The sequence below is a fragment of the Hyperoodon ampullatus genome, assembly GCF_949752795.1.
Source record: "Hyperoodon ampullatus genome assembly, chromosome: 2".
In the NCBI taxonomy this organism is placed as follows: Eukaryota; Metazoa; Chordata; class Mammalia; order Artiodactyla; family Ziphiidae; genus Hyperoodon; species Hyperoodon ampullatus.
The window spans coordinates 159192726-159336904 of record NC_136915.1 but is presented as its reverse complement, the minus strand read 5'-3'; the positions used below and the strand labels follow the sequence as shown (position 1 = coordinate 159336904).

The following is a 144179-nucleotide window of genomic DNA, read 5'->3' as shown; positions in this document are numbered from 1 at the left end:
AGATGTATTGGAAGGAAGTAGGAACTGGAAAATCAGGCAGGGGTAAATCTTTTTAAGCCATGCTGATATTTTGTTCTGTCCTGTAAACAGTGAGAATCCAATTAGAAGATCAGATCAGACTTGTATATACCTACAATGAGGGTCTGTGCTACTAGATGATTCTGAGACACCACTTGTATTTAAGCAGGAAAAAAATAAATCTATACCAACATCAACTGAAAACCTTTTGACAGTATCCTAGGAATAAAGAAGTTCCAACAACCTCTACAAATGTCTTTAAAAGTTGTCTTACGTCCCTATAAGCCCTCGTATAAGCCTGAACCTGGAAAGGCAGATATGCCAAGCACAAGCTGTCTCACCCCGTCCTTTGCCTGTAATATTTATGCTACTAACAGCTAATATTTATTGAGTACTCTGTGCCAGATGCTAAGCCCTTGGCATGAATTATCTCAACCTAATCCTCATAATAAATCCTGTGAAGCAGGTGCTATAATTTATCTGCATTTAACTGATGAGAAACAAGCCTGAAAATGATTAGGAAACTTGCCCAAGGTCACCCTGCAAATAAGTGGTGGAGACAGAACTTGAACTTCTGTCTGACTACAATACCCATGCTGTTAACTACTATACTGTCCTGCCCATGGCAGGCATCACTAATCAATCATTCTTTCTCACTCAGTCCAGACTGGGCCTCCCAACTTCTTTTAGCATAGTGCTCTAGAAAGCCATTACTGATAGATCAGAGTTGATACATGATAGGACTAATTGCTGCCCTTGGCCTATAGCCCAGTAATATCATCTCAGATGCAGCCTCAGATTCTGATTCAGCACTGTAAGCCTGAACAGCATCAAAAGCTGACCTGCCACCATAGATTGTATTCTGACACCTTTACTTGGAGTTTTTACATTAGATGGTCCCCCTAGACTGCTTTTCCAAGCTGACTCATACTGGTCAATTTGTTGGTATGGAAAAATGACAGAAGGAATTTGAGCCAGCCAAAAGCTATCAATATGAGTTTGCTGCCCATAAAGAGTGCCTTTTATGAGGAAATTGCAGAAGTGATTCCAGGAAGAGACTATGGCTTTATGTTACATGTTCTATATATATGGATTGTCTGAATTAATGTAGAAACTAGAAGCACTGTTGAAGACTCAGAGTTGATTAGGATTTTGGAAAAGATTAATGTATTTCTAGATATTTTCTATAACACATTAAATGTACCTCATCATTCCACACAAAGTGGCAAGAAATCAAGTGTCCATCTTAATATCACAGGGCCCCTTCAGGCAGACAGCTCCACCTTAATGCAACGGCTTCCCCTTTTCTTTCCAAATTCCACAAAAGTCACAATTTGTCGCCAAGTATTTACATTGCACAACGGTGTGATGGCTTGAAATGGTTCAGGAATGAAGAATGGTAAGTCCGGGGACACAGGTTCGAGCTCTGGTCTGGGAAGATCCCACATGCTGCGGAGCAACTAAGCCCGTGTGTCACAACTACTAAGCCTGCGCTCTAGAGCCAACGAGCCACAACTACTGAGTCCTCGTGCCACAATTACTGAAGCCTGTGCACCTAGAGCCCATGCTCCACAACAAGAGAAGCCACTGCAATGAGAAGCCTGCGCACCGCAACGAAGAGCAGCCCCCGCTCGCCTCAACTAGAGAAAGTCCACGCACAGCAACAAAGACCCAACGCAGCCAAAAATAAATAAATAAATGGGAAAAAAAACATAACATGGTAGAAACTCTTAGTGCCCAGCAAACTTATAAATGTTAAATAAAAATAAACTATTGGGGATGAACTTTGTAACTTCTAAAAATAGTAATAGTTACTGTAGTATAGAAAAGAAAGTAAGCTTCTCTTTAAAATCTTCTTAAGGCAAAGGAAACACAGAAAGAAAAAATAATGTAAACTTTCTTATCCAAAAAGCACTTCTTATCAGCAATTATTGTAGTGAAAAGAGCAATAATAAAATGTGGTATTGTATACTTGAAAAAAAAAAAGAATGGTAAGTCCGGGGCTGAGAGGAGGGGAGAGGTCTCACTGAATCAAGCAAGGGCCTGATCCCTTGTGACGAGAGGGAGAAACAGGAATGACCCACCCAGGTTTGAGACTGGTCCTGCAAGGGCAGCTGGGTGCTCCAGGAGTGGTGTCGTGGGTAGCACAGCCATTTCTATCTCAGGGCTGGAGCAGGTGGGCAGGTGGAGGAACCAATCAAAGTCCGGGAGCCTGTGGTTACCAAGTAGGCAGAGGGTGATACTGGAAGATGTGCCAGCATAGACTAGGAACCCAACCAGGGCTGAGATGTGAGAGCCAGGCCTCATCCCAGGGAGAGATGATGATAGGAGTTAAGCTGGGTACCAGGCTAGACACTCAAGGGAGGTCTCCCCAAAGGGAGCGATGACAAGGGAGAATCCAACAACAGTTAGCTCAGGTCAAAATCCCAAACATGTGGACTGGGACAATGCATGGGAGTAGAGGGAAGCAGAGAGGTTTAAGCAGTTTAGGGATAACCTGGGCATTTGATCCTAGGATGCTAGATCCTAGGAAGAGCTGACAGTGTAACAAGGCTTTGGGACAAGCTGGGAGCCCAGTGGCCATGGTCTCCCTCCCACGCCTGGCAGTCTGAATTCACGCCCAGCTCCCACAGGATGCTGGGCAGTGGCTCTGATGCATATCTCATCTCTTCTAGGATGGTCTCAGCACCCTGGGAGGCCTACAAGGGGGGCTAATTGTGTGGTAACAGGGAAGGGAATTGACATGTTATAAACCTGCCAGATGCTGGGTGCTAAATATCTCATCTAATTCTCAAACTACTTCACAAATATTCAGACCTGCCAAAGATCACAACTAGCTGGTGATCCGGCCAAGATCTGAATTCATGTATGACTCCAAAGCCCTGGCTCTCTCTACCCCATCAAGCTGCTTCTGGGAGGACCTCGGCACATGCTGCTGGTAAAGACAGAGGTGAGAGACACTGAAGACCAGGCAAAGGGATCTGATTCTGTCATCATCTCAGGGGTTTTTAACCCTGGCTACACATCGAGCTCTTCTGAGAAGGTTTAAAACACACACACACACACACACACACACACACACACACACACACACACACCACAAGCGTCAGGACCATCCCCAGAGATTCTGATTAAATTGTTCTGTGGTGGAGACTGGACATAGGTGTTTTTCTTTAAAAGCTCTCCTGGTGATTCTAAGGTGCGACCAGGGCTGAGAACCATCGATTTTCCTTGTTCCTGGCCCTTTAAGGCAGTCTAAGGCACTCAGGCCTGCTGGTCCAGGGAGGCAAACTGAAAACCCAGGGCTCAGGTCCTTCCTTGCCCGTTTCTCACTTTTCTTTTGCTCTTATTCCTCTGGGCTCTCAGGTCCTCTGCTGCCTGGGATAGAAACACCCAGTTCCTGCTCAGGCTATAGAACCCAGGCTTTGTTCTCTGCTCTGGACAAGGAGGGGCCATAGGAGCTGGACACAGGAGGGGCGTTGTGTCCTGGAAGCCAGTGGTGCTGGGGTTCCAGGAATCTCACAGAGGGATGCAGGACATGGAGAGGAGGAGGGTGGTGTTTCAAGGGGAAAACAGAATTAAATCCAGGGAGAACACTTCAGAGAGTCATCTTCAAAGCAGAGGATCTAGGCAAGGAGAACCCAGGAAAGAGATGCAGGGAAAACAGCACAGAGTGGGGAGGGTTTATAGCTGACGTTAGGATATAGAGCCTGGAGAAATCCTCTGGGGTGGTGATACTACCTGCAGCTGCTGCTTACTTATCAGGAGCCTGTGACCCAAGGCCGGGCCAGGTCATCACATGAGCTGGCCTGGGCCTGTTTACCTGCCCAAGCTCAAGGAATTTGTGTGCTGTTATCCTTGGGCTGCCTCACCCTCGGACAAAAGATCTGGCTGAAAGTGCAGTGCAGGTGAATAAGGGATCCTGAAGCAGAATTTCGGAAATGAACCAATCTGGAGATGTCTGGTCTCTCAATGTGTTGGGTCAGGGTTGATCTTGCTGAATTGCCAACGAGAGTTACCTAGATCAGCTCCACCCAGACCTAGCAAAGAACTTAGAAGAAAACTATAAACATACTCTTTGCTTATTTTATCATGAGAACTGGTCTTTTTTTTTTTTTTTTGGCTGCACTGCGCAGCTTGTGGGATCTTAGTTCCCCAACCAGGAATTGAACCCAGGATCTCAGCAGTGAAAGTGCGGAGCCCTAACTACTGGATCTCCAGGGAATTCCTGAGAACTGGTATTTGGACGGCAGCTGTGAGCAGGCCAAGGTGGGCTCTACTACCTAGGGCTTGGACTGGCAAGGCCCTTCCCAGGGCCAGAATTCAAGTCGTTTCTCTGAGTTCATAGCTTCCTGCTGACTTTCGTCCTCTGTGGTTCAGTTGCCTTTCATTCCCAGCCATGTTCTAAGCCAAACAGACCGTTCCTTTCTGGGAGCAGCCAGGCCATGGAGAAACAGAAACCCTTCAGAGGTACCTAGTCCAGTCCTCCCCAAACCTGCTTATCATCAGAGCCTTAAAGGCACAGATTCCTGCACCTTGAGAGGGATTTACTGAATGAGGACCTCTGGGGGCTGTGTCCCCACTCTTCTGCCGAATTTCCCATCCAAACTGACATCCACTTCAATTAGCCTGGACAGAGGAGAATCCTCCTTCTGTATGTTGAATTCACAGCTTCCTTTCATCCCTAAAAATGTTTCATGTGATCTCTGATTCAGGTGCAAGCCCAGTACGTAGGAAGAATCACAGCTGTGACTGATATTTGGGCAGCCAACAGTCATTTGCCTCTCTGCCTCCTAAATCGTAGTTTTTGCTATCAACTCTACAGTAGAAAAGTGATTAAAAGCATTTTACTACCCAGCTGCTGTGTCTAAGACAGCATCTTACTAGATAGCAAAGAGTAAAGGGAAGTACACTGAATTTTGAATCAGAAGGTCCAAGTGTGGAGCCCACACTTTCTCTATCATTAGTAGATAATCCTGGGCCAATTACAATACTCTCCTCAACTCCAAATTTATCACAGCCATCATGAAGCTAACATTTATGAGGCAATTCCTACATGCCAGGCACAATGCTAAGGACTTGACTGACGTCGTTGGCTTTAATGTTCCCAAAGTACCATTACATAGAAAACCGTCTCAGATAGTCAGCCGCTTTTGCTAAGTGATGGTAGTGATGCCGGCCCTGGGTACTTCACGGGGTTACTGGGAAACTATTGGGAGATAATGATGTGATGGTTGCCCTATGTATATGTTTCTCTCCTCAAACTGTAAGTTCCTATAGCCAAGATTGTATCTGATTTGTCTCCTGCTCCCTCACCCAGCATTGTACCAGCACATCAGTAGACAGTTGAGTGAAAATGAATAAATGATTTAAGAAACAAATTAACATTTGAATGAAGCGCTATATAAATGAAAGCCCTATTGATCAACCTATTACATCAGTGTGACAAAGACCCCAGAGATACCTGTGCTCTACATCCACGGTGGGCTTTGTATCACCACGGTGGCTAATCAGGGGCTTTGTTTACATGAGATCTCGATTGGCCTACTTGAAGAAACAGTAACCAGACATCTGGAGGGTGTGTCCAGCCCTGTGGATCTGGGCCAGCACTACAAATTTCCACCTTGCCAACCTGGACCCCCGCCATGCAGCAGGCCACCGATAAGAGCCTCAACATCCTTGCCGTGGCTTCTTCACAATCTCCTCGCAGATCTCATCTGTCCTCCTCTCCCCGACATCCTTGGCCTGACCCTGCCTCTCTCATGCCAACCTTGGCTGTCCTCCTGTTTTGCAGTGGGCACTCTGGACAAACTCCCTTCTCACTCAAGCTTGGCCTCCACGTCCATTGCCCATAAGGCTGATTTTCCCACTGTGCTTGGTCAAGCTTCATGGATTGGGATCAGACACCAGACTGAGCCTCCTGGTCAAAACCAGGGCAAAGTCGCTCATCTGCATTCTCAGAGAGGGCTTCCAGGTGGGCCCGGAAACCACCCTGGGACTGGACAGAGCTGCTGTCCCCAGTTTCAGGCCCCAGACGTAGATGCTGATTGAGTATCGGTGGGAGGGACAATTCGGGTGGGATACAGCATTGTACCGCTCACAGAGAGTGAAATCAAACACTCAGAAATATGTCTATGCCCCATACCCTCGAAGGGAAAGGGAGAGAAGGATCCTCTAGAAAACTGAAAACTATTCAAATGAAAAAGCTGGTGCACTGGCAAAATTGTAGGAATGGGAGCAAGATCTCCCTGATTTGGGATCCCATGAAAATAATACTGAAGGTGCCTTAGTGAGATGAAGCAGCAGAGAACTGGCAAAGACTGTGAAGTAGTAAAAAGACTGATAAGAACGTGGAGATCAATGGCAGCGCGAAAGGACAGGTGGGCCTCACAAAGCTGAGCTAGGTGACATTAATTTAGCTGCTATAAACCAGCAATTCCGAGCCAAGTCAGCCATGGATTAGCCGTCAGGGCCACCAGGTGGCGCTAGAGTAGAAAACTTTGGCGGTGACTCAGCTGTTACGAGGATCCCGCAAGGGGAGCGGGGGTTTGAGAGGCTGAGGGTCCAGCAGCAGGGGGGGCGGCCGAGAGGGGAAGATGCGAAGACATACTTCGGTCCTCGCACTCTTGAATGTCCTTGCCTGAGCTGGAAGCTAGAGGGGCATGCTCTACTGGTTTCCTAGTGACAAAATTCCCAGCGGGCCTCTAGTTACAACTGCAAGGATGTGATACTGCGCAAGTCTAGGGTGTCGGTCACCTGGGGAAAAAAAGCTATTTGCTTCCCGTTTTCCAACTCAGTGAGAATCCATACTGTGATCCCAAACTCGATGAAATACGTAAAAAGAGCCTAGCATAGTGCCCCGTACCCAGAAAATGCCCAATAAACGTTAGTTTTCCTCCTAAGTAATCCCGCGTGGCGGGCAATCTGCTTCCAGTCTCACACCGGGGTTGCTCGGTGCCCCTCGGAACTGAAGTGCCCCCTGGCCCCATAAAGCCTGTAGCCCCTCTGGCCAGAGACCCTTTTGTCGCAGCGCTTTGGCTGTTGCAGATTTCTCACTGTGAGGCCTGGGCAGCTGCCAGGGGCCACCCCGGGAGCTGGAATCGCAGCTCACAAGGAGAGCACTCCCCGCAGGCCTTCTGCCTGCTCCCCGCCCGCTCGCGGGCTCCAGCCTCCCCCCAACCCCCAGCCTCCAGCCCTCCTGCCCTGCACACTCCGGGCCCCCTGCCCCCACCCCGCCCCACCCCGCCCCACCCCGCTTCTCCAACAACGTGTTTCTAATCTGCCCAGGAACAGTCACCACGCTTGGTTTTCCTGCCGGGTCTAATCAGCTTCGCCTCTGGGCCTCGGCGTCCCGGGGGTGTGTAACCCAGAGGCTTGCACGGAGGTGATGAGCTTGCAGGGAACAGTATGTGTCCCTCCCTGACTCCGCTTGTTTTCTTCAGGGGCCAGGGCCAGCCAGCTGAGCTGTCTCTCTCTTGCTCCACTCCTCACCCTCCCTCACACGTGGTCTGCCTTCAGTGGGTGCGTGAGAGGCGAGCGGAGCAATGCACGGGGCGCGTGCACAGCTCGCCGGGAGTGGGTGTGAGTTGCAGGCAGGTTTTCCAGGGGAAGCAAGATTGCTACCGCTTGGGGCATAGTGGAAGAGGAAGGCGGGACAGGAATTTGTGCAGACCAGTTCTGGCCAGATCTCTTAACATGTTTTGTTCTTGCTTTGCTGCTGCTGTCGGTTTTTTGTTTGTTCTTTTTCTTTTTTTCCCCTTCCCTATGCTGAGCTGTCATTTCTTAGTCCAGCCAGGCCCCTCTGAACTTCTGGTTCCTCTAGGCAGTAAACACCCTTGTTTCCCAGGCCACACTATTGCTCCCTCCCCTCTTGTTGTTTTCTTCCAACATGCAATTTTGAAAAATGAGAAAAGTGGCAACATCAGTGAAAGGGCGGGGTTTAAATCAAAGAACAATTAAATACAATGTTTATTGAATCTGACACCTTCTTCAATTGTATTCTCTCTTGTTCTTGGCAGCATTAGATCAATACCTAAAAAATGTTCACCCTTTTAGAGCAGTATTAGAATAAATATTTTCAATAAAAATATTAAATAGTTAATAATTAAAACATGAGCATGTTTATCCCTAGAAGGGGTCAGAGTTCCTTTTGGCCACGTTAAATTTTCCACAGGAGTCGGTAACAAGGTGACTAGGAATGTGAGATCTGAGACTGCCCTCCCAAAGGATCATGAGGTCAGCTTGGGGTGAGTTTGCCTCTGGCACCCCAGCCTCAGTCCCATGTCATCTGCTGCTTGGACTCGTCCAGGCAAATGTCAGCTCGCTGACCAGAGATGGCTGTGGCTTACGTGGTGCTCAGCAGTCCTCAGGTCTACCAGCCCGTTGTGACCATGCCAGGCACACTGGTGATACTTTGAATGCTTCATCACTTTGCTAGAAGCAGATTTTTTTTTTTTTTACCAAAAACGGTTTGCTTCAGAAGAAAACTTTGCAGTTTCATTTTAAGTGCAAAATCAAAATCACTTCTTAAATAAAAAGGAAGCATAAAAATCAAGAACTGACAACATGAAATCATGAAAACAGAACAATGCTATTTCAAATACCTTGCAAGCAGCAATGTCTCATCAATGTATGCAAATAAGTTCCTCTATGAGAAAAATGAAACAGTCTCTAATCTTCCTGTAAAAAAGGCATATCTGGCTCGATGTGCTAAGTTCTCGAGGATGATGAAACGCTGCCTCTGTTAGAGGCGGTTACACAGGCACAGCAGCCAGACTTCCTGGATCTAAGTCCCAGCTCCGCTTTTAGGAGAGGAGTTGGGAGACCACTAAGGGCCAGTTTCTCCACATCCCGGTGCCTTAGTTCCTTGTTTGTCAAGGAAGGCTTATAATAGCACTGATCTCAGAGTTGTTTCTGACAACTGCATGATTTAATACTTGCAAAACACTTCCAACACTGCCCGGCCTGGCACTTAGTAAGCTCTCAATGAATGCGAGCTACCATTATAATCAGTAGTCATAGTATTAGCATTAGCAGAATTCATGGACTTAAAATTCCTATTCATTAAAGTATTGAGTTGGAAAGATTGAAAAAAACTTAACTGTTTTCCTCTGTGAGATTGGTTACTAAAAGTCAATTTCTAACCAAAATGATGAAAGTGACTTTTACCCAACAAAATTCTCCTTTAATAAGGAATCCAAAGCAATCTCTAAAATCTTAGTCTTAGAATGTATAGAGTTAACTTGTAATGTTTGGAAAGTGAAGGAAAATGGGTTCCTCATCTACTCCCAGCTGCATCCCCATCTAGAAAAATAGTTATAAAGGTATTTTATTTTATTTCATTTTCCAAGGATCCATATATAATATTCAAAACAATTTTCAGCTATTCAGATGAGTTCATAACCATATGGTTCAGATAATAAAAATATTTTTTGATATTTAAAATGAATTGAATGCTTGGGTCAACTCATCCCTGAGTTCTCGGTGTGCTATCTGATGCCAGCTACCCCTTACTGAGGGTTAACTATGTGCTATGCAAGATTAAATTATTTAATTCTCATAATAACCCAATAGCACCCGTATTCTGTCTCCATTTTACAGCTGAGAGAACTGAGCTCTCAGAGAAGTCAAGTAACTTAGGAGCAGACCATTAATGATGGATTCAAGATTGGGATTCAGGTCTGTTCACCAGATTCGGGACCTGCTCTGCATCCCATGCTTCCCTGACTCAGTGGGAGCTAAAATGTCAGTCGAGGCTGAAGCTCTGCCTTAGGTGTTCCCATGAGCCTAGGCCTCAGAGCAGGGCACCAGGGTGGGATGTTCTGCCCCATCTAGATTCCTGCTGACCCAGTCCTACCTGGAAACCCAGATGGTGAGCAAAGAAGCCTTGGTCACTTGGACCTGGGTGTCTGTAGCAGTATGTGCAGGGGTAACCAATGGCCTCAGAGCCTGCAGAGAAACCACAGTGCTTTCTCCTTTGCCCAGGACTGCTCCCTACCCCAGTCTCCTCCTTTCTTCCTTCTGCGCCCTCCTCTACTACTGGTAAAACCTACCCTTCTGCTATATCTACCACCTTTCCTACCTCCTTTTGTGTACCAGCAAAATCGTCTCCGTTGGTCCATAGACCATGTTTGGGAAAAATTGAATTAACACATAGTAGTTCTCTAAGACATGCATGAATAAATGAGAAATATAATTGGAAGCTTCTTTTGTTGTAAGTACCTCTAGGGCAAGAATTTTGTCTGATTTATCTCACGAGAAGCTAGAATAGTGCCTAGCACATATGAGGTGCTCAAAGAGTCTCAGTTGTTGAGTGTTTGGCACAAAGGAGCAGAAGGAAAGCTCAAGAAGAAGAAATGAGCTTGGGTTTCATTTTTAGTGCCAATGTTCAAAAGTATTTAAAAGAAAAACGTTCCACCAAACCCCAAATATTTTATTGAACCTGTAAGACATCTCAGCTCTGGGAAGATCTTCCTTCTTTCCTTCTCACTCCCTTCCTATTCCTACTTCATTCTGGAAGTTCTTCAGTTATTGGGAAAGGTTCTAAAGGCAGAGGACTGGTGGTAGGGAGATGGGCAGAGGCAAGAGGCAGGAGTGGAAGAAAAATAAGGGATGCAGCGAAGAAATACAAGAGTAAGAAAATACTTCCATTTCTCTCCACGCACTGCCAGTTTGCCCAGAGGGACGCTAAGACCTGCCGTCAGCCTTCCCCACCCTCGCTGGTGTCATGGTCTTGGTGAGGGGCTTCAGAGACCTGAGCTCTAAAGCTTGAGGAAGATTGAAAGCTGTGATTATTATTGTCACTATCCAATGTCACCCTTCTTTCTGAATCTGATTTCTTTCAAGTCTTGACTGTTTCTTAGTGCTGGTGTCTCTTTTCAAAATAAGACAGGGGAGGCTTGGAGGAAGCTTCTGAGGGCTGGGTTTGGTTTGAGGGGAATATGGGAGGGGAAGGGAGCTGTCTTTGATGGGAGCCCCTGGGGAGGGAAGGAGGTGTCTTTGGAGGTGCTCCCTAAGTGACAGAGGTCCTCATGGGGCAACTCATCCAGGGAGGGTGGATGGTGCTCTAAGAAATGGGCACACAGTGGCCCCCAGAGAGTCCTGAGGGGCCCCAATCTCATGTTGCCATGGAGAGTCTCATTGGTCCATGACCACAGATTCCCTCAGCCTCTGCTCCGGCCCTACTGAGTCACTGCAGTTAATCTTTTTGCTCTCTGTCCACTACATTTCTTTAGAGAGTCTCAGGACTGTTCCTCCCAGCCCATCTCTGAGTAAATTTTTGGTTATGGAATTCAGCTTTGAACACAGTGTTTCCAGACAGGATCACGTGGCCTCCAGTTTTGGCCATCTCTCCTACCGACCCATTACTCTCTTTGTTTTCCTTGACCCCAGAGCACTGCATGCTTTGGTGCTTTTCCCCACAAGGAATTTCAACTTTGTCTTTGTGCCCAGGCCAGCCGTGGCTCCCTGCTATGTCAATCTCAGCTCAATATCACATTCACTCAGCCCATGTTTTTTTAGCCTGGCCCTGACACTTGCATAAGTCATTTATTCAGCTCTCACATGAAAAACCTCAAAGTCTCAGCCCAGCCCTGGGCACAAGACAGGATTAATCTTGTGTGGATTTTTGAGCTTGACAGTTGAAGACTCGAGGTACCTAAAACCAAATTCATGTGTAATCCAAGACTCTCAACACTACAAAGACATGTAGTGATAGCCCTCAGGTGTATTGCTGAGCATGTTACATGCAAAACACATACCTGTTAGGCCCCCTTTGAAGGCAAGCTCTGACATATTTACTTACTCCTTTGAATCCCTAAATTCAAACCATAGGAAATGTCACCCCCAATTGGGCCCATGGTCCATTCAACTCAGGTCATAACTGTAACAGCCAACATCTACTTTCAAGTACTGGCATTCTGTTAAGTACTTCTCAAGTGTTTTCTTATTTCATATGGCTGTTCTCATAACAATCCACTGTCACCATTTTACAGATGAATCTGGAACTTGGGGAGACAAAGTAATTTGCTCAAAGAGATATATCTTGCATGCTACAAAAAAAGACTTGAACCCAGAGCTGTCTGAAGCCCAAACCCAAGCTTTTAACCAATTACACTCTGGGGATGAGGTTTTTTAGGGGAGAATCGTGTTCTTTGAGAGGAACTAACCACATAAGATTGGGGTTGGGCTCCCTGAAACACTGTTTAGTTCTCTCAACAACCATGGCAATTTTATTATCTCAAAGTTAATTAAATTCCTCTTGAATCTTAATCTTCTGCTTTCACAATGTCTTGAGTAAAATGGTTTTAATCAGATTCTATGTGCTTCCTCTTATTTGAACTAATGCTCCTATCTCCAATCTTTAAAGAAGAGTCCGTAATTCTAATACTCCAAGATTTGTAAATTCCAATTTCCCCTCACAGAAACTTCTGCTTTTCTTTAGATTTATTATATTATGCTTTAAGGCCTCATCTTTCAAGGCCAAAAAGTCATGTTTTCAGTGTTTTTATAAGGCAGCTCTCATGCGTCCTTTCCTGACGCCATGTTCCAGGCAAACCACCAGTTCTAGGCTGGTCCCTGTCTATGCCTTTAGTTTCCCATGACCCTTCAAACTGAAATGCCCTTCCTCTGTGCCCACCTGTTCCTCATTTCCCCGTAGCCAAAATCTATACTTGATGACTAGCTCAAAGATGAACCCCTCCTTGAAGCCTTTTTTAATACCCCCAGATAGAAGTGATTTCACTCTCATGTGAAATAACCACAGGACTCTCTGCCTTTCAATCCTTCTTATGGTAGTTTCACTTTCTCTATTGGATTTTAGTTACACAATACTTTCATATTTCTCCTTTTAGATTATATCTACTTGAGGGCAGAGTCTGTATCTCGATTCTAGGGACTTGTATTAAATTAGGTACTCATGTGTTGGTTCAATGCATGAATGAATATATAAATCAGTGGTTTTGCTTGATTTCTTTTCTGGAACATTTCTCTTTCTTTATCAGAATTAGATAGGCTTAACTGCTTGAAGCATTCCATGTGATAGATTAGTGAGGGCTTATTCAAGCCTAAGATAACATTTTGTAGTTTGTTTCGGACAATCTCCAACATTTTATTGGTCATTTAAAATTGCAGTAGCATATTGATAAGTGAAATAAGACAAATACTGTATGATAACACTTATATGTGGAATCTTAAGAAATACAACAAACTAGTGAATCTAAAAAGAAAGAAGCCGACTCACAGGTACAGAGAACAAACTAGTGGTTACTAGTGGTGTGGGGTTGGGGGTGGGAGATGGGGAGCGGTATAGGGATGGGGGATTGGGGGGACAAACTGCTGGGTTTAAGATAGGCTCAAGGATGAACTGGACAACACGGGGAATAAAGCCAATATTTTGTAGTAACTGTAAATGAAGTGTAGCCTTTAAAAATTGTATAAGAATTTTAAAAATTAAATAAGTAAAATTGCAGTAGCACATTGAATTGAAGTATTCTTGCAAAGGTTGAGTCCTTTCCTGCATCAGAATGGGTAGCTCTGTTCTTGTCTTTTCAAAATGGAGTATGACTCTTTCCCTCATAAATGCATTTCTTTGCTTAACTTTAATCTGCAAATACCTTACGCACAAGATGAATATTGCAGTGGGCACTCTTTCAAATTATATGTCTTACACAGATATTATCATTTGTTTCTGGAGCCATTACTACCAGCAAAATCTCAAAATTATAGGCACCTTTGTGGCCAAAGGTATTGAGCATCCTAATTCATTTCTCCCCAGATGTAAAGTCTGCGATGAGTTGGCCTGAATTTCTGGCCAATGCTGAATGCAGAACTCTCAGCCTCTCAGCCATGGCAACAACTGTGATGAGCACTGGCTAAACCTTCATTCCCTGCACGTACACTGTGAATATTTTGATGAATAGTATTCAAATTATATTGTTCACCCACATGCAGCTGATGTACAGAATATTGAAAGGCACAGTTTGCAAGAGACTTAGAGCCCTAAGAGCTGCCTCTCGGATCAAAAACTGCTCCTTTTAGAGAGATCCGAGGGTATGCCAAGAAGAAAAAGAAATCATGATTTTCTAAAATTACTGCTGCAACCATATTATGTTACCTATGTGAATACCTTCTTCTGAGGTGATCATAGTGCTTGCAAAATAAGGGCTTTCAACCCATTTTCATTTCTAGTCTATTTTGCTACCGTAGAAAGAAGTTCTCCCTGTGTCATATAGATCAGGATTCCAAAGCCACTCCAGGAGTAGCAGAACTTAAAGGTTAATGTGCCTTAGGGATTAGCTAAGAGGCTTCTTGGCAGAATACAGATTCATAGGCCCTACCTCAAACCCACTAATTCAGCATCCCTGGGGCTGAGGCTCATAATGCATTTTTTAACATACCCTGTCAGGATTTTCTGATCAGCGGTCCTGGGACCAGATTTTGAGAAAATATTAGAAATAATAAAGGAGAAAGGCTGTGGGGGAGTTATCCCAACATCCGGGGCTGGCAGAATAGAAATGTCCTTACTTTCTGTGAGTTGTGGCGTCAATGCAGGGCCCTACCTGCACCCTGCTCAACACCTGAACTCCTTGTCTGGGTCAAAATGTGTAATGGAAGTGCCATGGGCTGATAGCACAGAAAGACCAGGGTTCTTGTCCAGCCAGCTGTGAGATTTTAGGGAAGTACTTTACCTCTCAGATCATCATTCATGAAATGAGAGGTGGGCTTGATTAGCTCCATGATGCTCTATTCGCCCATGAATTCATTCAGCAAAGGCCCCAGCACTGCCTCTAGAGCATTTTCATACAACAAAGACATAATACGAGCCACGTATACATGTGTCAATATCTAATAGCCATATTTCAAAAAGTAAAATTAATAATTAATTTTATTTAACCCCATATATCTGAAATGCTATCATTTCAACATGCAATCAATATAAAATTATTGAGCTGTTTTATATTTTCTTATTTTACCAAGTCTTGGAAATGGGTATATTTTATACTTTAACACATTTCAATACAGACCAGCCATATCTTGAGTATTCAGTAGTCAGCCATGAAGGTGCAGCCATAAAGCAGGGACCTGCAAACTAGGCCCATGGACCAAATCTTGTCTTCTGCCTTTTATTTTAAATTTACTTGATTGAAGTATAGTTGATTTACAGTGTTGTGTTAATTTCTACTGTACAACAAAGTGATTCAGATACACACACACACACACACATTCTTTTTCATATTCTTTTCCACTATGGTTTATCACAGGATATTGAATATAGTTCCCTGTGTTATACAGTAAGTCCTTGTTGTTCATCCATTCTCTATATAATAGTTTGCATCTGCTAACCCCAAACTCCCACTCCATCCCTTCCCCATTCCCCCTCCCCCTTGGCAACCACAAGTCTGTTCTCTATGTCTGTGGGTCTGTTTCTGTTTCGTAGATAAGTTCATTTGTGTCATACTTTAGATTCCACATATAAATGATATCATACGGTATTTGTCTTTCTCTTTTGACTTAATTTATGTATGATAATCTCTAGGCCCATCCATGTTGCTGCAAATCTGCCTGTTTTTTGTATGGCCCATTAGCTAAGAATGGTTTTTATATATTTAATTATTGGAAAAAAAATCAAAAGAAAAAAATTTCATGACACACGAAAACTATATGAAATTTAAATTTCAGATCCACAAATAAGGGTTTGTTGGAACATAGTCCTGCCCATTCATTTAGATGTTGTCTAAGGCTATTTTTGTAGAACAGCAGAGTTCAGTAGTTGTGACAGAGACCATGTGGCATGCAAAGCCTGAATATTTGCTATCTGGTTCATTACAGGAAAAGTTTACAGGCCCCAAAGAGGAAGCATAAGAGCTGGCCCTGGAGGGCTGGCTGCCTCTGGCCCTGCACCATTTGCATATAAGTAGGGCTTAGCTAAAGCTAGTCTGGGTTGATTTAGCAAGCTTCAATCCAAAGAGATAGGGGCTGGACAGTAGAGGTTCAGGGTGGGGGAGCAGCCAACAAAATGGAGAACTGATGGAGATGCTGGAGCAGAAAGGAAAGTCAGGCAGGCATAGCACCGGGGCTTGGAACAAAGTGGGACATTCTAGGGGGCAGGATACTAGACAAGGGCCAGGGTTGGAAGTGGTACCCCATGAAAGAAGGGGCTCTGAAGATGGGCTTGGCCAACTTTAGAAGACTGACTCATTTTCCAGTGGAAGGAATTGTTTGCGTTTTCTATTTTTTTGGCCACGCCACGCGGCTTGTGGGATCTTAGTTTCCTGACCATGGATCGAACCCCTGTCCCCTGCAGGGGAAGCACGGTGTATTATCCACTGGCCACCAGGGAAGTCCCTACTGTGAAAGAGATTGGATTTGGGCCTTAACTGAAATAAGGACATAAAACAGCAGCTATCTGCTCTTATTTGTTGCTTTCTCATCTGTAAAGGTCCACTCTTATCTGGTGGTGAGTTTATCTAACCTCTTTCTAAGTCCATTACCTGACCTGCATCCTCCCTTGACTGTCATCTCAGGCTCTGGATTTGGATTTTGTTGGTTGGTTAGTTGGTTTTCCTCTCGCCCTGGCTGGGTATGTGGATGATTGATGGGCAGTCTAGCCCAGGGCCTTGAGTTTAGGGAAACTTTCCAGGACAGTAATTACCTGGGATTTAGCTCCATCAAAGTCATGTTTTGATCCATCAAGCCCTTGTCCTGGCCCAACCCTTTCAATTCCTGTAAGTCACCTTTGGGTAAAATAAAGATAACATTTATTAATTTTTCTCTTTTAAACAATTGGAAAAATATGACCAAGCCTTTGGGGGGAAAAAACCTTTCCCTGACCTCTTTGATCCATTTCCTTGTGAGTTATAAATTCCTGGTAGTATTTCTTTAATGCGGTAGCATTTTTTGCTGTATTATTCCATAACTGCTCTTAACCCTTTTGACCCAATCATTTCTGCTTTCATTCATTAAAAAAAAATTCTTTTCAAGCGCTTTCATTTCCATAAGCATAATTTAGTCTGAAAACTAGTCCCGTGCTGTGGGGAGGGTATTATTTGTTACATTTTTGCAGATTCAGAAACTGAGGCCCAAAGATGTCAAGAGATTTGCTTGGCTTCACACAGCTAGTTAGTGGACGACTTGAGCTAAAGTCTTTTGACTGCTGGGCTCACGATCTTTCTGCAGCATTTTACTGGCTGCCTGTTATTTTTACCCTCTCTTTCTTTCTTTGTCTCAGTAATCCTTCCTCTCATCTCATTCTACCTTCAGTCCACATTTTCTCCACCCCCGCAAGTCCTCTTCCTCCCTCCCTGCCACAAGTACATCATGTGTTCTCTGAAGCCCCTGACTCAGGGGCTCTGCACCCCTCGACCTGGTACTAGCTGTGAGCTGAAAGCCCTGCCGAATGGCTGGATTTCCAACCCCCTTGAGCCCTCTCCCTATCACTCCCTGAAACACTATTAATAGCTCCACTGACATCCAGTGTTCCCAGGACTGCTTGTAATCCGAGGGTGGAGGACCGGCAGCCCTGTGCCCAGAGATTGACAGACCCTCCCCACCAGACCATTCCTGCCCACAAGGGGTGCAGTGTGAGCTCTGGGGACCGGGGTCCTCCGTAAGCTCCTCCTGGACTAGAGCCCTTGTTAGCACGTCCAGCCCCAGACCAAAGATCCCTTGACCCTCGGGGCAACCCTGACCCCTGTGTCTAGTTTGTATCCTAAATCTTTATTTTTCTAGGACACATTATATCTTCATTTCAATTAAAATAAAGTTACCCACCTCTGGCCCCCTCAGCATCGCTCTTTGCTGGACCAATGGGACCACATCCTTTAGAGTCTCTCTTCTCCCATTCATGCACTTGGTCCCATATTACACTCTTTCCGCACAATCTTTTGAGCTACAACCCACTTGATTATGTGGGTAAGAAGGTAACTCTCATCTGCTCTGGGAGAGAGCATCAAACCTGAGATGCCCAGAGCTGAGGTTTCCAGACAAGTTTCTCTTCAGCCCTAGAGCACCCCCAGTGAGCTCATGAGATGCTGGAAATTTTTCAAAGCATTCAAAAGTCAGTGTTAGTTACCTTGATTTTTGTTTTTCAATCATAAGGTGCTAGAGCTAGAAGATTCTTTAGAGATGATGTCATCCATCCTTCTCATTACAGATGAGGAAACTGAGGCACAAAGAGGTGTCTAAAATTCACCCCCAACACAGTGTGTTTTTTAAAAATATTTACTTATTCACTTATTTATTTATTTATTTTTTATTTTGGCTGCGCCAGGTCTTAGTTGCGGGATGGGAATCTTTAGATGCAGCATGCGGACTTCTTACTTGCAGCATGCGGATGTCTTAGTTGTGGCACGCAGACTCTTAGTTGCGGCATACATGCGGGATCTAGTTCCCTGACCAAGGATCAAACCCGGGCCCCCTGCATTGGGAGCACAGAGTCTTACCCACTGGGCCACCAGGGAAGTCCCCCCAACCCCATGTTTTAAGATTTGGGAATAAGCATCATAAAATCTTGTAATGATAGGAACATTGCAGTTGTAAGAATTGAGACTCCTTGGTTTAATTATGTTTAAGACCTTACCAGATTGTTGCTTGCCTAGTTTACTGGAATATCACCAGACCAAGAAGGACCAGGAAACATGAGAACCAAATTGTACAAAAGTTTTCTTCTGAAATTTATCTCTGCCTCTTTTTGAAGTAAGTGGTAGCTCCACTCCAAGTTTTCTATACATCTCTGAAATGTTACCTAGTCATTTATTTATTCATTCATTTATTCATTTAACCAACATTGATTAGGCAATCTCTATGTGTCAGATATTTTTCTAGAAATGGAAGTTATAATCCTTCCCTTTCAAAGCTTACCATCTGCTTGAAGGAAAGGACACGCCAGCAGGCACTATAATATAGCATGAGAGGTAAGCCCAGGGTGCAGGAGAACACTCAGGGCAGACACCCCACCAAGACCCAGGAGGTGAGCCTGTGGAGGGGTAGTCAGGAAGGATTTACACAAGGAGGCAATTGACTTCCAGGTGGAATTTGGAGGGATGGGTAGAAATGAGCTACTCTTTCATTTATTCAATAAATATTGCACCAGGCAGTATGATAAGGCAATAAGAAGTAAGCAAATATTACAAAGTGTGACATGCTAGGAAAAACAAGAAAGGTGCTGATATAGAGAACAAAGAGAAGTCACATTAAAATGATCAAGAAAGACCTTGCTGAGGAGCTGATGTTAGATATGACCTGAAAGATAAGAAGGAATTAACCATGGGAAGACAAGTAAGAGCATGGAGGGTGGAGGGAGAATGTGCAAAGGCCTTGAGGCAGAAAATTGCCAGGACTGTATAGTAACTGCAAAAAGGACTTTGTGTCTGGTGCAAGGTGAATATGAAAAGGAGAGATGCATGATACATTGCTAGGGAGGAAAGCAGGGGCTGGTACATTCAAGGCTTGGTAAGCCAAAGTATAATAAAAATGGGCAGCAAGGACTTTCCAAGCAGGAATAGCCCATGTAAAGGCCTACAAATGTAAAACACAGTTGGCAGTTGGAGGAACTGGTATGTGAGCATGGTAGCCTACAGCATGGTGGCATACACTTCATACACAGCATGAGCTAGGCACCTAGAGGCCTCGGTTATTCCTAACCTGGCTCTAATAAACCTTTCCAATAGACTAAAAGCATCAATCATCTCCCTGGATCATCTGGATGGCCTTTCTAATCAGCTTTCTAATCAGCTGCTGGAGGCACAATTTCAGAGAGAAAACTAGAAACAGCCGCTCACCCAGTGTACCAAGCTGGATGAAAACAAACTCTGCAGTCCCTGTGAGATAAATAGAAATTCAGAACTGAGACTGGCAAGGACAGCTGGCCAGCAGGGAGACAGGCAAATGGCCAATGGTTTGTGTTTGGATGATGAGGAAGGAAAGAATAAAATGCAAAAGAAAACAAGGACTCTCTCTTCAAAGAGTTGGGAAACACCCTCTGCTTCCCTTCACTTCCCGGCTGGGGAGGGCAGCAGCAGCAGGACAAGGGGTCAGGAGGAAGCATTCAGTCCCAGACACCCTGCCTGCTCCCAGGAGACCTGCTGGGGTGGATGCCACTGGGCCGGATGCCGGAAACGGGACACACAGGATGCGGTGCCCAGGCCCCTGCTGAGGCCAGGGCCTGCCCTAAAGAACTGGACGTCAGCAAACAGAAAACCATTGAGACCTTGCAGCAGGCGGGGTTCCCATGGCAAACAACTGGTCCCCCAGCACCTCCCCATCCTTCTCTTCCTGGACTAAACTTTCCATTTGATCACTTTGGGTAAAGTACAGGTTGGATAAGAGTTGGTGCTGGGAGAGGGGTGGATTTGGAAGGGGGTGTCGAGTGCGGGAAGAAGAAATCTGGTTTTTCTATTAAGTTTGAGAATTAAAAGCCAGTGGATCTCTAGGCAGAGATATAATCAGGCTGCCTTTTGTTTTGTTTTGTTTTTGAGCCCAGCTTTGTTCCAGCTCTGGCACTTGCCTGAGGCTTTTTTATAGCCAAAGGCCACTGGTCACTGCTTCCTCTTGGCCCTTCCCTGGCCATCACTCTTGCCTGCTGGAAGGGACACTCTGTTGCCCGATATTGTTCCCAAGACTGAGCTGGCTGAAGTCCCTCTGCCATTTTTCAGTGGCTGACAGATTAAGGGAAAGGGAAAGGGACCCTGAGAATGTTAAAGAAAGTCGACTCCTGGGCCCCACCTCCAAGTTTAGAAGTCATTAAGCCTTCATTGGAGTTCTAGAATCTGTTCTTTTCACAAGCACCCTCATTTATGCAGGTTTTGATGGATGCTGAACACATAGCAAAGAAACACTGTTCTCAGGGATCACCTAGATTGGAATATAGCCCAACCATGGTATAAACAGACTTCCAAGCATATAGCCAGATTCAGGCTATAGTGTGTATACTCCCCAGGCCATTTGGAGCTGACAAGTATCCTTCAGCATCTTTCAGCTGACACTATAACTTTTCAAAAGAAGGAGGTTCTAGGTCTTCACCTAGTGAAACGTGTGCTCCATTCTCTCTTCCAAAATGACTCCAGGATCTCTAAGAATAGCAGGATTCATGCAATGCTGGACTTGGATTTAAGTGGGTTCACTGGCTGTCATTTCTGATTCAAACAACCCAAATAAGACACAGGGGAGTCACATGAAGTGAACCAGAAAATGAATAGAAATGAGCATGACCAAAACGCTGGGAGGAATTCGTCTCATGTTGGAAACAGAGGAAATGTTTGTGTTGACCTTGCTTTCCTCACTGGTGCTGATTAGTTTTAAGTGGGGTTGTTTTTATTTTTGTGTGCAGTGCATATGTTTTGCTCTGAGCCTCTTCTGGCCCTTGGTTTCTCTTCCATTTAAGGCAAAGAAATTAAGGAAATCCTTAAAGGAATATTTTGGTTCTTAAAGAAATTGATTGACAAGAAATAAATAGTAAGGAAGAAATGGAAAGTGATTGAATCTCTTCTCTAGAGAAAAAGATGAGTGGTGACTTGTGGAGGAAATGTGCAGGCATTATATATAAAAGTTAACATGTAGAGATTTCCCTGAATGGACCATACACTGCTCAATGCCCACGTATCAGAGAACTAAACCCTTACTTTTATATTACCCTGTATGAGTTCATAGGGGTTGGTTTTTAAAAAGGGTAATGATCATGCCACATTTCTTTGTATCCACTATAGTATTCAGCATGATGCTAGCCATCCAGTAGGTATTCAAAAAGTCAATATTAATTGGTGGACTTTAAGAAGTAATTCTGGTGGAGCGATACCCATTCTGCAATGCATGTAGTGAAGTGTTTAACAAGACTTATGAGCAAATGCTTTTTGGAAGCTAATTTCTAGCTGCATTCTCTACTGTGTTCTTGCTGTGAATGCAGGAGATGCTTATTCTGTGATGTGCCTAGTGCAGTATTAGTAGAACATGTAATATAATGTTTCTTACAATCTAAAAATAATAAGAAGTAATTTTGATGGTTCTGATGCCTGAACAGGCTATCTTCAGGCTATATCTACTGGATGATGCCCTGGGGATGAGATGACAAAGGAAGAGACCTGCAGTGTTTCTTCTGAGTATTGCTGTGTGCTTGCAGTATTGGTAATAACTCTCCAGAGAGATTGGCCCAATATGATCCTTCGGAGGCATCTGCAAGACTGAGCTTGATCACAAGTTAGGCTTCTGAGTTGAAGAATTAAATGAGGGCAGTACAGAAGAGTGCTGAAGAGCAAAGGCTCTGGACCTCCACCACCTCAGCTGGAATCCCAGCACTACCATTCATTAACTGCATGACTTCATACAAACCACTTAACTGGTCCTCATCTGTAAAATGGGGCCTGTAATAGAATGTCATAGGGTTATTGTTGAGGATTAAATGAGAGAACTCAAAGCATTTAGAAAATAGCCTGAGCCATAGTAAGAGTTCAATAATGTTAGCTATTATTAGCACTAATGGGTAGTGATCAGAACTGGATTGGCTCATAAACAAAGGCTTGGGACCATGGTCACAACTCAAACCCCATAGACACACTCAGGTGGGATTCTATTTCATCTATGTCTCCTACCCAAGCTGCTTTCTACACCTGAATTTGTCACTGAATCATTGAGTATAATGACATCAGATACCTAAACATGAGGATTCTTTGCCCTGTTTCTGTTCCAGGCTCATTTCTAACAATTCCATTCTGGACAAATGTCCTGCCCACATTCTTACTGAGCATCTAGATCATCTAGAACCTGGATAAGTAAGGAAAAGAGGGGAGTGGCACATAGCAAAATGTCTGCTCTACAAGTCACAGTTAAGTTATATTAATACAAATGGGGGTTTATGAATGACAGAAACAAAGGAATCAAAACAGGCACATTCTCTTCTGTTTCCCACTAATAGATGCTAAAAAGTAGCCCCGAGTGAGAGGAGTCAGCTTGTTTCCAAGGGAAGCTGGGTCCTACTGCTGGGAGTAAGGACCAAAGGGAACATCTCAACAGATTCTGAAGTTTGGCATTCTTTAAAAAAAAAAATGTTGTTCTAATTTTTGCATACTTCCAGAGTCAGGAAAAGAAAGCCAGAGAACTCAGCCACCAGGTAGTTTTGACCTTAGGATTTTTGAACCACTGTCCCCAGGTCTTTTATGGACAATGTTAGCTTCATAGCATTCTTCCCTCTGCTGCTGGTCCAAAATGAGCATTACACAGTGAATTCCAGGGGAGAAGCAGAAGTGTTTATATATATATTAAAAAATAACATCTGAATATATACATATAATGGAACATTATTAAGCCTTAAAAACGAAAGGAATTCTGACATACACTACAAGATGGATGAATTTTGGAAAAGAGCTAAGTGAAATAAGCCAGTCTCTAAAGAACAAATATAATTGCATTTGTATGAAATACCTAGAGTAGTCAAATTCACAGAGACAGAAAGTAGAATGCTAGTTGCCAGGAGCTGGAGGGAGGGATGAATGAGAAGTTGTTGTTCAATGAGTAGAGTTCCTGTTTGAGATGATGAAAAAGTTCTGGAGATGGATGGTTGCACAAAAATGCAAATACACCTAATGCCACTGAACTGTACAACTCAAAATGGTTAAAATGGTAAATTTTATGTTGTGTACATTTCACTGCAATAAGAAACCACATGAAGCACGAAAAAAAATAATGTCCAAGTAGCTGCTGAAGTTTCTGCTCCCTTCTTTGCACAAATAGCTCTGTTCCCGCCCTGTTAGCTGAAGGTTGCAGGTTTCCAACCTTGCAGGCAGATGTCACAGCAGATGCTTTTCAGTGGATGTCATCATCGGAGGGATGCAGAATCTGCTCTGACCTTCCTATTTGCCTCACCAGTTCTGATGCCTGCTCCTCTTGAGGGTTCTGCTAAGATTGTGTAAGGAATAGAAAGAGGAAAAGCTGGCTGAAGCACGGGCGTTTTCATGCATAGCATAGTGAGCTTCCTAAGAGAAAGGCAGGTTCTTGGAGTCACTGAGTTTATGCAGTGGGTAACTAAAAGCATTTCTCTCCAGTTCCCTAAATAAACGAGAGACTCGTCACTTCCCAGCAGCAAGTTTTGAAGATAATGAAATGAAACTTCAATTTTACATTTCAGTAGCTTTCGAATTATTTTGATTGCCACCCCCCAGTAAGAAATGCATTTTACATCAAGACACAATGTGCACATTCATATTGTTGAATTTATATAACTGAAACAACAGTTTCACCAAACAATACTTGCCCTTGTTACATGTAGGGCACTGGAATGTTTAACCTTCTCCCCTCAGTTCTTTTCAACTCTATTGCATTTTTAAAGTGCTAGTTGTGCTGCATTAAATTTGTTTCGGACCTTCTAATGCGTCTTGATCGGCAGTTTGGAAAATACTGCAGTATGTCTGCCTCTCTAGCCATTGGGTCAACACGAAATGGCTTGCTCCAGGGAGCTAACCACAGGTGAGACTCTCTGCTAGCAAGAGGAGTCTCCAGGTCAGTTCCTCTTCAGTCTCAGAGGGAAAGAGCCTGATGTGGCAACACAGGAACCGATTGCAAAACAAGTGTGTATGAGCCACTGGCAAGGCTCAGCAGGAGAGGCTTGGATCATATGTCTGCCCTTCAGCAAAAACGGTGAATATGGGCGTCAGCAAAGTTCTCCCTTCTTGGACACCACCACAAAGAATTATCAAATCAAATCTAATTTGGGTGATCAGGGAAAAGGCAAAAACGGGAAACCCCGGAGTCCTGCTAAGCCTTTCAGTAAGGAGTCCACAGACTATGTGTCAGTTTTTCAGAGGGAAATTAAAAGTCAGGTAATGTTTGAGGACACATGTGGTGTCACCTGGATTTTTCAGAGCCTCCAAGACCCAATTACTATCCCACTTCTGGCTCCATCTTTCTTGCTGTGTTGTCTAGGGACCTGGGAAAGAGATTATTGAAAACTTGTGCCTGTTTCCTCTGTTTGTTTGTTTTTGTTTTTGCTTCTCTTATAAGGTTGATGTAAGCTTTTACAATAATTTTTTTTTAGTTTAATCTTTTTTTAACATCTTTATTGGAGTATAATTGCTTTACAATGGCGTGTTAGTTTCTGCTTTATAACAATGTGAATCAGCTATACGTATACATATATCCCCATATCTCTTCCCTCTTGGATCTCACTCCCACCCTCCCTATCCCACCCCTCCAGTCAGTCACAAACCACCGAGCTGATCTCCCTGTGCTATGCAGCTGCTTCCCACTAGCTATCAGTTTTACATTTGGTAGTGTATATATGTACATGCCACTCTCTCACTTTGTCCCAGCTTCCCCTTCCCCTTCCCCGTGTCCTCAAGTCCATTCTCTACATCTGAGTCTTTATTCCTGTCCTGCCCCTTGGTTCTTTATAACCTTTTTTTTTTTTTTTTTTAGATACCGTATATATGTGTTAGCATATGGTATTTGTTTTTCTCTTTCTGTTTTCTCTGTTTTGAGGGACTTTTTCTGTGCATGTGAGAGAGTTCTGAAAGAAGCCCCACTGTGGAAGTGTGTGCTTACTGGCCACTTATAGTCCAATCCAGGATAAGAGGAATTGATATCCACTCAGATCATGTGGGAAATCACAAATGATGTTGTGATAATAAAGTGCTATATGCACCATAAAAACAACTATTATTTTTGGCAGATTATGTTGAAATGATTCATTTTCCAGGGCTTAGAAACTAAACTAAGAATTTATTCCCCCCCCAAAACAAAACAAAACAATGCCTATCTATACAGACTCCAGAATACTCCCTAATGTGGTATAGATGTCTAAGAAAGTCATCCAGCATCCAACACACTTCGTTTATGGCATTCTTGGGCTTCTAAAGTCAGCTTCTATCTCCTTTTGTACTCACCTTCTCACAGGTGTGCCTAATGATATGAAAGAAGGTGGGCCCGTCTATGCTACATCATGTAGGTACTTGGGCAATAACAAGATGGTGGCTTCCAGAACATATAAAGAAAACTGCCACCATCAGAGTCCGTAGGATGTAATATGGATACCAAACAGTTCAGGTTACCATCTCCTTCAGTTTCGATGATGGAATGTCCCATTGCAACAATGTTTAAAGATCACTTTTTTTCAATTCCCTCAACACATCATCCCAAGTCACCTGGGGTACGTGGGAATGGCCTTCACTTCCAAGCCGACCTCCTCCAAATCATTCCAGCTCATCCTTTCAATTTTCTAAATTCCAATAAACAGATGGTCCTCATCACAGAGGTCCACAACTCATTTCTCTCTGCTTTCTCCATGTATATAGCATTCCAGGTTTCCACCTAGATTGCAATCTCCCTCTTTGGCCTTCCCCTCCTTCTTCCCTAGCACATGGCATCGGATTCTAATTGCTTGTTAACTGACCCCACAAAGTCTCTACTTAGTACATGTTTGTTCAGACAGGAGAACAAGCTGAGGAAGGTGTCTCTGACTATCCTCCTAAGACAAAGTTCAGCCAGAAGGGAGAAATATGAATTTTGGATTCCTATCTGACCATGTGAAAGAGACTTTGCTGAATTTTCCAAGATATTGCCTGTAATTAGCAAAGTGTGTTGGTTACAACACTTTTAGCTGCCTGAAACAGAAAATGTTCACTCAAGTAGGCTTAAACAAAGTGAATGTATTGCCTCACATAACCTAAAGTCCAGAGATGGCTTGGTTTCCAGGAGAGATATGGTTCAGTGCTGCTCAGTAACATCATTAAGGGCAACGGTTATTCCAGTCCTTCCATTCTGAGGTCCTCAGCATTGACTTCATTGGAAGGTTGGTTATTCTCAATATAACAAGATGGCTGCCCCTAGATATCAAGCTATGTGCTCCTTGTTCACGCCCAGCAGGAGAGAAATGACAAATCATGAAAAAAATTTCTAGTATATAGCAAACCAAATCTTTATCTCTCACATGTAAATAGCTCTTACAAATAAATAAGAAACAGGTGAAATTCCAATTAAAAATTGTCAAGGGGCAAATAATTCTCAGAAGAAGAAATAGTCAACAAGTCTATTAAAAATGTTTGGCCTCATTAGCAATCAAGGAAGTGCATATTAAAACAGTGAAATGTTATTTGTGGCTAGTCAAATTATAACCTTTTCCTAAAAAACTGTTGGCATTGATAAGACATGAAGAAACTGTCACACTTAAACATTTCTGGTAGAATGTAACTATTTGTGATTTTCCTAAGGATAATTTGATCATGTATATCAAAAGTCTTTAAAGCCATCCTTTGACCCAGTAATCACTTCTAGAAATATATTCTAAGGATTTAATCATAATCATAGATGTATACAAAACTTTGCTATAACCAAGTTTTGATAAGAGGAAAACACTGGAAACAATGACGACTGATTAATTAAAACATGGTCCATCCAAAGTAAGGAGACCATGCAGTATTACACATGACATTACAGAAGAGAATTCAATAACAGGGAAAAAGTTCTCAGGTATTACATTAAAAAAAGTTTACAAGATGTGTATATAATACAACCCTATTTTAGTAAACAAACATATCTTGGAGATCTTTCCATATTAGTATATACAGAGATCCACCTCACTTTTTAGCAATGATAAGATATTCCATTTTATGGAAGCACCATGAATATTTAACAAATTCCTATTGATGGACAATTAGATTGAATATAGTCATTTGCTACTATAAACAACAATGCAACCATCCATATATCTATCTATAGATATCTGTACTTATGCACAGTCTCAGGTAGAATTTCTGGTTAAAGGGTACTTGTATTTCTAAGGCTTTGTACAAGTTTTTTCTTCAGCCTGAGTTGTTTTTTTCCTTAGATCTTCACACGGCTTCTTCTTGTTATTCAGGATTCAACTTAAATATTACTTGCTATCATATCATTCTGTTTTCTCTTTATGATAGAACTCATCACTATCTGAGACTTTATTTATTGTCTAGTTTCCCACCAGAAGGCAAGCTCCTTGAGAGGGGTCAGTATATAATTGTGGGAAAAATGAGTGCATGGTGAAAAAGTGTTATATGTACATACTAAAAACAAGGCAGCCAAATGTTCACTATGGTTATTTCTGTTCGTACATGAGTTTATTTTATCCTTTTTGCTTGTTTGAATTTTTCAAATTTCTTGCCACAGAAATTATGCTTTTGTGATCAGAAAAAGAATCTAAAAAGACTTACATGTATTTTTAAAGCATGGTTGAAACCATACAATGGTTGGGAGAACATAGAGAAAAATATCAGGAACTATACTTAAGTCTGGTTCTGGAGAAAAGAAATAATGAAGAATAATACAGATTGTTTATAGGATAGGACTAGTTTTTAATTATGCTTTGGAATCGAGATGGTCTTTGTGGTTATTTAGTGTTTTCTATAAATTGTACAAATAGAGACAGAGGGACTAACTTTTAGAATTTATTATGGGTCAGGTGTATGTCTAATTCATAGACAGTGTTTTGCTATTTAAATTGCAGAGATCATACCTCATTTTTTAAAATCCACCAAAACTATTGTTTTTTTAAAAGAAAAACAGAAAGAAAGAAGAAAGAAAGAAAGAAAGAAAGAAAGGGAAAGAAGAGAGAAAGGAGAAAGGGAGGGAAGAAAGGAGGGGGAAGGAAGGAGGGAAGGAAGGAGGAAGAGAGGAAGGAAGAAAGAAAAGCCAATAGGATATATTAACAAAACTGAAGTAAAAATATTTATGAAATATATTTTTCACCCTTGCCTACTTAATTTCCACATGTAGCCACCTCAGAGCGACATTCTGTTGGAAACGCTAGTTGGTTGTTTTTTCACTTTGACTCAGACTCAGTTTCTTGGATCCTATGAGGGCAGCTCCTCCCCTGAGGTGACATGCCCCAGCCAGGGCACAGAGACTCATGAGTAACTGTTGCTTCCCATCAGAATGGGGCAGCCAGCTTCCCCATAGAGTTCATAGACATACACCAGGCACAGAGGCATCTGATACAACTCTAGATACTTAAGGAGCAGGGATGGCAAGGAAGCTGGATTCATAGGGATCACTTGGGAAGCCAGAATTTGAACTCTGTGCCTGATAAGCCCCCAGAGTCAGATTTAGGAGAGTAAATAGGAATTCCTGGGGAAATCCAAGTAGCACAAATTTAACTGGGATAAACTGATACTCTTGACAGGTTAAAGGAGACAATCAAAGTTGGTCAACAGCTGGACTAAAATAGGTCTTGCATTTATGTGCTGATTAATTACTGCACCTTGATTGATGTCATGGGGCCCCACTGCATTTAAGCTTCTGGAATATTTTAAGAGCTGGATATTCCCAACTATTTAAAAAAATCTATTGGGTATTGTTACGGACTGAATATCTGTCTCTCCTCCAAATTCATAAGTTGAAGCTCTAACCCCCAATGTGACTATATTTGGAGATAGGACCTTTACAGAAGTAATTAAGGTTAAATGAGGCCATGAAAGTAGGGCCTTGACCTGGTAGAATTAGTGTCCTTAGAAAAAGAGGTAGAGAGACCAGAGTACTCTCTCTCTGCATGCACACAACGAGCAAAGGTCACATGAGGACACAGTGAGAAGGTAGCTGTCTACAAGCCAGGAAAACAGCCTTCACCAGGAACCAACCATACCGGTACCCTGATCTTGAACTTCCAGTCTCCAAAACAATGAGAAAATAAGTTTCTATTGTTAAGTCACCCAGTCTGTGATATTTTATTATGGCAACCCAAGCAAACTAAGACAAGTGGGGACAGAAAAATGTTCATTGGGAGGGTTGCAGTCCCCACAGCAAAGGTTAAAAAAAAAAAAAAGTACTTGTGCCTAATAAAGAAAAGGTAAGGACATCACATTCAAGGTCATCCTTCTCACACACAGGTCAGATTATAATGCCCCTCTGCTTTAAAAACCTCCCCAGATTCCCTGGGTCCTACGGGACAAAATTGGAATTCTTTGCCTGGCTAACCTAGCCCTTCTCAGTCGGACAGAGCCCACATCTGAGCCTCTTCTCTAGCCACAGTCACTGTTTCCTGGTTGGGGCATGTCACGGAGGAGGAGCTGGCCTCAGAAGACCCAAGAAATGAGTCTAAGTAAAAAGCAACCAGGCAGCATTTCAAAGGAAGGTTTACTCTAGGATGAGCTCTCCCCTGCCCCAGAATTTGGCCACAGCCAATCATAGAAGTCTACTCAGGTGCTCTGGATTTTCAGTGTCTTCTTACTTTGCTCATGTTATTCTCTCTGAATTTCAAGAGATAATGGCTGGTTACAGGTGGAATAAGATAAAAGCTGAGATATGGTTGCAAGAGAATGTTAAAATGAGACTCCCATTTTTCACAGTAAGGTACTATATACCTATCCTGGACTTGTAAAGGAGGTGTCTGGAAATTTTTCTAGACCATTAGCTGATCACTTTATACAGGATGTTTAAAGAAGCTGAGAGAGGGAGTAGTTTTTCGAAGAGTCATCTGTGTCCTGCAAGTCTTAGGGAGGTGGAGAGAGAAAAGGAGGTACTTTCCCCTTGTATTACGCAAATCAAGTGGGAAGAACTTCCATGGAACCAATTGGAAAGCTCAGTATGTGTTTTCTGCAACTTTTAGGGCACAGAGGACTCTGTCACATGCCTGAGGCATCTAAATGTGGAAAGCTGTGGTTGGGAGAATCCTGGTCTGTGGGCAGAGCCAGGAGAAGTGGCTGTGTTTGACAGTTTACACTCCTAGGATTTGTCAGGGCCAAGGATTAAAGAGTGCTTCCTGGAACCACATGTGGGCCATAGGAGAGAGCCTGCTGTGTTTCTTAAACCCCAACTGGGACAGCCTCTTGGAGGGGAGAGGAAGTGGGGATCCTAAGTGACCAGCTAAAGGATGCATTTGTCCATTCAAGGGAATAACAGGAGAGAGATTCCTCCAAAGAATCTACAAAGTGCCCTGATAGAAAGTCAGATTGAAATACACACCTGCTGCATCCAGAGAACAATTGCAATCCATCATTGCCAGCCAAGTGAGATCTTTCCTGAGCCTTATCTCTTCTCTCTCCTCACTCCAATCTTTGAGGGATCAGAGCCTGTAGGTTTCAAGTCTGGGAGTGGGGAATAGGGAGAATGGAACTGTCAGCAGAGTCAAGAGAAGGGCAGCCAACCACAGTCTACCTTCTCAAACCTGGAGCTGCCCTGAGCTCAGGAAGGAGAGAAGATGTATCCTTAGATAAAAGTTGGCCAGACATTTTAATATTGGAAATGAAGTTGTTTGTGAAACTCAGAGTGACCAGAGGGTCTCTTACCATTTAGGAGCGGTCAGAAAAGCCATGGACCTATTCTAGATTCATCCAAGGGTATTAAAAAAAAAAAAAAAAAAAAACAGAAAAACCAACAACTAGCCCCAGAGAGTAGGATTGAAGGACAGCCGGGTGTCAGCAGAAGGGGAGATTAGTTGCATCCCTGCGTGATTAACACAGACCATCCCCAAAACAGTTTCAGTGGAGTACTGGGAACAGAAGCCAAACTACAACAGGTTAGACTGGGCTAGCCGGAGCTGAGGATGTAAATGCATGAACAGGAGGAGAGAGAGAAGGCAGCTGCTGGAGGATTATGTTGGATACGCAGAGTTTTTTGTTGTTGTTGTTTTGTTTTTTTTAATGGGAGAAATTAGAGTATGTGTAAAAACTAGTGGAAAGAAGCCAGCAGAGAGGATGCTGACCAAGGTGTGGTCCCTGAGCAGACCAGAGGGGGTGGGACGGGGGCACAGCTTCAGTCTCAGACAGAAGGCGTGGGCACCTCTTCCATCAGAATAGGAAGGAAAGGGAAAGGGTAGGCACAGGACAGGCAGGAAGCTGAAGGAAGTTTCATCTGACTACTTCTCCGTGTCTTCTCTTAAGTAGGAAGTGAAGGGAAAGCTGAGGGTTCAACCCCGTGAGGAAGATGGAGAAGGTTTGAAAGTGTGATCTCCAGAGAAAGGAGAGACACTCCGCTTGTGGAACAAGTTGGATGACCTGGCTCCACTGAGGGTACGGTTGAAGCTGGCAGACATGTTTAATTGAATATTCGTCTGGACTCTCTGCTATAACCTTGGGAAAGACCCAACTGTGGCAACTATGGCCACAAAGTCCCTGGAGTTTGGGAGTGTCTGAGTGAAAATGGAACAATGTGATTCTCTGATTCAGAGAAACTGCTGGTCTGAGATGATTTGAGAGCTTCTGTCCCACATGAATCCACATCACTATCTCTATTGTCTTCCAAAGAAACTTACAACCTGAGCCTATAAAAGAGACATGAGAGACTTATCATCTGGTTACATGCGATAAGACATCATGACTGATGTTTCTGCAGTTTTAGCATTGGGGATATGGCTCCCCTCAGTCTTGTCTTTCCAAAAGTCAATGACAAATAATTTTAAGGAAATAGACAATGACGCACAGGCCCCTGCTCTCTAATCTACTGACAGACTAATCTACTGAAGCCAGATAAGGACTGAAAGAGGGTGGAGATGAGGGCATGTGAAATGTGAAAAATAGAGAGGAATAAATATGCCATGCTATTTTCCAAACTCACACTTTCAGATAAAGTTCTCATAGACACAAATTAACTTTCACAGAGAATATGAGTGTTTTTAAACGGCATTGTCCAGAGAAGATATAAGTCACCTATTTTATTTTCCATGGTTTCCACATCACATAGCACAGTGCCTGGTACACAGGTAGGTGCTTGATAAATAATTAGGTAATGAATGTAATGAGCTCCGGGGTGGGGGCTGACCTGCCCATCTCAGGGCACCCGCCTCTCTTCTGCCCTATGTGTGCGCACGCATGTGCACATACATGTTCATGGAAAGCTGCTTTACTCCTCTAAATATCCATGGGAATTTGCATGTTAGGCAAAATTAACATTGTTGCTGGAGAGAATTTCTTAGCCTGATGACAATGAAACCAATAAGAGATAGATGTTGAGCTGAGGCAGGAAAGAATGGATTCTGTGCAAGGAGTGTGGATACAGTGAGCCAGGCAGGAAAGCCCTGAACTTTGGGGTTCCTGGTCCTTCTGGATGTCTGTAAATCAGCTGAAAATAATTTTGCCCTGTGGTTAGTCTCATTTGTCCATACTGATTTTGATGGTGAGCAGCTAATATGAACCTACTGGTGTGGTGACTGCTACCAGTAAGCTGCAAACAGGAATTCTCCCTGCACGAAAGTACAGCCCTTACTAGCTGGATAAGCCTTGGCAAACAAATTTGATGACTCATCCTGAGCTTTCAGGATGTTTTGTCTTTGCCGGAATCCTTGGCATACAACAACTGAAGGATTTTTTTTTTTTTTTAACTTTACTTCCTTTTGTTTTAAATGGAATCCAGGCCCAGCACTAACTGTCCTCTATGCTCCAATGCTTGAAAAATTTATCACCTTGCCTGTCTGTAAAGAGTTTTTTTTTTAATTAACTTGTTTGTTCATTTTTATACTTTAAACCAATGGTCAAAACTGAAATGATAAGCCCTCCTCTAATCTTCTGACAGAAGAAGAAGAAAGTAAGTGAACATTTGTCATATACTAAGTCTCTGAATTACGCCTGAAGGTAATGCAAGATTGCATTGCACAAGCAATTTTAGTGCCTGAAGACTCCTGGGTAATGTCTGGACTCTCCCATGGATGGTGCACCCTGTTGCTTTTGAGGGCAATACATGGGAAGATGTTTGCAGGGTTTGCCACACAGGGTGGTTTGTACAAATCAACTTGGTTAACCTGGAATTATGTTTCCCAAAACTCCCTTCTCAGCTCCTTTTGTCACCCTCTCCCCAGTTCCCCAATGTCATCCAGCAAACCCCACAATTATCCCTCTGTTGAGAGGAGTCCTGATAGTGTCTTGCACTGAGAAGGCTGAGCAGCAGAGTGAATGTACATATAAACTAGGCAAATCTGGTTTAAAGGCTCAGCTCAACCACTGATGAGTAGGACAAACCATGTGTTTAAGACAAAGCAATCAAAGATATTAGCTCTCCCTCCGAAACTGCCTGTTCATGCTTCTACCTGTCTTCCATCTTTTAAAGATTCTTATGATTACATTGGCCCACCTAGACAGTCCAGGATAAGCTTCCCAGCTCAAGATCCTTAACTTACTCAGAGCTACAAAGTCCCTTTTGCCATGGAAGGTGACATATTCACAGGTTTGGGGGATTAGGACATGGCCATCTTTTGGAGGCTATTATTATTCTACCTCTCGCAAGTCCCAGTGTTGGTGAGGATGTGGAGCAGCTGGAACTCTCATACACCTGCCGGTGAGAATGTAACATGATGCAGCCATTTTGGAAAACATATGCACAAAGACTCGTACACAAATGCAACTTTATCATGATCACACCTGGGAACGACCCAAATGTTCATCTACATGTGAATAGATAGGTGAAACAAGCTGTGCTATATCCGTATAATAGAATACTACTGTTAAAAAAAAATGAAGAAACGACAGGCATATACAACAACATGGATGAACAAAAGTCACCACACACAGAAGAGTACATGCCGTGTGACTCCATTCATATAAAATTCCAGAATAGGCAAAATAATGATAGAAAGCACATCAGTGATTGCCTGGGACCCAAGATGCAGGGAGGTTGGCCCTAAAAACGGAATGAGGGAACTTTCTGAGTCAATGGAAATGCGTTAAACCCTGATTGTGGTAGTAATTACATGAATGTATTCATTTGTTAAAACTCATTGAACTCCACCCAATAAATGAATGCATGTGCTGTATATAAATTATACCTCAATAAAGTTCATGAATTTTTTTCCTGGAAGGATATTACCTGCCCTCCTGAGGAGACTAAATTGCTACACAGGAATTTCTTCCTGTGTAGCAGGAAGTGTGCCATCTGCCATTGGGTTCCATTTCCTCTTACCTGCCCTCAATGGAGATGAATAATAGCTCTTCAACACCCTTCAAGTTCTTTAAAGCACTTAGCCAAGAATGAGCCAAGTCCTGAAAACTATCCCTTCAGAGAGCTTCCCTAAACTGTAAATTATCCCTGCAAATATACCCATTTCCCTCATTGCAAAGAGCCCGGAAGTGCTCACATTTGGAGAAATGACCAAGGCAAGAGAAAAGCTTGAACTACAGATCTAGAAGGAATCCTGATGAACTATCTGACTCTAATTTGTTCTGCTTCCTCCAAGCTAGATCCCATTTCAGTCAGGCAATCAAAAAATGTCTGCGATGTTCAGTGTGCTATGTTTTGAGCTAATTATAATAATAGCTCTCATTTATTCAGAGCGTACTATGTCCCTGGGTTGCGCTGAGTACTTTATGTGAATAATACACAAATTAATCTTCATAGCAATCTTATGAAATAGGTACCATTATCATCCCCATATTATGGATGAGAAATTGAAGGCAGGGTGCTTAAGTGACTTCCTTGTTGTCAGTGGAGAACCAGGATTAGAACCCAGAGCAGAGCATTTAACCGTTGTCATATACTGCTGATCTTGGTTCTCATAGAGCTTTCAACATGTTGGAAGGATGGCTTAGAAGCCTGAAACTAACCATACAGGGAAGTGGGGCTCTAGCCTATTTGAAAAGTCTCTAGAAAGCTTCTATCCTACTCTCTCTCCCTAACCTGTGCTTTTTTCCTTGCCCAAGCCCCTGGGGCCTTTGTCATTAAGCAAAATGATTCCAAAGCAATCAACTGTATGCCTCACCAAATTCCTGATTTATAGAGGAGACATGAATGAGATGCCATAATTTTATAAAGAGTGTTTGGAGAAGGAAGCAAGAATATGGCATTCATGCATTCAATCATTCATTGGACATCATTTAAACATTATGGGGCAGTTACTCAGCCAAGTTGTTGTGTTGGTACCGAGGATACATAAGACAAACATGGATCCTATTCTCAATGTCTAAATGTTCTAATGATTATTGTCTCCTATCACACTTTCCCTGTTGTTGGCCAAATTCCACCTCTCATTCATCACAGCCCGACACAGCCAGCCCTGCCCCTGGGATGACCCTCTGAACACTACTTCCCTGAAGGGTGTAGGAAGGTAGGGATCCCTGTGGATCTGGCCAAACAATCAGTCAGGAAAGAACAGTTTCCCCTTCCCTGTTCTCCCCCACCCCTCTCAGTGAGTTGTAAAGAAATGGAGAAATAATGGACTGGGATTAGCTCCAGGGCCCCTTAATAAACTGCTCCTACACAGCCCTCTTGCATTTTAAATGGAAAGAAAATGGGCGGGGTAGATCTCTTGCACAATTTCAAAATGGAACTGAGTTTAATTCTGTACAATAGATCCTTAGTTACATTATAAATAATGGTATGGGAACACAGAAATTTGAGCCAGAGAGACAAACTGTTCCTGAAAGTGAAAAATCCTGATATGCAAACAAACATTAACAAACGAGCAGTTCAATCCCCAGATGCTGCGAGGCTAGATTTCCCTGAAGAGGAAGAAGTCCTGGAAAGAGAAGGATTGGCCAGAGGCTCAGGCTGACGTGAGTCATCTGCACAAAGTCTGGCACATAGTAGGTACACTCTATATGTGGTTTGCAGCTGTCCTAGTTGATGACATATGATAGTTACACAGGGTACACAGTACTCCAGCATTCAGCACAGTGCCTGGCTTAGAGTAAGCATTCAGATTTTTATTTTTTTGGTAGATAAACAAGGTACATTGTGGGGACCCTTGCTCCATATAAATGGAGCAGTCCTATGTGATCATTTAAAAGGCACCACATGACCCTGCCTGGTAAACAAACAAACAAACAAAGCAAAACTCTCCCACCAGCCACAGATGGTTTTGCTAAAATTTACAAATGCATTGAACATTTACTGCATTTAGAGCACTATGTTATGGTGAGGACAACAGTGAGTATGGGATGGTACCTGCCTTCTAGAAGCTACATTTTAGTATGTGTATGTGTGTGTACTGGGGGAGAGAGGACAGATACAAATGCAATAACTATGATGAAAGAATACAGGGAATCATAGAGGAAGAAAATTCATTTTCCTTGGAGAGTCTAGAAAGGCTTCTTGAAAGAAAAGGGATCGAGCTGAGCTTGAAGGAGGGCGTGGGGTACATATTCCAAGAAAAAGGACTCTCTGAACAAAAGTAGAAATTTAGGGGAGTAGAGAGCATATTTAGGAAAGGGCCAGAAAATCCTGTAAGAGACCAGTGAGCTGTCTGAACTGTGAGGCTGTGGGTACCTCCGTGGCCTGGAAAGCAGAACAGGTTTTAAGAACTTCACAAGCCCTAAGTATGGAAATTTTATTACAGTGCTCTCCAGGTGCTATGTGAAATTTTAAAAATACTAAATTACAAAGTAAGGCTAAGGAAGCCCAACAAAGTTCTGACTGCCCATTTAGAATAGTTTAATCTTTAAAAAAAAAAACTCGTGTCAAATTCTTAAAATAAAATTCCATTATTGTAATAAATGCATAGCATCAGTCACTTGTAAATAAACAGCAATGTTCTTGAATGGAAAAAAAAAAAAAATTCCAGACTCTCTGATTTGGAGATTCTGGTGTTAGACTAGGAGAAGCTCTGCTGCAGGAAACATGAACTCTGGAGACTCAGGGGATTAGCCCTCCTGCGTTTGGTTGAGACAGCCCCCTTAGGTAACACTTCCAAATGGTGACTTCAGATTGAAGGCTCCTTGCAAACAGTGGCTCTGCCGTCCACTAGTACTCCTTGGAATACTCTATTGACCTTCTGCATTTGGCTGCCCAACCGGGCAGAGAGAGAGATTATGGCGCATTGCTTAGTTAGGGTGCAAATCACATCCACCTCCATTCTAAGAGCCAGAGCTAGTCTCACAGCCCCACCTATGCTCTCTCTGTAGAGAGACTGGAAAATGTAGAGAAGCACATGTGCATTCATTTCCTATGGCTGCTGTAAAAAATTACCACAAACCTAGTGGCTTAAAACAACACAAATTTATTATCTTACAGTTCCACAGGTTAGAAATCTGATATGGGTCTCACTGGGCTAAGATCAAGTTGTCATCAGGCCTGCGTTCCTTCCAGAGGCTCTAAGGGAGAAGCTGTCTCCTTGTCTTTTCTAGCTTCTAAATGCTGCCCACATTCCTTGGCTTGTGGCTGCCTTCTTCCATCTTGAAAGCCAACAATAGTGCATCTCTTATAAATGTTGACACCTAACTTAATGAATATTATTTTAATTGTCAAAGGTTATGTTTTTGTAGTTGTATTATATCTTCATATTTTTACTTTTTTCTTTTTTTTCGCAATTCCAAAGTTAGACTACATGTGGTGCTTGGTTGAATTTTACTTAATGTAATTCTCTAAGTTTACTTAAAATTTCACCAAAATATTACCCCACCTTTCAGCCTTGAAATGAAAAACTTCCTAGTGCATAAGTCCAGGCAGACACACCTAGGAAAAGTGAATCAAAGTTTGTCAAAAGAGGAGTGAACACCCTTCACATTTTTTGGTAAAGCAACAACCAGGTGTCCTTTAGACCCGAGCAGGGTTTTATTTTGTTGTTGAGACACACACAATGAAATTAGAGGCAGCAAACATCCAGGTGGAATAACTTGGTGTAACTGACTAATCCATCACAAAGGACTCAGACTCAAAACATGGATCTGGCAAAATCTCCTGGCTGATTTTCAAGAGGAACTAACTGTTTAACAATCCTCAATACATAATTTAAGAAGAAAATAAAATATCTGCTTAAGCCAATAAGAAATGTAGACCAAACCCAGGTATTCTTTAATATGTCTCAATTTCAAGGTCAATATTAAGTCTGCAAAAGCAGTAAAGCTCCCCAGAATAGCAGCTTCTCACTACAATGCTCTGCATAGCTGCCCATGGACAAAAGTAAATAAGAAGAACCTTTAAGTACTGAATGTGCTCTAGTCGGTAAATAAAATAAATTCTGTGTAGGTTTAATGTTTCTTTTTTCCCCCAAAAGCTTTTTTTTAATCAATAAAGTGATTTAAGGAAATACAGTATTTGTAGCAATTCACTTGTGACACCTCTGTCAGAAATGATTGCAATACACCATGAACAAGAAACTTTTGTCCATGGACTTTGAGGTCACTTCCATGTGGGATGTTTCATTATCCTATGAGCCCTCAATCAGTGGTGTGCTGGAGCCAGGTTGCACTGGCTCTTAAGAGTCATTGTATATCTTTTTTCTCCAACTCTGTGTTCAGTAATATCTCATTGTTAATTTTAAATGGCCACAGTGAGAGTACTTATACCACAAAAAGTGGCAGATACTACAAATGAGGGCTTTATTTTTTGTTATGCATTTCTTTTTTTTTTTTTTTTGCGATACGCGGGCCTCTCACCGCTGTGGTCTCTCCCGTTGCGGAGCACAGGCTCCGGACGCGCAGGCTCAGGGGCCATGGCTCACTGGCCCAGCCGCTCCACGGCATGTGGGATCCCCCCGGACTGGGGCACGAACCCGCGTCCCCTGCATCGGCAGGCGGACTCTCAACCACCGCGCCACCATGGAAACCCATGTTATGCATTTCTGAGAGACAATTGTTAAGCATTTACCAGCACACAGCTGGCTCACATTAATTCTAAAACTGTCTTCAGGATCTATCTGGGGCAATCATCATTCTAACATACTGCTGGATTCTCTCATTTTAGTGAGACTTCAGGATCAAGAGCTAGGATGTCCTATGGATTTTAGTAGTTGATGGCAACAAAAAACCAATTAGATTTCGTGTTACTTAAGAGGAAGTGCTTTTGCACTATTCACAATAGCCAAGACATGGAAACAACCTAAATATCCATCGACAGATGAATGGATAAAGAAGATGTGGTACATATATAAAATGGAATACTACTCAGAAGTAAAAAGGAATGAAATAATGCCATTTGCAGCAACATGATGCAACTAGAGATTATCATACTAAGTGAAGTAAGTCAGAAAGAGAAAGACAAATATCATATGATATCACTTATATGTGGAATCTAAAATATGATACAAATGAGCCTATCTATGAAACAGAAACAGACTCAGGGACATAGATAACAGACTTGTGGTTGCCAAGGGGGAGGTGGTTGGGGGAGGGACGGAGTGGGAGGTTGGGATTAGCAGATGCAAACTATTATACATAGGACGGATAAACAACAAGGTCCTACTGTATAGCACAGGGAACTATATTCAATATCCTGTGATACACCATAATGGAAAAGAATATGAAAAAGAATGTATATATGTATAACTGAATCACTTTGCTGTACAGCAGAAATTAACACAACATTGTAAATCAACTGTACTTCAATTAAAAAATTAGAAATAGGGCTTCCCTGGTGGCGCAGTGGTTGAGAGTCCGCCTGCCGATGCAGGGGACATGGGTTCGTGCCCCCGTCTGGGAGGATCCCACGTGCCGTGAGCCTGACCCGTGAGCCATGGCCGCTGAGCCTGCGCGTCCGGAGCCTGTGCTCCGCAACGGGAGAGGCCGCAGCGGTGGGAGGCCCGCGTACCGCAAAAAAAAAAAAAAAAAAATTAAAAAGAGGAAGTGCTTTTATTGGTCATTGCCTGTTTTCTTTGCTAGAATATAAGGACAGGAATCTTCTTTCCTTTTGTTAATTGATGTATCCCAAGAACCTAACGGCACATGATAAGTGCTCCATAAATATTTGCTGAGTGAATGAATAAGATTTGTCTGAATCAAGGCCACTGCCTTCCTGGTAGGTGATTCCACCAGGCTTTCTCTGTCATTAGTATTGCAAATTCTCAGTGGGAAGAGAGTTAAACTGCTATCAATAACTCCTTCTTCTGCATTCTCATAGCAATTTAGAAAATACTTATATGGGTGGCAATTCTGTACATTATAATCATCTCTTTTATTATATACATGTGTGACTCTTCCATTATAATAGCAGCTCCAAAAATCCAAGTCAATGTTTCTGTTTTGCTTTAATGTTTATTTCCTTTTTAAAAGTAGTATTTCATTTATTTTTTATTATTTATTCTCATGAATGTGTCACATGGAAAGGATTTGTCTTTGGCTATGTCCCTTAGCCCAGTGCAAGCCCATCTGCAACAGGTGTGATGGCCAAATCTACATTCCAGGTCTCATTTTCCCTCGTGTCCTAGGCCCTGGCAAGAGTTCAGACTCAATACATGTTTATGAAAGGAACAGTGCTGACTTTGCCTCTGAAAACTCTGGAGAGATTTCAGCAAAGCTCAAAGGAAGAAAAGCTGAATTTCTTCCTAAAACTTTGCATGGTCTCTGCTCCCCACACACATATAGTAGCTTATAATCTTGGTCTTTGCACTAGTCACCTGTCAAAGTAAATCTTTCTTAAAGGGGCTTAAGCAGGAGGCCAGCCCAAGACTTGACTTTGACAGAAGCTGCGTGTCTGAGTGAGGCTGACCATGTTCTTGGCCTTGGCTCTCCCGTCTTGTGACTCAGAAATAACCTGAAACCCTCTGATGTCACAAGCTTTGAGAAGTTCTGCTAAACTGATTGACAAATCTTTTCCAGGACAGCCTGAGATACCCCGACACCGTTTAACTGGAACATTGACAATGATGATCAAATTAAATAGCTTTCCTTAAGTTTCACTGTCACCAAGGCAGAAGTAATCCTGAAACACGGGCCTTGAGAAAAATATGCTTGGAACATACTTTGGCTTCTTAATAGGGCATTATATTTCTAGTTTGCTAAAAGGCTTCAGGCTGCTGGCGTAAGCACAAGTGCCACTATATTGCAACTACTAAGAAATAAACAGAAAGCTACAACAAACGAGGCCAGCACATCCTGAACTGATTTTCTGTGGAAACTTCCTAGGGGTCCAAGGTTGCATAAAACTCAACAGGAGAGGACCGCCAACCCCACCTAAACCCTCTTTACCCAATATAGGATTCTGTAATGTTTGAGTTTGCCAGTTGTTGCTTGCAGAATAAATGTACCATTCAGATGCTTCATAGAAAGTAGTTTTCATTGGGGCAGCTCCTTCAGGGATAGTTGGAGGTCAGAGTGTTGCTCCAGAACCCTCTGTCTTGAGCGTTGGGGCCAACTGGCCAAAACACCAGGCAACATTTTTCCAGTCAATCAAGGTCAAAGCTTCAGGTGGAACATAAATTTTTGTGTGCATTATGTATGTATGTTTGTACTATGTATTATGGGATAGAGAATCCTTGTCCCAAAGGGCAAAGGGAAATTATGCTGCCTCTTAGTGGCGGAGAGGGTGGAAAATTGAGAGAAACAGCCATTTAGAATAGGCTGGAGTAATTGGAGAGGATCTCAGACTCTAAATAAACATACAAACTCTACCCCTCCCTGCCTTTGCAAATCTGACTCTATGCAATGCAAGTATCCCTTTCTAAGAATCTATGCAGCCTCACTTGGTATCCCATTCGAATCCACTGACCAACGTATTTTGTACTCCTTCCTATATGCTTGAACATGTATGTAGAATCATAGAGGAAATATTAGGCAGGACTTCTGCCCTCAGGAAATGTATGTATAATTCAGTAAGAGGGACCAGCTTGTACCTTAGAGCAATTAGAACAAGCAAGTTTTCATCTGTGTGGCTCAGTTTATAGGTCAACAGTCTAATTTTCCTTTGGCCCCTCTGTGTACTTTCAAAGATTTTCATAATCTGGTTTCCCACTCATATTCCCCCTAACCACATTTCTTGCCACTTCTCTCTTATATTTTATGTTCCAGCTACTCTTGGAGCTGTCTTAAGGGTGGCTAGTCCCCTCAGGGACCCAATCTGTAAGGCTTTCTAACACATCACTAGAAATCTAGCAAGGTATAGAGGATAGAATTGTCAGAAGGACTCAAGGAGCAGACATTTTGTGAGGTCCTGTGATAAACTGCTAAGGAGAGGGAGTGATATCCCCCAGGGACCTGTGTAAGTAACAGTAGAAGATTTCTACATTTCTGCACAATCTTGTTGAACTGAGTCAGGGGCCAAGGAATAGACTTGCTTGGAACAATTGAGATGAGGAATTGCATGTTGCCATCAAAGAGCCCTCCTAGTTTCCTTTGAAAAAATTTAAAGGAAACCGGTTAAAAGTGGGCTGAAACCTAAATGTCCATTGACAGATGAATGGATAAAGAAGATATGGTACATATTGTACAATGGAATGTTACTCAGCCATTAAAAAGAATGAAATAATGCCACTTGCAGCAACATGGATGGACCTGGAGGTTATCAGGCTAAGTGAAGTAAGTCAGAAAGAGAAAGACAAATATCATATGATATCACTTATATGCAGAATCTTAAAAAAAATGATACAAATGAGCTTATTTACAAAACAGAAACAGACTCACAAACTTAGAGAATGAACTTATGGTTACCAGTGGGGAAGGGTTGAGGGGAGGGATGAATTGGGAGCTTGGGATTGACATGTACACACTGTTATATTTAAAATAGATAACCAAAAAGGACCTACGGTAGAAAATAGAAAATAAAAATAAAATAAAAGTGAGCTAAGAGGGTCTGGTTATGGGTTACTGAACTGCCTGTAGTTCTCTGGATTTCCCATGCCATCTCATGCCTCTGTGCTTTTGACAGATTTGCCTGGAACCACCCCATTGATAGTCTATACCAACTTAATCTCAAAACTCAACAAAACCTATTGCCTCCTCCAGAAAATCATCCCTGACTCCATACTGTACTCTGTATTAGATGCCCAAACTTTGTCTTCCATAGCTGTCTATGCACATCTCTTATCACAGCACTGTGTTATAATAAGCTATTGCTGCATCTGACCCCTTCACTAGGCTGCAAGTTTCCTTATAGGTATGTATTGTGTCTCATTTTTCTATATACACCCAGCATCTCTCCTAGCTCCTGGCTATTTCTGGTATTGGTGCCCTTTTATAAGACTAGGAAATAGAGCAATCACTAAGAATGCCTGAGTAGTTGGATTCATAGAAAAACACTTGGGTTAGATTTTGCTCAATAGGTAAGTAGGATTTGAAAACTCAGGGGATGTCCTTCCTGCCAGTAGGGTGATCCAGAGCATGAGTATGTGAAACAAACAGTAAAGGACACAAGCTCAACTGTGAGAAGCAAACGTTTTTTCCATATATCTAATGAAGATCTAACAAAGTCCATTTCCTTTTTCTCAGTCTTTCCCGGAAGGTCAGAGAAATAAAAATATGGTATAAATGTGCAATTAGAATTGTAAGCAGACAGAACCTTGGTTGCCATTCCAGCTATGAAATCAAGTCTTCTCAGGAGCTGTATGAATTCAGAGGACAAGATCCTTCTTAAGACATCCCCTTCCCCTGATTCCCCATGAAAGTCCCTAAACAGAGAGGTCTTGTTCATGTGGTATCATAGCTCAAAGTTGAAATAGCTAGAGGTTGACCAGAATAGCAGGTCCTTGACCTCTCACCCTTTCCCACCCATAGGCCTCAGCTTACTATTGGTGGTCTGTCTGTTCCTCAAGCCCTGGATTATTTTGCAGACAATGTAGGATTTACTTTATTTTATTTTTATTTTTACTTTTTATGCTATACACAATATCATCAATTTTATTCCAGATTACATCATCTTAATGATAATAAAAAGCTTTTGTATGCACATACTGCCAATACATTTAAAAAGGCCCAAATTTTAACAAATAGAATAGACAAATCCATCAGTCGAGAGATCAAAAATTACTTTGGCCAAAAAAAAAATTAAAAAAAAATCTGGCTCAACATTCTGCTTGCAGGTTTCTACATATACTGTATATGCAGTGGGGGTGTGTGTGTGTGTGTGCGTGTGTGTGTAGCTTTTTTTAAGGGAATGGAGTAATGTCTAGTCCACTTTTCCATAGTTATGTAGGAACTACAATGTTCTTTGCTAGCAAAACAATAAGTGCAAGGTCTGCATTTCCACCAACTCGATGCAAAGCCCCAAGAGTTTCCTGCAAAGTAAAGCCAGCACAGAGAATCTGGTCAATGTCTGCAGCAGGAAAAATTAATTGTGTAAGAAAAGAGGGACTTGATGGATGGCTGGTAGGTGGTTCAAATTCTAGAAGTGGCCCTGCAGCTTCAGAACATTTTCTCTGGTCTCAGGCCTGTCTGTCACTGGATTCTGTGTGCCCTGACTTGAATCTTTAACCAATGTGATACTGGATGACAAGGACTCGGTTTGCTCAGAAGTCTGATTGAGTGCATCCTCCTCACTTGCTAAAAGTCTAGGTGAAATTTCTACACCTAAGGTGCAGTGTAGTTAATTAGACATTTTAGCTGAGGCTAGAGTGACAGAACTGCTCTCATTTATTGATTCCCTAGATTTGGGGACACCTTCCTTATCAGTTAACAGGCTATCATACGGACCCCTGAAGTTAATATTTTCTACATCTTCTACTCCAGCATCAATTGAAGTGTCTGTTAATTCTTCTGTCTTCACTGATACAGATATGGCCTGATGAAAGGAGACTTGTGAACACTGTTCACTCTGGGTAGCTGTAAGATGCTCATTTGGGGACCATCTTTCAGAAGGGTCCTTAATACCTGTTTGGCCCTTAGTTACTATCTCTGATTGACAGATAACTTCTTCAGATGTGTTTTCTCAAGCTGGTTTACTATTAATGACCAAAAGTTCAGGAAGTTCCTTCAAGGCTGCTGTTATAGATGAGCAAGATTCCTCTGTTGACTCTGCAGAGGGCTGACCACTGCCACAGAGACTTAAAGATGAGGGCAATTTCCATATTCTTTATTTGTTCCAGACATTTCAACATTACTTTCTAGAAGCTGTAAATCCTGAGTGGAAATGGAATTACTCAAAATTTCAGGGGAAAGTTTACATTCTGATGTTTCTACTTCCATCAAGGGATTATCTAAGGTGAGATCAGATGCACCGATGTTCTTGACATTGGTATTTTGACTGCCTGCTGAAATAAGCACAGCAACTAAGGACTGTTCTACTGTACCTACTTCCACAAGTGTTTCTGAATTTGAGCAGCCAAAGCATCCTGAAGGTAGAATATTTTTCTCTGTACCTGGAAGGTCCCCATTCTGCTGTAAACTGTCTCCTTTCATTGTAGCTTCCAAATCAACACTTCTTTGTTGATTCTGTTGTTTTTCTCCAAGAAGTTCAAGGTCCCCTCTGTTATAAAGATGTTCATGGTCATGTGGAACATTTTGTCGTATAACCTCATGCTGTTCATTCCTCGGTTCTTCATGCTGCTGAGGGCCATTTACCTGACTCAGGTACTGATATTCTGGATGCCAACAATTTTCACTGATAAGCCTCTGTGGTTCTTGCATCCTAGTAGCTGTGACAAATAACCTAGCTTCCTGTCTATGTGGAGATGAGATTTGAGGCCCTGGGTTCTTCTTTCAGCAGATTTCTCTAGATTTCTGCAATAATGACTTCTTCAAGTGAATTCTGCAAAGGCGTAGCTGGACTCTGGTTTGCTGGAGCATTGTCTGTTAGGGAAGCAATCAGAAAGATCCTGTAGAGAAAGATGTTCTTTCTTTTCAGAGGTTATCTGGAATTCAGCTGAAGCCTTCAAAGCCTTCACAGCTTTAGGTTCAATGCTGTCTGGGTCACTGGGCTTGTCGGGGTAGACTGAAGCAGAGACAGAGTGAGCAAGACTTGTAGGATTACCAATCTCAGGACTCTGTCCTGAAGGATGGGCTTGATGGTTAAATCCACCTGACGTTGGTAATGATGACATTCCCAGTGAGGCAGTTTCTTTACCTCTTGTCTCTGTTCTGGGGCTCACTCTAGCTTCAGTACACACACACGACATGCGTCATGACTTCTGATGCTCTGCATCCTCTACAGATTTCTGAAGGGCTTCTGCTAATTCTTGGTCTGCAACCTCCTTTGGCCATATTTCCACTTGCCTGGCCACATATGCCAACTGGGCACACTCTGGTAACTCCCTCTCCGGAAGAAAGGTGGTCTGTGAGCCTGTGGTGCTGATCTCGAGTACATTTTTCTTGAGGTCAGTGGAACACTGATGCCATTTCAGCATGTCCAGAGCCAGAACCATGTCCATGGGTTCTTCCTCAAGTATAGAGAAGGAACACGCCAGGAAATCGCCTTCAATTTTTACCTGAACTAGATGTACCCTTCCAGTAATCTTCTGGGTGTCCACCAACGGTCCACCAGCCTCATTATTTTGGGTTGGCCAAAAGGTTCGTTCGTTTTTTTCTGTAAGATGGCTCTGGTAGTACTTAGTTGTCTTTAATGTCATTCTAAACAATTTTGTTAGATTGTATGTGACAGCTGTTATATCAGCACGCATTTTAAAAAAGACTTATCGGGCTTCCCTGGTGGCGCAGTGGTTGGGCGTCCGCCTGCCGGTGCAGGGGACGTGGGTTCGTGCCCCGGTCCGGGGGGATCCCACGTGCCGCGGAGCGGCTGGGCCCGTGAACCGTGGCCGCTGGACCTGGGCGTCCGGAGCCTGTGCTCTGCGGTGGAAGAGGTCACAACAGTGAGAGGCCCGCGTACCGCAAAAAAAAAAAAAAAAAAAAAAAAGACTTATCAAAATTGGTGAATTTTTGTGTACCCAGTTCAATATTGAAGATTAATTTTTGGCATATTATGCTTGATTACTTCAAGAAGGGCAAAAACACAACTGAAACGCAAAAAAAAAAATGATTTGTGCTGTGTATGGAGAAGGTGCTGTGACTGATAAATATGTCAAAAGTGGTTTATGAAGTTTTGTGCTGGAAATTTCTCGCTGGAGTATGCTCCACAGTTGGGTAGACCAGTTGAAGTTGATAGCGATCAAATCAAGACATTAATTGAGAACAGTCAACATTATACCACGCAGGAGATAGCCGACATACTCAAAATATCCAAATCAAGCATTGAAAATCATTGCACCAACTTGGTTATGTTAATCACTTTGATGTTTGGGTTCCACATAAGTTAAGTGAAAAAAATCTTCTTGACTGTATTTCCGCATGCAATTCTCTATTGAAACGTAATGAAAATGTTCTGTTTTTAAAACAAATTGTGACAGGCGGTGAAAAGTGGATACTGTACAATAACGTGGAACAGAAGAAATCGTGGAGCAAGTGAAATGAACCACCACCAACCACATCAAAGGCCGGTCATCTTCCAAAGAAGGTGATGTTGTGCATATGGTGGGACTGGAAGGGAGTCATCTATTATGAGCTCCTTCTGGAAAACTAAACAATTAATTCCAAAAAGTACTGCTCTCAATTAGACCAACTGAAAGCAGCACTCGACGAAAAGCATCCAGAATTAGTCAACAGAAATGCATAATCTTCCATCAGGATAATGCAAGACCACATGTTTCTTTGATGACCAGACAAAAACTGTTACAGCCTGGCTGGGAAGTTCCGATTCATCCGCCATATTCACCAGACATTGCACCTTCAGATTTCCATTTATTTAGGTCTTTACAAAATTCTCTTAATGGAAAAAAAATTCAATGCTCTGGAAGACTGTAAAAGGCACCAGAACAATTCTTTGCTCAAAAAGATAAAAAGTTTTGGGAAGATGGAATTATGAAGTTGCCTGAAAAATGGCAAAAGGTAGTGGAACAAAAGGGTGTACATTGTTCAATAAAGTCCTTGGTGAAAATGAAAAAATGCGTCTTTTAGTTTTACTTAAAAACCGAAGGCACTTTTTGTCCAACCCAATATTACACCTTTCTGCACAAGCTTGGCTCATAATGGTCATCTGGGCACCTGAGTCATCGAAGGCTTTCAAAGGATGTCCATTCACTTTGCAGTTAATATAAAGCATCACTACTCAGCAAAAACTTTCCAGACCCTCTTCCATAGCTATTGTCATGTTTTCCTCAATGTTCTGTTGCCTTATATCTTCTTCTATCTTTGCCTGAGCTTCAAGATCAAAAGGATCCACAGAAAAGAGATGAATCCTTTCTTGCTCTCTCCAGGCTCGGTCCTGTTGCTGCTCCACCAGGATCCTAGAAGATTTCTCAAGATCTCTGAGCAGAGCATCTGCCAGGGTGGATTGCGTTCCTCCAGCAAGGACAGCTCATGGGGGAGTTGGCCAGCAATAGGTATCAGAACAAGGCTGGATTGTCCAAGCCCTGATGAAGCTATTTTTCCAGGAGATTAGTGGGACTGCTGGGCTCCTGGTGGCTGGCACTTCCCAGAGTTGGTTTTCTTGTTTGTTTGTCTCTTGCTTCTTTTTTTCTTATGAATGTTGATTTTTATTAGGAGGTGGGTTTTTTATACACATGAGTAAAATAGACTATAAAAAGAAGTACCTCAAAATAAAATGGCTCTTAGCATATCTCCCCTCTCCTTTCACACTTCTCACTTTGGGAAGTACAGCTGACTGAAAATATCCAATTATATTCCTTTGAAGAAAACCTTTTTTTTTTTTTTTTTGCGGTACGCGGGCCTCTCACTGTTGTGGCTTCTCCCGTTGCGGAGCACAGGCTCCGGACGCGCAGGCTCCGAACGCGCAGGCTCCGAACGCGCAGGCTCCGCGGCCATGGCTCACAGGCCCAGCCGCTCTGCGGCATGTGGGATCTTCCCGGACCGGGGCACGAACCCATGTCCCCTGCATTGGCAGGCGGACTCTCAACCACTGTGCCACCATGGAAGCCCTGAAGAAAGCCTTCTGATAAACTACGCAAGTCTATTCATTCGGGGTAAGTTTGGAAACTGCACGGAAAGTCAAGGGTCTGCATTCTCCTTCTTTCGTTAAAATCCCAACGTGGCCATCTTTTAAGACTTAAGCAGCCAGTAATCCCTGGTGGTCTATGGGGGGCCTCTCAGTGGAGACGATCTGGCCCTCGGCAGCTGGGATGCCGGACTCGAGCTCGCACAGCGCGGAAGTTGTGCAGCTCCAAGTCGGCGTCGACCTGAAGGGAAAAGGTCACCTGGAGGGAAAAGGTCACCTCGAGGAGGTCCCTCCGCACACAGTACACGGTGAGCGGCACGGCCCGGACCCGACCCAGCTCGGCTCAGCGTGGCCTCGGCGCAGGGCGGCAGGGCGGCGGGGCGGGGGGGCCTGACTGGTGCTGCAGGCGGAGGGCGCGGGCCGCTGGCTCGCCCGCTCGCCCCCTCCCTCCCTCGAACACGCTCAGGTACGCCCTCCGTCCCGCCCTCAGCGGCAAGCGCGGTAGCCACCACTCGCCTGCGACGGCCTCTCAGGGTTTACTTGAAAGAGTGCTGCTCGGGGCTGTTATCTATCTGGTTAAGTAGATGAAGCGTGGAAAGACTCTATGCTAACACATATATATGGAGTCTAAAAAAAAAAATGGTTCTGTTGAACCTAGAGGCAGGACAGGAATAAAGATGCAGACGCAGAGAATGGACGTGAGGACATGGGGAGGGGGAAGGGTAAGCTGGGACGAAGTGAGAGTGGCATGGACATATATACACTACCAAATGTCAAATAGACAGCTAGTGGGAAGCAGCTGCATATAGCACAGGGAGATCAGCTCGGTGCTTTGTGACCACCTAGAGGGATGGGATAAGGAGGGTGGGAGGGAGGGAGACGAAAGAGGGAAGAGATATGGGGATATATATATATGTATAGCGGATTCACTTTGTTATACAGCAGAAACTAGCACACCACTGTAAAGCAATTATACTCCAATTAAGATGTTAAAAAAAATAAGTATTGATTAATACTTCCTTTTCTGCTTGTGACATTGTTATTCTGAAACAGAAAGAGAAACTAGAGTTTTCTGTTTCTGGAGACTGTAGAAGAGAGGGGAAGAAAAGGAGGGATGCACCCCTTCTTATGAGAAAGAGTGAAACGATAAATTTGACATTGCCATGAGACACTTTTCTGGAAAAACAACTTTTAGACCATGTTCTAAGACAGGAAGCATTATATCCATACTCTTAAACTGCTTCACCTGCCTTTTCAGTGCCGAGCAGGTGAAGATGTGTTTAGAGAGCTGACCCTAAGCTCTACACAAATCTTAATAATCAAAAATGGATTAAATGGATCATAGGCCTAGATGTAAAAGCTAATACTATAAGACTTCTAGAAGAAAACATAGGTGAAAATTTTTGTGACCTTAGGTAAGGCCAAAACTTCTTAGATTTAACACACAAAAAATAAACCATAAAAGGGGAATTCTCTGGCGGTCCAATGGTTAGGGCTCCACACTCTCACTGCTGAGGGCGAGGGCCTAGGGTTCGATCCCTAGTCAGGGAACTAAGACCCCACAAGCTGCTTGGCCAAAAACATAAATAAGTAAAACTTTAAAAAATATATTTTAAAAAAACTCAACTGTTTAAAATAAATAAATCATAAAAGGAAAAATTGATGAATTGGATTTCATCAAAATTAAACATTTTAATTTCATAAAAATTAATCATTTGCTCTTGGACAAAAATGTCAATTGCATTGATTAATTCATTTTAAATAGTTATTAGGTGTCTATTATGTGCCAACACCCTTCTAGGTGCTGAATTATGGCAATGAATTGGATTCCCTTTATTATACTGGACTGTCACAGGAAAATGAACATTTTTAAAATGTTTTCAACAAAGGAAAAACACAAAGCAGAGAAAGTTTATTAACACAAACATCCCTGCCATATGTTTTAAGTTTTTTGCTTAAGTACATGGACAGGATGCAGTACCAGGAAATAATGAGAAAATACTGAGAAATCAGTATGTGTATTATCATTTGGTATTTTTTGAATCTTGTATCGTTTGAGCAAGAATCCTGGGGATGTGGATGCAGGATAAAGAACATTAGAGCTTTGGAGGATGGTCTGAGGCCACATTTCACTCCATATTATTTATTGTACTGTGGGAGTTGAGCATCAAGCAACCACAGATTAGATGATTAGTTCCTTCCATGAGCTGTGGGATCGCAGACTGTGATGAAAATGCCTATCTTGTAGAGTTGTAAGGATTAATGAGGTAATAAATGTGCAGTGCATAGCTATAACTCAATAAATGGAAACTCACTGGATGATGATGATGATGGTAATAAAATCCAATCAGATTCCAAAAGCTGACCAGAACTGAGAAGCTCACCTGTTATTTTTGAGAAATGTGCCTCTTCCACTAGGGTCTACAGGAGGAATGGGGCACTTCCTTTCCTCTCCCCATCCTGTGCCCATGACAGGTATCACTAACCAACCCACCACAGCACTGTTCAGTTAGCCTGGATCAGACTTCAAAGTCCTCTCCAGGCAGACAAATCTGATCTGTTTACAGTTAGCACTGGAGATAAATGTATCTACCATTCCTGATATAGGCTTTAGTAGACAACTGAAGAAAGACTATAAATTTATTTTTCCTACAAAGTTAAAGGCCCAAGGTAGGCCTAAGGAGGGATGACTAGAGGTTCTAGAAGGTGTTTGGTCACAATGTAGTACAAGTTTATTTCCTAAATAATCAGTCACTGGTTGATTTGTTTTTTAATTTAGTTAAACTATGTTTTTCTGTTTGTTCTAAATTTGGAAGTAAACGATTAATCATTTACCCCACTCTTGGGATTTCTTGAAAGTAGGTCTTTGACTTTTCAGAGCCTAGAGCCACATACCTGCTCTCCCATTTTATAATTAGAGGGGTTGTTCCTTAGGTTAGGAGGCCCTTGGGCTCTATCTGACAGGAAATAGCTCTGTGAGGCAGAAAGAAAGCCTGTCAAGTCGATGTTCTGGTGATCTGACTCAGCTAAGGCAACGATGCTCAAAAGAGCAGAACCTCCCTTACGGCATGGTTCTCAGCCTTGGCTACTACACAGAATCAACTGAGCAGTTTTTAAAAACCCTTATGACCAGGCATTGGCCCTGACCAACTATATCAGAGGCTCTGCAGATGCTGCCCTAGTGTCAGTATCTGAGTTAAAGCCAAGGTTGAGGACTATTTTCCTAAGGTGTTTGGAAATTTACAAGGAGTCTCTGGTGGCCCAATAATTGGGGCAGAGATATTACTGGCATTTTTCTTGGCAGAGATATGGGTTAGATGTCATAATGTCTTATAATGCCTAGAACAATTCCCTCCCAATAAAAACATTGCCCCACCCTTTGAATGTCCTACCAGATATTTATACAGTTGAAAAATTTATATGATCTGGAACTTAACTCCACCTTACATATAAACACAAAGTATTATTTGCATGTTTTTAATTAATACACACTGAATTTTCCCAGAATATAATCAACATATAAATCAAGGTAAAATTGTACTTTATTTATTTAGAAATTTACTAGGAGTTGCTTATCTTGCCAGATAATCATATGACCAATATCAGTACTACTTGTGGTATTTGAATTGTCAGCATTTGTAGCTGTGGTTTCCATGGTGATTCTATACATAGGTGCCAGCATCTGATGATTTCATCATGCTTGAATGTTTAGATATTGTAATGTATACTACTTTATTATAATATACACTCATTTAATGTCTCTTTATGACTAAATATTGATTTTCAAATATAGTGTGTTAGGTGGGTTATATAATCTGAATTTCATTTCAGGATAGTAAATGTGGTGTTATAAAAGATTTCTTATAAAAAGGGGCCCTAGGGTTGAGATAGGGTTCAGAACTTCTGATCTAGGGATTCCCTTTGTGATCTATAATAAGGCACTTTCAGTTTGCCTCTCTGTGTATTGAGCATGGAAGTCCCAGCAAGCCCAGGACAGGGGTGTGTGTAACTTTGAACTTTGTCTCTAAGCTTTTGTTTCCTCTTTCATGAAGATGGCATAATAATAGTACTTATCTCATAGAGCTTTCAGGAGAATTAAATGAGATCAATCAGGGAAAGCAAAGTTTCTGGCATGTAGGAAGCACTGTGTTGACGATGACAATGATGGTGATGATGATAAATTAAGTAGTACAATTCAGAAAGAGACCAAAGACTCTTTAATCCCTTTCTCAGCCAAGCACATCACTTTGCTTCTTTTCTCAAGAATGAACACTGCCTAGAGCAGATATCCAGAACACTCAGTCTTGCATGGAAACACCTTGCTTGGTCTCTGCTTCTTCATTCTTGTAGTTGTTTTGAGTAGTAGCCATGGCTGGAAACTCAGGATCTTTTTTTTTAATGCCTAAGGAACAGCTAGAGGTTTTATCATGGTGTCAGTGTTCTGGGATCTCAGAGACTTTGCACCTGGAGATATGCTACTTTGACTGTACGCTTTTAGGGTCTTTCAAAGTGGAGCCAGGCAGCACCTTTTTCTGTTTGTTTGTTGTTTGTTTTTTCCACTGTCTTTTCATCTTACTATTACCCTTTTATCTCATCCTTGCCTCCGTGTAAACTTGTGAGATCTATGCCTCGTATTTGGGAAAATCTAAACTAGATGTTCTGTGCTCTTATGAACAGAAGGACTAAAACTCTTCTTTCAGGGCTCATCCATAAATCTTAAAAGCCAGAACCATAACATTCCCTTCCCATTACCACCCAACCCTGACTTTACTCACCTGGAGTACTATATTTGCTAGTGAGGAGACTCTATTTCCCTCATTCAGGAAGGACACTGTCTTCTGTTGCTGTCAGAGTCCATCCAGTCTATGCCATATAAACTGTCAAGTTTTGTAACCATAACAAACCAGGGTCTCTGTCCAGGAGCAATCCTCTATGTTATCCGGTTTTTCACTGTGAGGACCTTAAGTACCACAGTAGGAAGTGGTGGGGAGGGGTCCATAGCCAGCTGTGGATTTCCATCTGAGGAAGCACTGAAAAGGTAACATATTCACCCCATATTTTGAGTAGGATGATACACAAACCATTCCAGATAGAGGAGAATCCATCTAAAATGTTAAGGACCCTCCAAAATGGAGGTTCCACAATGAGTATCTAATACCATCTAGTAATACAATTTCTTCTTAGTTAGTATTTATTGAGTACTTATTAACAGCTGGGAATAGTATTCAGGCTTTTACAGTCATTGTCTTAACTAATTCTTGCAAAAGCACTTTGAGTTAGGAACCATGACAATTCATTTTACAGATGAGAAAACTGGAATTCAGGGAGGTTAAGTTACTTCACTGAGTAAGTGGTAGAATCTAGACAACCCTAGTTTGTCTAGCTCCAAGGTTCATGAGATCAGTTGCCATGCTTTAGGCTACATTGCTTTACCTAACATGCTGTACATATTTAGTTTATACATGCTCCCTTGTATTTGCTCCTGGCATATCCACTAGTCTTACTTAAAATCCTGGGTTTGGACTTCCCTGGTGGCTCAGTGGTTAAGAATCTGCCTGCCAATGCAGGAGACATGGGTTTGATCCCTGGTCCAGGAAGATCCCACATGCCGTGGAGCAACTAAGCCCATGTACCACAACTACTGATCCTGCGCTCTAGAGCCCATGAGCCGCAACTACTGAGCCCATGTGCCGCAACTACTGAGCCCATGTTCCACAACTACTGAGCCCACGCGCTGCAACTACTGAAGCCCGTGCAGCTCTAGGGCCCATGCTCCGCAACAAGAGAAGCCACCACAATGAGAAGCCTGCGCACCACAATGAAGAGCAGCCCCCGCTCACTGCAACTAGAGAAAGCCTGCACGGAGCAGCCAAACAGCCAAAAAAACAATGCAGCCAAAAAAAAAAAAAAAATCCTGGGTTTTACCAGAGCCCCCAGCTAACTAGACCAGCACTGCCCCATGCAAATAAAATGTGAGTCACAAATATGAGCCACATTTATAATTTTAATTTTTCCAATAGCCACATTTTAAAAGGTAAAAATAAATAGATGAAATTAATGTTAATATATTTTATGTAACCCAATACATCCAATTTATGATTTCAACATGTAATCGATATAAAAAAAATTTATGAAATAATTTACACTTTTTTTTTACTATACCTTTGCAATATGGTGTGTATTTACGCTTTCAGCATGTCTCAATTCAGACTACCCCCAATTCAATTGCTCAGTGGCCACATGTAGCTAGAAGCTACTGAACTGGATGTCGCCAGTCTAGACTCATAGATCCCAATCCTCTTAATAATCTTAGGGGCTCTTCTGGAGAATAGAAAGGAAAGAATTGGCAAGATGAAGAGCATGTTTCTAGTTAGTGCTTGATTTAGTACAAGAAAACAATAAAAGTAATAAACTCTACAATTTCCATCTATAACTAGAGGTTGGCTTAGTTGCCTGAGAGCAGATGAGAAGCTGAGTGATGGCTTACATGACATGATCTTAGAGGGCTGCTGGACACAAGAAGATCAGGAAGCTCCAGACCCTGTCCAAAGGGCTGGCCCATGAAGCCAGCTCACTGAGGGCATCCAATAGTGTTACTACCACCTCTCAGTGCTTCTCACATTCACTCTCACACCTGCCCCTGCCTGAGAAGCAAGGTGCATGAGCCAGCCCTCAGGAGCATGGCACAGGGTCTATTCTCACACTGATTCTGACATCTGGAAAGCAGACGGAAACCTCAAACCTCCCCTGCCCCCAACCCCATGGAGAATCCTCTACCCTGGCAGTTCACAAACTTTTGCACACATCAGTGTCACCTGGAGGGCTTGTGAAAACTCAGATTACTGGGCTTTAGCTCAAGAGTTTCTGATTCAGCAGGTCTGGTCTAGGGCCTGTGAATGTGCATTTCCAACAAGTTCCCAGGTGAGGCTGCTGCTACAGGTCAGGGGACCACATGTGGGGAACCAGCGCTCAATCCTGAAGAATCAAGGGACTTCCCTGGTGGCGCAGTGGTTAAGAATCCGCCTGCCAATGCAGCAGGACACGGGTTCGATCCCTGGTCTGGGAAGATCCCACATGCTGCGGAGCAGCTAAGCCCGTGAGCCACAACTACTGAGCCTGAGCTCTAGAGCCCACGTGCCACAAGTACTGAGCCCACTTGCTGCAACTACTGAGCCCACTTGCTGCAACTACTGAAGCCTGTGCGCCTAGAGCCCGTGCTGTGCAACAAGAGAAGCCACCACAATGAGAAGCCTGTGCACTGCAATGAAGAGTAGCCCCTGCTCGCCGCAACTAGAGAAAGCCCGCGCACAGCAACCGAGACCCAACACAGCCAAAAATAAATTAAATTTTTAAAAAATCCTAAAAATCAATATATAATTCAAGAGCAAGAACAAATCTAAAAGGTATAGGTACCATTTTCACCCTTAATGAGACAAATATGATTTTTACATAATTGATGTGTTTGGCTATTTCTCCCATCCCCCATTATTTCCTCTAGTCCAGGAAGGGATAAAGCGATCATGATGAGGAGAGAAAACACTGAAGGGAAGAAATTAAGGAGGCAGGAAGTTTGGAGGGAAATAAGGAGGAGGTCTGGGATAGATCACCGGGAGTTCAGGGTGGTAAAGAATCACATGAAACCTGTACTCAGGAGGAAAAAAGGCAGCAAAGCTGCCCCCAATTCCCCTCAGCTAGGACAGATGCACAGACTAGAGGCAAGTTTGCCGGGTCACAAAGCCATCTCAACAGAGATGATTTTCCTCTTTTCTTTTTAGGGGGGACACTGTCTGAAGTCTGTGTGACAGCAGGCAGTAGCTAACACATCAGGAGTCTGGGACACCTGTTGGTGCAGGTTTCTTCTAACCTTTTAGGGCACCTGGATTTTAAAAGAAGGGGCAGTGAGACTTGCTGAGTTGCAAGCAGCTGGGAATTTGGAATGCATCTCTGGAGATACATACTGAGCCTGGCTCAGAACTTCCAAGAAAACTCAGTGGGAGGGGAGGAAAAACAGTGCAATGACATGACGCCTGGTAGGGCCCGCCTTGGCCTTGCTGAATTGCCCAGAAATTGCATTCCAACTGCACTGCAGTGACCCAATGTTCCAGTAAACAAGGAGGGAATGGAATGGACAGACCTCAGATCAGGCTATGCTGGGGCTTTTAAAATAGAACACAGGGGGACAGCTGGGTGTGGCCGGAGTGGGGGGGTTGCCTTTGTGCACTTCCTGGATCAGGGCGGTACACCCACACCACCCACCAGACACACACATACACATCCTCACTTCCAGTGGAACTTGGACAAATACCAAATCCTCAGACGGTCGAGTCTGCAATGGTCAGAAACTGGTGAGCTCCTTTAGGACACTTCCCAGGAACCCTAGAACAAGAGAGTGTTCAAAGGGGCCACTGAGTCAGGCCAAGCCAAGCTGCTAATGCTCTCCACTCCCTAAGCAATACTTCTGCCTTCCAGAAAGACAAACAGAGCTGCCGCAGACAAGCACAGTCATTCAATCCATTTCCCCATTTGATTTCATAGTATGAAACAACTGACGATCCTATGATTTCTTGGGCTTTTTCTCCCCTCTCTGCCTCATCCCACACTCTCCTATTTTCTCCACTTCATTTCACCAGCGAGCAGATGGGCTTAAGTAAAAAATCAGAGGTACTTAGTAAAAATATGAGGAAGAGTGCTTGGGCTTAGAGAGCAAGGCCCTGGAAGTTCCTTCTCTAAGTGTCCACCTGCCTGGGGCTTTGTAGCCCAAATAGCATGTATAGTTTCCCCCACCCATCACATAAATGTGTGAGTGACATTCTAGATTCCACATGACTACTAGGTGACCAAAGAATTTATCGTTCACACTGGGACATCTCTGAGAATTAAAGGGGTCACTATTGAAAATTCTGGGACAAAGCCCTTACCTGCCTGACTGGTGGGTCCATTTCTTATCCCACATGGTCACCATTCTGCCCCACTTCACAGGTGACTTTCTTTTTTACTATGACTGATTTGTCCTTTCCCTTTTCTGGTTTTGACCTATTCTTCCTTTATTCTCTTGGATAATAGTGATCTTCAGGCAATAATTAGATCTCTAGTTTGAAGTGGGGAAAAGGCAGGTTTTAAAAATTCCCCATGTAAAAAGCTGTATGACTCCTCCACTGAAGCTCTGAGTGGTGTCTTCCAGCAGTCTCAAGAAGCTGGTTTTTATTCCAGAAACTTACTTCATTCTGTATTTTAGTGCCCAGTAAGTATTGTCAGCTTTTATTCACCAAATGGTCACACCCCAATTTTTGGACAAGCAAAACAGCAGGAAAAATGGTGATGACTGCTTGAGTACTCATGGCAGGAAAAAAGCCTTTCTCATACTGTTTCCTTCAGAGTAAGGATAACAGGCACTGCCTCCTTTCTGTTTCTCCAGTGTGCTTAAAGTACTGTGGGGATTATTTCTAATGTTTATAGCCACACTGTGAAGTTCTAGTCATCCTCATTTTTTTGACTGGGGCTGTACATTGAAGCCAGAAAAGGGAAGTAGCCAAGTAGTATCCAAATCTAGGTTTACCTGGTCCCAAAGTCCATGCCTGTGCTCCACCAGGCCATCCATGCACCGGCCTTTGTAAATCTGAATTGACCTCCTTCCCCAGGGGCTGTGGGACCTTTATACCCACAGATGGCAGCCTTCATACCACGCCCAGGCCCTCCCTCATAATTCGCCAGTCCTTCTCAGTCAGTGACCAGCTTAGAATAACCCTTGATGGACCCTTGCTTATTCTTCAGAGACCCACTTTTCTTTCTCTTCTGTTATAGCTGTAATGATTTCATACTCCTGGAAGCCCTACTAATTGCACTGAGACTGAGACTCAGGCAGCCCCAAAAAAGTACTGGCCATGGTAAGGCTTGGGCTGGGGGTCTGACAGTTTTGGCTGAAGTTTAGAGAGTTCAGAAAATCTTGGACCCAGTAATAAGATGAGATTAAAAACAACAACAGTGAGATGAAAGTTTTAGTGACTTTGGTCTAAGTGTCCTCTGGGAGCAAGACTCAGCACCAAGCAAAGCTCTCCCAGGCCAAGTGCCTGCCAGGGCAACATTCTGTGCATGGAAGCAAGGAACACATCTGCCTAGAGCTGGGAGCAAGGTGGCAGAGACTAGGACAGGGATTTAATTACCTGGATATCTGAACACCCTTCCTCATCCCAGCTGAGTTACGTTTGATCATTCTGCCAGGTGTACACATTTCTGTATCACTAAATGACCATTTCTCACAATGCCTGCCCTCCTTATGTCCCCTGCCTCTCCCAAAACATAGCATAGTGGGCCCATGAGCATGGGCTTGGAAATCAGATATCCCTGGGTTTGCTTCTATTGGCCGTGTGATTTTGGGCATGTTTCTAACTTCTGTCATCCTCATCTATAAAATAGGGATGATATGTAGAATGTACTAGAAGGATTAAAATAAGTAAAGTTGTAATTATGGTAGGCACTCAATAAATGGTTAGTGTTGATATTACTGCTGTGGCTGTGGCTTAAGTTTGGTATAAGTTCTTCCTCCAGAATCAGCTAGCCCGAGTGCAGTAGGAACGCAGAGCATGTAAGAGATAAAAGGACCCTAGCATCCATTTAGTTCAACTTCTTCATTTGGGAAGGAACCTGATGTTCAGAGGAGGTTAATTGGCTTGTCCAAGGTTATTTGCCTGAATAGTTCCAACCTTCAAATAAGGAAGTTAATTAGCTGAAGCAGTAGAAAAACCTTTGGCTTTGGAGTCAGACATATGTGAATTTGTTTTCCACTTGCCAGCTTGGAGGTCTTAGACTGGTAACTCGACCTGATTGTGCCTCATTTCCTTATCTTTGGCATTGAGATAGTAGAGCCAGTCTCCCAGGATTGTGTAGAGGACTTAACGGGCTAGTATAGATCGGGTACCCAGTGGGCACGAATTGCTTGGTTCCCCTCACATCACTAGAACATCCCAGGGCAGGTTAGAACAGGACAGACCAGTAGAAGGAACTGAGTGCTAAATGGAGCTTAAAAACACAATGGGTTTTGCCTAAAAGTTGAAATTGGGACATTGAGAAATAACTTTTGCTTATTAATCTGCAAATGCCCACTTTACAGCGAAGTTTGACACATTAATCAGACAGGAATTCTTTCTGGTGAAGCTGAGAGCAAAGATTAAGCTGATCTGTGGTCTGACCTAGGACTCTAAATGAGGGAGAATGAAGAAAGCTGGGGGCTGGAGTGGAGGAGAGTAGTCAGGGAAGATAATCCTGACAGTTTTAAACTGACCTGCTAGAATATCTTCCAAAACAATTTTGAAAGCACCCTGGTTTCTAGACACACATTATGTTTTGAATTGGTAACACAAAGTAGAGGGTGGCTTTGAGATGGGTGGCCATTTTTCAGATGCAATGGTTTTGGAATAAGAAGCACAGGCAAATTTTGCAATGAAAAGTGAGTTCTGGTGTTCCAAGATGAATATGGAGAAGGACACAGACACTCCACAGCAGCTCAGCCCCTGAGTGATCTAATTACAGGTTTTGAAATGGACCTAGAGGCAGAATTTGGAAACCTAAAATGGAAAGGCAGAGGAGAAGCAATTTGTCAACTAGAAAAATGACTGACTGTAAAAGTCCTCTGGGGAGAAGAGGGTTTGGAAAAATGCTGTGTAAGCCATTTCTAAATGCCCCAGGGGAATTACAATGCACTTTTCTAGGAATAATTAGGGTGATGTTGACTGAGTCTGAGAGAGGACTATAGCGCTGTGCCTGTAATTCACCCAGATGCTGGGTGACCTGTGGAATGGAGAGTAGTGATTAGTACCATTAGCAGAAGCAAAGTATATGGCCCTGTTTAACAAACAAACAAATGAACAAACACAGAAGAGAAGTTTGTTCTGAATTATAAACTTCTTAAGTACTGGGCCTAAGTTTTTGTCACCTTGCAGTCCTAGTCCCTGCCTAGGGAATGCATTCAATAAATATTTAATTAATGAACTAATGACCTGGATGCCTTATAAGATAATGAGTTTCCCAGCATACAGGTATTCAAACAGTAATCCCTCAGCAGGAACTGTATAGATGGTTTCAGGATCTTTTGGAAGTAACTGATAATCATTAGGATTCTTAACAACCCTAAGGTTCTGGGCCTCTAGCAGAGTACAGTAATTCTCTATGACAGTCAGATCTGATTCGAACATTGGGGTCCCAAGTAATGATCATAAAGATTTTCAGGGAACTCCGGAAAAGAATGGATGAACATAGGAAAATACAGCAATCCAAAAATCTATGGGATGCAGTGAAAGCAGTTCTAAGAGGAAAGTTTTTACCAATACAAGCCTACCTCAAGAAACAAGAAAAATCTCAAATAAACAATCTAACCTTACATCTAAAGGAACTAGAGAAAGAAGAACAAACAAAACCCAAAGTTAGTAGAAGGAAAGAAATCATAAAGATCACAGCAGAAATAAATGAAATAGAAACAAAGAAAACAATAGCAAAGATCAATAAAACTAAAAGCTGGTTCTTTGAGAAGAGAAACAAAATTGATAAACCATTAGCCAGACTCATCAAGAAACAGAGGGAGAGGACTCAAATCAATAAAATTAGAAATGAAAACAGAGAAGTTACAACAGACACCGCAGAAATACAAAGCATCCTAAGAGACTACTACAAGCAACTCTATGCCAATAAAATGGACAACCTGGAAGAAGTGGACAAATTCTTTGAAAGGTACACCTTCCAAGACTGAACCAGGAAGAAATAGAAAATATGAACAGACCAATCACAAGTAATGAAATTGAAACTGTGATTAAAAATCTTCCAACAAACAGAAGTCCAGGACCAGGTGGCTTCACAGGTGAGTTCTATCAAACAGTTAGAGAAGAGCAAACACCCATCCTTCTCAAACTCTTCCAAAAAATTGCAGAGGAAGAAACACCTGAAAACTCATTCTATGAGGCCACCATCACCCTGATACCAAAACCAGACAAAGATACTACAAAAAAAGGAAATTACAGACCAATATCACTGATGAATATAGATGCAAAAATCCTCAACAAAATACTAGCAAACAGAATCCAACAATACATTAAAAGGATCATACACCACAGTCAAGTGGGATTTATCCCAGGGATGCAAATATTCTTCAATATATGAAAATCAATCAATGTGATACACCATATTAACAAATTGAAGAATAAAAACCATATGATCATCTCAATAGATGCAGAAAAATCTTTTGACAAAATTCAACACCCATTTATGATAAAAACTCTCCAAAAAGAGGGCATAGAGGGAACCTACCTCAACATAATAAAGGCCATATACGACAAACCCACAGCAAACATTGCTCTCAATGGTGAAAAACTGAAAGCATTTCCTCTAAGATCAGGAACAAGACAAGGATATCCACTCTCACCACTATTTTTCAACATAGTTTTGGAAGTCCTAGCCATGGCAATCAGAGAAGAAAAAGAAATAAAAGGAATACAAATTGGAAAAGAAGAAGTAAAACTGTCACTGTTTGCACATGACATGATACTATCCATAGAGAATGCTAAAGATGCCACCAGAAAACTACTAGAGCTAATCAATGAATTTGGTAAAGTTGCAGGATACAAAATTAATGTATAGAAATCTCTTGCATTCTTATACACTAATGATGAAAAATCTGAAAGAGAAATTAAGGAAACACTCCCATTTACCATTGCAACAAAAAGAATAAAATACCTAGGAATAAACCTACCTAGGGAGACAAAAGACCTGTATGCAGAAAACTATAAGACACTGATGAAAGAAACTAAAGATGATACCAACAGGTGGAGAGATATACCATGTTCTTGGATTGGAAGAATCAGTATTGTGAAAATGACTATACTACCCAAAGCAATCTACAGATTCAATGCAATCCCTATCAAATTACCAATGACATTTTTTACGGAACTGGAACAAAAAATCTTAACATTTGTATGGAGACACAAAAGACCCTGAATAGCCAAAGCAGTCTTGAGGGAAAAAAATGGAACTGGAGGAATCAGACTCCCTGACTGCAGGCTATACTACAAAGCTACAGTAATCAAGACAATATGGTACTGGCACAAAAACAGAAACATAGATCAATGGAACAAAATAGAAAGCCCAGAGATAAACCCACACACCTATGGTCAACTAATCTATGACAAAGGAGGCAAGGGTATACAATGGAGAAAAGACAGTCTCTTCCATAGGTGGTGCTGGGGAAACTGGACAGCTACATATAAAAGAATGAAATTAGAGCACTCCCTAACACGATACACAAAAATAAACTCAAAATGAATTAGAGACCTAAATGTAAAGCTGGAAACTATAAAACTCTTAGAGGAAAACCTAGGAAGAACAGTCTTTGACATAAATCATAGCAAGATCTTTTTGATCCACCTCCTAGAGTAATGGAAATAAAAACAAAAATAAACAAATGGGGCCTAATGAAACTTCAAAGCTTTTGCACAGCAAAGGAAACCATAAACAAGACAAAAAGACAACCCTCAGAATGGGAGAAAATATTTGCAAATGAATCAACAAAGGATTAAGGACAAAGGACAAAGGATTAATCTCCAAAATATATAAACAGATCACGCAGCTCAATATTAAAAAAACAAACAACCCAATCCAAAAATGGGCAGAAGACCTAAATAGACATTTCTCCAAAGAAGACATACAGATGCCCAAGAAGCACATGAAAAGCTGCTCAACATCACTAATTATTAGAGAAATGAAAATGAAAACTACAATGAGATATCACCTCACACCAGTTAGAATGGGCATCATCAGAAAATCTACAAACAACAAATGCTGGAGAGGGTGTGGAGAAAAGGGAACCCTCTTGCACTGTTGGTGGGAATGTAAATTTTTTTTTTTTTTTTTTTTTTTGCGGTACGCGGGCCTCTCACCACTGGGGCCCCTCCCGCCACGGAGCACAGGCTCCAGACGCGCAGGCTCAGCGGCCACGACCCACGGGCCCAGCCACTCCGCGGCATGTGGGATTCTCCCGGACCGGGGCACGAACCCGCGTCCCCTGCATCGGCAGGCAGACCCCCAACCACTGCGCCACCAGGGAAGCCCCGGGAATGTAAATTGATACAGTCACTATGGAGAACAGTATGGAGGTTCCTTAAAATCTAAAAATAGAGTTACCATATGATCCAGCAATCCCACTACTGGGCATATACCCAGAGAAAACCATAATTCAAAAAGACACACGCACCCCAGTGTTCATTGCAGCACTATTTACAACAGCCAGGTTTCACATTCTAAGTTAGCAAGAGTATAGGTTTGCAGAAATTCACAACTACCAGAGATAAATCGACTCCTTTATGGGCCCAGTCATTCCACCTGTTTGAAAATGAGCAGATATCTAACTACAGAAAGCTACAAAACAAGATAGAATGAGCCTACAAAGGAAGACACATTCTCCCTGCTGAAGAGGAAATGTTAGAGATGGGGTTGGTTACTTTCCAGGTGGTCTTGATACCACATTCCTGGGCGTGGCTTAAGTTCAATTTTGTTTATTTTACTTGCCTATCTTCCACTCTGCAATTATTGACTGTTTCTGACCATTGTACTTGGCAATACATGGAATGAGCTGCCACACATCATGATGAGTTCTCCTCCCTGTCAGTGCTCAAGCCACAGTTGGACCACTGCCTCTCAGGGCTATTGTAGCCAACATGGCACAGAGGGTGGCAATTAGAACACTGGGGGTACATGAGATGATTTTAGGTGGCACAGGGAATAACCTTTTATTGATTAAGTTCTTATTTTAGCATGAATTTAAAAGATATTAGTTTTCCACTTATGGTAGTAATATAACATTTTATCTTAAAATACATTTAAGAAAAGTCATGTAGATGGAACTTGAATGCATAAACTTTGGTGAAGTCTTGTGGTAACAGAAATTTCTGTAGTGGGAGAACTTGATATACAAGATCTCTAAAGTTCTTTCAGCTTTAAGATGCTCTGATTCCATGAGCATCAATGGTATTGACTCCCTTTCTTCCAGAAATTAACCACTTATTTGAGGTGACAGGAAATGCATCTGAAAAGCTACCCTGTGAGCTAAGGCTGCATGTATTAATATGTCCCATTTGTTCACTCCACAACAGTCACACCAGCTCCCTTGCTATTCCTGCTCCACCAAAGATCTTTCTGCCTCATAAACTCATATTACATTATTGGCCCTTTGAAAAGGAAGGTTCTTCCCCAAGACATTTGAACGGCACCTCCTCAGCAAGGTCTTCCCTGTCTCTCAATATTGGCCCCTCTACCAGTCCTCACTCTTACCCTACTTTATTGTTCATTTCTCATCTGTTTCTTTCCTCATGGACTGCAGCTCCACTGATCATAAAAATTCTTATTCATCACTGTACCCCCAACATCTAAAACAACTCCTAGCTCATAGTAGGTATTCAGCATCTACTATGCTAATACTAACCTTATTCATTTGTAGAATTAAAGTTTGCAATTGAATAATAGAAAAATGTGTACCTTAGAATTTCAGGAAAGAGAGAAAAAATTGGTGCAGCATGTCATGGAAAGCTTCATGGAGAAGATGCGAAGCTAATTGAACAGTGAAGAGAGGACAGTATTTGCATAGACAAAGGGGATTGGGAACATGATGGAGAGAGGAAGGCTGGGAAGCTAAGAGGACTGGCCAGGCCTGGGCACAGGGTGTTGAGGGGGACAGGGGTGGCCAGGGTGAGGTTTTAAGTGAGGGGAAACAGTGTGATGTAACTGCCTTGATTCAGGTCCAGGTGTTTGAGTTTTATTCTGGAGACAACAAAGAGCTATGGAAAGTTTTTGATCAAGGAATGAAGTGAAACGGGGCTTCAAATTCAAACTAAGTTTCATTGGATTTTGAATATTTAGATGCCAAAAACCTGGCCAAGTGAAGCCAGAGGAGTCAGAGAGAAAGGGCCCAGGAGCCAAACTGGTAAAGACGACAAAAGAGGAAGCAGCTCCTTAGAAGACCCCTAAAAACTTCCCAAGAACTTGGAGTGTGAGGGTTGTTTTTTTGCTTCAGCAAATTAAGCTTCCTAAGACCTTGTACGCTGTGTTGCTAGATGCTATTAGGACTTTCAACCTCTGCCTCAACCACAAACTAAATAGTGCAATTCCAACCTTCATGGTAGCTCTGCGCCGTGTAGAGACTGCTTTTGTTTCCTGGAGGTAGAGCCCCCAGTGCTGATGGAATATTGACTTGTGCCTGCAGCACCTCCCTTTTGTCCTTTCTGGGCACCATGCACTCTCTTGCCAGTTCAGCCAGGAGTGTGGGGCTTGAATATTTCTAGCATAAGGTCAGGCTTCTGCATTTGTGGAATCCAAGGAAGTTCAACTGAGCTGCAAGAAATGGAGTTAACCCAATTTCCCTGGCATCTGGATCGCAGCTGAATTACAAAACATTCTCCAATCGCAGCAGCATCTTATCCAGGAGGAGGTAGATAAGTTGAAGAAGGTCCCTTTGATCAGACTCAGAATGCCACTCATAATCTGCCTTTTGGGATACAAAGCTTTACTTTTTTATACTTTGAATATATCCCACTAAAGATGTATAGCTAGAGTAATTGTGTTCCAAAGTTACATGAAATAATTCTTTGTGTGGTTTTATTATCAATTTCATTGGTAGTTAATGGTTTCTGATGGTATTCAATTTTTGGGTTTGTTTTTCTACACTCTTTTTGATTTAATTTTATTCTTTTATTATATAAAACATTTGCAAGTTTCAAAGGCCAAAGCTTAAAAAGGTATGCTTCTAGTTGTCTTCTCGCCATCCCAACCCCTTCCACCTTGTAGCCACACACACCCTAAAGGAAATCACTTTCATTAGTTTCTGGTTTACCCATTCTGAATTTCTTTTTTGCAAAAATAAATGTTTTTAAAAATTCATACATATATGCATAAATGTTACTAGATTTCCCAGGGCTTCCTTAACAAACTACCACAAAACTGGGTAGCTTAAAACAACAGAAATTTATTGTCTCGTTTCTGGAGGTTAGAAGTCCAAAGTCAAGGTGTTGGCAGAGCTGTGTTCCTTCTGAAACCTGTAGGAGAGGATCCTTGCCTTGTCTAGCTTCTGGAGTTTGCCTGCAATCCTTGGTGTTCCTTAGTTTGTAGATGCATCACTCCAATCTTTGCCTCTGATGTCACATGGTTATCTTTTTCATATGTGTCTCTGCTTCCTCTTGTATAAGGACACAGCCATATTGGATTAAGCATCCACCCTACTCCAGTATGACATCATTTAACCTAATTACATCTACAAGGACCCTATTGCCAAATAAGGTCATATTCAGAGGTATTGGGGATTAGGACAGATCTTTTTGAGAGACATAATTCAATTTATAACACTAGATATATTCTCTTTTTTAAAATTTTCTGAACCTAATTTCTTTTTTTATTGAAGTGTAGTTCATGTACAATATTATATATGTTACAGGTGTACAATATAGTGATTCACAATTTTTAAAGTTTATACTCCATTTATAGTTATTACAAAATATTGGCTGTATTCCCTGTGTTGTAAAATATATCCTTGTAGTTTATTTTATACATAATAGTTTGTGCTTCCTAAACACCTACCCCTGTATTGCCCCTTCTCCCTTCCCTCCCCCCACTGGTAACCACTAGTTTTTTCTCTATATCTGTGAGTCTGTTTCTTTTTTGCTATATTCACTAGTTTGTTGTATTTTTTAGATTCTACCTATAAGTGATACCATACAGTATTTGTCTTTCTATGTCTGACATTTCACTTAGCATAATACCCTCCAAGTCCATCCATGTTGCTGCAAATGGCAAAATTTCAGTCTTTTTATTGCTGAGTAGTATTCCATTGTGTGTGTGTGTGTGTGTGTGTGTGTACATGTATACTTTTTAAAATCTATTCATCTGTTGTTGGACATTTAGGTTTCTTCCATATCTTGGCAATTGTATATAATGCTGCTATGAACATTGGGGTGCATGTATCTTTTCAAATTAGTGTTTTCATTTTCTTCAGATATACACCCAGGAGTAGAATTGCTGGATTATATGGTATTTCTAATTTTAGTTATTTGAGGAAACTCCATATTGTTTTCCTCAATGGAAATTAACAATATTAAGACTTCCAATTCATGGTCACAGAATAGCTTAACTTTAGGTGTGGGTTTTATGTTTTATTATGTTGAAGTTCTATCAATTTCTATGTTATTTGGAGTTTTCATCAGGAATGGGTGTTGAATTTTGTCAAAAGTCTTTTTAATAATCTACAGAGATGGTAAAATAATATTTAGCTTATAACAAATAGTATAATGAATTATATTAATGGATTTCATAATATTGAACCATCCTTGCATTTATCCTATCATTTTTATATTCCTGAAAGAAGCTCCACCTGATAAATATGTATTGTTTTCTTAATGTGCTAAAAGATTCTTTTCACTAATACTTTATTTCAGGATTTTTGCATTAGTTCAGGTATAGGTATATAGAATTTGGACTTTTTTCTCTATGCTGGCATTTAAGTAGCACTGAGAATTCCTGGTCTTTGTTTTTTGTTTTTCCTCCCTTGTTTTCTTTGGGTTTCACTAAGAACTCCTTCTTAAATTAAGTCTTCGTCTTACAGCTCTCTCAGCTGTACTCCACTATTATATTGGAGCCCTGTTGATGTGGTGGTGAGGTGTTGGAGAGGATAAGTGTTCTATAATCTTATGATTAACAGGCCTGAGTCCCTGGGCTCTGCCCTTCGGAAATGTGTCTCATCATTTTTTTTCTTTTCCTCAGATAGAAAGGGTAGAGAGTGCTGGAGCTTACCCTCTCTCCCAGTAAGATAAGTTTCTGGGAAAGAAGTTTCCCCTGGAGGGCAGAACTTTGGTCTGGAGAATGCTCTCTGGGCATATTTCAAAATGTTTTCTTTCACTCTGGGCACACTTTTTTTTTTTTTTAATAAATTTATTTTATTTATTTATTTTTGGCTGTGTTGGGTCTTCGTTGTGGTGGGGGGGCTTCTTACTGCAGTGGCCTCTCTTGTTGCAGAGCATGGGCTGTAAGCGCGCGGGCTTCAGTCGTTGTGGCTCGTGGGCTGTAGAATGCAGGCTCAGTAGTTGTGGCGCACGGGCTTGGTTGTTCCGCGGCATGTGGGATCTTCCCAGACCAGGGCTCGAACCCTGCATTGGCAGTTGGATTTTTTTTTTTTTTTTTTTTTGCGGTATGCAAGCCTCTCACTGTTGTGGCCTCTCCCGATGCGGAGCACAGGCTCCGGACGCGCAGGCTCAGCGGCCATGGCTCACAGGCCCAGCCGCTCCGCGGCATGTGGGATCCTCCCGGACTGGGGCACAAACCTGTGTCCCCTGCATCGGCAGGCGGACTCTGAACCATTGCGCCACCAGGGAAGCCCGGCAGTTGGATTCTTAACCATTGCGCCAACAGGGAAGCCCTGGGCACATCTTTAAATGGTTATTTTTCCCTTCCCCCTGCTAGAAACCCAAGGATATTTTTCGTCAGTCTTCAATGTGAGAACCTGGAGGTATAAATCTCTCAAAAGTGTGGAATCCTCCCTAAGCCTGGGCCCCTAGGAATGTTTAATTCTCCAGCTAGTCTATGCTCAGCCCCCAGCAATTAGTCAGAATTACCATTAAATGTTTCTACCAGTTAATGGCTTGAATGACTTTGATCTTGGCTGTGATATCTGTACTTGCATGTCTCTCCAAACTACAGGGTGGACGTTTGCCCTATGACTTCAATTCTTTGATGGATCTAAGAAAATTCATTGATTTTTAGTTTGTGCATTCAGCATTTTTCCTTGTTGTAAGGAGGGGAGTAACAGTTCTTTACATGTTGGAGCTAAACTAGGAATAAAGTGTTGGTAAAAATTCTCCTGTGAAATAATCCGGGTCTTGTGCTTTTTTTTGTAGAGTAATGTCTTGATAACTTTATTTCTTTCTCCTATGGAAATGTGTCTGCTTAAGGTTTCTCTCTTTATGCAGGTCAATTTGGGAAAGAGTATTTTCCTAAGAAATTATCTGTGTTATTGGGATTTCCAAATTTATTTGCACAGACTTTTTCAAGTTAATGTCATTTTTTTAAAAGTTTCCCGTTTAATTTTTTATAGTATGCTTTCTCATTTTTTATTGGATCAGCTAATGGTTTACCTATTTCATTTACTTTTTTAAGAACCAGCATTATTAATTTATTAGTTTTACTTATTTTCTATTTTTGACTCATTAATTTTTGCTTTTATCTTTACTATTTTATTCCATCTGCTTTCTTTCAGCTAATGTTGTTGATTTTTTCTTGAGGTAAGCTTTATTTATATATGTTAGAATTAAATCTTATATGAATGTCCATGTCCAAACCCACAGAATGTACAACATCAAGAATGAATCCTAATGTAACCTGTGGACTTCGGGTGATAATGATGTGTTCGTGTAGGTTCATCAGTTGTACGAAATGTAGTACTCTGGGATGTTGATAATGCAAAAGGCTACGCGTGAGCGGGGACAGAGGTATATGGAAAATCTCTGTACCTTCCCCTTATTTTTGCTGTGAACCTAAAACTTCTCTAAAAAAATTGTCTTTAAATATGAAAAAAAAAGTGTGGGGAGGGACGTACGTGTGTCAACGTCTGGCATCTGCTTTCTCTTAAACATCAAGTTTCTAAAATTAATTCATATTATTGTGTGGAGTGGAAATTTTTATTTTTCATGCAGTATAGTAGTCCAAGGTATGACTACACTACAATATATTTATTCATTTTCCTGCCATAAGACATTTTGGCTATTACAGACAATACTGATATGAATGTTCTTGTAACATGGCCCCTGGTACACAAGTGCATAAGGGTTTCTGGGGCATATAGTTAGGAATGGATTGCTGAGTCATAAGGTGTGGGAAACTGTTCCCAAAGTGGTTGTATCAATTTAAACTGTCACCAGCAGTGTCTAAACTTTTCCTTTGTTCTACATTCCCATCAACACTTGGCATTAACATACATCTTAATTTTTGCCAACCTAGTAGGTGTATATGGTATTTCATTGTTTTCTTAATTAGCATTTATTTATTTGCTAGTGTTGTTGAACATGTTGTCAGATGTTTATATGATATTGCATTTTTTTAATGGAAATGCCTGTTCATGTCTGATGCCCATTTTTCTGTTGGGTTATATTTTTTATATTGCTTTATCTTATGTTTTCTGGATTCTAATATTTTGTCAATTAGATGAGTTACAAATATCTTCACTCAGATTATAACTTGTTTTTTCCTTTATGATGTAATTTGATAACAAGTTTTTTAAATTTTAAGGTAATTGAATTTAGAAATCCTTTCTTTTCTGGTTAGCAAGTTTTGTGTTTTATTTAGGAAATGTTTCCTTCCACTGAGTTCACAAAGATTCTTCTATATTTCTTCTAAAAATTCTGTGATTCTCTTTCACATTTAAATTTTTATGTGTATCCATATTTAAGTATTTAATCTACTAAGAATTGATTTTTTTGGTGTGTAGAGTGTGAGATAATGCTCCAACTTTGTCATTTTTCCATATGAATAGCTAATCATCCCAATTTGTTTACTGAATAATCCATCATCTCCCCTATGATAAGCCATGCCTATTCTCTCATAAATCAGGATTCTATATATTCGTGGCTGTTTTTTGGATTTTTATTTTATTACTTTGATCAATTTGTCTATTTTCATAAAGAAAAAAACTGTTTTAGCTATATAATTTATAGTAAGTGTTGATATCTCATAGTCCATCTACATTATAGTACTTTTCACAAACGTTTTGGCTATTCTCCCTCTACTTTTCCATATAGATTTTCAAATAGCCTACCAAGTGTCAAATAGATAAAAATCCTCTTAATATTTTGACTTGAATTTCACTAATGCCCCAAATAATACTTACTGAAACAAGATAGATATTTGTTTCTTGGACAGTGTGAAAGGAATCTAAAGTAGGTAGCCTAGGGATAACTTTCTGTTCTAACTTCCAAGCAAGTGACTTCCATCCTCAAGGTCAATTTAAAGATCATGATGGCTATGACAACCCCAACCACCATGCCTATGGCTGCCCTCCCATAAGGCCCACAACACACTTCTTACATGTCATTGGCCAGGACTCAGTAACATGGACTACTAGCTGCAAGGAAGACATAGAAATATAGTCCTTTGGCTCAGTAAACCGCTGCCTAGAACAAAATTAGTTTTTTCACTAAAGAAAAAGGGGAAGAATGGCAAGTGGCAGGTCTAAATGATGAACTAGAATAGAGCCATTTAAAAGGTTGATCTCAAAGAAGTTTCTTAGTGGGTAAAACAAAATAAAGCTTTAAGACCATCTCATATTCTCCCAAGACCCAGTAGGAAGAAGTCCTAGTCTAGGAGAGCCGTTAAGGATTAGGGTTAGGGCTAAGTTAGGGTTAGGTTAGGTTCTTCTTTACTGAAGACAGAGAAATGGGGTGACTTTGTTCTGAGAGCCTGCAGGGCACCAAGAAAACAGGAAAAAAACACTTTCCCTCTAATATTAATCAGAATACCAAACTCTATGTACAGTATTATTTACATAGTAATGTATGTATAAATACATTGCATACAAATACTGTGTGTATAAATACTATGTAGAGTATTGCTTATATAACATGTACAGTAGCGTGTTTCAGTTATGTATAAACACACATCCAGTTTTAAAAAACTGGAAAAAACATTCAGTGTTAACAACGGTTATCAACATTTACCTTCTGGGTGGTAAGATTATGTTTAACTTTATTTTTACCATTTATGATTTTCCTTTTTTTCCTGATTTTTACTTCCAAACTTTAGTATTATTTTTATATTTTAAAGAATCTTATTGTAGAAGGAAAAAAAACAAGTAAAGGAATGAAAGCAGGAAAGAAGGCAGGTGGTGGATTTGAACTGTAATTTACCATTGAATCCTGAGTGTCATTCAGCAGATATTGACTGAACATCTGTATGTATCAAGGGCTGTTGTAAGTTTCCAGGATGTATAAATCTCTGTTCCATGGAGCTTATATTCCAGTAGGAAGGGGAGGCAGAGGGGGTATCAGACAATCACAGTAACTATAATAAATTTGTCACTTATCTCATATATTAGGAGGTGATATGTACTGTGGAAAAAAATGGAGCTGTGTAAGGAAGATAGGGAATGTAACATAGAGGTAGCAGAGCAGCGCAGTTTGTGATTTTAAATAAGGTGGTCAGGGTAGGCCTTATTGAAACATAGGGCAGAGGGACATAGACAAAGGAGGTGAGGCAGTGAGTCTTGCAGATGTCTGGGAGATATCTGGTGTAAAGACCCCAGGGCAGAACCACACCCAGTGTATTTAAGGACCAACAAGGAGGCCAGTGTGGCTGAAATGTAGTTGAACAAGGAGATCCCAATAGGAAACTCTGGAGGTTTGTTGTTTTTTGACACAGGCACCTGAAACGTAAGAGAGCCTGCCAAGGGTCGCCAAGCCTGTTGACCACTGTCTGCTCCCACCAATCTTCATGGAAAGCGAAAATACAGCACAAAGACATTTGTGGGTGCATCTCAGCTGGCTGCAAAATCATGAACAGGAAATGGGCATTTGAGGGGCAATGAAGATCATTTAAGCTCATATTTCAGTTGAAAGTAATAACCTTGGAAGAGAAAAGGAGATATTGGAAGGGAACTGCTAGCTTCATAAACGAGTTGAAAAACAGGTTTGATTTTCCTGGACCATGGCTTATAATAATAGAGCGATGGACTCTTGGCAAGAGACAGAACAGGAAGGGAGAGTTTGACAGGTAGTTCATAAACTGACCAAGAGGGTTTTCCATTAACATTTGATGAGGAGGGAGAAAAAGATTCAGATAAAACTGAAGACTCAGGTGTTAAATGCAAAGAACAGTGGTGAAGATTCCCAGCTGACCTCAGGAGAAAACAAGAAGATAAAGATGTGGCAGCAAAACATATGATCTCAGATATGAGCTAAGCATAGATAATAAAAGCGAATGTGATAATTCATATCAAAAGGAAATCATGCTTTTAAAAAGAAGTACTTGGCTTTTTAAAAAGTGACTCGAGGCTAGAGCATATTCTCTGCCATGTTAAGGCGTGCATCATGTGATAGCATCCACCACCCAAAAGAAGGACAACTAATTGAAGGGTGGAAAAATTACAACATATAATAGAATTATTTACATTTAGGGACATTTGTAAAGCAGAATAGACACTTTTGGATGAGGATTAAAGAATAGAGAAATGGAATGATCAAACTGTGGGAGCATGTAAGGATGTGGAGGACATTTTGCAAATCAGATTAGAAAACTAACATAATAAGAGACAATAGCAATAGAGAAGGAAATCTATCTGAACACCGGGAAGACTTATACTCCAAAAGCAAGGATCTGGTAAATTCTTTCCTTCTTGAAGAAAGCAGAAGTAACATTTTGAGGAAATGACACTCCAGATGCAATCCTAATGTACAAGGATAATGCAAATAACAATAGCTTACATTTGTTGAGCCCTTAACATCATTTATTGGGTGTTCACTATGTGTCAAGCATTACTTCCTTTAATGTTCTCACAGCCTATGAAACTATCCCCATTTCACACATGAGGAAACTGAGCACTAAAGAAGTTAATGAGTACAAGGTTACTTAGCTAGCAATAAAGTACCTGAGAACCCAACCCAGATCTACCTGACTCTGAAACCCATATTGTTAACCAGGCCTCTTAAGATTGGTGAAAAGTAACCATGCCATTTTAAAGACCATATAGTTAAGAAAGAGAAGTCTAGGAAGAATCAGCCATGCACATTAAGCCTTAGGAAAGTGGGTATGATAAAATAAACAGAAAAGAGAGGATGATCCTGTGGCTAATGACTCTAGAAGATGGAACATGTCAAGGGACTTGGAAGATTATTTAAAAATAACATTTTTATTAATACAGTCATAAGTCATTCAAGCTGCTGTGCATCTGTGCATGAACATGCCAAAAATAATACATGTAAGTTAACAATTTGGCTGCTCAGGGCACTCAGATGTTATAAACATGACCACAAAAGATGGAACATAAGGCCTCCAAAGACCAATGTCAGAAGAAGCCGAGATTTCAAGAAGCTTAAGGACAGCAAAGATTTTTGTTTCAGTCGTGTTCAGAGCAGGAAGAACCAGAAAAAGTCTAGGCTAACTGCTTGAGGCAGATGGTATAATATTACAAACAGGACTGAAAAGCTGGAAACCAACGTGGGATCATTAAGAACAAGTCTCATCAAATTCTCATTTGCTTTTTTGATGGGATTACCAAACAGATAATGTACCGTAGCTTGATCTGAGCAAAATATCTTACCAAAGCTCTCATAGGTAATACTTTCATGGGCAAGATGGGGAAGCTTAAGATGACTTCCTAACTCACTGAGCAACTAAGCCCATAGAGTATAAGTGGACTATGCCGGTCTGAAGGCCAAGCGTGCCTCAATGATCTGTACTCTTAACACCTGAAGATGAAACTTGATCTAAGAGTGCACATTATCACATTCACAGATAACCTAATGCCTGGTAGACGCCTGATTTGTTCAAAACAGACTCAAGTGGCAGAAATATCTGGCAGGCTGAGGCTAACAAGTTTGATGTACATCTATGTAAATAGCTTGGAACTAGTTAGTACAGGATGTGAGGGGTTTGACTTTACAGTATTTGCTTGGAAAGGACCTGGGAATATTAATTCACAGAACAAGAAATGGACAAGAACAGAACCTTCCAAAAACCTGCAGTCTTTGGCTGTATTCATAAAAATATGGTGTCGAAATTAAAGAAGAAAGTATTTTCACTGCATCTGTAGTGCCCATTCCCTATTTGGAGAAATGTTTTCTAATTCAAAAAACCAAATTATAAAATGATCTTTAACAGATATAAAAGGAATTGTTGATAGCAAAAGTCAACTCTGGGATCTTAGGATCAGAAAACATATTACAGAAAAAATATAAATAATTAGCTTTGAAAAAAGTAGGAATTCTAATACTGAAAAAGCTGAGTTCCTTGGAGGCTCACTCTGTCACGTTGCCCTGGGTGTAGGCTCTGTTGTATCTATCACCATCTGAAATCATCCTGCTTCTTTATTGTCTATTTCCCCTTCATATTTTCCTCTTTTTTTGGCCGCACCATGTGGCATACGGAATCTTAGTTCCCCGACCAGGGATCAAACCCACGTCCCCTGCATTGGAAGCATGGAGTCTTAACTGCTGGACCGCCAGGGAAGTCCCAATGGTTCACTATTTTATCTACAGCACCTAGAACAGTGCCTGACACATAGTAGACACCAAGGGAAAGAATGGGATTGACTCTACCCAAGTCACAGACAGCCTCCCTTGGGTCCGGTGGATGGGAACAAACTGGTATCTGGGGCCCACATTTCTCCAGCAGGGGATGGGGGAGGGGCAGTTCTTTAGAAGAGGCTCTGGGGATAAAACCCTTAAACATCTCACTATATGCAGAGGGACATGTAGCTTGAGCTGACAGTTTTTGCTGACCCCTCTGAGGCTTCAGGCATGTCTGGACATGTCCAGGGAAACGGTGGGACATGCTGGGTAGAAGTCAAATTTGCACAGAGTCTAAAGAGTCCTCTGGGTGAAACAAACAAACAAATAAACAATCTGAGGCTGTGCCCCCTGGGTGACTTTCAATCTGTCTGGGAGGGTCTGGTGATTTGGTGGGGTAGTCAGTTAAAAGTTTACTTTCTGATGAAGATGTGGAGAAACTGGATTCCTCCCACATTGCTAGTGGTGACAGACAATGGTCCCACAACTCTAGAAAACTATGTGGCAACTTCTTATAACATGAAACCTGCAACTACCATACAACCTAGCAATTGCACTGCTGGGCATTTGTCCCAGAGAAATGATATTTTTATTCGCATAAAAACCTATAAAGAGCAGTTTTATTCATAATAATCAAAACCTGGAAACAACTCAGATGTCTTTCAGTAGGTGACTAGATAAACAAACTATGGCACATCTGTACCGTGGAATACTGCTCAGCCATGAAAAGGAATGAACTATTGATAAAAGAACTTCAGTGAATCTCCAGATAAAGGACTTACACTGAGTGAAGAAAAGTCAATTCCGAAAAGGCACATGCTGTATGATTCCATTTATATAATATTCTCAAAATGACAAAATTATAGGAATGGAGAACAGATTGCCAGAGATCAGGGATGGGGGAAGGAGGTGGGGTTGGCTATGCCAGAGTGATATGAGGGATTCTTGTGGTGGATGTGGAAATTTTCTGTGTCTGGCTGTGTTGATGTCAATTCTGACTGTGATATTGTACCATTGTTTTACAAGATGGGGGAAACGAAGTAGATGGTACACAGGATCTCTCCATATTATTTATTACAACTGCAAATGAATCTACAGTCGTCTCAGAATAAAAATTTAATTAAAACAATGTTTACTTGCAAGTTGGGAAGGTGAGATGGTAGGGAGGTGTGTAGGAGGGGAGTGAATAATCCAGATATGTCTCCCAGGAAAGAACTCATCCTAGATTAACAAAGAACTTGGTGCTATGACCTTGACCTTCCAGAGGGTAAGATTCAACAGAGTAGGAATTGCATCCACCTTATGTCACTGGATCACTTTTGCCCACAACTACAAGCCTGACATATCAGAGGGCTTATGACTAGTGTTCCCATCTATCCAAATAAGAGCACTTAGGTATTGAAGAATGATGGGCTACCCAAATCTGCTTGAGTCTTTAGTTTTGAACAACAAAGGTTTAACTGAAAATGTACTTCACTCCATTTGTTTCCTAAGTTCAGACTGACTGATAGACAGCCCTGTTGTGGAGACACCCAGTGGAATCCAGTAGAGCTCTGTGGCTGTTAAATGCACCTGTCCCAAGGTCACCCCCGGATACATAAAAACTGACATAGCTGCTCAGTTAACCCCTGTATCACACTGCAGTCATAACAACACTGCTTTGGGAGTCTCTGACAAAGCATGATTCCACAAAGAGGGAGGTCCCCTACACTGCCACAGAGCACCAGATATCCTTGACAGCCTGAGGACTTGAAATGAGTACTAGCAGAAACTGGTGGGTCTGATGAACTTGCAGGAAAAAACACAGCTCCAGAGAGGCGACGACAGTGCTGGGGTGGGTACTGGTCAGTGGCCTAGGGTGTTGTGACCTTCCTGGGGTCCAGCCAGAACTGGAACAGTCACCAGCAGCAAAACTTCTGTGAGTGGTCTTCTTGCTGAACGCATGTGAGAAACCTCTTAGGGACTCCCAGAACTTAGGGACTCCCAGAACTTAGGGACTCCCAGAACTAATCAAGGGGGAATTTGCAGGAGACGAAACTCCTGCATACACAGGTATGAGGCAGAAGCAGGTAACCTGGACTATAGACTTTTTTAAAAAATTGAAATAACCTTATATCATATTGGTCCTGATTTTCATGAGGGAGCTGGATTTGGGGTCAGAAGACCTCAACCCCCAGCTTCAGATTTAATTTCTTAAACTGGTATCCTAGTGTCTGCTCTGCTGCTTGATAAGGCTGTTATTCTGAGAATTATATGAAATGATATATATGAGAAAGCTTGTAACATTGTCAAGCACTGTATGCATGCAATATTTAGTATCATTATTTTAAGAGTGCTTTGTCATTTCCACTGTAACTTTCTGTCATCTCATCTTCTAGAAGCTGCATAATTTCTTAGCCCCCTTTTTGTGCCCCCTATAAAATACCGTGGTATTTCAGGTCCTTGTGACCTAAGACTATTTGAAGTGTGCGTCTGTGGCGGTCTTTGTCTGACATCATTTAAAAGTTGTCCTGGGACCAGAATCTTCTGCAGTTCCCTGCACCCCTGCCCAGGGCTCTGCTGAAGGTGTGGTCGTGGGTGTTGGCTGAATGTGAAGGCAGAGGATCCAATTACCCAAAGGCTAGGAATTTGAAAATGTGTTCCAGGATTAGGCTTCTAATTGTCTAATTTATAACATTTTACAAGACCCAAAACCTGAAAATAAAGGGATGGTAGTGAATCCTGGAAACGAGGGAGGCGAGAGCCAGGAAGTCAGACTCCCTGTGCCTGCCCTCCCCCCACTCAGTGGAACCCACAGCTCTGGGAAAGATTTAGTTCCAAGGAAAAGTGGAAAATGCACTCACTGATTCAGAGTCATGGATTGACTCAGCCACTTAAAGCTGTGTGACTCTGGCTTCAAAAGCTACTCTTTTGAAACAGGGATAATACCTGCTCTGCATATCTTGATCAATGGGAGCTTTTTTTTTTTTTTAAATAAAACACCCTGTTTTGAATTGTAAAGCATGCAAATGCAAAGATTTGTATAGCCCTGGGTCCCCAGACCCCCAAAAAGGAAAGGTCAGCTATAACTGGCTACTGGGATGAAACTTCCACTTAGAGATAGAAACTCTCATCAGTCCTTCAGCTGAAAAAAGGTCTTGTTTGTTTCTGGATCAAGAGACCTTTCAGACACACATTGGAAGCCATAAGCTTTTGTTTTTGCACATAAGCTTCTAAATGGAGTGAAGGAAAATTATAACAACACATGAAGATATAGATCATTTCATGAAATTAAAAGAAGCATCAATTAAAGGCAAACCCCAGTGTTTCAGATGCTGGGAAGAGGATGAGAGTAGTGCAGTCCATGCAAGGCCAGGCATGTGAGTGAACCATGGCAACCAGAAGCAGGGGCAGAAAAGAGCTGAGAATAAAATGCAAAGAATCCAGCTCTCCAGGTAGCCCGGCTTAGCTGCAGGCTGGGGTTTCTTCATTCATTTATTCATGTGTTCATTCTCCAAGCATCTGCAATATGCTCGATGCGAGAGGTACAGCCCTGAATAAGGCAAGGTCTCTGAAACTGAGGCATTCCCAGCAAGAAGGTGTTGCTGCAGAGAAGTCTTGTGAGAAATAGGGAGAGAGCCGCCCGGAAGGTGAGTGTACACATCTGCCCCAGGCTGGCCGAACCCTCTGCTTATGTGCTCCTCCAGCTGCCAGCTAGAATGTGTCCCACAAAGGAATCTGAATGTCCCAGGGCCTGTAGTGACTCACCTGGATGCAAGAGCAGACAGTTACCTTTGCAAACAAGCAGATTTGGGGTTCTTAAGTCATTATTACTTGAGAAACAGGCCACTGGATCTTTGAGGCAGGGTCCCCCAACATATTAAGGAATCTAGAGGTCGTGACCCCTTGCCAAGGTGGAAAGCAGACACCATCGTGGACTTCTAAGGCCCAGGCAGAATTAGACATTTTCTCTTCTGGGCTCCCACAGCCCTGGGCCCATAGCTCTTTTCAGCATTTCTTACAGTGCATGGTAGCCATCCTCACTGCACCAAGAGCTCCACCAGAGAAGGAACAGTAGGGTGCAGTGGTTAGGCACCTGATCTAGGTGGCAGAAAGATCTAGGCTCACACCCTGATTGGGTCCCTTAAAGACTGTGTGATTTTGCTGGGAGAGTGCAATTAGATAACATCTGTAAACGTTTGGACCTATAGTATAACCAATATTTGGTAGCTGTTATTATTTTAATATTATTTAATATATACAAATACTATATTAATGTGCATAATATATAATAATATATTATATATTATTTATGACAAGATAATATTATAATAATATATTAATAACACATACAAATAATAATAGTTGTATCCATCAGAATTCAGGGCAGGAAATAGAAATTGCTTTATCTATATTAAATAGGACTTAATTTAATGATTGGAAATGGAGTTTATAAAGGAATAATGTGCTTGCAAAGTTAGTAGAAGGGTTGAAGGAGCCGATTCTAGGCTGGGGCTCCAGAAACAGCTTCCAAAACAACACAGAAATGACCAGTCAGGGGAGTTACCACCTCTGGGGCACCTCGGGAGCTGTGCTAGAATCCTGAAGCTGGGGCTACCTCTGCTACAGTCCCTGCCTCTCAATGCCCAAGAAGCTGGAAAATGGACTCCAGAGCACCACTGGAGAAAACCCTCACATTTCCACAACTTTGGTTGCCAGCAAAAATGGCTAAAAGAGGGTCAACCTAAATAAACCTCAGAGACAATAATCAAGCAAAAAGCTTGATTATTTAGGATCAAAGAATTGCAATTCGGGCACACAGATTTCGGTAACAACCCAGTGTCCCTAGTGGGGACACTGAGTAAAGTTCAGGGGCTTTTAAAGGCAAAGAAGGGCAGAAGATCTAAATAGACATTTCTTCAAAGAAAACATACAGGTGGCCAAAAGGCACATGAAAAGATGCTCAACATCGCTAATTATTAGAAAGGCAAATCAAAACTACAGTGAGGTATCACCTCACTCCAGTCAGAATGGCCATCATCAAAAGGCTACAAATAATAAATGCTGGAGAGGGTGTGGTGAAAAAGGAACCCTTCTACACTGTTGGTGGGAATATAAATTGGTATAGCCACTATGGAGAACAGTATGGAGAACAGAATAGAATAGAATAGAACAGAACAGCCAAGACATGGAAGCAATCTAAATGTCCATCGACAGATGAAAGGATAAAGAAGATGTGGTGTGTGTGTGTGTGTGTGTGTGTGTGTGTATGTGTGTATACATATATATGCAATGGATTATTACTCAGCCATAAAAAAAGAATGAAATAATGCCATTTGAAGCAACATGGAATGACCTAGAGATTATCATACTAAGTGAAGTAAGCCAGACAAAGATCAAATGATATTGCTTATATGTGGAATCTAAAAAAAAAAAAGATACAAATGAACTTATATATGAAACAGAACTAGAACAACAGACATAGAAAACAAACTTATGGTTACCAAAGGGGAAAGGGAGAGGGGTGATAAATTAGGAGTTTGGGATTAACATATACACACTAAAATAGATAACCAACAAGGGCCTTCTGTATAGCACCAGGAACTATACTCAGTATTTTATAATAACCTATAAGGGAAAAGAATCTGAAAAAGATATATATATATATTTATATTTATATATGTATTTATATATATATATATATATAACTGAATCACTGTGCTGTACACTTGAAACTAACACAATATTGTAAATCAACTATACTTCAATAAAAAAATTTTTAAAGAAACAAGTATTAGAAGTTGGATATTCAAAGCAAAAAATAAATAAAAATAAATAAAAACAAAATAAAGGCAAAGATGGGAGGTCTGCATTACAAAGTCTTAATTGGAGTTGGAGGTGGAAGCTAGTCTTGGCTAATCATGATTTCATGCAAAGGCTATCACTAGAGGAAGGTAAAAGTTTGTTACTATGACAGTTTTCAGGTGTTCTTATAGAGTCCTTGGAATTTTTGTGGTTTCAGTTCAAACCTTCATGGTTCTACCCAGTGAGGACATGCGTAAGGTTCACCTTCTTAATAACCTCCCAGCTCCATTTTAAGACCCCTTGACATAAGTGACTCCATTTTATTTCACATTTCACAAAAGGGAGCAGATTATGCCTTGCACTTCTTATGCTGAGTGCATCTACATGATGGAAGACAGTTTGCATCTAGAACTCTGACTGCAAAGACATCCAGAAAACATGGTGCTTGGCTTCCCAACGTCTCCCTCTACCTGGGAGGCTAGAATGAAGGTCTGTGAGCCAGTCCACACAAGAGCTAACATGTGTGGACTATCGCACTCCAGGCAGTCTTCTATGTACTTCATGCCAGGTTAACCTCACAGCCATCCAGTGAGGTATGTACTTATTTCACAAATAAGGCAGCAGAGCCTTAAGGAAGTTGCTTTGTCAAAGGTCACAGATTAAGAGGTGAGGATGGGAGGTAAACAGGTTCTATATTATTCTAGAGCCCTCGCTGTTAACTACCATATTATTCTACCCATCACTGTATCTTGCATGCCTAACTCAGCATGTGGCCACACCTACTCAATGAACATTAGAGGAATTAATTATCAGGGATATAAACAGAGAATTAAACCTAGATACTGTGGCCTCAGTCTTCTTCACCTTCTGGGTCTGATCCAGGTCAGGAAGGCAGAAGGCCGACGATGATGAGAGAAACACAGAAGAGGTGCCCATGTGGTGGAGGGAGTTGGAGCTGTGTGTGCAAGTCCCACAGAGAACTGAAGCCAGAATATAGGGGAAAGGCCATTTGGTGGATCTGAGTGCTTCTAGGATCAGAGGATGTCGAGATGGAAGGGCCTAATAACAATGACTGACTGATTCACCCAAGAGATTTTTCTTTTTGCCTTTTTTTTTTCTTTTAATAGAGAATGAAAGTATGATCTTAGAGGAAAAACAGACCCCCAGGAATTCAAGCAGCCTGGTGCCTGTGGTAATTGCTTCCGGAGGGTCCCGTCTCTGCTGATAACTGCAAACACCTGTCCTCTGCAGAAGCAGTTGGCATATCACACACCCAGGCACATGACTGTGCAGGCTTGTAAACACCTGCAATAGGACATGCTTTCTCCACTCTCTCCGGACACAAACCACAGTTCATGTGAATGCCTAGGAAGTCTCTGTATTCTGGCACAGATGCTGAGGTCTGAGAGAAGGGCCCAGGACCAAGACCTGTGGGAATGAAGTCCCCATACAGGAGTGAACACACACACAGGCACAGAAACACAAACATACACACACAGAGGGACACAAATATACATACCACATATCACACACAGAAACATACGCACCACAAATATACACACATATATACGCACAGATGTACACAACACACACACAGACATACACATACATACCACACACACCTCCACACACAGAGATTCACCACATACACACACAGACACATACACACTACAAACCACACATACAAACACACAGAGACACACATACACACCACACCCATCACAAAACCCTCCACACACTTCACCACACACAGAAACATTCACATACACACACACACACACCACGTACACACACACAGACACAAATATATATGCCACAAACATATACACACAAACACACATACCATACCACACACATGAACATATACCACATATACATACCGAGACACACACACACACAGCAGACACATACTATCACATATAATACATACATCCCAAACATACACACCCACAAACATACACAGTGAACACTTAATACCACATACATATACACAGGCATGAATTTTCTTCTCAATAAGTGCCTCACTATGGTTTAGCCATATTACAAAAGGTTTAAGATAATGTTTGTGTGGACTGTGAGTGTGGCAGGTATGTATACAAAACAGTACCAGCAATGAGAAAAGCAGCAAAAAAGGTGTATACACAAAGATGAAATCCAGTGATATGCATGCATGATACTTATAGGAACAGGAAGGCAACGTAAGCAATGCAAATAATTGATGTTTATTTAGTAACCTTTGGATCATTTTCTGCGAATGGATTTAGTTGAACAGTAAAATGTTTCCAGTAACTACTCTTTAGCCTGATACATTCACTATGTGGCCCCTGACTTCTTTCCACGGGGCAGGGTCTGCTCTACCTCTAGCTCACCTCCTTCCATTCTGAATGTACCTGTTGTTAGGGGGACAGCCGCACAGAGCCCCTGCAATGTTTGGTTGATGACAGAGCTTGCCACCCACTCCCTCTTGTCCTTCCTAGCTCCCTCCCTGCCCCAGTGTTCTTGCCTCAGAGTAAGTACAGGGAAGTGCAAGGGTTTGGTGCTGACCATAGTGAGACACCATCTTCCCCCAGAGCTACAATTTTTCTCTGTGTGCCTAGGGGGCGCTCAGGCCCAGGAATTGAAAATGTCAGAAGTTCCCTTTAGCATTTCTAAGACCCAGTAGGGAAGGGCTGGAAATCAAAAGTTAAGGGAGAGCTGATGAGAATGATGGCTGAGGGTTGTGGAGGAGGAAAGGGTAGGCTAGTTGTAAATATACCTCCAAGACCCATTGTCTCATTGAAGTTCAAATCTAAAAGGAATCTTACAGACCATCAGGTCTAATCCCTACATTTCTCCAATGCAGAATCCAAGGCCAGAAGAGTGAGTGACATGTTCAAAGTTAAAACTAATTAGAAGCAACTCTATAATAACAAATGTAGAATTCCTCTCTGTTGGAGCAAATGGGTACCATTTTTTATCTTCCTGTTCCACAGTATTCTTTCATTATTCAGTGTATGGGCCAAGATATTATTCTGGATATGAGATTTTATTAGAGAAGCTAATTGATTAAATATACTTTATTTAAGACTCTCCATTTTATTAGATGAATGTCGAAGAATATTGTATAAAATGCACAAATCAGCTGCTTAATGCAAACACGTCCTGCTTTAATATAGTTCAAAATACAAAAATCCAAAAGTAAGGTGTGATTGCTTCATTACAAAATATATCATTTAGTGGGGTTTTTATTTTTTTTTGATAGGAAGTTACCACTACATATTTCGACACTGAAGCTTTCCAGGGAAAAAGGGATGTAACTCAAGAAAAATGATGATGAATTTTTGTGTAGTTTTGGCATTCTATCCTGATAATTCTCAACTGTGTGGGGTTTTTTTGTTTTTTTTTTTTGCGGTACGGGGGCCTCTCACTGTTGTGGCCTCTCCCATTGTGGAGCACAGGCTCCGGACGCGCAGGCTCAGCGGCCATGGCTCACGGGCCCAGCCGCTCCGCGGCATGTGGGATCTTCCCGGACCGGGGCACGAACCCGTGTCCCCTGCATCGGCAGGCGGATTCTCGACCACTGCGCCACCACGGAAGCCCTCAACTGTGTGTTTTTATTACATTTAACAAAACAACAAGAAATGGGGAAGATGTATGGATTAGCAATGGGAACCCGAGGTCTAATCCTACACTGGCCTCTAATCCCAAGGCCTTACATGAGTCTCTAAACCTTTGTGAGCTCCAGGTCCCCTTACAAAAGAACAGGCTGGGACCAGACAAGCTCTATGGGTTCTAATTAGGTTGCAAAGAAGAGTGGGAGTATGGTCAGACGTAAGAGTTAGACCAACCGGAGCTGGTTTATCTCCATCCTTAACTCTTTGAGCAAGTGACTTACCTTCTCCAGACTGCAGTTCTCTTTAGAGTATAAAATGTGTGCTATCCACCATGGAGGGCTATTTGAATGTTAAATGAGAAAATACACACGAAGGGCTTAAACATTACCTGCCACATCATGGGTGCCCAGTAATTTTAGTTTTATCCCCACCTCCAACTTTGCCATTCTGTCATTTGATAACCATATTAATTTTACAAAGAATTCATGGCATCTATCTGCCTTAGGGTAACATCTTAGGGATGCAGTAGTGGAGGACTTGACCTTGTGCTTCCACAAAATGCATTTTGCTATCAGTGTGGGAGAGACGGAAGCCAGATGGGTGGAGGAGGCCCTGCACCCACTCCCCTGCAGCCACTGCAGCTTTTTGGAGCAGATATTTGCCCCACTGTGGTTTGGCTTTATTTGTTTTGCCTTCTCTTCATTGAGTTTTGCTCATTTGCTTTTTACAGATGACTATTTTTTTGAGATTCATTTTTTCACCTGACTCTTCCTTCATTCGTGCTATTATTTCCTGATTAGGTCATTTCCCCAAACTCCCCTCTCTTTCATCTGGCTAATCCTCCAGGGCTCAGCTTTCCTCATGGAAATTTTTTTGAACCATCGCCACCCTGTTATTTGCTTTCATAGCACCCTGTGCCTCTCCTTCCTAACACCACAATTACAGTTACATAATTTGTGTCGTATTAGTCTGTCTCCCTTACCAGGCAAAAGCTCCAAGAAAGCAGCAATCTTTCCTATTTCATTCACTGATCTGCCCCCAACAATATAATGCTTAGCACACAGTAAACGGTTCCGTGAATATGTGTTGAGTGACTGGGTGGATAAATGAAGGAAAAATGAACGAATGAATGAATCCCCAAAGCCATCTGTCATGACTAGCTTATTAGTACAGTTCTGTCCCTTTTCTCCTTCCATATTTCATCTCCACTCTTTGCAGGATTTCTTCACAGCTTCTCCTACACTCTTAAGAAAGGAATTGATTTACAGCTGCCACAAAAAAATTCAACCAGAAGTGCTGACAGATCAAGACTTTAGAGAAACTTTATCTTGCTCACACTGAGCCTCACACATCCACAATAATCCCCCGTGTCCTTTAGTTGGGCACTTAAATCTACTTTGGGGTATCCATGGGATTATCTAAAGAAGCAGAAGGGCTAAAGGATTTTATTGATGACAGATCCCATTTTAGATTCCACCTTGAGAATTTTTCCAGCCCAACAATTCGCTTCTAAAGATTCTATACGCTCCATCTTGGGCCCCGGTTTTGTCTCTGGGATTTTCTACTCTCATCAGGTCCCCAGGTAATCAAATGAGCAGGTGAGCAGGTAGGAGCTCCACAAAAGGAAGAAAGGCATGTAAGTCAAATCAATATTTTCTCCTAATGACAACAGCCCTTAGAGCTAAGAGAACACTTGAGTCTTGGAAAGTGATGTCGAAGAGGGAGCAGAAAGGGAAGACCGAACAGTGGGAATGGCTCACACCACTCTTCTTATTTATGTCTTTATGATTTCTCTCCTTAATGGAATAGCAACACACAGGAGTAGTTTTCCTCTCCAGGTCCAGTCTGACTGAAGATTAGGCTGAACAACCACAGGCAGCTATGGAGGAAACATTTTCAACAATAATTTTCTGGAGCACTGCTATGTTTGTGTCAGCCCTCAAGCTTCCTGACAATATAGCTTTGTTCTCATTTCCTCCCTGATACCTGATCCAGCAGAGTGTCCCGCCCTCAACCTCCCAGAGGTAAATTGTCATTATGAGGGAAACAATAGGCCAAGCTGCGCTGTGGAGGGTATATATTCAAGGATGTCATGTTTAATTTCCCTGCTTCCATGAATAGTCTTCAAGATGAATAGCTTCAAGGTTCCTGGGATTTCTGTTTCTTTTTTTGTTTGTTTCTTTAAATAGCATAAGGGTCCCCCACTGCAGCCTAAATGGTGCCCATTTCAGGGATTCAGACCTGCCTGGGTGTGTGTCACAGAAAGGTTGGCAAGAGTCAACTTTGGAAGGGATTTATGTGGCAGGAGTGGGAATGGGTATCTCAGACACTAGCCAATCTCGCCCTTGGCCCCAGGGAAAGAGAAGCTACAAGCTGAAGCTACAACAGCCAGTTTTCAACGTTGGAGGAGATATAAAAAGCAGGATTCTGATGCTAGGGTAACTGAAAGTGGAAAGGAAGAGCATTCTGTTTGCTTCTGTGCTGAGGCTGCGGTGTTTTAGACATACGGAGGACTGAGGTCTTCTGAGACTGTAACAGCTCCTTGATCTACACAGCTTTGGGGACACGGGGTGAGGGCAGGGGGGGCAGGGGGGGTGCAGAGAGCAACACCTGCACAGATATCAGCAGTGTCATGGAGGGCACTGGCAGCTGTGGTGCTGAAGGGTCCTCAAGTGGCTTCTCAGGCATTGAACGTCTGAAGAGTCCATGGGAGAAGAGGAAGCACACCGCAGATAGGATGTGAGAGCACGTGAGCATGTGCAAAAGATCCCTGGGGGGGGCTTCCCTGGTGGTGCAGTGGTTGGGGATCTGCCTGCCAATGTAGGGGACGCAGGTTCGAGCCCTGGTCTGGGAGGATCCCACATGCCGCGGAGCAACTAGGCCCATGAGCCACAACTACTGAGCCTGCACATCTGGAGCCTGTGCTCCACAACAAGAGAGGCCGCGACAGTGAGAGGCCCGCGCACCGCGATGAAGAGTGGCCCCCGCTCGCTGCAACTAGAGAAAGCCCTCGCACAGAAACGAAGACCCAACGCAGCCAAAAATAAAAATAAAAATAACTAATTCTTTGTTTAAAAAAAAAAAATCCCTGGGGAGTCCCAAAAATAAATCTGGGGGAAGAGGGCATGTAGGGAGGAGCCAGTGAAACAGAAATTACTATTATGAATATAACGCTATTTTTTTAATTAAAGTATAGTTGATTTACAATATTATATCAGTTTCAGGTGTACAACATAGTGATTCAATATTTTTACAGATTATACTCCATTTAAAGTTATTATAAAATATTGGCTATACTCTTTGTGTGTACATCTTTGTATCTTATTTATTTTATACATAGTAGTTTGTACCTCTTAATCCCCTACCCCTAAATTGCCCCTCTCTGCTTCCCTCTCCCCACTGGTAACACTAGTGTGTACTCTATGAGTTTGTTTCTGTTTTGTTATATTCATTCGTTTCATTTTTTAGATTCCACATATAAGCGACAACAGCGTATTTGTTTTCATCTGTGTAACTTATTTAGCCAAGCAAAATACCTCTAGGAACATCCATGTTGTTGCAAATGGCAAAATTTCATTCCTTTTATGGCTGAGTAGTATTCCTTTTTACGTATATACCACATCTTCTTTATCCATATGTTTCTTGGGTTTTTAAAAAAATATTTTAATTAATTAATTAAATTTTTTTGGCTGTGTTGGGTCTTCACTGCTGTGCACGGGCTTTCTCTAGTTGTGGCGAGCGGGGGCTACTCTTTGTTGTGGTGCACAGGCTTCTCATTGCAGTGGCTTCTCTTGTCGCGGAGCACGGGTTCTAGGTGCGTGGGCTTCAGTAGTTGTGGTGCATGGGCTTAGCTGCTCTGTGGCATGTGGGATCTTCCTGGACCAGGGTTCGAACCCATGTCTGCTGCATTGGCAGGCGGATTCTTAACCACTTTGCCACCAGGGAAGCTCCTATCCATTCATATTTTGATGGACACTTAGGTTGCTTCTATATCTTGGCTATTGTAAATAATGCTGCTTTGAACATTGGGGTGCATATAGGTTTTCAAATTAGTGTTTTCATTTTCCTTGGATATATACCCAGGCATGGAATTGGTAGGTAATATGGTAGTTCTATTTTTAATTTTTTAAAGAACCTGCATACTGTTTTCCACAGTGGCTGCACCAATTTACCTTCCTAGTGTACAAAGCTTTCCTTTTTTCCACATCCTCAACAACATTTGTTCTTTGTGATCTTTTTGACAATAGCCATTCTGACAGGTGTGAGGTGATATCTCATTGTGGTTTTGATTTGCATTTCCCTGATGATTAGTGATATTGAGCATCTTTTCATGTGCCTGTTGGCCATCTGTATATCTTCTTTGGAAAAACAGATATGACCCTATTTGGACCCAGAGTTGGGTGTACCATGGAGAAAACACAGGTTACAATAGAATTAGAAATGTCAGCGCTGGGAAGGATCTTAGAGATTTTCTAGTCAGATTTCCTCACGATGTCACAAATGGCAAGATTTCGTCTTTTTATGGCTGAGTAGTATTCGATTGTAGATATACCTAGAGGACCTTGAGAGTACTATGCTAAGTGAAATAAGTCAAATGAAGAAAGACAAATAAACCGTATGATTTCACTTATATGTGGAATATAAAAAACAAACAGAAAAACAAGATAAATGAAGAAACCAAACAAACATAAACACATAGTTACAGAGCACAGAGTAGTGGTCACCATAGGGGAAAGGGTGGAGGGGAGGGCAAAATGGGTACAGGGGGTCAACTGTATGGTAATGGATGGAAACTAACTTTTTGGTGGTGAGCACACTCTAGGTTATGTAGAAGGAGAAATATAATGTTTTACACACGAAACTTATATAATGTTATAAACCAATGTTACATCAATTAAATAAATAAATAAACCAGAAGAGGGGGCAACGTGAGGAATTTTTGTAGTGACGGAAATGTTCTGTGCCTTGACTGTATCTATGTCAATGTCCTGGTTGTGATATTTTACTATAGTTTTACAAGGCATTACCCTCAGGGAAGCTGGGTGAAGGGTACAGGAAGCCCCTCTGTATCATTTCTTATAACTGCATGTGAATCTACAATTATGCCCAAATAAAAAGTTCAATTTACACAAAAAGAAAAAGTCCTCATGACACAGGTGATGAAAATGAGGCCCAGAGAGGTTAAGATACTTGCCCTTGTTTCACAGCCAGTTAACAGCATAGCCAGGGTTGGACCTAGTTCTCCCAAGTCCCAGCCCATGACACTTGATGGACTCCTGACAATCCAGAAATATGTGTAGGGCATTGAGGGCTTCTGCTGTGTCTATGGGAAGGAAGTGTGTTCTTGGCGCCCATTACTTTGAGGAAAGTCCAGGGTGCCTGAAGTCAGATGGAAGTTGTGGTGAGGGATTCTGTGTAGGAGTACCCTGAAAGGTAGAACCGTGCTAGCACTTACTACAAACAGGCACTGCCTCAACTGTGGCTCTGCAAGGTCAGAAAGGAAAAGGTGTAGCCTCATACAAACAGAACATTCGTTGGATCTCAGGGTGTTCAGTCTGTTGGCCTAACTATACCTGCATCCTCACAGACAGAAGCTTTTCCTATTCAACACTAGATCAACCCACAGGGTCTAGATTCACCCACTAGGACAATAAGACACAATTGTTTGCATGAGTGAGGGGTTTTATTCTTTTTTTTTTGGCTGCACCTCATGGCATGTGGGATCCTAGTTCCCCAATCAGGGATCGAGCCCGCACCCCCTGCATTGGAAGTGTGGAGTCTCAACCGCTGGGAAGTCCCAGTGAGGGTTTTTTTTTTTTTTTTTAACATCTTTATTGGAGTATAATTGCTTTACAGTGGTGTGTTAGTTTCTGCTTTATAACAAAGTGAATCAGCTATACATATACATATATTAAAAAAAATCAAAATTCTCTCTTCTGCTCTTTCAGGTCATTTACTCTTGATTTGTCCTGAGCAAATCTGAAGCAATGTTATTGTTGTTTTATATTTATTCGTGAAATCTGGTCACCTCTCAGTCTGCCTGAGGTGAAACATCCCGACTCCTTTATCTGCTAGTCCTTAGGAATCTGGGACCAAGTTAGTCTCTTGTTATGGAATGTTCCAGAAGCTGTGGAGAAGCCCCAACTTTCCATACCTCATAGCATTCATTTTCAGTGATTCACCTTTATTACAGTATTAATAGACCCTGCTAAATTTAGTGCACCCCGGAGCACTCAGGATGAATATTCTGACTTTGCAAAGGTGCATGTTACTCTGTTGGGTAATTTAAAACTTAATTTTTAAAATGCACACACACCTTTAACCTTAAAATGCACGTACAATATATTAAAATATATATACACAAGAAAAGTATAGCTCTTTCCTATGGATGGGGAAATTTAGATGTAGAATAAACCAATGGCCATCTGAGCCCATTTTAGGTCATGCAGACACCCCATCTCCCTGCACCTTGCAGCATTCTTGTGAATGGGCCCAAATAGTCCCAGATACAGTTTACTTCTTTCTTTCCCTCTTGCTCCCTGACCTCATTGATGTACCCTTTATCCCCTCACCTCCCTTCTTGGTTTGCCTTCACAAGTGCCTGTACCATAATAGAACGAGAGCTTGGTTTTGACTTATTTCTAGTGACTCCCTCTGTCATGGCCTCACACAAAGGCTGCATCTGCAAAGTCTGAGCAGTCTGCTGCAGGAGGCCATATTGACCGTGGAGGAGACAGACTCTTTGAGCCATCGTTTCATTATGCAGTGAGCCAGCGGGGCTTCAGGGGAGAATGAACTTTCACCAGGTTTCTGGTCAAGCTCCATCCCCCACCCAATGCAGCCCATGATGCCCTGGGATCCACTCATACACAAAGCGTTCTCTTGGGCCTGTCTATTTACATTCTTAGACTCCTGCCTAATCTCCCTAGAAAAAGAGTCAATCTGAAGAATGTCTACTTCTAGCCCCCAAAACTCTCGTGAGAAAGTTTGCTCTAAAAGAAGGGCCAGACACTAATGGCTAGAACACACAGGGTGAGATGAAACCAACAACATGAAATTCAGTAGAGTTTGGGAAAGTCTCCAGAGATTAAAAAAAAAAAAATCTCTGATAAAAGTATCATCGAAGGATTAAGGGTCAAGTATTGTGATGAAGGCAGATGGGGTGTTATCTACCCCATGGTCCCACAGCAAGTTGTAAGAGTTCTCACAACCACCCCATGTCTTTCTAAAGAGAGGGATTGTCAGCAGCAGGGCATAGTTATGTCACTGATCAAGTTCCACAAGGCTGGGATGACCCAATGGTCATGCCCCCATGGCCATTCACTGCTCTGAGCTAATCCAAGGAGACAGCTCATGGCTTGGGAGAGGTACAGACTTAATGGATCTTTTACCTCTGACCTCCAGCCCTGATCCTGAAGAACTGAGATCTTGTCCTCTATGCAGTTCTTTTGGTCAAAGATACCTTGAGCAGTAGCAGGCAGACAGAATGGCTCTCTGGAGGAAAAAGTCCCCAACTGTTAGAGAAAGAAATTTTCAGCTGCCAGACTAAGGGATCCAAAAGATGTGGAAGAAGCCCCGGGACAAGGATAATGATACTTTTCTTCTCCTGTTTGGGGGGAAAAAAAGTGAACCTCTGGATGGTTAACAAATCCCTCACATTTATTTAGTTTTCAATCCAGTTTTTAAAATTGGTCCCCACTCCTATTCCTCTATGAAATCTTTTTTTATCTTCCAATTTTTAAAATTAATTAATTTATTTTTTTGGCTGCGCGGCATGTGGGATCTTAGTTCCCCAACCAGGGGTGGAACCCACGCCCCCTGCAGTGGAAGCCCGGAGTCTTAACCACTGGACCGCCAGGGAAGTCCCTTCATCTTCCAATTAAAATGGAATTGTAGCAGCCTGCTCTGAGTACCGGGGGTACTTATGTGTACTTTTATAATGCTTTACTATGTCTATCTTCTCCACCAAAGTGGAAGCTTCTGTGTTACTGTCTCAAAGAGGTTCGCCATTAGAAAGAGAGCAGTCAGTGGGTTGTAAGGACAAGTAATTCATGAAACTTTCCTGGGGAATGAGTAGACAAGCCTTCCTCACTGTCCTGCCCCTTCCTTTCTACACTCTGCCCTTTGGCCAATATTGACGCCCATCCTATGGTCCAGAGAGTGGTACTCACTGAGATTGTGTAGGAGGAGGGACTTTGCTGAACAAGAGATATGCATGACAAAGCCTCAAGTGAACTATCTAGAAAGAAGCATGCAGGGGAAGAAAACCCAATGAAGACTACCAGGAAGTTGTTCGGCATTTCTCAGATTTGAAAGGGATGGGATAGAGTTTTAGAACTATAAGACTTTATAACCAGCCAGCTCTCTGTTTCACTCTACATGGCTTGGCCTTTTTCCAGAGGCTGCCCTGTCTCCTTTAGTACATCTACTACTCGAGTGGGGACCAGCAGTTCATGTCCTTACCTATTTATTCAAGATTAACAAATTGGTCTGTATCACTGTCATTAACACCATCATCTCTATAACTACCACTGTCATCACCATCACACACACATGTCTAGTGCCTCATAGTTTACAAAGTGTCTTCATATTCACTCTCATTCCATGCTAACAACAACCCTCTAAGGACATTCTACAGTTGGGATCATGAGTACTGAAATCACTGGCTTTTCCTTAGGCCTTGAAGCAGGTATTTTCATGGTATGAGAGTATAGACAGTGTAATAAAACGTACTATTGTATAACATGGGAGAGAAGGATCCTTTAGATAACTGTATCTTTGAGGCTATTTCGCGGGGGTCACCTATTTGGCACTTCTGGTTTTTTGCTACAGAAATAACGATGCCAACCAAAATAAAAATAAGGACATTGGTCATGAAGATTATAATAAAAAGAGTAATTTCCCAAACTGTCCTTTTGAAAAACAAGACTAAGACCCACTGGGTCAAGTTACATGTGGAATGATAATAATGTAATAATAAAATAACAACTACCTTTCAAGTTATTAAAATAATCATTATTATCTCCATTTTACAGATGAAAAAGGATCTCAGGTAAATAGCTCACTAGGTTGGTATCAAAAACAAACAAGATCCAGGTCATCTAGCTCCTGGACTAAGGCTCATCCCTCTACTGGGCTGCCAACATGTAGTTCTGCACTGGCAGCCTGGGCTTTCTCAGAAGCCCTCTGGGAGGGAATAAATCAACAAAACAGTAGACTTCTTTTTCTGATTGGCACATCCAGTAGGAATTTGCTTGCCCATTTACAGAACCCAAATCGAAGACATTGTAAAACAATAACCTTACTTTTTATTGTCTAATTATTAGCAAACAAATTGGTATTAATACATGAAATGTGGATTTGATATAATGGTGTGTTTTAAAAGGTTCACAGGATCTTTGTGGAACATAGAGGCTCACGAATTGTCATTTTAAAATGGGCTTCGGTTTACTGGTTTCTGTAGATCTCTTTTCAATGGTTCTTTTAGGCCTCCCTCTCTCCACCCCACCCCCTGCCAAACGTATATTCTTCTGTGGAGATAGAAATCACCTGGTGCTAGGTTAGGTCAAGGTCTTCTTTGGTGTTTACCCACCAGACTGCCCCCTCCTCAGAGCAATTGCATCTCTGAGCCTCAGGGAATAGAGCCCACATGTCTTTTAAAGGCACCACGCCACCAAGTATTTCTCGTCTAAAGTAAAGGTTAAAGATAACAGTTTTACTTTATTTTAAACGTTATCACTATGTTCTCATCGTTATTCTTGCAGGTTGACAAGCCAGTTTAATTTTGTAAGAATGTATGGCAACAAGGGCCTTCTCCTCTGGGTCCCTTGGTCCTTTTTGAGTAGGTTTTCCTGGATTTGAGGGTATTTTGTGGTAGCTACAGAACCAGAAGGGGACAAGGGGCAAGGATTCTGTAGGCCAGTCTTTCTTTCCATGATAAAAAATGGCATTTGTTGGTTAAATAAGTTTCTTGGGAAATCTCTGCACCGTTTTTCATTCTCCCTTATCTGCTTGTGGATGAATTGCAATCTGAAATATTTAAGTTATATCACCAATCAAGTGTCTAATTGAAAAAAATATCCTCCTTCCCCTACCCAAAGCTTGACCAGGCTGCTATAAATGCAAATTTAAGCATACTTCCTACATATCCCTAAGTATGTTTACATTAGATCTGTATTAGTCTTAGCTAATCCTGGTACAGAAAGTCACACTACCCTGTTCAGGCTTCTGAGAAGTCTGTGCCAGGAGGGGCCCTAACCCAAAGCTGGGGATAGAGTTTCAGGAGCTATTTGTTTTTGACGTGTTCTCTATGTGTGCTATGTACTCTCTGCCATGCGGGACCAGCAACACCTTAAAAGGAGAGAGTGGGCCTCCTAAGCCTCTGAGTGATCCTCTGAGATTGGGGAGGGCCCCAAAGAGGAGCCAGGTCAGTCCTGGGACAAAGGGAGGCTCCCTCCAAAAGAATGGAGCTTATCTTTGGAAAATAACATTCCAACCTCTCTCTTACGAGGCCGGGTGAGACATCATTCCTGCTAGAATTATACTCCAGTACATTAGTCCATGTATATTCTAACCTCAGACCCCTTCTCTTGCCACAAAGTGAATGACCATGGGCACTGCTTAGAGCTCTGTTCATTGGGAGGACTTTCTCTTGCCCCTGCCTGTTTCAAGGCCAAGCCTGAGTGAGACTGTCCTGCAGCTGTCATCAACATTCAATCATTCGACTTTCACAGAAATACCAAGCCAATCCATTCATATGCAAGCTTGCACTTTTTGATCCTCCTTCAGTTGGTTGTTAAGAATCACCCTGGGGCTTCCCTGGTGGCGCAGTGGTTGAGAGTCCACCTGCCAATGCAGGGGACACGAGTTCGTGCCCCGGTCCGGGAAAATCCCACATGCCGCAGAGCGGCTAGGCCTGTGAGCCATGGCCGCTGAGCCTGCACGCGTCCGGAGCCTGTGCTCTGCAACGGGAGAGGCCACAGGAGTGAGAGGCCCGCGTACTGCAAAAAAAAAAAAAAAAAAAAAAAAAAAGAATCACCCCGCACACCCCTGAGTGTGAGCTGAGGGAGAGGCATGGATGCAACAGTGATGGGTGTGCGGTGCGGGGGAGCTCTGTTATGTAGCCTGCATGTGCTCAATCCCAGATGAACCACTTCTCTTTTATGATGAATTATTTGGGGGCCCACTTGGCCTTATGACTTCATGGATATAACAGGATTCAGCTCAAGATGAATAGTCCTAGACTCATGGTCACTTGGTCTCACATGGTCAAGCATTTCTTTCAGGGCCCAGTACCACACCTGGAGTTGTTTTTTTAAAACGGCATATAATCATCTACTGCAAATTGCATGGTCTTGATCCATGTGACTCTCCTTCTAGGGCTTTCCACACGTTCCAAATGGCACCTTTCCTTACCAAGGATGCCTCTAACACCACTGGATCTGCTGGATCATATGGTCCAAGTGGCAGAAATGCCAGTATTGCTGCCTGGACCTGCCACCGGGCCTTTGTCTGCTCTGAGCCTCACTCAAATCTGTCATCCTTTCATGTCCTCCATTCCTAGGGGTGGAATATGCTGCCTCTGGAACCCCAAAAGGCCCCCTGGGTGTTGTGCTTCCTTTTTTATAGTAGGAGGTATGTGATGCAATAATTCATATTTTATTTTGAAGGGGATTTCCCAGCACACTCCTAACTACTAGACCTCCAAAAATTGTACAGAAGTGACAGGCACCTGAATCTACATAGGGTTTATTTTCTACTCTCTAAAGTGCACGTGTGCTAGCCATCTGTTGCTCATCCAGCCTGATTAACATAATATCATCAATATAATGGATCAATACAGACAGTAGAACTCTCTTTGGACTTTGTTAGGACAGAAGTCAGGAGAGTTAACATAGCCCTGGAGCAACATGAAAACTGCTTCTGATCCTCTTTTTTATTTTTATTTTATTATTATTATTTTTTATTTTTTTTACGGTACGCGGGCCTCTCACTGCTGTGGCCTCTCCCGTTGCGGAGCACAGGCTCCGGATGCGCAGGCTCAGCGGCCATGGCTCACGGGCCCAGCCGCTCCGTGGCATGTGGGATCTTCCCGGACTGGGGCACGAACCCGTGTCCCCTGCATTGGCAGGCGGACTCTCAACCACTGCGCCACCAGGAAAGCCCCTGATCCTCTTTTTAAAATGGGATTAAAAAGAATGCATTTACCAAATCAATGACGATATACCATGAACCTGAGGCTATATTAGCCTGTTCTAGCAAAAATACCTAATCTGGAACAGCAGCTGTCCTGTAATCAGGCTACTCCTTATTTGAGTTTGTAATAATCTGCAGTCATCCTCCAGGATTCATCTAGTTTTTGCAGTGGCCAGACTGGTGACTCACATGGAGATATTCTAGGAACCACTGCTCCTGAATCCTTTGGACACTTAAGGATGACACTTATCTCTGCCATCCCCCCTGGGATGCAATAGTGGTTTTTAAAATTTTATTTACTATCTCGGGAAGAGGCAGTTTCATATACTTCTACTTGGCCTTCTCCACTATAATAACTCTTACCCCCTAAGCTAAGGACCCAATGTAGGAGTTGGACCAAGTATGTCAATCTTAATTTTACACTTAAGGGTTAAGGAAGTGACAACAGGTGGGTCTGCACACTCAGTGGGCCTACTCTAAGCAGAACTTTGGCTAGGACTGTATTGAATATCTGACCTCAGGTGCCCTCCAGGAGGGCCACAATTATACTGCAGGTCTCTGCATAGCAATGTCAATTCAGACTCTGTGCCCAGGACACAGTTACTCAAATAAATAGCTATAGATCCTTTTGGAAAAGGACTAGAGAAATACCCTGTTCACTTGTCATGGTGTTGCAGGGTCCTCCAGATTGTTGCCTGGAGACCCAACCACCTCATCAGACAGTGTGTTCCAGGTCTGAAAACTGGATCCGGGGCTTCCCTGGTGGCGCAGTGGTTGAGAGTCCACCTGCCGATGCAGGGGACACGGGTTCGTGCCCCGGTCTGGGAAAATCCCACATGCCGCGAAGCAGCTGGGCCCGTGAGCCACGGCCGCTGAGCCTGCGCGTCCGGAGCCTGTGCTCCACAACGGGAGAGGTCACAACAGTGAGAGGCCCGCGTACCGCAAAAAAAAAAAAAAAAAAAGAGAATATCTGGTCAGCCTGGAAAAAAATCTACGTGACCAAAGTTTCTTGTGTGTTTTTATGTTCTGGGTGGTGTTGATGGTGGTAGGGAGAGTTGATCCTTGGTATTTTCCCCAGGAGAGGTAGTGATAAAAACCCTGCATTCCCACCCTTGCCCAGCTGAAGTTGAGCAGCCCCTCTCATCTTAAATAAATGAGTCACTCCCAGGCTTTGGAAAAAGGTCTTTTGAATACACCTTTAATTTTATTGACTGTGTTATACATCTTTTGAATCTTTCTGCTCACCTTTAGATCTTGATTGTAGATTTAAAAAGAGTGGTCAGAATGGCTCTATCACCAAGTCAGCTATGGGCAGTGGGGAGCTGGGAGGAGAGCATCCATTTAGAAATAACCATATCTGAGCTTAGAAAGACATATTAAGTGTTTTGAGCTTACGTAGCATCAATTGCATTTTATAAATCAGTTATGTGATACCTTCCAGCCAAATTAGGAGCAGAGTAGGAACCCTCTCACCCCGGCCCCAACCAGGCTGGGGTGCCTTATCAGCATGGCCAGTGGGCGAGTCAGATGATAATGTTCACCTGATCATAATGGTGGGACCCCAGTCCTGGTCTCCTGACTGGCAGGCCCTGTTCCAGGCTGTAATCCACCCAGCCTCTGACAAGACCCAGCTCTGCTCTTCACGTTTTCAGCCTAGGGAGGAGTTCCCCTTCAGGCAAGAGAAGTAGCAGAAGGGGTTTTTAGAATCCTAGGTTGGTGATGGTTGGTCCAGGGCCCATCTCTGATCTCTGGCCATATTTTGGCCTGCTTCTCTTTCTTCCTCCAAATTAGATTGACCTGCCAACTTGCTTGAAGAAGTCATCCACTGGGTTCATTAGATGCTATCTCTACGGAAGCCGCTGTGCCTGGCCTGGTGGTTTTGGTGTATATAAGACAGAGGCAAACCATCCTAGGATTTCCAGTCTCTCAAGGTGTGCACCAGAGGATCAGATGTGACCGAAAACAAAAGACAGGGTGTGGTAGTTGGGCATGGGCCTGGGTGGATTTGGATGGGTCAGAGCGTTCAGCCTGGGGCCAGTCTTTCTGTGCTGGCTTTAACACAGTGCTTTCAGCAAACCCTGGCAGTGAAGCCTGGCCATTTCTAAGAATGGACCTTGCTGTATCAGGAGACAACACTTGCCAGAGATGTGGCAGAGAAAGCTTCTTTCTTTCTTTCTTTTCTTTCTTTCTCTCTCTGTCTGTCTGTCTTGTTCTCGCTCTCTCTCTCTCTTTCTCCCTTTTTCTTAATAACAAGTGATGTAACGTTTAGATGTCTAGGGCTTGGAGCCAGTGTCTTTATCCCAGAGCTCACATTTGTGCGTGATCAGTTAGCTAAATCATCCAGAAAAGCACAAGAGTCGTCACAGGGCCCCGTCCTGAGTCTTCCACAGAAGTCAGCTCTGATCTATGACCCAGGCTGCTTGCCCTTCCTCTTGGAAGCAGCTATCTTTTTTCCTCAAGAAAACAGACCACTATGCCTCCCCTCTCACGTGACCGCCCCAGGACTCCATAGCAGCATCTTACCATGAGCCAGCACATTATAGTGCTTGCAGACAAAGCCTTGCTTTATGCCTTTCACTGCTGGTTCTAACTGCTGGGCTCCCTGGGTGCTTAGAACCGTTAGAATCAAAAGTATCTCAACATACAGCACCATGGCCGCAGGCTTGGCTGGAGTCTAACGGTCGTGCCCTGCGGTTATTTTGCCAGTTATGGGTGAACCTCAAACAGTTAAGAACTGCGACTCAGTTCCAGTTACCTCCCCAGTAACTCGGGTGCTTCTCTTTACCTCATGAGTCTGCAGAAGAAGACAGGCAAGTGTTCAAGAACAGACTGTCTCATGAGATTTCCTGTACTTCCTGCTGCTGCTGCCCAGGCCACACATCCCCCAGAAAGTCTTTCTCATGATAGGTCAGCGCTTCTGCTGCCAGTTGTGCTAGAGGCCAGTTGTAAGGAGGGGCCTGAAAAGGCAAAATAATGAGGAAGAAGTGTACCCTCTACCTTTTTTCGGAGGGGGAGGGTACAGGGGGAGGAGGTGACAACTTGAAAAATTTACATGTAAGCTCATGTAAAGTTTGCAAGGAGGGCGTAGAGTGGGTTGGAAGTAGCCCAAGCCACTGTGGAATTAGCCACATGGGCGTGCAGCTCTCTCAGTCAGACATCTACGTGGTAGAGTATTGCAAGAACTAATACCCAAATTCTTTCCCTGCTTTCACCCAGCTCCTCCTTCATGAGCTCCTTGTACAGCTCATTGAGTACAATTACCTGATATTCAAGAGGGAATCAGCAAGTTCAGGGCAATAGGGAACATTGACAGGATTGTGGTCATCACAGGCAGAAGGCCCTGATCATCTTGGAGAGATAAGATGCTTGTAATGTCAGTGGTGTATCCCCATGCCCAGAAAAGTGCCTGGCACTTAGTCAGCACTCAAGAAATATTTATGGAGTAAGTGAATGGAGGCAAATTTGACTCAGGTTAGCATTAGTTTTAGAGAAAGATAGTTATTTTAAAGCAAAACAGCTATGCTACTTTATTGCCAGTAGAATGATCTCAGGCCTTTGTCTTTGTCCCCTATCCTGGAGAGAATCTGTAAGTGACTCTTCCCTGCCCCACCCCCCATCATACACCCACTCTGAGTGCTTACCTTTTTTTTTTTAGATGATCGTTTAACAGGGAAGAACATGGTAGTTACCACAACATGACAAGATCCCTGGCCTGTGTATCTTCTCAAAACCTCAAGCCTGGTTTAGCCAAGAGCTAGAGATGACCAGGGGACTGTGGTCAGCCTGGGAAGGCTCTGCCACACCTGGAATCACCACTGAGCAAAGGGCCTATGGAGACCACAACACTCTGAGAAGTCCACAGCAATTCCAGGTAACTTTTGAGGGAAATTCCTGACATTCCCAGTTCTTTTTGTCCCTTTACTCCACAGAGTTTATGGAATTAAGGTGCACTTTCTTGGAACTGACTGCTGTGGCCTCTTAGGTATCTGGGATCTGAAATACATTTCCCATTTTCATCGGGACCCATCTTATATGTCTTGAGGTGGCCTCAGGTACAAACTCCTGGTGGCATCCCTCCCTCTCTTTCTTCTTTCCTTCTTAGAGAGGTGGCTAATGAATAGTAGTCCCTTCCAAACCCATAGCCTCACGCTAAAATCCAAGGAGCAGAAAGTCAAAGACAGGGGCGACAGCCTCTAAGTTCAGCTGGATAGATAAAAATCCATCCCGTTCTGAAGACTCCGTGAAGGAGATGTTGCTACCCCCTCCCTCCACCATTGTTTTTGTGTGTATGCACTGTCACCTATCTTCACCCAAAACAAGACAGGAAGTGACTCACCCAAAAGATAACATAAACCAGAACTAGCTACCATAAGAAGTTTTAGAAAGAAAAAGGACACACTAGAGTTGGGCACGAGATGGTGCCGTGAATGAAGTTAATACACAACTCAGGCTCCGAGGCACTCACCAAAGGTCACAAATCTGGCCCAAAGCTGTTGAACAGGAGATGAGAACAGGAAGTGGGTTAAGATATCCGTTCATGGGACCCAGAGATACACACGGCAGAGCAGCCCAGGTGTGTTTCTCAGCTCCGGCAACTTCCTCTTCACCTAGAAAGCCCAATGCCCAGGTCCTTCTGGGCCTTCAATCTCAGCAGCTCCCAACCCCCTTCTTCCTCACCACACATCAGCCACCCCTGGTCTCCTTTTTGTTCCTTGAACACACCGAGGTCATTCCTGACTCGAGAACTTTGCACCTGTTTTTCCTCTTTCCTCAGATTTTCACACATCTGACTTGTTCTCGTCATTCAGGCCTCAGCCTAAAGTCCCATCCTCAGAGAAGTGATTTCTAACTGCCCACTTGAAAGCGGCTCCTCTTCCCCTAAGCCCAAGGTGAGATTGCTTCACCCTGCTTGTTTTTTTCTCATAGTCCCTAATCACTACATGAAAAATGTTAACTCACTTACTTGATAATATGTTTACTGTGTGTCTCTCCCATTACAGAAAATCATGAGCACAAGACCTGGCCTGCACCTCTCAGGACAGAGTCTGGCACTTAGTAGGAGCCTCAGTGAATATTGGTTGAATAATTGAACAAAATCTGATACTAAAACTAGGAAAAGCTTTTTCTGAAGTGTCCTCATAAAAGGGACACTGAGCAATATGATGGGCATATCCTTAGCAGCATCCTTACAGCAGTCACTGCAAGGAGTCTCCACAGACCCTTATTTAGTGTCAGGTCAGCTCGGGGCAGGGGACAAGGGGAACTTACCATGAATAGTTTTATCTGCACTTGCATCCAGTTCTCCTTTCTGTCTGACTGCATTCTTGCTTGCTGCAACCAAAGGCCATTATGCCATCCTCAAGAGAGTCAGATAAAAATTTGCCACCATTGTCTGCCTCAAAAAAAAATCATTTTTATAGATGTGAAAAATTCCACCAATTTGCATTATTTGGAAGGAAACTGTGAATTAATAAAAAGGTGGTATTTTGGAATATATTTGGTTTTGTTGCTGCTGTTTTTTTTTTTTTGTTTTTTGTTTTTGGCCACACCGTGGCATGCAGGATCTTAGTTCCCCAACCATGATCGAACCCATGCCCCCTGCAGTGGAAGCACGGAGTCTTAACCACTGGACTGCCAGGGAAGTCCCTGGAATATATTTAAAATAAATTATTTATTATTATTGAATAGACACATTGGCACAGTTGCTAATACAAAGGGCTAGACACCTTTACAAGCTCCATTTTACAGAAAGTTATAAAAAGCAAAGCTTGAATTTGCCACGAGCTGGCAACTATTTACACAGAATTTACATTGTACTAGGTATCATAAATACTCTGGTGATGATTTAAAGTATACGGGAGGATGTGCATAGATTATATGCAAATATTACCCCATTTTATGCAAGGGACTTGAGCATCCTTGGATATTGGTATGAGTGGGGGTCCTGGAACCAATCCTCTGTGGATAATGAGGGATGACTGTAATAGAGTTCAGTAGTAATACCAGAGTTTAAATAACAAAATAAACTGGAAATTTTCATATAAGAATGTAATGCAATCTTGGACTTCCCTGGTGACGCAGTGGTTAAGAACCCGCCTGCCAATGCAGGGGACACAGGTTCGAGCCCTGGTCCGGGAAGATCCCACATGCCGCGGAGCAACTAAGCCTGTGTACCACAACTACTGAGCCTGCGCTCTAGAGCCCATGAGCCACAACTACTGAGCCTGCGTGCCATAACTACTGAAGCTCGTGCACGCCTAGAGCCCCTGCTCTGCAACAAGAGGAGCCACTGCAATGAGAAGCCCGTGCACCGCAACAAAGAGTAGCCCCCGCTCGCTGCAACTAGAGAAAGCCCGTGCACAGCAACAAAGACCCAATGCAGCCAAAAATAAATAAATTAACTAATTAATTAAAAGAATATAATACAGTCTTAAGAATTTTCTAGAGACTTAGTGGACAGTGTCTGGTAACTGCAACATGGCCATGGAAGGGTATTCTTTTGTAGGTTTCCTGGACCTAGCAGATACAGCAAGTCTCGAGTATCCATGAAGTCAAAGATGAAAGCCCAAAGGGGACCATCTAGGGAAGTCTAAAGACAAGGATAACCAGTAGTAGCAACATGGCTGGACTGAGAATGCTGCTATTCTAACACAGCATAGAAAATATAGATGTGATGAGGAATTATTTTCAGTTATCTGGAAATCTACTGTAAGCCTTTTTCTTAAAACAAAACTTCTCTGAATTCTTGCACATGAGGAAGCAGTAAAGGAACTGCTACTCTAGACTTAATTTTGATCAACAAGTAAAGAGTCATCAGAATTGCAGAGATGAGGGAAAATTTAGGGGAAAATAACCATGAAGAGGCAAACAAGTAAATGGTGAGTTGCATATTCCCAACTTCTGGAGAGCAAATTAAAGTTCAGAGAAAAAAGAACACTGGTCCCATGGTCAGAAATTGATTTAACAAAATGGACTGAACACATACAAAATTGGCTGATAATTACTAGGCACTCTATGGCTAGAATACAGCATTACATAAAGCAAAGTTCCTGTCCCCACGGAACTTGCGGTATAGTCAGGGGAGAGAGGAATAAAATACAAATATATAAATAAGTATATAATTTAAAAGTAGTTTGAGCAAGCTCTTTGGAGAAATGGCTGATTCTAGAACTAGGGTAAGAAATATACAAAATAAGCTTGAAACATCTTATAGTGTCAGGAAGTAAGGAAGTGCTCAAAAACAAAAAACAAAAAAATCCACACTAATGGGGGTATGTCAAAGGGACACAGAAGCAAACTGAAAGCGTTCCCAATGGCCAGAACTGGAATAATAAAAATTGAGCAACAAAACAAAGCAGTACTGAATTATAACCCAAGGTGTAAAATGAATATCTCTGAGTTCACACTGATAAAAATAAATGATTCAACAAACAAATAAATGGAGAAGAGGTGACTCTTCCATGAAGAAGAATTCCAAATAATTTATGTAAATAATCCTTCCTCAAGGAGGTGGACCATAGCTCCCACCCCATAAGTATGGGCTCCGCATCGTGTCTTCCTCCAAAGGCACAAGGAGGAATAGCAGAGTGTGCGCTCTCCAGCCAGCCTGCCCATGTCTCATCCTGGATCGTCCACATAATAGCTGTGTGCCCTTGGGGAAGTCACTTAACCTCTCTGTGTCAGAAATTCCTCATCTATACGATGTAGATCATACTAAAACCTGCCTCAGAGGGTTGTTGTGAGGATTAAATGAGTTAGTACATTTAAAGCACTAACGTTCTCGGCATACAATAAGTGCTGTATATGTAAATAAGTAGTTAGCCACTGGAGGTGTTGAGCAGAGTAGTGTTAATGGCTCAGTTTAGTTCTTTAAGGGATCTCTCTGTGTTTTCTGTGGAGAATAGACTCTAGGGTGGCAAGCGTGGGACTGAGAGGTCAGTTAGGAGGCCACAGTGGTGACCAGAGTGATGGCGGCTTAGACCAAGGTGGTCATAGTGCGTGTGAAAAGAAACAGCTTCAAGATAAATTTTTAAAGTAAAATTGATGGGATTTGCTAATGAATTGGATATAGGGTATAAGTGAAGGAGAGGAACAGCAATGTCTCCAAGAATTTTAGTTTGAGTAATTGAGTGAGTGGTGGTGCCATTTTACTGATATAGGATGCTGAGAGAGGAGGGTTGGTTTTCTGTTTTGTTTTTGTTCTGTTTTTGTTGGTTGGTTGGTTGGTTTTCTTCAGGGGAGGTATTAAGAAATGTTAAGAGAGGAAAGTGAAGTGAGAAGTTCTAAAAAATTCAACTCTGACAATATAAATTATTCCAATACAGGATAAAGGGGATGGCATCTGAAGAAACTTATCTAGTTACAGTGTTTGTTATTTGATGAACTTAGATTTTTTAGGTCAAAAAAATAGTTAGAATGGCAAAGAACTATGCCCACACGTTGCACCAATATCAGTTTCCTGGTTTTTATAGTTAAGTAAGTAGGAACCATTGGGTGAAACTGGAGGAATGGTACTTGGGATCTCTTTGTACTATCTTTGCAATATCCTGAGAATCTATCATTATTTCAAAATAAAAATTTTAAAAATTACTCTTGTTTAAGAGAAAGAAATAAAAGCAGATATTTTAGAGGTTTTAATTGACTACAAAATATTATGAATCAATACTGTGATGTGGTTGACAAACTAATGTTGATGTGGCTAGGATTAATCGAAGTTAAAAAAATTCCAAAGAGGGACTGTAGAAGTACCACTTTATTTTGTCCAGGTCAATCCACAAGCGAAGTGGTAAATTCAATTCTTGGTGCCACGCTCACAGATTAACAAGCACATTGAATGACAACTAGACGAAATACCCAGAATAGGGCAGCCCTGTCATATAAGAAATAGTTGAAGGAAGCTAAGGTATTTACCCAAGAAAATTGCAGACTTCCATGAGACATGACAACTGTCTTCAAATACTTGACAGACTGTCATTTGATAATCAAATTTAGAAGAGCCTTTGACATCCCTTTAGCTGCAATAAACTTACACTTTCTCTTCACAAAATGCCAGAAGTAGTTTTAAAGAACACTTAGAGAAACCATTTTAGCTGTGTTAAAATTTCTGATTTTTTTGAAAACAACTGAAGCTGAATAAACCTGGAACATCAAAATGTTCTCCCAACTGAATCTTAACTGTTATTTCATTTGGTTTGAAACTGTTACTAATTTTAAGGAGTCTCTACTTTATTACCACCACCTTCAACCATTTCTTCCTGCAACTGTCTCAAGAGCTATTAAGATATAAGACCTATGACTCAGAGGTCTGTCAGCTTTTCAGATGGAACCAAGAAGTTTTATATTAAATATTTGCTTTGACTAGCAGAGATGGGAGTACAGCACTTTTCCTATTTCTCCTGATCTGTGGATGGAAAGGAAGATGGATTTAATATTGTAAAGTTAATATTGCTACCTCTTAATATTATTTTATATTATACACTGCAATGAAGTTTAGACAGAAATTTAAAAAGAAATAAATCACTTGGCAGTTTGCTATAATAAAAGGCTATAAAAAATATGATAATAAAACCCAATGAAAAGAGTCTTACAGATACTGATTTTCATATCCTGATTATGATGGAGGCACTAATTGATCAGTCTCACTATTGTGTGCCTATTCAGTGTGCTGATGAATTTTTCTAATTCTGAGCCAGCAGAGAGCATGAGATGAATATACTGCATTGGTAAAAAAAAACAAACAAAAATGCTGAACATCATCATGAACCAGAAACAAAACAAAGAACATTATTCTTCCTTCGAACAAAATTAAGCTCTTGTTGCACCTAGAATGGAGAGTGTTTGTAGTTCTGGTTGGTGACTGTCTTAAACTCTCGTGCCATTTGCATCATCATTGGGAAGAGGCAATGAGCAAAATAAGTAAGTGAAGATATAACTTGTTAGATGAGATCAGTGTTATAGAGTAAAATAAACTAAGAAAGGAGGTTAGAAGATGCTGAGATAAAGGCCTAAAAGTGAGAGTAAGATAAGCAAAACTCAGAGAGAAGAGCAGTTCAGGAAAAGTCCTGGGACTGTGCCTGGCACATTCTGAAGCAGAGTTAACAGCATGAGAAGTCACAGAGAACCTCGCAGGCCACTTTAAGAATTTTGGCTTCTACTCTGAGTGAGAAGGGGATCTGCTGGGGGGTCTGAGTGGAAGATTGACTTGATCTAAACTACAGTTTTATAGGAGGGCTCTGACTGCTATGGTGAGAATAGACTGGATGGGCTGGGAAAGGAGGTCATAGGTGGAAGCAGAGCAGCTGGAGGCTGTTATCATGATCTAGATAAGAACTAATGATGGCTTGGAGTGGGTTGACAGTGGTTGAAGTGGGGAGAAGTGATTGGGTTCTGGGTTCCATTTTGAAGGTCAAGTCAAAAGGATTTGCCAACTGTTTTGTTGTGGGATGTGAGAGGAAGAGGAGAGTCAAGGAAGGATGAAGTTGCCATTAACCGAGAAGGGGAAGACTGTGGAAGTGCAAGTTTGGGAGATGGAGGACATCAGAATCTCATTTGGGGGATGCTTGGCTGGGTATACCTTTAGATGTCTGATTGGAGATAACAAGCAGGCAGTTGGATATATGAGGCTGGAAAGCAGGGGTTAGGTTGGTGCTAGAGGTATAAACTGGGAATGGTCAGTATTTAGATGAGATGTATAATCACTAGACTAGATGAAAACACTGAGGGCAAGTGTAGAGAGGAGGGAGACGAGGCCCACTGCCTGAGTTGTGGAGCATGGCAGCATTCAGCATCAGAGAACGAGAAGGAACAGGAGGAAGGGAGGGGGGAAACCTGGAGGATGTGGGTCCTTTGTTGTCCTTGCTGCTCTCCCTCCATCTCTCATTCTCCTTCTTTGCTCTCCACCTCTCTCAGCCTCACCTCCCTCAGCCTCACTCTTAGGTAAACAAAGACATTTTCTGTCAAAGTGCATGAGCCAAAACAGATATTTCCCAGGTAAACACTATCCTTTTAATTGGGTGATTTTTTTAAAAAGCACATAGATCGCTCTTAGGTACATTAGTTACAGCATGTGGATCAGCCAGAACATCAAGTTACCCAGCTCTGTGGGTTCCATGGGCCCGCCTGCCAAGTGGTATGGAAGATACTCTCATTAGTGTTGCTGTTGGTATTGTTCAGGGAGGCTTTGGCCCTTGCCGCACCCCTCCCTCCTTCCTTCTCCCACTCCACCCCCTGATCCAGAGGCCAATGAATGCTCACATCATTTCACTTTGGTCCAGCTGCCAGGCTGGGGAACAGATGTTGTATTGTTAACACCAAGAAAAAAACAAACAGCCCCATTCCTCTGTGTTCTCCCACCTCCCCCTCCATCCCCATTTTAGTCTCCTGGTGAAAATGGGCAAACAATGTTGGGGAGAGGAGAGGATGGGGCTCCAGTGAGTAATGCCATCCTCCCCAGCCAAGGCTGAGCCTTGGCCGGAGGCGAGTGTTCTCCCAGGCCCTGTTTACAGCGAACACGAGTTCTATCAGCTGAGTGGCTGGCTCGTGGCTGGTGACGTGAAGATGCTCACACTGAGCAGGGCATTGAGAGAAAGAAGACAATGACCCTCTTCTGCATGTGGCCCCAGTAATGCATCTAATTGCATTTGATGAGCAAGAGCTATGACCACAAGACAATCCCAAGGGAAGAAGGAAATGATTTCTTGGCTGAGGTCTTTCTCTATGTTTGCTCATTTCTTCTTTAGAAACGTTTAAGAGATGGAGGGGGCTGGGATGTTCATTTCTTTTCTGGAGACCAGAGGTTTAGATTCTTCTGATTTTTTTTTTTTCACTTCTCATGCAGACCCTTTCCTCAGGTTCAGGGACATGGAGGGGTGCAGGGGGTGGAGTAACCATGGACAATCCAGGGCCAAGGCTAGAAGTGAAGTAGCGCATGGAGTTGAGGAGGGCAAATGAGGGGAATCAGGGTGTGCAGGGCCATGGCAAGTAGTTGGAACTTCCCTTGAAGGTACTAAGTGGCAAGGAAAAGATTTTACACAGGAGAGTGACATACAGGAAGCAGATATTTCCTCTGTGAAGAAGATACATCGTCTGTGAAGGACAGATGAGAAGGAAGAGCCAGTTAAGAGGCTGCCGTAGCAAGCCGGGTAGCAGACAGCAAAAGCCCCAACATTCCATTAGAGTTGGCTCAATTGTTGTTAATGAGACAAAATCAACAGGGCTTAGGAACAAATCGGGTGTGGAGAGGGGTTGGGTGAGCATGATCAGGGTTATAGTAAGAACTTACGTACTGGTTCTCAGCCCTGAAAAATTTATGCCCAACCAGCCTCCTGTGTATAAATCATTCAAAATAAAATAGGTGTATGGAATTCCAAAAATTTTCTGTTTTATTCTAGAATGGCTACTTTGATACTGTTTGAAAGCACTAAACTCTTTCCAAATAATTCTTTGGCATCCTGGTTTTGTTTTCTTGGTGTTTCACGCACGTGCCTGTTCATGCTTATTGGACAACCCAGCACTGGGAGGGAGTTGTGAAATTCATGTGTGAGCCACTAGGTGGATGGCATGCCTTTCACCAAGAACAGGGATGCAGGAAGAGGATATGCAGGGGCAGAGTAGAGCTGAGCTCAGCCTTGGACGTGTGAGTTTGAAGTATCAACAGAGACAGACACTGCCAGAAGGCAGCTGATTAGATGAGTCTGGAGCGGAGATGGTAGAACTGGGCATCATCAGCACTCATGGGGTGGAGGTGGGGGAGAGTCATAGGAGAGGATAAGGTCATTCGGGGTGAATGTGTGGAGGGAGAAGGGAGAGGGCCTGGAATAAAACCTGCAGAAAACTGGCATTTTGGGAATTGGGCAGGAAAGGAGTCGGATGAGGAGTATCTAGGAAGATGCAAGAAAATTCAGGAGGCAGTAGAGCCCCCAAAGGGTAAGGAAAAAAGGAGTTTTGAGAAGTAGGAAATAATCAACAGCATCAAATGCTATAGCCCGATTCAAGGCAGATTAGAGGATGAGAAGCACTGATTAGCATCACTGCATGTAATATCAAAGAGGTCACTTATTATTGAGAGTGATTCCTAAGGAGTGTGGAAGGATATGAATGAAATGATAAAAAAGAGGTAGTGACTTTACACTATTAGTGGTAGCTATAGAAGAATGGAAAGTTGAGGTTGAGAGAGGGTTTTATGTAAAGATGGCAGAGAACACATTAATACCTTATTTAAACCTGCCAGACAAATACATCAAGACTCACCAGATTCAGGGGGCAGGGTGGAGAGCTTTAATACATAAATGAGTTTTAGGGGAAGAATTTTCTTTGCACCACCTATAGGCTACAGAGAGTCAGCTGAGGCAAAAATTTTGCTTGGTTTGAATGTGGTATTCTGCAAAGTTGGACAGTCATTTATCAGGCACCTATTATGCATGCTGGCTAATGCATGAGCTGCTGTAGGGAGACTCAGAAACAATGAGCTCAAGAAGCTCATCACCCCCTGAAGAGAGAAAACTTATGTCAGAGGAAACAAACCTACAGTATGAAACACCCACTGTGTTTGTCCTACACGGTGTTTTTGTAAAATTGAACCATTATTTTAAAAGATCACATGAAAAGCTGGATATCTGGCTTCTCTCGAAAAACTAGAAGGTATATGACTTTTAACCTGCATTACTGCCAGGCAGCAATTGACTGGAGTGAAGGTGTGACTGCCCATTACTGAGAGCACCCATTCTCCAGTTCACTCCAGTCCCCAGAATTCTCTATTAGCTGACTCATTGAGAAGACGTCATTTACATTATCTGCTAGCCCTTAGGAGTCATGTGTGCTCGTGACCACTCCTGAGGACAGTCTAAGTCATGAATTACTATATGCTAGAATGCATGAGGCTGATAGCTATGTTGCAGGTATTCAGGGAAAGGAGAAATCTGTAGAATTAAACAGTTAAGCAAAGCTTCTCAAACTTGGTCTCAACAAGTAGATAGGATAAGGATAGGTGGTTGGATGGATAAATAATTAGATAAATGAAAGAGAGGAAAGCATTTCTCTTGGGTTCCAGGATGGACTGGATGCATTTTCATGGCATGCCATGGCTGGAATTGAGGGAGTACAGATCTGGCACTTTTCCTTTAAAATATGAAAACTTGTTTTCAGAGCAGGGAGAAGAAATTTCAACTTATTTAAAGACAGTGGTATCTGTAATTTCTCCATTCCCATATGACTGTCCTATTGTAGACAGCTTCCCAGTCAACAGCAGTGATCCTGTAGTGATATTGCAATAAGCTGCTCCCTTGAAAGTCAAACAGAAAGATCATATAACATTAGGATTTTATATCTATATAGTCTCACTCTTGCTTGCCACAGTTGCATCAATCTCAATTCCCTGGATAGTCATAATATCCAAGTAATCTTTCTTTTCATCTTTTCCAGCTGATTGTTTGTGCCCACCCCCCAAAGAGAGTGCTCTTCAGGCTCAGTGAGCTGCAGTTCCAACCTTGAATCCAGTTCCAAGATTTGGACTGCATTTGAAATGACCTCAAAGGGATAATAACTTATTAATCCCTTTGATGATTTCTAAAGTTCAAGAATGAAACAGTCACCCTAATTGAAAGGGAAAAGCACTGAACTTTTACCATACTAATTCATTGACCCCTGTTTCAATTCCACCCCTGTGGCCTTTGCACTGCATTTTCTGTCTTCTGAATATGACCAGCTCTGTGTGAAAAAGCCCACTTGTCACCTGATGACTGTAAAATGTAGCCTACCAGTTGACAGACCTCACTCTTAAATAAGAGCAGACAACCAGGAAACTTCAGATGCTTAAGGAAACCCTCCAACATGAAAGATGACAATAATAACAAACACTAATAAAGCAACTTGGAGGAAGCAGAGGCAATTCAGAAAACAGAAAACTACCGTGAGTACATGATTAGTATCTTCAGAGAGGTAAGGGAAAGTTTATATCCATGCAACAAGCAGAAGATGCAAAACAACAGCAAAAGGAACCATAAAAATAAGAAAAAGTGCTTGAGAACTAAAGATACAATAAACTCAGTGGAAGATGTAAAAAATAAAATTGAAGGACTCTTCCAAAAGGTAAGAGAAAATGTGTACAGTGATGGATAAGAAGATCTTAAAAATAAGAGAATCCAGGGAGTTATTTTTCTGACCAATGATAGTTCCAGAAATAAAAAGAAAAGAAAAAAAAATAATAGAGAAGAAATTATCAAAGATATAATACAAGAAATTGAAGAATCCGAGGTCCCAGACTGAAAGGGCCCATCAAGTGCACAACATAATGAATTTAAAAAGACCCACACTAATGTATAAAATCATAGAATTTCAACATACTAGGGATAAACAAAAGGTTCTACAGAGAAAAGTAAGTTACAGACAAAGAAATGAGATATGAGAATAGTAGTAAATTCTCAACATCAGCACTAGACTAAGCTAGTAGACAAAAAAAAATTTTGAAGGAAAATTATTTTCAACTATTCCCAACTAAAAGTCTTAATTAAATGTGAGCATATAATAGACATTTTCATATAAGCACGATTTCAAAACATTGCCAATGTACGCTTCCTCAGGAATTCTTAGTAAATGTGCCCCACCAAAATGAAGATGTAAACTGAGAAGAAGGCATGGGATCCAGGAAATGGGCGATGCAACAGAAGAGAAAGATAAAGGAAATTCTCGGGATGACTATGAAGGGAATTTCCATGTGGTCAGGTTTTCAGTGAGCCTGGAGAGCAAACCCAAAAAGGAATTGGAGGACAGAGCCTCCTGGAGGAAGAGCTACAGAAAAAAAATGAAGCTGGACACATAACAAGCTTCAAGACAAATGCAAAATTATCTCCATCCTCCACTGACACCTGGTTTGACCACATGGAAATGTATATAGAGCAGATGTTGAATGGTGTAGGGGAATTTAGCCATAGATACCAAGGTAATTGAAGAAGGAGGAGGAGAGGAAGAAGAAGAGGAAGAGGAAGTGGAGGAGAAGGAGGAGGACGAGGACGAGGAGAAGGAGAAGGGAGTAGGTTATCGTGAATTACCTGAAAAAGCAAAAGGTTGAAATCATAGTCCTTAGGCTTGGCATGCACAATCTTTCAGTGATAATAATAATGTAAACCCTGAATATTGTTTTTAACTCTCTGTTGGAGGAATAGGAATTGGAAGCATTAGAGAAAAAAAGAGAGTATGAGAAATCTAATACCTCATTTACAGTAAAAATCATTAATCATTACAGTCAAATCATTAATCAAGTGACAGCAGGATGAGTATGTTATTTAAAAATATGGAACTACATATCACAAGAAAGAGCTGGAAGATGAATGTAATTGCCTCTAGGGAGCAGGATGTGGGGGAAGGTGGTCAGGAGGCCACTGGGCTGCTGGGTTGATAAGTATCTTTAGCACATTTGACTTGTTCCAACTCAGGGCCTATGTCGCTTCGATTAAATTTTAAATTAATTTACTCTCTGAAATATATAGTAGCCCCCAGAAAGTCTTAGAATAACTATGCACCTACCAAGGTGAATGCTGGAGAAATAACAACTCACTTAAATGCATCGTTTGTACATCTGGCATCTTATCAAGCAGTTACCAACCTGGAGTTACAGCTCCTTACCACAGTCACCCATTCAGACAAACCCTTGCCCGGTATGCTCAGGCAAGAGCTGCTTCTGCCAGTCCTCATTTCGGGAAGAGGGAAAGGGATGAGTTAGACAAAAATAGGTGTCTGTGTGGAAAGAGATATTTTTACCTTGATCTTTAAGCCAGCTACATGTACATCTACTATGATAGAAGCCTGAATGTTGAACAGTGTTAAAGCCAACAGCTAGTTCTCAGGCTCATTCAGAGAGATCTACACAAAGCTATAGAAAAACAGAATGAAATTTGCCAAGTTGCTGAGATTTATAATATCCCCTTCCAGCAAAATCTATCAGCTAATTAGTCAGAAAAAAAGCAGCCTACCCAGAGGTGATAGAATGCTTTACACTGAAAGGTAAGTGTTAGAAAGGACCTTAGAAATCATCCAGTTCAACTGTCCCCCGAGAACCAGAGAGGCAAAGAGATTGCCCAAAGCTACCCAGCTTACTCATATCAGAACTGGATCTAGAACCCTGGATGGGACTCCATACTGCCAACCTCAGAGTTTGACCTGTAGCCTTCAGATAGATAAATAGATATAGATTTTAGAACAAGATCAGGATCTGGACACAGTTGTAGTTCTGAGACTTGTGATCCTTCCACCACTCCAAACTGCCTCACAAAGCAGCAACAGTAAAAGGGGAGCTGTAAAATCCAACAAGTCAGAGGCTTACCTCTCCCTGAGCTGCCAACCTTTAGGGTTTAGATGGTCCATGAATTCAACAATGACTTATTGAGCACCTACTATGTCCTGAGGGATTTCCAGATAGAGGTGTCTAGTGGACAGGTGGATGTTGGGGTCTGAGGTGAGAGATTTCAGAGTCATGGACAAGTTAGGTGGTGATCACTGTCACACTGAAGAATGAGATTGCCTCGGGAGAATGAGTACACTGAAAAGAGAAGATGACCAAGACAAGATCCTAAGGAACATCAGCCTTAGGACAGGAAGAGTAAAGGAGAATACAAGGAGTGCCTGGAACCTATACCTGTCTCTGAGTAACCATCTTATACGTCTTGAACTCTTGCTTGTTTTTCTCCTGAGTGTTAAATGTGTGTCATAAGTATCTTTAGCCAATGCTTGAAGTTATAGAAGGAAGGAAGTGAGAGGATTTAAGGGTGAGCAAAGACATTCAAACTTCTCCAAGTTCATCCTGGAGAAGTTGGTGGAACAAGTTTGGACTTCCTGTGGAAAAGTAAGCTGCTGCCCACTGTGCCCCCATCCTAGCACTGTTGCCACTAGCAGGGGCCCCAGGGAAACCTGGGGAGGACAGGTGTTTCCTGGAAGGGTCATTGGAAGGCCATCTACCCCTCTGCCAAATGAACCTGGTCCAGATCAGAGCATGTGCTGCTCAGAGCCATGTGGTATAAAGGTTAGGTAAACATGCACTTGCTCTGTGATGAGGAGAACGACCAAGGAGACTGGACATGACCAAAAAGCTTATCATATGCTAAAAGCAAAGGGAAAAAGGCAATGACATGCACCTTTCACCTAGTTAAGTGTATTTCTCAGGGAAATGTCATTTTAGAAAAAATAGAAATTCTAAGTAGGAAAGTGTTGAGTTGGCCTAGAAGGGGTTGTTGGTTGATTGTTAGTTTTTGATTGATCCAAGATCCAGTAGGTTTTATGAGCAAGGAGTTCCAGATCTCCTCCCCCATGTCCTAATTACACTAGGCCCTCCCTGGAGGCTCTCCCTGGCTGGGATTTCATACCCAAAGGGAGTAGAGAGAGCTGGAAAGCACTGTAGTGGAGAAGAAAGAGCCCAGGCTTTGGAGCTATGCAGCCTAAGTTTGAACCCTGACTTTAACAATTAATCAATGTGACCTTGTGAGAGTTATGTAAACCCCATGAGTCTTGCTTTCTTCATCTTTAAAATGGGGAAGATGCTTACCTCAAAGGATCGAATGAGATAGTATTTACAAAAAGGTACCAGTAGGTACTCAACAAGTGCTCCCTCACCTCCTACTTCCTTCTGCTCATCTTCCCCTTGAAGGCCACCCTTGAGTGGGCAAGATAACACTTAATAATCTTGGCTTTCCTCCAACTCCTTGCAAATTAGACACATTGCCCAAGCTGACAATGACCTCAGCATTTTCTCTGTGGACCATTGGTAGGGATTCTACCATCACGTCACCAAGATATTGCACCCTGAGCATTGCATGCGTCAATCACTGGGTATGAGCTGACATGCTTTTGTAACTCTCAGCTGTTCACCCGGTTCTCTGAGAAAACATTGCATTTCTATCTGTCATTAGAGGTAGTGGAAGCTTGATGAGGTTCCTCATCTTCTGTCATCTTTAAATCCTCAGGAAGGCTCAAGTGTGTCAGTTAAAGACAACCCCTCCCACACCACACCCCAGCCGCGTCCCCCACATACTGTGATGTATACTGGTCAGCATTGATGAGACTTCCCTCTTTTGCTGCTGTGATTCACCAGCCATGGGTACCATGTTTTCTGTTCTCTCTCCGTGGCATATAAGTGTTTCCTCATTTGTATTTCTTTCCCTGAAGTTCATGCCCTCAAGCATCTCCGGCAACTTGGATAAATTTAACTCTTCTCAGGGACTTTTGCTGACTTGGTTCCATGACTGTTGAATGTTTGGCTGCTCCCCAGAAAGAGTTTGGGGCTGGCTCCCCTCACTTGGAGGTCTCATCTGGTTCTGGTGACTACTGTGTCACTTGCGTAATTGGTCATTTGAGTCACCTCAGGCCAACCAGTTTGAGAACCAACAAGTTTGTGTTCTTGGAAGCTGAAGTCCTTCATTCCCGCTTCTGACCCTCTGACCCCTTGGTACCCCTTCCTTGTTTTTTTTCTTGCCTTGAACAGCCTGTGGCTACTGCTTTTATCTATCATGGTCACTTCCCATTAGGGCTAAGAAGGCAACGAATAAAGGCTTCTTGACTCTCTTCTCCAGGAGCAGGGCCTCAGGTCTCATTACCAGGATCCATCAGAGTGAAGTGTACTTAGCAGATGCTCATTTAATGTTTACTAATTTGACTTGTTAGAACTAAACATCAGAGAGGTTAAAGTCAGACTCCTGTGGTCAGCAACTAAATGAAAGAGAAATGCACGCAAAAGCCATTATGTTTTTAGACACCCTCATTTTCAAGGATTCAAAATAAGGCTCATGGGTCATGTTGAGTAGGTTTGTGTCGGTCTTTGAAGGATGGGAAAGATTTGAATAGATACAGAGGAAAGGGAAGGACTTATTAGGAGAAAAGAATAGCACAAACATAGAAGACATAGACCAGAGGGGAAAACTGGCACAAGATGCATGTATGTAATGTGACTTGGGGGTGTCTATAAAGAGCTAGTCTTATTCCAGTGAAAATATGTATAAGGGGAAGAGGAAGGAAAAAATGATAGTCACCCTTTGCTGGGCCTTGAGAGCTTGGCTGTGACCTAATCAACCAACCAGCTACAGACTCCCCCTACCTCTCAATGTCCTTGTTCCTTATAGGAACAACTAGGTATGACCTCTTTCCGGTCCCATATTCACCCACACCCCAGTTTAGCTGCTGTTGTTTCATGGAAAACCAAGTTAAAAAGTGTCTGTAGAGCCAAAGTAATTTACTCCAGAGACCACTCATGTGCATGCCCCATAGTGAGGGTGTCTAGCAGTGTCTGGGGCGGCAAACACTCATCTGCGGACTCTAGCACTTGGTGGTGATCAGGGCTACCAAAGGCTACAGCTTCAGGAGGCAGTGAGATGAAGGAACAGCTGTGCCCTGCATAAAGAACCCACGCACTCCTGACTGGCCATTGTTCTGGCATGTGAGTGGGACCAGTGACCCAGATGTCACTGTTGCCATCCTGGCTGATCCACAAAGTAGTGAATCAGGTCTATTTTAAGAATCTGTTCAACTGGTCACATGGAGAAATTGCTATTAAAAAACAGCTATTTACCAGGAAAGCAAAGCTCCTGCAAAACAAAAGGTTAGTATACTCCCCCCAGTAACTCTTTAAACTAAAGCAAACACTGGTGCAGGCCACGTTTGCTCTGTAGTTCTGCTGTCTGCCCTTGGTCATCTTATTCCCAAGGTTCCTGGTTGATCTCCTCCTAGGAATAAACTGAGAAAGGCAGCTGGGAATATCAAAGGACAGGGGTTTCTAGAGGGTAAGAGGGTTAGGGTCACATAGCAGTTCTCTTGTTAAATGATTGGTTGATTTTTCCAGGGAAGTCAAGGGGCTTGACCAGGCAAAACTCAAAAGAATCTGGAAGGTCTAAGACCCTTTATCATAAAAGTGTGCCCTCCACTTGTATTTGAGGATTCTGTATTACTGGATAGGAAGTACATCAAATATAGTCCATAGAGATATTGCTCAAACTAGAGGACCAAACCATCAAGGCAACACCAAGAGCATTAAGATCAACATTGAAGAGATGACAAATGCGCTGATTATGGTGCCCATGCAGTGGCTGGGACTTCCTACAAGCCGTCACAACCGTATGACCTCAGCTTCTCGATGGGTATCCCTAAGCCTTCCTTTCCTCTCAGTTTCTAAGGTGTGCTACCACTCTGAGTCATGTCAAGTTAGGAAATCCTTATGTGACCTGTCCTACGAAACTTACAATCTTGCTTTGTGCACAGTGTGACACATATATCCAACAGAGAAAATAAGATAAGGCAATATACAAATACTAGAGAATAAGTGGCATAAAAAATACAAGTTGTGGCTGGGGACAGATCAGTGTGCATCTGGTGGGCAGATCAGATAGTGTGGCCTAGAGACAATGAAAAAGACATTGTCTATAATGGAAATTGAAGCCCCTAGCCTGACTTCCAGTGCTTTCCATAATCTGACCTCCACCCGCATCTCAGCCTTACCTCCCAGGGCTCCTCTTCTACAATCCAACCAGACTGCACCCTAAGTTCACCTTGCTCCACGGGTGGTTTTTGACCATGTAGCACAATTCTTCCTTTCCTCTGCTTCACCAAATGCTAACCATGTTTGAGGTCTGGCTCAAATTTCTTCTGTTCCATGACATAATTCCAGCCACCCAACCCCCCAGCCCTCAGTGGCCTCACACTGCCCTTTGTCCACCTGTACTTTACTCACAGTGCTCACTGTCCGGACGCTCATTCATTCATCAATCACAGACAGCTTAGGATGGCTCTCAGCTAGTTATCTCAGACTATTACCTAACTTTGACTCTTTGTATATCATCCCCCCAGCTGTATTATTCTCTCTTTGAGAGCTTGCATCTTGGATATCCTGCATCACCTAGCACAGGACCTAATACATAGTAAGTGGTTGACAATTTGTAAAATGAATGACAGTACAGACAACCTTTTGATGCACAACTACATTTTCTAATTTATTCCACCTGAGGGGGTAAACGAAGGGGCTACATTTAATGAAGGTCTATCATGTGCACTTGTTTGGCATTTTCTGAACATCATATCATTTAAACTTCACATCAGTCTGAGAGGTAAGAATAACATCTTCAGTTTATACATTATGAAAATAAGGATCAAAGATGTGAGATAATTTGTTCAATGTCAGTCAGTGACAGTGAGCTAGAGTCGAGAGGCAAACTCTGGTGTGCCTGACTTAGAATACCACACTCTTTCAATGGTCCTGCACTGCCTTCCATCTGAACATCCACGGGAAGGTTGCTGAGTTTCTTCCTGTGGGTCTCATGCACTACCCATGACTTTCACTTCATCACTCCATGTATTCCCTCTCCCTTCAAGCTACCTCCCAAGAGTTGCTTCTCCTGGAACCCATTGCATGCTTTCATATTTCCATGTAACTCCCTTAGCCTGGAAAACGTCCTTCCATCTTTTCTACCTGTGACATCTTACTTATCCTTGAAGGTCCACCTGAAATGAATATCGTCTCCATGAAATTTTCTGTAATCCTGCATGATAATTAAATTAAATGCCCTTACGTCTGAGTCCCCACAACCCACTGCCCCTTCCACAGTTCAAAACTCACTTTATTCTGCTTCAAATTCCAATCTTTTGTTTACCTTCCTGCTTTTTCTCCTAGGCTGTAACGCAAGGGCAGGGAATGCATCCTCTTCATCTCTGTAACTCAAGCCTTACATGACAGCAGCCCGGTCTCCCAGGAGCCTTTGATGGTAAAGGCAGCTGATGGTGTGGAGCATGGATTCAGCAGCATCACACACACCTTCCATGATTCTGCCCAGGTAATGAGCCATTGGATACCAATCAGAGCCAAGAATAAGAAGCACTAAGCAGATTTCCCACATTTCCCACATCTGTCCCCAGTGCTCAACCTTGAGGGGTTTCACCTCGAGGCTATACAGTCCCCAGTGTTCAGTGATTCAAGAATGGTTCTACCTCCCTTCCTAATCTGGTCTAAGGTCTAACTTGTTACTAAGATAATTAATGCCACAGGGAGAGGCTGATATAACAGCTTTTCCTGTGTTTTAAAGTGCTATAGAGGGATTTCCCTGGTGGTCCAGTGGTTAAGACTCTGTCTTTCCACTGCAGAGGGCACCGGTTCGATGCCTAGTCAAGGAACTAAGATCCTGCATGCTGTGAGGCAAAAATAAAATAAAGTGCTGTGGAAAAGAAATGGCTGGATATATTCTTTTTAACCTCACCTTTAGCAATAAGGTATGATCTCTAAGTTTGAAAAATGAACAAATGAACAAATGAATAAATAAATGGTGAACATGCCAGACTCTATTTAAATGAAGATATTTGACATTTGTTTGGTCTTCCTTATAGAGTTGCAGCCCCTCCCCATGGCTCTAGAACACATCCATCTAAAGATGGAGATTGGGTTTCCTCCTGAAGAACAGGCAGCCATAAAGGGATGTTAGTTCAGGAGCCAACCCAGTGAACACGACCAGCATGATATCTGGAGCCCAGAAATCTGTACACAGCCTCTGACTCCATATGACTCATCCAAACAACAAAGATCTCTAGAAGCAATCACTAGGGCAGGGCTTAGGGAACACATTTTCTGTGGTATGCTATCCCTTGAAGGCACAGCTTGAAAATTTTAATTCTATGTTCCTAGTTTCTAGCACAAAGCCTACAACATAATTAACACTTAATGCATATTTGTAAATGGATTCTATCCTTGCTTTTCGTTCTCTCCTTTTATCCTCCAACTTTTTCTTTTTCCTCCTTTCCCATCTCCTTCCTGTCCGTTAGGACTTGTTGAGGTCCTAATAACTGGAAATAATTAAGGCCTTAATCACCTTCCCCTTGTCCACCTTACCCTAACCTCCAGGCAATACATGAATGTTCTTTATGCAATATTAAATATTGGGTTCCCTTGTTCTTGGATACCTGAGCATGATAGTTGGCTTCTTGGTGATCAAGCCCTGCTCCTAGTCCTTCACCTTTACTCTCATTTTTCCTCTTGCTTCTTTCCAATCTCCAGTGGTGTTGAAAGCTGCATAAATGAGCTGCTGACCCTCCAAGCTGAGAAACTTGGCCCTAAGAACCATTCCTTGGGAACTCTCACTTGCTGCTTGTGTCAGGTTTCTTGCAGATGGGTTCAGAGCTGCTGTTGGCCATAATTCCCACCTATACCCCCATTCTCCTACCCTCTGCTCGCCCCACCAAATCCAAAATATTACCAGAACTGTGCCCTAGGGGACTGGACACATAAGCTGTGCTGGTGGCCTTTAGGGCTGTGCTGGCCACCATCTCCACAGACAGGATGCTTCTGTTCTGGAGTGTGTGACAGATTAAGGGCAGCCCAGGGAAGCAGGAAAGTAAACCACGATGTGGAGAATGTCAGCACTCCCAGGAAAACAGATAAAACTCCCTGTCTGATCCATTTTTATTTGGACAGAGTTCATGTTGAATCATTTTGCTTGCTTGAACATCAAAACATACACCCACATAGTTTTGAGCCCTGGTCCCAGCACAGTCCATCCCAGATGAAGTTCTCTGGTTAAGGAACGGGGCCTTCAAGAGTGGAAATGAGCAGCTATAAACAATCCCTGTGTGCTTACCTCCCACCCCCGGGCTTCCACCCCACCCCAAGCCTACAAATCCCATCTGGAGAGTCTGCCCCTCATAGTGAGGAGTATTTGATCCACCTGACTTCCTGACAAGCTTTCAGGCAGAAGTGTGTGTGTGTAGTGTTGAGTGGGGATGTTAATGTCATCAATAATAATTCAAAAGGAATTCCTACATATGAACATTGTCTAGTCTTGGAAGGCAAATATCTCTTCATTAAATGTCAATCATTGCTTTAGAAGAATTTTTAATGGGGAAATACTCAAAAAAAAAAAGCCAATAGGAAAAAAAAAAAAAGCAGACTTTCAAATGGTAGATACCATATATTATAGGTAGAGATAGAGACAAATATATGCATTGAGCAAAGAGTAGAAGGAAATACATCAAAATGCCTGGAGAAATTTTCCCAGGGTTGTGAATTATGGGTGATTTTGCTTCCTATTTGTCTTTATGTTTCTGTGCTGTCCGAGTTTTTTTACTATGAACAAATGTGACTCTAGTAATGGTGGATGGGATGAATTTTTAAATTTGTTTTTAATGTAGATCGTCTTGCCTTGACCCGATCCCATCAAGAAGCCTCACTGAAAGCTGAGTGACCTGAGTACAAAGGCTTCAGCTCTTCCTACCTCACGGCCCAGCCCTCCTTCCTGTTGTCCAGCACAGCATCCGGCAAAGGCCATTACCCTTATTTAAGGGCAGATGGTGAGTTGAAAACCACACAACAGAGGTAGTTCAGGCACATAGGTCTGTAGGAACCAAGTTCAGACGTAAGCCAAGAGGTCACCAATGGCTCCACAGCTGTGCCCCTACCCCCAGCGCACCCCAAGAGCTTGCTCCCAAAAGATTCATTAGCAAAATGGGAAAGGGAGGAGATCAAGAGTAGGAGGGGAATGAGGCAAAGGAGCCAAGAAGGGGATTTCTAACACAGAATTGAAACTGCCCTGTTCAGGGGCTGGCAGATTTCCAAGGACCTCTAAGGATGCGAAGAGAAGGTCTGGGAGAAAACCAGGGACAGGAGGCAAGGTTCACATCAGCTCAGACACACTCCACCTCCTCCTCTGGCTCCAACCCCCTCTACTCATGGTCAGACGTCTTAAATTCCCTTTTGTGTTCCTTTTATCTTCCTCACCCAAACTCTAGCTCCCACCCCCACCCCCAACTTAATTCCATCACCCCCTGACAATCTGAGCTTGTTTCTCCAGGGCTTGCAGCTCCTGCTGTGAGGGTGACAGCCACACCCGGTTCTTGCAGAGGGAAGTAGCTTGTGAGCTCAGGGAGGAAGTGGGGGGTGGGGGTGGGGCTGGGTGGGGAGGAGGGAAAAAGCTTGGAGTAGACTTTTCAGAAGTGTGGAGAGGGCAGCTGAGGGCACCCAGCTCCACACCACCCCCATTACACTGTTAGTGCGGCCCACCCTTGAACTGCTCTCAGTGTTGGGTTCCAAGTGGGTGGGTGTCCAAGGAAGAGAAACTATGGAAGCAGAAGACAGGAAAGTGCAGGCACTGCTGGGCGATGCCCACCTTTGCACTCACCTGACAGGGCCCACTGGAAGCAGTGGCAATAGGTTGACATCTGTTCTTTAGATACTAATGCCAAATAGATTGCTTGACAGTAGTTTAACATGCACGCCTAAGATGGTGTGTGTGGGTGTGTGCGTGTGTGTGTGGAGAGGGGGTTAGTGGAGGGTAGTGGGAAGCAATGAGGGGAGGGTCCCTGTGGAGACTGAGATGATTTCTGCATTCCTCCAAATTTCTGGGGGAAAGAACTAGATAACAAGTTCAGAAAAGTCATTAAGTCTTGGGGGATTCGGAGCCAATCTTCCCACGGTCAACTTTGTCCCCCATTTTTTCTTTCGGAAACCCAACCTCTTTTTGATAAAATATATCTGTGTTCTTGAAAAACATAAGCCTTCACATATGGTTTCCACAGCACTGACATTTTGCCACAGGAGGCAGTATGATGCAGTGGTCATAACACATACCTCGGAACCAGACAGACCTTCAAAAGCCTGACTCTGACAGTTAATGGGCTGGGTGACCAGTTTGAGTCCCTGTAAAGTAGGGATGATCCTAGTTCCTTCCTCCTGGGATTTTTGTAAGAAGTAAATGAGAGAGCAGATGAAGCGCAGAGCCCAGCTCTTGGTGAGGCTACTATGGTCCTATGATAAAGTCAGCACTCTCCATGTGGCTTTGCTCCCAATAAAGCCACTCCAGGTAGTGTAGTAGTGGACTAAGCACCAGAGCAGTAGTAGTAAACTGTGTCCTGTGGACCACATCCTGCCTGATGCCTACTTTTGTGTGGTCTGAGAGCTAAGAATGGTTTTTCCATGTTTAAATGGTTGGGAAAAAAATCAAAAGAAGAAGACTATTTTACAACACGTGAACGGTATATGAAAGTCACATTACAGTGTTCATGAGTAAAGTTTTTCAGGAACACAGTCACGATCATTTGTTATGTATCTTCTATAGCTGCTTTTGCAGAGGACCCACAAAGCCTAAACAACAAAAAAGTTGGTCAGCCATGCGTTAGAAGATGAGTAGCCCAATTCCAGCCGTGCTTCCCACCTCCCTAGAGATAATACCTTCCGCTCCATCACCACAAAAATGCCCCCCAGCGTACATACACACCATTTGGCTCATTCACCATGTTGCTGTTAACACCAGCTGGCCTACATGCTGGGAAGTGTAAGACAGGACCTGGCAATAAAGCATTACTGTTATTTTCTGAGCAAGCATTGGGGGTGGTGCAATCCCAGTCACCCCTACTGAAAAGACTCAATGTGTTCTTTGTTCTCCTAGCCCTTGATCTTTCACTCTTATTACTATTTCTCATGCCTTCTGTGTCCATTAGCACTGGCTCAGCTGGGAAAATATGTGTTGGGCTTTGTCTATACCTTTAATCAGTTTACTGGAAAGAGGTCAGAAACAAAAAAGGGAAGAAGCATTAAAACATATACATTGTTGAGTGCTTACTATAGGCCAGGCACTTGGGGATTATAGTGGTGAATAAGGAAAGACCCCTGAGAGAGGAAGAGAGAAACAATAAGGCAAAGAGTTATGAAACAATGCAACAGCTGCTATAATAGAGGCATGTACAAAGTACCGAGGGAGCAAAGAAAATGATTTCATCTATTGGGATATTGAAGAGGAGCATCAGGAAAAGTCACAGGGAGGTGACAGCTTTGAAGAGTGGAGAAGAGTTTGTTAGGTGTGAAGAAAGGGTGAAGTCGTGAGGGTACAGGAGAGCAGCAAGGGCAAAAGCAGAAGCAAGGGGCTTCCCTGGTGGCGCAGTGGTTGAGAGCCCACCTGCCGATGCAGGGGACACGGGTTCGTGCCCCAGTCCGGGAGGATCCCACATGCCGCGGAGCGGCTGGGCCCGTGAGCCATGGCCGCTGAGCCTGCGCATCCAGAGCCTGTGCTCCACAACGGGAGAGGCCACAACAGTGAGAGGCCCGCGTACCGCAAAAAAAAAAAAAAACAAAAGCAGAGGCAGGGCACCAAGGGCATGTTCAATAGAGGGGGTGACCCATGGGAAATAAGCTGGCACTAGAGTGTGGATGACCCTATGTACCATAGTCAGGGGTAACACTTTATTCTAGATGGGTAGCCTTCAGAGACTTCATAGACTTAAAAGAAGGGAGCGAGATCATTAGATGTGCTCTTTAAAAGTGATTATTGGTAGCAACAGGGAGGGATGCACTAGTATAGAGAGATCCTGGGTTAAGAACAAGACATGAGTTGTTAATCAACTATACTCCAATATAAAATAAAAAGTTTAAAAACAAAACAAAACAAGTCATGGGTGTTGGAGAAGTGTGGCAGAAAGAAAGATCTTGGATGTAGTGGTAACAGGAATTCATGACATATTGAGTCTTAGGTGAGGTAGAGAAAGGAGTTGAAGAACAAATCCTGGGATTCTGGAGTGGTACCTAGACAGATATTAATGCCATTAACTGAAACAGAAAATGCTGGAGTTCTACTTGGGATGTGGGTGATCCTTGGGCATAGTTAACTTGTGGAAGATGGCACGATTTTAGTTCATCCAGGTGAAGAAATCCAGTAGGTGATCACTGACACTCTAAGTCGAGAGCCCAGAAGATGTAGGGGCTATAAATATATGTTTAAGAATCATCAGTCAGGACTTCTTGGTGGCACAGTGGTTAAGAACCCACCTGCCAATACAAGGGACAGGGGTTCGAGCTGTCGTCTGGGAAGATCCCACATGCCATGGAGCAACTAAGCCCGTGCGCCACAACTACTGAGCCTCCACTCTAGAGCCCGCGAGCCACAGCTACTGCGCCCGCATGCCACAACTACTGAAGCCTGCACACCTACAGCCCGTGCTCCACAACAAGAGAAGCCACCACAATGAGAAACCCTCGCACCGCATTGAAGAGTAGCCCCACTCACCACAACTAGAGAAAGCCCATGCACAGCAATGAAGACCCAACACAGCCCGAAAGAAAGAAAAAATCATCAGTCAATGATGTATGAAATAGAGGATATTATTCAGCAAATATGAAAGGAAAAAATTACAATTAGAACCCTGAAGATGTAGGAGCTAGAAATATACATTTAAGAATCATCAGTCAATGATGTATGAAAGTAGAGGACATTATTCAGCAAATATGAAAGGAAAAAAAATTACAATTAGAACCCTGGGGAGTACTAGCATTTAATGGAGTGCGAAGCTAGAGAAACCAGTCAGAGATGGGAAAATAAAAGGAGAACATGGAATGAGCAGCATCACCAAAGCCATGGAGAAGAGAACTGTGAAAGTTTTCTCCTGCACAGAAGAGGAAGGTCAACAGAATGCAAATGCAAAGAGCGAAAACTCCTCAAATAATGGGTTCCCATAGCCCCACTTGGGATCCTGTGAAACACTAAGTGTCACCACAGAGAGTTATAAAAATCAATCTGTCTGTTTTCAGAACTCAGTGCACAGGATTTGAAAAGCAGAGGTATTTTTCAGGACAGATCATTGGTTTTGCATGAGCACCAAAAAGAAGCTGCTGGGTGTGCAAAAAAAGGTAGTCATTGATGAGTTGGACAGGAGCAGTTTCCATAGAGCAGTAGGAACAGAAAGCAAATTCCTGCGGGTGCAGTTGTCCATGGATCTGAAGAAGTAAGGACGAGGAGCATAGAGTGGACTTTCAAGAAGTGATATTTCTGTAACTCTTTTTTTTTTTTTCTCTCAAAAAACAATTGTCTGTCCTGAAAAATCCCTCTGCTTTCCAGTTTACTAACCCTGGGCACTGTGTTCTGGATATAGACCAAGTGACTTTTACAACTCTCCTAGGTGACATTTATCCTTTCACAGAATTCCAAGTGGGCTTTATGGAAACACTATTTGAGGGATTTTTGCTTTTACCTCAAAAGTATTTCTAGATAAAATCAATGAAAAGGGTTAAAAAGTCTTGCTGTGTGTGAACCTACAAGGATAGGTTCCTCTGTAAAGGGTTCTGCCATGAGTCCACGCAAGAAGTCAGCCCTCCTTTCTCTCCAGCTATGGCATGGTATTGATACAAGTAAAGAAGGAAAAGGGGGCCAGCTGTGCTCTTAAGCTTCACTTCTAACCCAAGGTCCCTTTTTCACTTTAGTCTGAGACCAACAAAGAGCAGAGAATAGAGGGTGGTAAGAGACCAGGCCCCTGGAGAGCTGCTATCTAGTTCCAGCTGTACTTCTTATCCGCAGAACCTACCAAAAGGAGAGCGTTGTCCCTTTTCTAGTCTGATTTTCCTAAAATATAAATATTAAATTTATAAATATAAGTTTGCTTAAAACCTGGAGTGGCTTCACCTTGCCCTAGGATTAAGTCCCATATTTTAAACAGGGCAAACAGGGCCCTCCACATCTAATGACTCCCAGATAACTCCTCAAATTCTCCTTTCCAACCCACTGGGCTTTTTTTTCTTCCAAAGCACGCTGCTCTGTATTCTTGTAACTTTGGAATAGGCTAACCCTCTGCCCAAACGACCTCCATTTTCCCACTTTATCTAGCAAGCTTAAACTCATCTCAGGTTATGTGTCAGGTGCCTCACAAAACTCTTTGCAATCCCTGAGGCTAGGTTAGACCTCCTAGATCAGACGATATGTCCCTTTCCTAGCACTTCCATGCCTATGCTTGCTTAAGGTCAGTCTCTCCTCCTAGAAGATTAGGCGCCCATCAGGGCAGAGAACGGGTCTGACTTTTCACTACTATGATCCTAGTACTAGTCACAGAAAAGTGAATGGTGTGCTCTTTTGTTCATTTATTCATTCATTTATTCACTGAACATGCAAATAGCAGATCACATAATACATGGAAAACTTTTTGAAAAGTATAATGCAAGAACCAAGTATTTGGAATGTTCTATGCAGAAAATTTCAAAGTCAATTTCAATTCAGTCAACACTTCTGAAAAAAACTCAAAATATTCTCCATAGTATAGCCTTTATAATCAAAGGACAATGCTATTATTATTATACATACTTCAAACAAGTCTTTATACCTTCTTGCTTTTATAATCAAAGGCTAATATTATTATTACTATATGTGATCTCAGACGATTCATTATACCTTACTTCCAGAGGGATGTTAGATGTCCTCCACCTCTACTCCTTGTATTTTCTGGTGCTATATCAAATTTAAATATCCCAGCCCTCATAGAGTCCTGCCAACAATATCTGAATGAATCCATCAGTAAGTATTACGACTGAGTAACCTGTATTCTTCAACACACAAATATAATCAAAGTAATATTCTTTCAACTTCTGTTGTCAATGAATGGTAAAAATCACAACTCAAATATTTTATTAACTAACATTTTTTCTTAACTTTTTAAATTAATTAACTAATTAATTAATTATTTTGGCTGTGTTGGGTCTTTGTTGCTGCACGCGGGCTTTCTCTCTAGTTGCGGCGAGTGGGAGCTACCCTTCTTTGCAGTGTGTGAGCTTCTCATTGTGGTGGCTTCTCTTTGTTGCGGAGCACAGGCTCTAGGCGTGCGGGCTTCAGTAGTTGTGGCTCACGGACTCAGTAGTTGTGGCTTGCAGGCTCTAGAGCACAGGCTCAGTAGTTGTGGTGCACGGGCTTAGTTGCTCCGCGGCATGTGGGATCTTCCCGGACCAGGGCACGAACCCGTGTCCCCTGCATTGGCAGGCGGATTCTTAACCACTGCATCACCAGGGAAGTCCCTTAACTTTTTATATTGAAGTAAAATGCCCACATCTTTGAGTGACACTGGATCAATTTTTACAAACATATACAACCTTAAAGCTGCCACACAGATCAAGCAAGAGCATATTATCTACACCCAGAGGCCTCCCTCTGCCCCTTTTAATCAACCCCTGCTCCCACCCCCACCAAAGATAACCAGTATCCTGACTTCTTTCACCACAGATTAGGTTTTCTTGTTCCTGAGCTTCATATAAATGCAATCATACAATATGTCCTCTTTTATGTCTGGATATGTTTGCTCAGTATTATGTGGCTGAGAATCATATATGTTTTTGCATGCAATAATAGTTTGCTGGGTTTTTTTTTCATTTCTGTATAATGTTCCATTGACTATATATGCTACATGCATTTGTCCATTCTACAGTACTATTGACAGACATGTGGATCGTTTCCAATATGAGGCTTTGATGAACAAAACTGCTGTGAGCACTTTTCTGTTTGGATGCACGTATGTCTGAGTTTCCGTTGGGTCCAAACCTAGGTGTGATATTGTTAAATCATAGGGTAAGCTTATGTTCAACTTCAGTAAAAGTTTTCCAGTGTGATTGTGCTAATTTACTGTGTAAGTTTACCCACCTACCAGTAGAGCATGAGCGTTCCAGTTGCTCCACATCCTCTCTAACACTTGGTATTGTACTTTTTCATTATATATATATATATATATATATATATATATATATATACACACACCATTCTGGTATAGATGTACCTCTTTACAGTTTCCATTTGTATTTCCCTGGTGAATAATGATGTCAAGCATCTTTTCACAAGCTTGTTAGCCATCTGAACATTCTCTAATATAGCTTCTAGAAGAAGACATATAATATTGCCATGACCTTGGGACAGGCAAAGACTTCTCAAACAGATCACACAAAAAAGACTATCCATAAAGGAAAAGATTGATAATGTAGACTCCCTTAAAATTTAAATATTCTGTTCATAAAAAGACACCATTAAAAGAATGAAAAAGCAAGCCACTGAATGAGAAAAGATATTTGCAATCATAGCCAGAATTCTTAAAGAACTCTTGGAAATCAGTAAGAATGAAAACAGACAACTCAACGCAAAAGTGAGCAAAAGACTTGAATTAAGTCTTCTTTGTTGTGAAATGTTACAAACATTAAAATATTTTTGACTGTACTTTTTTCTTTTGTGTAATTATGGTCCTTAATAAAGACCATTCATTCAAGGCAATTTCATTATTTTATATCTTCTCATGATCTTTACATAAATAAAATCACAAATCAGAATTTAAACAATTCTTTTGTGCCATAGTTTGTCCTATATTGGTTTTGAAAATTTGGTTACAATGATTACTTCATCTAGTGCAGCTCCCCACCCACCCTGAGTCCTTATCTGATGAATGAACTCTCTATTTTTAGGACTTCTAAATGCTCAACAAAAACATGGAAAAGAATGATTGCCCCTCTGCCTTACAAGATCAGGTTCAGATAATGCTCTCCAAGCCTCCAGGCCCTTCGGGAAAGTGTACAACCTCATCTTTTTTAATCTCTCTTGGGACTGCCTCAGAAAGTTGGACTTCCCCCCCAAGCTACCTACAAACTCCCCTTCTCCCCATACACCACCACTACCACCACATTCTTTGAAAATCTTCAAAGCGCCAGGAACGGACAGAGAAGGCAGTATGAGTAGGAAGGGATCTCTGCAGGGAAGGAGGTGGACCAGTGGGAAAGACTAGGGTAGGCGCCAAAGCTCTCTTATCTACAGAAATAACATCTCCCTGCAGTCCTTTGGGGGCTGGACCACAGCCCAGGGTTAAGAAATCTCTATAAGTAAATGCAAATATCCCCTCCCCCTTTTCTTCTCATCTTACTCAATTTTTAAAAAGAAAAAATATATATTGAATTGAGAACCTGAAGTGGCAAAGCCAACATTGAAAACAGGAGGATATAAAACCCAAATATCTACTGAACACCTCCCAGATGCCAGGCAGTATACTAGATATAAAATAAATCATTGCCCTCAAGCCACTTAGAGTCTAGTATGGATGAGCAATTATAACAGGTAGAATAACAGTGACATTTATTTAGTGCTTACACTATACAAAGAATTTTAATATATGTTTTGATATATAATATATAATAATATAACATAAAATACTATATTCTGATATATAATATATTTAACATATGTTGTAATGCACTTATTTTAATAAACTTATTTATTTATTTATTTATTTATTTATATTTTTGGCTGTGTTGGGTCTCTGTTGCTGTGCGTGGGCTTTCTCTAGTTGCTGTGGCGGGGGCTACTCTTCATTGCGGTGCATGGGCTTCTCATTGCAGTGGCTTCTCTTGTTGTGGAGCACAGGCTCTAGGCACATGGGCTCAGTAGTTGTGACTCATGGGCTCTAGAGCGCAGGCTCAGTAGTTGTGGAGCACAGGCTTAGTTGCTCCGTGGCATGTGGGATCTTCCCAGACCAGGGCTTGAGCCTGTGTCCCCTGCATTGGCAGGCAGATTCTTAACCACTGTGCCACCAAGGAAGCCCCATGTAATACATTTTAATGTTTTAAATATCTTGAATCTTCAGAGCACATTTATGAGAAATGACATTTTCACCCCCTTTTATAGATGAGTAAATTGAGGAATCAAGAGTTTGAATAACTTGCATAAGGTCAAATGGTTAGGAAGAAGCCAGACTAAGAGTTGAATCTAACACAATTAGAAGGCAATAGAAACAAGTGCATAGATAGTAAAGAATATATATATTATGCTGGGGGCACCAAAGAGGGGCTTTTAGACCAGCCAGGGGAAGTCAGGCAAGGCTTCCTGGAGGAGGTGACATGTACACCGTCCTGAAGGTTAGGTGTGGGATTAGGAAGTCAGGTAAGGGGAAAGCATTCCAGGCACAATTATAGCACCTGGGAAGATACAGAAGGGTGGGATAGCAGACCATGCAGTGTGACTGAGTCACAGGTGGAAGACAGAGCTAAAGGGGGTGGGCAGAACCCTCACCAGGAAGGGTTTGTGTGTCAGCAAAGTCAATGAGAATCCAGAGGAGGATTTTAAGTAGGAATGGACGAGGTCAGATTTGGATGGTGTTGAAGATGATTGCCGAGGGCGGGAGAGTGGTGGTAAGGAAGCAGGTGAGGAGGGCATGGGAAGCCAAGGGAAAGAACTATTATAGAAGTAAGAATATTTTGACTTTCTTCAGAACTGTACACCACGCAGAGGTGTGGACTTCCTAGAGCAAGCAAGACCCAGCCCACCACCAGCTGTGGCTAAGCCAGCTTCATCCTAGTTCCTGACCCTGCAAACAGGCATAGAGGCCATCTCCCATCCTTGCCTCAACCCACCATATCCTTCACCCTGCACTATGTTATAAGCTTCATGAGGTAAGGACATTTTGGCATCATGCACATGCAGCAAGATGTATGATCAAGGGCCTAGGCTTTGGAGTCAAAGAATCCTGGGTGTGAATTTCAGCTAAACCATACCAGATATGTAGCCTCTTGGCTTCCTCGCTGTAGTGTGTGAATAATAACATAGAGCCGATTAAGCACTAGTGGTCTTGTAGGTAAAGTCTGCTTTGTTAATTGTAGCCTTTATTGTTCTTATTATTATACAGATCCCTTATGATTTGGTCCCTACCTACTACTCCGGGTTCACCTCCTACCAAATATCCCTTTGCCATGTACTTTACATTCCCGTCAATATCCCACTGCTCATGTGTTATCAGATATGCTATTTGGTTTCACATACTCATGCCTTTTACATACTATTCTCAATGCCTAAAAATACCATAACTTCCATGCTTGTCATGCAAATTACATCTCCATTTGTCTTTCAAAACCCATCTCAGGCATCATCTCCTCAAGGAAGCCCTTCCTCATATTCCATCTCCCAGTTAGTCCCTCTACTGTGCTTTCTCTGTGTCTTGCATCTTTTTTTTTTTTTTTTAATTTTTTGGCCGCACCAGGTGGCATGCAGGATCTTAGTTCCCCAACCAGGAATTGAACCCATGCCCCCTGCAGTGGAAGCTCAGAGTCTTAACCACCAGACCACCAGGGAAGTCCCTGTGTCTTGCATCTTAAATGTTTCTATTTTTTTACTTCCCTCTGATGATGTCTTACAGTATACTTCTCTGATTGTTTACCTGTCTCCAAATGCCCAGTCCCTTGTGGGTAGGGGTTGTATCTTATTTATCTCTGTACCCTTTAGCACAGGGCCCAGTGTCTAGGATCTAGTAAGGAAGGGATCAATCCATTGAATGAATGATATGACAGGGAGCATAAGTCTAAATAGCCACAGGTTTTTGGTAATGTCAGTCCCCAAGATAAGGATAACAGGAGAATAACTGGCTTAGGGGTTAAGTTCATCCAGTGAAGGTCTAGCAGGCAGTTTATCACATGTGACAAGTGAGATGAGCGATAAGGGCCTGATGCAGTTTTGAGAGCCCAATCCATGTCTATATGGTAGCTGAAGCTGTTATTTTGGTTATTGATGCCCAAGAACTATGAATATAGTGAGAAAAGGAGAAAGCCAAGGACTCCTGAGGACTCCTTTTCATTTCAAAAGTCAGCCAAAGGAGGTGAAAGAGATTAAAAGATGAGCAGCTGGGGGCTTCCCTGGTGGCGCAGTGGTTGAGAGTCCACCTGCCGATGCAGGGGACATGGGTTCGTGCCCTGGTCTGGGAAGATCCCACATGCCGCGGAGCGGCTGGGCCCATGAGCCATGGCCGCTGAGCCTGCGCATCCGGAGCCTGTGCTCCACAATGGGAGAGGCCACAACAGTGCGAGGCCTGTGTACCGCAAAAAAAAAAAAAAAAAAAAAAAAAAGATGAGCAGCTGGAAATGAAGGAGGAGAACCAATGAAAAGAGGTGTCACAAAAAACCAAAGGAAGACAGAATTTCAAGAGATGTCAATACTCCACAGGTGGGGACTTCCCCGGGTGGCACGGTGGTTAAGAATTTGCCTACCAATGCAGGGGACATGGGTTCAAGCCCTGGTCCACGGAGCAACTAAGCCCATGCGCCACAACTACTGAGCCTGCACTCTAGAGTCTGCAAGCCACAGATACTGAGCCCGTGTGCCACAACTACTGAAGCCCATGCGCCTAGAGCTCGTGCTCTGCAACAGAGTAGCCCCTGCTCACCACAACTAGAGAAAGCCCGAGCGCAACAATGAAGACCCAAAGCAGCCAAAAATAAATATAAATAAATAAATTTATTTTAAAAAATACTCCACAGATGCAAGTGGATATGGATTTGGCAAAATGGAGGTCATTGGGAAATTCAGTGGAAACAACTTCAGCAAATAGCAGAGGGATGGAGTGGTTGGGATTGCAGATTACTAGGGAGAAGGGATAAAAGGAGGAAGTGGAAGATCCACCTGCCTGCTCATTCAGTTGAAGCATTTTCTTACCGACTTAAAGATTTTAAGGCAATATTTGTGGTTTCTCAAAGGACAGTCAACAACTCTAGAAGTCCAACTCATAGTGCTAGCAAAGGCCTAACACACTATAGGCGCTCAATATTTGTGGAATGAATGAATTAATGAGTGGAACTGGAAGAAATTATGGGCAAGGTCTTAGTCCAACTCCACTTGGCCTGGGGGCTCTTTCAGCTTTTTTGTTCCCAGAACAAGGCAGTTCCTAGCTCTGTCTCATTCCTTCCCATCCTCTCCCACCCATTACCATGTCAGGGTAGGGCGTCTGGCTTCAAAACTTTTTTTAATTTCCATACTTCGGTAAATTTTGTTGCATTGAATTATGACCCAGACTCCCCAGGATTAATCAGATAAACCCACCTAATCAGTTAACTATGAGCTTTTACTTCTCTCTAACTTGAAGTTTTAATCCCCTTTTATGTCCAGAAGCCCTTAAAAGGAAAGCTGGAAAAAAAATCAGTAGGGCTTTTCCTATCCCCATAGTTATTTCCCTTCCCCCACTCCACTTTGACTCTCCAAATTCTGCAACTACTCCCACAATGCAAGCAGGAAGATGTGCTTTTGAGGTGGGCTGATGAATGAGGAGACTTCTCTGCCAGCCCCTTCGCTTACATGTTAGGGGAGAGCTGCACCAGGACTGGCTGAGACCAGGTTCAGTGACCTTCTGCCTTGTTAACTTGTTTTATTGCTTGTGTCAAGATGATCCTGGGAAAATTGCTTGTGTCACCTCCTAGGCCTAAGGGAAGATCTCTGGCTGCTGAAACTGCTCACCCCATCCAGCCACCATCCCAGGTTACCCTCTTATTCCCTAATCCCAGTTTGCCTTCCTTGGCTTGCTGCTAGGAGCTAAAGGGCTCAGGGGATTTCTTCTGCTGATGGTGTTGTTGTTGGTATTGAGCTTTGTTTTGTCTTTCTCCTAATTTGGAACAGATGGAAGGAGGAAATGAAAAACATTTGACTTATCTTTGGTAAATTTCAAAGAGAGAGTGGAAGCAAATAACCATTCAGTAAACAAGTATTTAATGCACATTGAGGAGCGTTTTGGTGATCCAGATTTGTCCTGGTTAATAGAAGTATAATGTGAGTCATGAATACTATTAAAATGTTTTAGTAGCCACATTATAAAGTTAAAAAAAAAAAAGATAAAAAATAGCAATGTTAATTTTTATAACAGGGACTTCCCTGGTGGAGCAGCAGTTAAGACTCCACGCTCCCAATGCAGGGGACCCGGGGTCGATCCCTGGTCAGGGAACTAGATACCACATGCATGCCACAACTAAGAGTTCACATGCCACAACTAAGGAGCCCTCGAGCCACAACTAAAAAGGGGCCCTTGAGCCGCAACTGAGGAGCCCACCTGCTGCAACTAAACCCGGTGCAACCAAATAAATAAATATTAAAGAAAAGAAAGTTTAAAAAAAATTTTAATATAATTTATTTAAACTAGTATTTCCAGAATATTATCATTTCAACATGTAATCAATATGATTTTTTCTTATCAATATGATATTTTCATACTAAATCTTCAAATTCTGACGTGTGTTTTATACTTTAAGCACATCTCAGTTCAGACTAGCCACATCTCAAGTTCCCAGTAGCCACACGTGGGTCTAGTGGTTACCATACTAAACAACACAGATCTAGATAGAAATCTCTCTTGCCATCATACAAGTGGGAAAGTTAGAAAATAAATAGGTAAAGAGATTAATAAAGAAGATGACTTTAGATTATGAGAAATACTAGAAGTGAAATAATGGTGATGAGATAGCCACTGAGGGGTAGGGCTGGGGAGTATTGCTACTTTAGATGAAGTCATCGTGGGCTTCTCACGGGAAGCATTGCAGTGGGTACCTGCAAGGTAAAAATGGACCAGCCAGGTGAAGAAGTGAGCAGAGCATGTCAGGCAGAGAGCGCTGTCAAAGCAAAGGCCCCGAGGCATCAAATGCTTGGCAGGTAATGTTTTCGGTGTGGCTAGAGGGCAGTGTCAGGCGGGGAGAGTGGAGTGAGAGGACTTTGAAGAGGTGAGCAAACCCCAGAGCACATGGGGCTTGTAGGCCTTGGAGGAGAGCTGGATGTAATTCTAGCTGAGATGGGATTTAAGCAGGGAAGTAATATGATCTAATTTGCACTTATAAATGATTTCTCTATCATCTGCATGGAGAATTAATTAGAAATTAGCAAGAGAGATGCACAAAAACTAGTTGGAGGAGGTAATCTGGTTGACTAGGTGAGAGATGGCAGAAGCTCGGCTAGGGTGATGGCAGTGAGGGTAAAACAGAAGTGACTTCAGGACAAGCTTTGAAGGTGGGACTGCCAGACTTGCTAATAGACTGGTTATGAGGGGTGAGAAGGAGAGAAAAATCAAGAATGTCACCTATGACTTTGTCTTGAGCACATGGCTTCCTTCCCCCTCTCATCCCTAGCCCCGGCCTCTGTTAACCCACATCCCCAGAATTTCCCATCTCCCTAAGACTTTAGCCAGGAAACTACCTTTCCTGGGCTTTGAACAGGAATTTGTCTCCAGAATTTCAAGCCAGCATATGCATCTCTCCTCTCTGTTGGCTTGTGCTCATGCACTCCTGAAATCTTTAAGGAATTCCTGAGCTCCCATGCCAGGACTACATTCCTTTTTTTTTTTTTTTTTTTTCTGGCCGTGCCTCAGGGCTTGCAGGATCTTAGTTCCTCGAGCAGGGATGGAACCCGGGCGCCCCCAGGCAGTGAAAGATCGGAGTCCTAACCACTGGACCACCAGGGAATTCCCAGGACTACATTCCTGAGTGGAGTGTGTCTGTGCATTGTGGCCAGTGAAGTGCAGAGAAGACGGCCCCATTCACATCACTCAGTATTGAGCAGGTGAACCAGCCTCAACTGGCATGTGAATTTGTCCTAACGATCAGAAAAAGGGTTGAAATTTCTCCTAGGGGTGAGTGTCAGCCAACAATGCATTCAAAATAAGGGGTCAGAGGGAATTCCCTGGCGGTCCAGTGGTTAGGACTTGGTGCTTTCACTACCTGGGGCCTGGATTCAATGCCTGGTCTGGGAACTAAGATCCCTCAAGCCGAGCGCTGTGGCCAAAAGAAAGAAAACAAACAAACAAACAAAAAGGGTCAGAAAGGTAAGCCTATGTGCACTGCACTGAAGAACAGCTGTAATAACAAAAGGTGCTGGTCTTGTTTAAGACATAAATAAGATCCTAAGGAACAAATTTCCTAACAGCACTTCCTTATTTACTCCAAGCAAATGTTAAGCCTTAGTATACTTGATATGGAATTCACAGAAGAATTTAAATCATGTCATGGCTTGAAAACTAAGGGTGGGTTTGGCTGCGTATGTGTGGGTCAAGGAAATGAGGGGTGTTTACAGAAAGCTGGGTTAATAGGCACAATATAAAAAAGAGGGTGAACTGGATGGTGGCAAATGCCTGAGCCCTACCCTTGTTCCCTGCCGCCTGGGATGAGGCTAGTGGGAGGCGTGCCACATAGCAGCTACACCAAAATCGAACTAATAGCATTTTTGCTGCCCAGAAATAAGTACCCCCAACAGATGGCATTTCCCAGAAGAACTGAATAGGAGACATAATGGGCCTGAGCTTAAATCCTGGAATTGACTGGGTCACAATAGCTATGAAAAAAGAGTCCCTGTTCAGTTTATCTTTCAGGCTCTCTCCCCGGCCCCTCAACACACACACACACACACACACACACACACACACACCACCCACCCCCAGTCCAGGAACCAATGCTGCACGGACTTACGAGATGGGAGGACACTGTGCCTAATTATTTCAGTCTGTGCCATGCCACTTCCTCAGCAATGGGCATAAATCCTGGGCCTGGCTCTCTAGAAATAGCCAATAGCTTCCTGGGAAGGAAGTCTGACTTTCTCTCCAGTTCAGGCGCATTTCCTTTTCTGACTCTTTTTTTTTTTAATATTTATTTATTTATTTGGCTGCATTAGTTTTTTTTAAAATAAATTTATTTACTTTATTTATTTTTATTTTTGGCTGCATTGGGTCTTCGTTGCTGTGCGTGGGCTTTCTCTGGTTGCGGCGAGCGGGGGCTACTCTTTGTTGCGGTGCACGCGCTTCTCATTGCAGTGGCTTCTCTTGTTGCAGAGCACGGGCTCTAGGCGTGCGGGCTGCAGTAGTTGTGGCATGCAGGCTCTAGAGAGCAGGCTCAGTAGTTGTGGCGCACAGGCTTAGTTGCTCCGCGGCATGTGGGATCTTCTCAGGCCAGGGCTCGAACCCATGTCCCCTGCATAGGTAGGCGGACTCTTAACCACTGCGCCACCAGGGAAGCCCTGCATTGGGTCTTAGTTGCGGCACACAGGATCTTCGTTGCGGCACGCAGGCGTCTCTCTAGTTGCGGTGCGTGGGCTCTAGAGCACACGGGCTTAGTTGCCCCGTGGAATGGGGGTTCCATCTTGGGATGGAACCCAAGTCCCCTGCGTTGGAAGGCGGATCCTTAAGCACTGGACCACCAGGGAAGTCCCTCCTTTTCTGACTCTTTCCCATGCTTTTGCTGGGGAATTGAGGAGGGCGATATTGTCTAAGGGAGACCCCCAGAAGCTAACTCATTTCTAAGGCTAATAATACCATGACCTGAAGTCCATCCCCAGAGAGACTCTCAGGAAAGGGGAATGTCACTTCCCCACCAGATCCAAGATATGAACGGATGGGAGGGAGACATGGAGTAGAGGATGGAGGTACAAAGAAAGGAACAGAGAAGCCATCAATGAGTCCAAACCAATTCAGACTCCCTTTGGACCACCGATAGGACTTTAGGTACTGACCTGGTAACTTTAATTGTACATCATCAATAACCTTTCATTATACACCCTCCAGATGATATCCATAACCTTCCCCAGCTTCTTTTTTTTTTTAATTTCCTATACTTGTGTTTTCAAAGTGTAATGACCATGCACTCCAGTTTCATTGACAGAGTCTGTTTTTCTTTTCATCAGAATTGGCCTTTCAGGTGGCGATGTGACACTTTCCCAGAATTAGTAAGGACTGAACATTCTAATCAACTGACCCCCCCTCCAACAGCATTCTGATAATATTGTGTGCACATGCATGTGTAATCTGAGCCAGGCCCTTGGATCTAATCTAGTGCCTGGAGAACAGGGACCCAGAAATCAGGTGTTCTAGAGTCGGATTGCGCTTTGCCATTGAGTTGTAACACTTTCAGCAGGTCCCTCCTTTCTACTGCCCACCCCCAAAGCTGAATTTAGGAAAACACCAATTCAAAAATAACAACAATTCTATGAGTTTGTTCAAGATTGGAAATGGGGGCAGGGGGGTTAACTCATTTGTATTTTTTTTTTTGTTTTTCTTTTTGGCTGCACCACATAGCATGAGGAACTTCCCCAGCCAGGGATCAAACCTGTGCCCCCCTGCAGTGGAAGGGCAGAGTCTTAACCACTGGACCACCAGGGAAGTCCAACTCACTTGCATTTTTAAACAATAGAGGTGCACACGTGAAAATCCACTCAGCGGTGCACAAAAACCTGATCTGAGATAAAATTGTGAACAATATCCTCATTATGAGAATCCACAAAGTTTAAAAATTCACCAAAGCTTCTTGGTGGTTTGCCTTTCTGGGTCTTTCAGATCATTTAGTCTTGCACAAGCAGCAGTTGTAATCAGCAGGGAGATTCTGCAAGGGGAAAGTACGTGGCTGATCCTGGCCAAACAGACCTGTCTTTCATTTCTAGAGACCTGGAATTATCCTGCCTGCCTGGGAGGCAGGGAGGAATGAAGGGTTAATCTAATCAGCCTGGCTGCACAAAGCAACCCTGTTAATGTGGAGAGGAGTCAGGAGACTTAGGGACTTAACTACATACCTTCAAACTACAACTGAGAAGTCAAACTGAGTCTGCTTCCAGTGGGGTTTGGCTTTCTCAGTTGAGGAAACCTCTATATTTGAGTCCAGAGAGAAAGACAAAGTCTAGCTAGACCAGTAGTTCTGAACCTGTTCAGGTGTTATTTCATGTTATTATTTGCTTATTATTTATCATTTGCCTCCCTCACTAGAATGTAAGTGCTATGAGAGTAGGGGTCACATCTATTATATTTCTATTATATTCTCTGGGCCTAGTAGCGTACCTCACACACAGTAGGCACTTGAAAATTATTTGCTGAATGAAAGATTAATGAATGCATTACTTAGCCTTTTTTAAGGTCCTGGACTCCTTTTTTAAAATTGGATGAAATTGGGCTTCCCTGGTGGTGCAGTGGTTGAGAGTCCGCCTGCCGATGCAGGGGACACAGGTTCGTGCCCCGGTCCGGGAGGATCCCACATGTCACAGAGCAGCTGGGCCCGTGAGCCATGGCCGCTGAGCCTGTGCGACTGGAGCCTGTGCTCCACAACGGGAGAGGCCACAACAGTGAGAGGCCCGCATACCACCAAAAAAAAAAAAAAAAATTGGATGAAATTTATAAGTCCTCTCTCCATTAAAAAAAATTATATATATAATTGAATCGTCCCATGCAAAGACTCTAGTTTCCAAAGGATATCCCTGCATCACCCATAACACTTGATATCCCTCAAAAGCACATAAACAAAAGCTTTTTTGTCACTGCTTTCTCCAGAGGAGCAATTCTGAAGAGGACCAAGATTGGGACTTGGGTCTCCTGACTCCTGGGCTAAGATGTCTGAAAGTGGCCCTTGGATGGCCAAAGGATTCCAGGTCACCTTTGGACACAGACCAAGTAAAAAGAGACCCTCGGTGAAAGGGAACAAAATAATCCTAAGTTTGTGACTCAGAAAACTTGAGTTGAAACCCAGGTCTTGCCCCTTACTAGCTGTAGTATCGTAGCCGTAACAGATCTCTCTGGGCCTTGGTTTTCTCATGTGAATTAAGAGGTGTGGCCTAGACCCAACATCCCATAATATAATAACTTGTGAACCAGGCCAGTGAAGCAGCTGGCAGAGTTGCTATGTAGTTCAAACATCTGTCTCATGGCAGGGCTCTCTCACTCTGGGGGGAGCACAGTCTTTGCTGAAGCAGGAGATATTCTATGTAAGACATTGGGAAGAACTCTAAGCTACAGAAAGGTTGTGAGACACTGAGTCAGGCATCTGGGTGGTGGTGGAATCTCCCTCTGAAGGTGCATCAGGATGATGGCTGATACTCAGCTCTCCGATGATCTACTCCCAGTACCGCCTGGAAAGGAGTCAGCAGTCAGAATGTCTCCAAAATTTACCCAAACTTTTGATTCTTAGAAAAGCCCTAGGCTTACCTTTGCCACAAATAAGATCTTAAGTGCAAAGTTCCTGACAATTTATTCTAATTTTTTGGAACAGAATATTAGTTCTCTTGAGGTGTTTTTCTTCTGGTCAGTTCTTAAAACAAAGAAGCATGGTAGAAAGCAACATGGGTTGAGGCCCTACCTGACAGTCCTTTCCATTTCCTATCTTGTTTAATCCTAGAGCAACCCTGCAAGGCACGTTTTTCCATACCAATTTTATAGATGAGAAAACTGAGACTCAGAGAAAGAAAGTAACTTGCTGTTACATAGCGAGGAAGTAGAATTTAAATCCGCGTCTGTCTGGCTTGGTAATAGTTTCTACAACACCTGGCTGCCAGTGGGCAGGAGCTAAGTGCTGGTTGGGCAACAGAGGGGTTTCCAGGCCTCAGGTAGTGTTGCATACAAAGCACAGTTTCCTCCTTCTTCTCACTGAGGACCAGTGTGCACTCTGTATCTGGAGTCTTCTCAGTTTAACCTTCTCCTGAGTTACTATCTCCGAGTCTCCTCCTGAAAACAATGGACTTTCAGACCCCAGCACATAGTTGGAATGCAAAAATCTGAGAAAAAAAAAAAGAAAAGGGCTTCCCTGGTGGCGCAGTGGTTGGGAGTCCGCCTGCCGATGCAGGGGACGCGGGTTCGTGCCCCGGTCCGGGAGGATCCCACATGCCGCGGAGCGGCTGGGCCCGTGAGCCATGGCCGCTGAGCCTGCACGTCCGGAGCCTGTGCTCCGCAACGGGAGAGGCCACAACGGTGAGAGGCCCGCATACCACAAAAAAAAAAAAAAAAAAAAGAAAGAAAAAAGAAGAAGAGACAGTGAATTTGTGAAAAGATGCTCAACCTCATTAGAAATCAGGGAAATAAATGCAAATTGAAATCACAGTGAGAGGGCACTTCTCACCCACTATAAAGGCAAAAGTTTAAAAGACTGATGATACCCCATGTGCAGTGAGGATACTGAACAAAGGGAACTAATGTATACCAACGGAAGAATAATATTTGTACCATCATGTTGGAAAACAATTAACCTTATCTTGCAATGCTAAACATGCCTATAACCTTTGACTCAGCAATTGTTAACTAGAACATGTTACATATATTCTTCTGTATGTATCAACCATTTAATAATAAAAATATTTTAAAATAAATAAATTAATCGATGATATACATAGACAATGAGGGACTATGGGACTGAGGGGGTTCACAGAAGCCTTGGATGAAGAGGTTCCCAGTAGAAAGGGGTCAGCCATGGAACAGAGCAACACAAAGTGTCCTACAGAGAGACTAAACTCACCAACCTGGTCTCATTCATTATGAATATGGATGCCAGATAAGACACAGGATGCCCAGTAAATTTGAATTTCAGATAAACAAAGAATAGTTT

General features: G+C 42.5%; 2 pseudogenes across 2 annotated transcripts; both read right to left on the bottom strand.

Moving 5' to 3' along the window:
* Positions 1 to 44716: 44716 nt before the first annotated feature.
* LOC307048866 (regulatory solute carrier protein family 1 member 1-like) lies at positions 44717 to 46567 on the bottom strand (annotated as a pseudogene). Its single transcript has one exon. The product of its transcript is annotated as a regulatory solute carrier protein family 1 member 1-like (transcript).
* A 78-nt stretch (positions 46568 to 46645) lies between these two features.
* LOC307066512 (protein DDI1 homolog 2-like) lies at positions 46646 to 100982 on the bottom strand (annotated as a pseudogene). Its single transcript has 4 exons — positions 100853 to 100982; positions 49480 to 49812; positions 48480 to 49017; positions 46646 to 47049 (listed from the first exon to the last, which is right to left on the bottom strand). The product of its transcript is annotated as a protein DDI1 homolog 2-like (transcript).
* Positions 100983 to 144179: the final 43197 nt, after the last annotated feature.